This window comes from Oncorhynchus masou, chromosome 26, assembly GCF_036934945.1.
Source record: "Oncorhynchus masou masou isolate Uvic2021 chromosome 26, UVic_Omas_1.1, whole genome shotgun sequence".
In the NCBI taxonomy this organism is placed as follows: domain Eukaryota; kingdom Metazoa; phylum Chordata; class Actinopteri; order Salmoniformes; family Salmonidae; genus Oncorhynchus; species Oncorhynchus masou.
Genome location: NC_088237.1, coordinates 24,270,214 through 24,414,392, shown reverse-complemented (window position 1 = coordinate 24,414,392; position 144,179 = coordinate 24,270,214). Strand labels below are relative to the sequence as shown.

Genomic DNA, 144,179 nt, shown 5'->3' with positions numbered 1-144,179 from the left:
GACTCTTTTCCTTTGTGGGTTCTAGGATACAGCTTGCCTGGTGATGTTGGAGGGGGGCGTTTGGATGGTGTGGCCGATCCACCCCCAACCTCCAGATCTTCTCTTCCACCAGAACATAGCTGGAGAGCTTGAATAAATGAATAAACAATATCCCCATGTCAAATAGAACTGTAACTAAGTAAACTTATACTCTGTTTTATTATATCTGATTAACAATATGAGTTCATAACATGGGATTGTGTGACACAGACAAGGAGTAAATAAAGTTAATGAACACCATTCCAACTAGGAAGAAAGAAGTGGACTGTGTAAACAGATAAGGTCGTTAACCTATGGTTGAACCGATGAAACTGAGCTCTGGGGTTTTTAGATAAGACAGTGAGTGCATTCCTAGGTTTTCTGTTAATTAGAACTGTCAGCTAAGTGGTGATCGATAATGTTAAGGGGTCAAAAGTTACCTGGGATTGTGTTAGTAAGTTAGAATGAAATGTTCACCTCACTTTGTCCCTGTCGAGAGGAGGGGTTTCTGTTGAGCAATGAAATGACGTCATGTTTTGTATATAAACTGTTGCGTGTGGTGAAGTGGCAGCGCGCTCCAAGAATAAATTTGGTTACCTATTATTGAAATGGCTGGTATCCGTCTATTTTATGCAAACAAGAATCTTACAAATTCTCATAAAATAGATTAAGGGTTTTCAATTAATGGAAACACATTGGCATGATTAAATTACAGTAACAGCGCTCCATCTTCCCATAAGCCTGCTATAAAATATTGGTGTCCACAGTTCTATCAAATAAATACAACAGATTCCAGAAACGCATGATAAAAAAACGTCCCTGTAGAATCATTTTGGCCTGATGCTCATAGAGTTGATAAGCATGAAAACGTCCAGAGGTCTCATACCATCCATTGTAGGGGATAGTGGTAGTCCTCTGAAGAGGTCTCATACCCTCCATCGTAGGGGCTGGTGGTGGTCCTCTGAAGAGGTCTCATACCCTCCATCGTAGGGGCTGGTGGTAGTCCTCTGAAGAGGTCTCATACCCTCCATCGTAGGGGCTGGTGGTGATCCTCTGAAGAGGTCTCATACTCTCCATCGTAGGGGCTGGTGGTGGTCCTCTGAAGAGGTCTCATAACCTCCATCGTAGGGGCTGGTGGTGGTCCTCTGAAGACGTCTCATACCATCCATCGTAGGGGATAGTGGTAGTCCTCTGAAGAGGTCTCATACCCTCCATCGTAGGGGCTGGTGGTGGTCCTCTGAAGAGGTCTCATAACCTCCATCGTAGGGGCTGGTGGTAGTCCTCTGAAGAGGTCTCATACTCTCCATCGTAGGGGCTGGTGGTGGTCCTCTGAAGAGGTCTCATACCCTCCATCGTAGGGGCTGGTGGTGGTCCTCTGAAGAGGTCTCATCCCCTCCATCGTAGGGGCTGGTGGTGGTCCTCTGAAGAGGTCTCATACCCTCCATCGTAGGGGCTGCTGGTGATCCTCTGAAGAGGTCTCATACCCTCCATCGTAGGGGCTGGTGGTGGTCCTCTGAAGAGGTCTCATCCCCTCCATCGTAGGGGCTGGTGGTGGTCCTCTGAAGAGGTCTCATACCCTCCATCGTAGGGGCTGCTGGTGATCCTCTGAAGAGGTCTCATACCCTCCATCGTAGGGGCTGGTGGTGGTCCTCTGAAGAGGTCTCATCCCCTCCATCGTAGGGGCTGGTGGTGGTCCTCTGAAGACGTCTCATACCCTCCATCGTAGGGGCTGGTGGTGGTCCTCTGAAGAGGTCTCATACCGTCCATCGTAGGGGCTGGTGGTGGTCCTCTGAAGACGTCTCATCCCCTCCATCGTAGGGGCTGGTGGTGATCCTCTGAAGAGGTCTCATACTCTCCATCGTAGGGGCTGGTGGTGGTCCTCTGAAGAGGTCTCATCCCCTCCATCGTAGGGGCTGGTGGTGGTCCTCTGAAGAGGTCTCATACCATCCATCGTAGGGGATAGTGGTAGTCCTCTGAAGAGGTCTCATACCCTCCATCGTAGGGGCTGGTGGTGGTCCTCTGAAGAGGTCTCATACCCTCCATCGTAGGGGCTGGTGGTGGTCCTCTGAAGAGGTCTCATACCCTCCATCGTAGGGGCTGGTGGTGGTCCTCTGAAGAGGTCTCATACCCTCCATCGTAGGGGCTGGTGGTGGTCCTCTGAAGACGTCTCATCACCCTTCCTGGGGTCCACACAGAACATGAAACATAACATAATACACAACATAGACAAGAACAGTTCATGGACTGAACTACATACATTTAAAAACAGCACACATAGCCTACATATCAATACATTCAAAATATATAGGTAAAATAGGGAGGAATAAGTTGATCATTAGCTAAAATGTTTGTTGTCTGGGATGAGATTCGAACTCTCAACATTTGGGTTGCTAGACGTTTATGTTTTACGCCCACCCATCCAGCTTCCCTACTTTAATGTTTGCTGTAAGTATGACATGGCATACTACATGGAGTGTCTTGGATTTCCCTACAGAATAATCAAACTGCTCTAAGACCAGGTGTAACAACAGTGTTCATGCGTCTAACAGTCTACCTATTTTATTATGATACTATTTGACCCATTAGTTTATTTTCTATCCTTATTCAGTCTTCTTTCTGAACGCTTATTGTGTGTAATGTAGGATAAATGAGCCACACCTGGGACTGACAGCCCAACAAGGCTTCGTTCACAATATCAACGGTTCTACCCCGTTATACATGCACGTGCCTATATTTATGTATCTTTCAAAGTCTCTTTCTGCCGGTGCCAGAGGTTAGACACAGGTTGTTCCGCATGTGTGAACCTATGCCTACTGTGGTGTGTGCAGTCAATATCACATGGGAGTTCACAGCATGTACCCTTGGCCGTGATATGTCGTCACATACTTAACCCTTTGCTTCCTCATAAAGAACACACAGTTCTCTGAGACCAAAACAGACAAAAATGTTTAATACCTACTAGATTGAATATGCAACAGTTGCTGGAAATTCCTGATAAGAAAACCTCCCAGAGATTGTTTGTCACTCACTACACTACTATTGACAGGCACCTACTTCCAGAACAGGTCCTGGTTCTCCGTGACTGAAGATGTTTAAATATACACTACCTCATCTTGAATTCTTGTCCAGACTTCTCAGTAGCCTCTCTCTTTTTCTCCACCTCTCATATTATCTCTTCCCTATCTCCTGTGTTTCTTTTCTATTTCCTTCCTTTCTTCAAACCCTCCCACTCCTTTCTGTATTCCTCCTCTTCAGTTCTTTCTCATCTTCATGTTTCCTCTCCCTCTCTCTTCCTCTCTCCCACTGTACTCTCTGTCACCAGCTATTGAGAATGAATATATACATGTAAAAACAATTACAATCAAATACTAAATAATTCATTCTTGCAAATCAACGTGTAGTGAATTGTGTCTGTCATGTGTTTCACCTTAAAGATAGTGACTGTGGCCTTATCTGGTGCATATGGACTGTGTCATGGACAATATTGAGTAAGCTCAATATCAAAAAACTTCATTTGATCACTCCTGTTGCTGAGAATTTTCCAGTATCGCAGGAAATGAAGATGAGTTTCATGATTTACATACATTCACAGAAAATTCACTAAAAACCCACACGAACACAATTATATTAACAGTACTGCACTTTTAATGTTGCCAACTTTTAATAGCCTGAACACTGATCAAGAAACATTATGGACAAAACATTCATTATTTTGCTACGACAATGCAGGTCAAATTAAGATCCTATATCTGTACAAATAGATAATAATACGTAGCACAGTCAAAACACATGCTAGGAGTTAGGTTTGGATATGTTGTTATTATAGCAACAGGGAAGTAAAACTAGTGTGTTGAGGGTTTAATTCCCTCGTGACCCATATTCTGAGTATGTGTCAAACAAGTTTCTATGGATAAAAGTTTACATGCTACATGACTACACTATGTTATAATTTTGTTATAACATCTGTTATAACATTTGTTTTGGCACATGAGTATGTAGGCTTTATTGAATGATCAAACCCCTCCACTGTGATTAGCACATGAGCCATTTACATCTTAGCCCTGAGGGGGGGCGATGTTGAGCGAGTTAAAAAAATTCCCCAGTGTGGAGAGATACTCCTCTGGGTGACAGCGTAGATGAGCAGCGTGCACAGACTCCTTCCACTTCCTGGTTTCCACAACAATGCCCTGCTTCCTCCAGAAGTCGAGGACCGCCTCCATGGCGACGGGGTCGCACAGCGCATCGTTCTCGCAGAAGAAGAAGAGCGCCGGGGCGGTGACGGGGCTGTTGTAGAAGACCTGGATTGACTTGTCGTAGTAGTACACCGTCTGGGACTTGAAGAGCCAGAAGTAGAGCAGAGCAGTGTATCGCACCAGGGGCTCGATACGAGGGAACAGGGTCAGACCCAGGCCTGAGGCACACACAGACACACACACAGATTATTTTCAAGGTTAATTACATTTAAAATTATTTTCTCTGTCACACACCCAAACATAAACTAACCCATACACACACAAACTAACCCATACACACACAAACTAACCCATACACACACCCACACACCGTCTCAGTAGCAGATCCCTCTCCTCTCTCAGATTAATAATCCAAACTGACAATCCTACCTCCTTTCCTTCCCCTCTCTCACCTTTAGCCATATGCTCCAGCGACCCGACCACCATGCTGTCATAGACATGTCCTACGACCCGTTGGGCCAGGCCTGGGTACTTGTGTGGCTCCCTGACCATCTGGCTGAGCAGCTGGGTGAAGGTGTACCCACCGATGGAGAAGGCGTGGACCAGAAGGGGGCGACCTTTGAAACGCGGGTCTCCCAGGACCTCCAGGACCTCAGCCCCATACTCCAGCCCCCAGCGAGGCCACAGGAAGTGCCACACTGTGCTCTCCACAGATAGGATGTCCAGGCCGCGCTCCAGGTAGAGGTCCCGGTACTTTGCCATGGCCCCCGGTCGGGCGCCCAGCCACGGGAAAAGCAGGAGGAGGGGACGGGGGGAGGAGGTGGGCGAGGATGGAGAGAGGGTTGGTACATCCGAAAATGAAGGGGTGAGAGTTGAGTAAACGGTGGGGTGAGAGGGCATGTCTGAGATAAAGGGGATGGAGAGGGAGTAGGAGGGGGAGGGAAGAGGATGGTCTAGATGGGAGTCTAGATGGGAGGATAAGGAGGAGGTGGGAGGAGAGGGGGCAGGGGTATCGCTGGTGCAGTAGTAGGTGATGCTTCTGGTGACCCTCCAGGTTTTGACCCGCCCCTCTCCCACTATCACAGACATGTCTGACTCAGAGTGGGAGTTACTGGGGAAAGAACAGGGGAAAGAATTAGAGCAGGAGTAGAAGTTTAATGACAGAGGGAGAAAATATGGGTTAAACGAAAAACGTTATGCCTCAAGTTAAATTAATGTATACCTGCATACACAGACACATGCAAGGTTGTGGGATCTACTCAAGGTTAGATCCGGTTGATATATATATACACATATATATAAGAGTCACAGTAGGCTATTAGTGTTACAGTGAAGCATTAGACAGTACACATTGCTTTGGTCCATATTAGACCAAGAAAGCGGAGTAAACATATTTGTATCTATGTGCTGATGTAAGCACCTGTGTTACAGGCCAACTTGGATCAGAAACATTCCTTTGTAAATATGCTCTACTTTTTGATGCCCAATGACTTATGTTAGGCAAATTCTCACATGGTTAAATAGCTCAGTGTCATTTAGATATACACAGTTTCATGAAACTTCTTCAAACCAAGCCAACACCCCGCACAGCAGGCAGAGTTCACCTCATTATGTACAGGGTATAAAAATGACTTTTGGTCAACCAGCCACTGTGGCAGGTAACGTTAGATTAAAACATCTCTACCAGCCACTCATTGTTTTTACCAGCCCAAATAGTTTTTGCCCCTAAAATTACACTAACAAAACACAACAAAATTGATTAACATGCTTTGTAATGTTTCTAAAACAATACATGTATTGTCTAGTAAGAAGTAACTAACGTTGGTGTATTGTTTAATCAAATGTTTTGTGACCTGAGTCTTTTAAACAAAATATCACAGATGAGACAAAACATTCCACCTACTGCCTTTAAGGTCGGGAGGTTACCGTGATAGCGCGACAAGAGTCATGTTTGTGACTGACTTTCAGTCTGACTATTAGAAGCGTTGTCACCTCTTCCCTAGCATTTAAAACTCAAACATAGAAAAACAACCTAGCTTGTGAACAAAACAATGTAAATAGTCAAGAAACACAACAACACAGTCTCATTTCAAGTAAATTAGACCTACTTTTATGCATGTGCGCAGCGCTTCTAAAAATGAATATTTCACTCAGCTCTTCACATGCGCACAGCCAGGCAGTGTTGCAGCGCGAAGTGCTGAATAGGATTCGTAGTTCTTTGACTTTGCGCGATTAATTGACCAGCTATGAAACAAAACGGCGGAAATGCTTTTAAAACAACTATTGCAGCATTTGTTTTACTATACATGAGATCATACTTGACTATTTTTATTCACCAAATTAATGCGCGTGAAATGCTCGCACTGTGGAGCCCTGATCACCTGCAAACGTGGCTGGTGAAATAGACATTTTACCCTCCAATGCCAAAATCTACTGTCATTTGGCATGTGGTGGGTGTTAATTTTAGGCCCTGATTATGCATCTGTACCCCATGAAGAATTTGAGTATCCCCATAGCAGTTGAACTGTCCACCGTCTTCTTTCTGTAAGTGAATTAACCGCTTTAGTAGATTCCAGGATTCATCTGACCTTCCTTTATCACTGATCTCCGATCTCCATATACAAATAGGGTGGGAAATAACCACAGCTGTCAAGATCTACCCCCCCCCCTCTCTAGCGTGTCACGGTTTTGCGCAATGGAAAATTATATTTTCTGACAGAAAAAAAAGCAACGTTTGGTAAGATTTAGATATGTACATAATGGATATCCTTAGACAAACACACAAGTGGGCGGAACTTAAACAACATTGTAATTATATTAAAAGAGAAACTTTATAAAGGGGCCGTTTGGTCCCACTATTGGAGAAAACGTCCCCGCTATGTGGTAAAATGCACCCTTGAAGACTAAATACACATCACTTTAAAACGTTAACTTGGCTCAGTTTGCTGCTTGACATGCGCATATTTCAAAAGAATACCCTCTTCCTGCCAAGTAGGGTACTGTGAGGAAAAACATTTAGCCCAAACATACTCACTACAAGAAAATAAAAAAAACGGAATACAATTCCTCTCTAACCAAGTGGATTATTTATCTTTAGGCTCCCCTGCTGGAATAAAACACGTTTATAACTGCATTCGATTATATATATATACTGTAACGACCCTGGGTTTATAAGCGCGGAAATCGACTCTTCCTCTCGAGCATGCTTTTGCGGCACGGTCGATAGCGCGCTGGACCTCGGGCTAGAAGGTCGAGGGTTCGAGACCTGCTCCCTGCTGTTTCATTACAATACAGTGCCAGTCGAAAGTGTGGACACACCTACTCATTCAAGGGTTTACATTGTAGAATAAGAGTGAAGACATCAACATGTTAAATTAATTAACACATATGGAATCATGTAGCAACCAAAAAAGTGTTAATACAAATCAAAATATATTTTAGATTTTAGATTATTTAAAGTAGCCACTCTTTGCCATGATGACAGCTTTCCACACTCTTGGCATTCTCTCACCAAGCTTCAGCTGGAATGCTTTTCATAATCTGAGAACTTGTTGGCTGCTTTTCCTACACTCTGCTATTCAGCTCATCACAAACCATCTCAATTGGGTTAAGGTGTAGTGAGTGTGGACGCCAGGTCATCTGATGCAGAACTCCATCACTCTCCTTGGTCAAATAGCCCTTTAACGATCTGGAGGTGTGTTTTGGGTCATTGTTCTGTTGAAAAACAAATGATAGTCCCACTGAGCACAAACCAGATGGGATGGCGTATCGCTGAAGAATGCTGTGGTAGCCATGCTGGTTAAGTGTGCCTTGAATTCTAAATAAATCACAGACAGTGTCACCAGAAAAGCACCCCCATACCATCAAACCTCCTCCTCCATGCTTCACGGTGGGAACCACACATGCGGAGATCATCCGTTCACTTACTCTGCATCTCACAAAGACACAACGGTTGCAACCGAAAATCTCAAATTTGGACTAATCAGACCAAAGACAGATTTCCACAGGTCTAATGTCCATTGATCACTAATATTCTTGGCCCAAGCAAGTCTCTACTTCTTATTGGTGTACTTTAGTAGGGGTTTCTTTGCAGCAATTTGACAATGAAAGCTTGATTCACACAGGCTCCTCTGATGTTGTGATATGTTACCTGAACTCTGTGAAGCATTTATTTGGGCTGCAATCTGAGGTGCTGTTAACTCTAATGAACTTGTCCTCTGCAGCAGAGGTAACTCTGGATGTCCCTTTCCTGTGGCGGTCCTCATGAGAGCCAGTTTTATCATAGCGCTTGATGGTTTTTGTGACTGCACTAGAAGAAACATTCAAAGTTCTTTAAATTTTAACTGACCTTCATGTCTTAAAGTAATGATGGACTGTCGTTTTTCTTTGCTTACTTGAGCTGTTCTTGCCATAATATGGACTTAGTCTTTTACCAAAATAGGGCTATGTGCTGTATACCACCCATACTGTCACGACTTGAGTTGGTTGTAATTAGTTGGGCTTTATTAGTCAGCCGGCCCGCCCGTTTCTTTGTGCGGGATTAATTATTGTAACCCTGGTGTTTGCTACAGACATATGTGTCCGTGTATTTAGTGCTATACTGTTTTCCTTCCCTGTGTCTGGGGCATTTTGTTTGAGCACCCAAAAGTGGGTTGGCCGTGGTTCACCGTGTGTGCATTAAAGGAGCACTTTATTGATCTCTCTGCTTTCCTGCGCCTGATTTCACTCTCACGACACCCAGGACCTTACACATACCTTATCACAACTGGCCCAAATGCATTAAGAAGGAATAAATTCCACAAATTAACTTTTAACAAGGCACACCTGTTACATGAAATGCATTCCAGGTGCCTAATTCATGAAGCTGGTTGAGAGAATGCCAAGAGTGTGCAAAGCTGTCATTAAGTCAAAGGGTGGCTACTTTGAAGAATCTCAAATACAAAATATATTTGGTTTCCATATGTGCTTTTTCATAGTTTTGATGTCTTCACTAATATTCTACAATGTAGAAAATAGTAAAAAATAAAGAGAAATTCTGGGATGAGAATGTGTGTCCAAACTTTTGACTAGTACATTTAAAACATATATATAATACATTCTGCTCCTCTCCTCTCTACCTAACTTTCCCTCACAGTCCCTTCAGTTTTTCTCCAATCCTGTTAGTTTAGCTGTTCAACCTACCCTAGTTATCCCTCACCCATCATAGCCCTTCCATTCCCAACCAATCAGAACTCTTGGAAATGCACATCTGGACACTGCACCCACCCACTCAGGTCAGAGTGTAATCGTCTTCTGAAGAGAGAGGACCTTTTATTGTCAACAGTAACACAAATGCCTGAATGTTGTGTGTGGATCAAAATAACCACAACAATACGATTCCAAGTCATTCTGATTACCACACATGAAGAACTATATTCAAAGAAAGCAGCTGTGTCAATGTCAATGTCAATGTCAATGTCAATGTCAATGTCAGTGTCAGTGTCAGTGTCAGTGTGTGTGTGTGTGTGTGTGTGTGTGTGTGTGTGTGTGTGTGTGTGTGTGTGTGTGTGTGTGTAGTGACAATTAAGAAGTAAAATTCCTCAAAAATATTTTCTAACCAGAAAGCACTATAGTGGGCAGAACACAACCAATCAGCATTAAATATATAGAGGGTGAGGGCATTCACAGCTGACTGCTCCAATTAGCTCTCGATAGCCATTTTTAACAATATACTGTATATACACACACGCTGGGTGTACAAAACATTAAGGACACCTTCCTAATATTGTGTTGTACCCTGCAAGGTGTCAAAAGTGTTCCGCAGGGATGCTGGAACATGTTGACTCCAATGCTTCCCACAGTTGTGTCAAGTTTGTGGATCTCCTTTGGTTGGTGGACCGCTCTTGATACACACAAAAATATTGAGTGTGAAAAACCCGGAACTTCCTGCCATACCCCGTTCAAAGGGACTTAAATATTTTGTCTTGCCCATTCACGCTCTGAATATTACACATAAAAAATCCATGTCTCGATTGTCTCAAAGCTAAAAAGTCCTTCTTTAATCTGTCTCCTCCCTTTAATTTAAGAAGTGACATCAATAGCTTTCACCTGGATTCCCCTGGTCAGAGTAGCCAGTTTCTGCTCTGCTTGCTTTTACAACTCAGAGAAAAAGCACAACACACACAGGTCACAGCTGCCTCTCTTCACACACTCTGTGGTGTCTGCAGTCCTATATGGGGAGTTATTCAGGCCAGAAGTCAGTACTAGTGAAGCTACTTATACCTCTCTCCAAGTCACCTAATGTCTTCCTAGCCCCATAAGATATCGCCATGAATAAACATGGAATGTCAATGGAGACAAGTTTTTTTCTATGGCATCAAACTACTGATGCGTTCACGTCACGTCCATGTCAAGTGAAACATTGTGTAGACATATGGTTCACGTCGTGCACACGCGACACTGACATGTCATGTGTAAGTCAGTTTGAATGTAGCTAAGTTCATTACGAAAGAGCTCACCATGAATGGCTTAAAAACGGCTACATGACATCTACGTGTACATAATGCTTTCACGTCATGTACACGGGACACTTTAGTTTATTATAAAATATCTTACCATGAACTCCTTACAAACGTCTGCATGACGTCTCCATTGCCAGAGTCAGTTAATCAATTGAGTTTGTTGATATAGCTAAAATAGCATATCACCTCAATTAAATAATTATTAGGCTAGTTGATTTTCAGCCAGCCACCATTAATTACTGTGTAGATATGCCTATGTCCCAAATCAATATGGACACAAGGGCTTCTTTTTGGAGGGAGCCCTATTCAGAAATAAGAGGTAGCCTAGGTATCTAGTGGTGCATTCAAACAACAGGGAACTCTGCAATCTCTGACTTCTGACTTCAGTGCTTTGAAAACAGCTAGGAACTCAGAACGAAATGAGCTCTGACTGGGAAAAATAGTTTTTAACAGTCAATTCAGACACTCATCTTTCTCTGACTTTCTGACCTGAAAATCACTGATGGAATGAATTGACCTAGTTTTTCCCCCCAGTTCCCAGTTCACCACAAGTTTCCCGGGTTTAGTAAAACAATAATGACACCTGCTTTTCATTTAAAAGTGAATGTTTTCATAAGCCTTTAGACCTACCAAGAGGCCATGATGAGGCTGAACAAGGCCTTCGATAGGCTAGTAGACTATGTAGAAATAATCGTGGAGTTTATCATTGTCATAGCCAAGATCGCTATATATATTCTGAATCCTGAATCCAACATTTGGCTAAGGTGTATTTAAACTTCCGATTTCAACTGCAAATGAAGGTGTGGCTTTCATGACACTCAGTTCTATTGTGTCTGCCATAGCTTTGTTGCGGTAAGACGATTTCATATAAGTGAGTAAATCCTGAAATCTCACCTCAATGCTTCCCTTTCCCAACAGTATTTCACATTCAATTTCTGTGTTATTTACACTACTGTTCAAAAGTTAGTTGTCACTTAGAAATGTCCTTGTTTTTGAAAGAAAGGCACATTTTTGGTCCATTAAAATAACATCAAATTGATCAGAAATACAGTGTAGACATTGTTAATGTTGTAAATGACTATTGTAGCAGGAAACGGCAGATTTTTTTTATGGAATCACTAAATAGGCGCACAGAAGCCCATTGTCAGCAACCATCAATCCTGTGTTCCAATGGCACGTTGTGTTAGCAAATCCAAGTTTATCATTTTAAAAGGCTAATTGATCATTAGAAAAACCTTTTGCAATTTTGTTAGCACAGCTGAAAACGCTTGTGTTGATTAAAGAAGCAATAAAACTGGCCTTCTTTAGACTAGCTGAGTATTGAATAAAGAAGCAATAAAAACTGGCCTTCTTTAGACTAGTTGAGTATCTGGAGCATTTGTGGGTTCGATTACAGGCTCAAAATGGCCAGAAACAAAGAACTTTCTTCTGAAACTCGTCAGACTATTCTTGTTCTGAGAAATGAAGGCTATTCAATGTGAGAAATTGCCAAGTAACTGAAGATCTTGTGCAACGCTGTGTACTACTCCCTTCACAGAACAGTGCAAACTGGCTCTAACGAGAATAGAAAGAAGAGTGGGAGGCCCCAGTGCACAACTGAGCAGGAGGACAAGTACATTAGAGTGTCTAGTTTGAGAAACAGATGCCTCACAAGTCCTCAATTGGTAGCGTCATTAAGTAGTACCTGCAAAAAAACAGTCTCAACGTCAACAGTGAAGAGGCTATTCCGGGATGCTGGCCTTCTATGCAGAGTTGCAAAGAAAAAGCAATATCTTAGACTGGCCAATAAAAAAAAAGATTAAGATGGGCAAAAGAACACAGACACTGGACAGAGGAACTCCGCCTTGAAGGCCAGCATCCCGGATATGCCTCTTCACTGTTGATGTTGAGACTGGTGTTTTGTGGGTACCATTTAATACAGAATAGACAAAGCCTAGATGGTAGCAGGACCTGGAGATAGATGGTAGCAGGACCTGAGCAGGCCAGACTACTGGTTGATTTTGAAGCCCAGCTTTTTAATGTAGTGTCCCCTTCAACATGAAGTCTTCAACACGAGCAAAGTTCATCACACCAGCAAACATTAAAAAAACAAGTGGCCAGCTTGTGCAACAATATTTCAAGCATGGGTAGTCTAGTCTTAGATAATGTCCAGAGCTTCTGGTTTTGGATACACACAGTTGTGCAAGCAAAGATGTCATTAGCACTGTCCACAACATTGGAAAAAACTAGGCATTCCTCAATATCAGAAATATCTCAAGGAAGTAATTATTGATCAGAACACATCCCCTTAAAACTTATTGAGGCGATGGGTTCCCCTACAAGAACTCCACCTCCCCTTTCAGCTGAAAAGGTGGCGCAGGGAATGCCAAAATATTCTTTAGAAATATTTAACCTCCACATATTAACAAGTCCAATACCTCAAATGAAAGATAAAACACCTCGTTCATCTACCCAGCGTGTCAGATTTTTTACATGTTTTACGGCGAAAACACAACATATATTTATGTCAGACCACCACCAAACCAAAGAAAAAACGTAGCCATTTTTTCCAGCAAAAGATAAAAATCACAAAAGCAGGATTTAAAAAAAAATCAATCACTAACCTCTTGAAAATCTTCATCAGATGACAGTCATATGACATGTTACACAGTACATTTATGTTTTGTTCGATAATATGCATTTTATATCCATAAATCTCAGTTTACATTGACACCATGTTCAGAAAATCCTCCAAAATATCCTGAGGAATTATAGAAAGCTACGCCAGATAACAGAAATACTCATCATAAACTTTGACTAAAGATACATGTTCCACATATAATTAAAGATACACTGGTTCTTAATGCAACCGCTGTGTCACATTTTTTTTACGTTACGGAAAAACCCTAACATTGCAATAATCTGAGACGGCACTCAGACGTAACAATATTTCTCCGCCATGTTGGAGTCAACAGAAATACAAAATTACAACATAAATATTCCCTTACCTTTGATGATGTTTTATCAGAATGTAGTGCAAGGAGTCCTAGTTCAACAATAAATCGTTTTGTTTCATAATGTTCAATTCTAGTGTCCAAGTAGCAGCATTTGCTACCACTTTCAGCTCAAATGCCCAAAAAATGACTTCTGGTCCAGGATAACTTTGCATCAAAACTTCCAAATGACAAACTAAGTGCAGAATCAATCTTCAGGATGTTATAATCATATATATCCAATAGCATTCCAACCGGATCATTCGTTTTCATCTGGGGCTGATTGGAACAGCCGAAGCACTCAAAGGCAAACGCGCCTCAACAAAATGACATCCTTTTGCGACACCAACTACTTTCCTTCCCATTAGGTCAAAGTTCACAGCAAATGCTCCATTACACTTTCTACTGAATGAGGACATCTAGTGGAAGACGTAGGAAGTGTTTCCAGATCCATAACTTGTTGGGAAGGGAGGGGGCGATGACGTCAAAGTTGCCCAACTTTCAGGATTTCAAAACTTGTTTGGAAGATTGCCTGCCCTATGAGTTCTGTTATACTCACAGACATAAACTTCAGAGTGTTTTCTATCCAATAGTAATAATAATATGCATATATTAGCAATTTAGGACAGATTTTGATGCAGTTCACTATGGGCACGCAATTCATCCAAAGTGGAAATACTGCCCCCTATCTCTATTTGATAGCTGGAATATATATATTTTTTTCTATTAGTTAATTATCCAATAGGCCCCATCCTATCCTAGACCACAATTTACCCATCCCCCTTTGATTTCTAAAGTCCTTATATATGTCATGTCTTATTATGTCTGTTCCTGTCCTTTCTCTTCACTCTGTCTCTCTCTGCTGGTCTTATTAGGTTACCTTCTCTCTCTCTCCTTCTCCAGCTGTTCCTCATCTCCCCTAACTAGCTCGTTCACCCTTTCCCCACCTGTTCCCTTTTTTCCCTCTGATTAGGTCTCTATTTCTCTCTCTGTTCCTGCTACTTTCGGTGTCAGATTCTCGTTTGTGTTTCTCATGCCAGAAGCAAGCTATCGTCTCGTTTGCTTCCTCCTAGTCCTATCCTGTCTGAGTCTGCCTGGCAGGTGCATCCTGTACACTTCTAACTATCTTTTGTTTGCACTGTGTCCAGTTCATCATATGCTACGTGTGATCAGGTACCACCGTTCCTCTGTGACCCGCACCGACCCAGAGCGACCTGCAGCCTGTCGCCGCTACCCAGCTATTCATCAGAGGGACCCTCTCTGCGGGTAGTCTATTGTGCCATTGACAACGTCGGAAGAGGATCTATGCCATTCCTGTTTTTTCATTAAAAGAACTCTGTTTCTGTTAAACCGCTTTTGGGTCTTCACTCAAGTGCATAACAATATAGGTTAATTAAGGTTATCTCAATCAATAGTAGCCAATTCGAAACCTTCACAGACAATATTTAAAGCAGAATCCCTGAACCTGGCCTTCTTCCTCACTAGAGTTTGTTCCCCCACTCCGCATAATCTGTCCTGCCTCAATTCCACTCCATTATAATTCATTTACCTTTAAAAACCTATGACCACAAATTCATTATTCAAATTGCACCCCCCTGTGGCTGATCAGACCACCCGGGAGAGCCATGAAAGCAGGTCAAAGGTTACACCACCCCCTTACATTCGTGTTCCATACCATATTAGACATATTAAAGAACCCTTTATCTTTAAAAAAATCACTTGCCTAATTAAAAATCAGAAAAAAAACTCCTAATATTCCATATGTGAGTGTACCCCTTTAAGATATCTTGTCTCTGGGAACATGGAAATCACCTTAGTAAACCCCTTAGTAAACCCAAACATTTACTACAAAAACAAAACCTAATAATTATGATAATCCCCTCAAACTCAAATCATTCGTTTTAAATTTCCTCGATGTTTCATGTCTTACATTCGTGTTTCTCCAAATTGTCTCCCCAAAATACTTCTTAAATACCCTGCCATTAGAGACACACAACTGTGATAAACGTACACAATCCATTTAACATAAAATAAACTCAGCCTGCAATCCACTTTGCGGATCTTTCATTGTTCCCCATAATGAAAACAGATTCTAATGTTAGTATACCTTAACCTCCTGTTTAATTTCAATGGTGTTATCTGAACAATCAAACCAAAATCAATAACCGGGAAGTACTTGTGTAAATTAATTAAAAGAACAAAATAAATCTACCTTATTTCTCAGCACACTCCATCCTGCAATGTGGGTCCACTTGGAATATTCAGTCCCTGACTGCAATATTTTTGTTATCTGCTATACGTTTATTCGCTTGACTTGGTTAGAACTCCCCTCCCGTCTTATGTTGACCACACCCGTCGCCCCGTCTCCCGTACCTAGTGTATATATTATCTAGTACTCAGTGGCTCAATTAATGTTTAACGTAAGTATGTTCAGATGTTGATTTATGTAATTCTACAATATTAGTATAGTTCAAACCTCATAATATGAATCTACACACAGAATGTTACGTTAATAGAGTTTAACACTTTTTCCAATAGTCATGCACACCCCCTCAATATTCTATGATATAACTCTGTGCAAACATCTCATCTGCAAGTCCGTGACTTTTTATACATTCTCACCGGTACCAGCTCCAACTGAAATACCTAATGTACAAACACTCGCTTGGCAGGCTCAAATTAATACAACTCAGACATCTCATCTGAAGGTCCCCGACCTCATTCATACCGATATTAGTCCCCGACTGAATATCAAGCGTATTTCATGCACACGATTTGAGTCTCACAAATCTTCATTCACGCCAGCAAGCAGACCAGTAGGAGACGCAATGGCCCCACCTTCTATCCATTCTCTGTACAGCTTCTCCCCCCGTCTCTTCCACTCCTTACCCTCTCTGCCTTCATTCACTTCTAGAGTGGACTTCAGCGTTTAACACCTTTTCTATTTCCAACAACATGTTATATACACTACAATACTGTCAACAACCTACGCCTTTACTCAAACCCAAGTGGTACCCTTTCCATACTGCTAAATCGGCCCCCAATTAGGTCTAAAGTAAGAACTCAATTATGCACTGTGGGTCCCCGAGGGTATTAAGTAGTCTAGTGTCCCCCGGATTATCACCTTTACTTCAATACCAAATGTACAAAATAAAAAATACAATCACTCTATATGACTAATGTGTCAACCGGATCACGTTTCCAGAACAACTTAATGTCTCACTCAAACTTGGTATTCAGTGCGCCGACTTTACTACCCGATGTACTTCACACACACCTATGCTTTGTTAGGACCTTAGAGAGACCCTCTCCATAGGGCTAAATCGGTCTCAAGTCCAAGTAATCAATTTAATTATCCGTCATTCACACTTGGCCCTGCCTAGTACATCACATTCACATCATATGGCTTTCCATTGGCACTATGGTGGTCACTCGTTACCCACCACTCATACATGTAGTCCCAGACTATCCATTGGCACTATGGTGGTCACTCGTTACCCACCACTCATACATGTAGTCCCAGACTATCCATTGGCACTATGGTGGTCACTCGTTACCCACCACTCATACATGTAGTCCCAGACTATCCATTGGCACTATGGTGGTCACTCGTTACCCACCACTCATACATGTAGTCCCAGACTATCCATTGGCACTATGGTGGTCACTCGTTACCCACCACTCATACATGTAGTCCCAGACTATCCATTCACACTATGGTGGTCACTCGTTACCCACCACTCATACATGTAGTCCCAGACTATCCATTGGCACTATGGTGGTCACTCGTTACCCACCACTCATACATGTAGTCCCAGACTATCCATTCACACTATGGTGGTCACTCGTTACCCACCACTCATACATGTAGTCCCAGACTATCCATTGGCACTATGGGGGTAACTCGTTACCCACCACTCATACATGTAGTCCCAGACTATCCATTGGCACTATGGTGGTCACTCGTTACCCACCACTCATACATGTAGTCCCAGACTATCCATTGGCACTATGGGGGTAACTCGTTACCCACCACTCATACATGTAGTCCCAGACTATCCATTGGCACTATGGTGGTCACTCGTTACCCACCACTCATACATGTAGTCCCAGACTATCCATTGGCACTATGGTGGTAACTCCATTGGCACTATTACCCACCACTCATACATGTAGTCCCAGACTATCCATTCACACTATGGTGGTAACTCGTTACCCACCACTCACCCACCACTACATGTAGTCCCAGACTATCCATTGGCACTATGGGGGTAACTCGTTACCCACCACTCATACATGTAGTCCCAGACTATCCATTGGCACTATGGGGGTAACTCGTTACCCACCACTCATACATGTAGTCCCAGACTATCCATTGGCACTATGGTGGTCACTCGTTACCCACCACTCATACATGTAGTCCCAGACTATCCATTGCACTATGGTGGTCACTCGTTACCCACCACTCATACATGTAGTCCCAGACTATCCATTGGCACTATGGTGGTCACTCGTTACCCACCACTCATACATGTAGTCCCAGACTATCCATTCGCACCTTGGTGGTAACTCGTTACCCACCACTCATACATGTAGTCCCAAACTATCCATTCACACTATGGGGGTAACTCGTTACCCACCACTCATACATGTAGTCCCAGACTATCCATTGGCACTATGGTGGTCACTCGTTACCCACCACTCATACATGTAGTCCCAAACTATCCATTCACACTATGGGGGTAACTCGTTACCCACCACTCATACATGTAGTCCCAGACTATCCATTGGCACTATGGTAGGTAACTCGTTACCCACCACTCATACATGTAGTCCCAGACTATCCATTGGTGGTCGCACCTTGTAGTGGTCACACCCACCACTCATACATGTAGTCCCAGACTATCCAGTCACACTTACCCACCACTCATACATGTAGTCCCAGACTATCCATTCACACTATGGTGGTCACTCGTTACCCACCACTCATACATGTAGTCCCAGACTATCCATTCACACTATGGGGGTAACTCGTTACCCACCACTCATACATGTAGTCCCAGACTATCCATTGGCACTATGGGGGTAACTCGTTACCCACCACTCATACATGTAGTCCCAGACTATCCATTGGCACTATGGTGGTCACTCGTTACCCACCACTCATACATGTAGTCCCAGACTATCCATTGCACTATGGTGGTCACTCGTTACCCACCACTCATACATGTAGTCCCAGACTATCCATTGGCACTATGGTGGTCACTCGTTACCCACCACTCATACATGTAGTCCCAGACTATCCATTCGCACCTTGGTGGTAACTCGTTACCCACCACTCATACATGTAGTCCCAAACTATCCATTCACACTATGGGGGTAACTCGTTACCCACCACTCATACATGTAGTCCCAGACTATCCATTGGCACTATGGTGGTCACTCGTTACCCACCACTCATACATGTAGTCCCAGACTATCCATTCGCACCTTGGTGGTCACTCGTTACCCACCACTCATACATGTAGTCCCAGACTATCCATTGGCACTATGGGGGTAACTCGTTACCCACCACTCATACATGTAGTCCCAGACTATCCATTCACACTATGGTGGTCACTCGTTACCCACCACTCATACATGTAGTCCCAGACTATCCATTGGCACTATGGGGTAACTCGTTACCCACCACTCATACATGTAGTCCCAGACTATCCATTCACACTATGGTGGTTACCCGTTACCCACCACTCATACATGTAGTAAGTGTCCTCTGTTACCACCCACTAGCCAGGCATACTAGTACATCCCATACACAATGCATCATTAAGTATTGTTGATCAATAATAAAATTGCAGTTGCCAATGGAGATATTACTTTCTCAACTATTTTCCAATCTCAAAATCATAATAGTTTAAATTTAGTAACTTACATCAAACAGGTGTCTCACAAAATGAATTTGGATAACGCCAATATGCAGAATTTCAGTTATTACAATAGGTATCTGCTTACCTTTTTCGTAGACCGGTCTTTTTGTGAGAAACACCGTCCGTCCGATGACAGCAAAGGCCAATCGGCCGGACAATCTCCAGCGTAGTCCTTCTACCAGATCACATCGGGGTCACCAATTATTAGAGTTGCGTAAATTCAAATCTGGTATCAGGATAAATATAACAATGTGTCGCCGATTTTATACAATGTATTTTGTATTAGCTAAGTAATAAATGGCGAATGCAACTTTCGTATATACGGGCTCACTATAATACCACCCAGGGCAGAACAGAGAACTGACAGGATGTACGTAAACAGTTGTTCTTATACTGTGATAGACATAGTTCCAACCCGTCTGTTGGCCTATCACAGTAGAGGCTGAGCGTGGTTTAGACTTGCTCAGCCTATCGCAGACGCTCAGGCGGGTCCCCGCCTCTTGGCGCTTCTTGGAGTTCTCCCTCCGTCGATGTATAGATTCTCACTGTTCTGGTATCGCAGCCTAGTTGTAACAATTGCTCAGTTCCTGCTATTGTGTAGTTCAGTATTTTTCCATCTCAGTTCAACCTCGTGATGACCACCCCTCCCTATACCCAAATGACCACAACTTTGTAAGATACAGCAAGTCACACCATGTGCTCAATATTGTTACATACAAACACAAGGACCAAGCATCTGCTGGGCTGTTATCTACAGTTTTGCAACATGCAGGTCACACCATGTTACTCAGTTCTTGTCACACACACAAACAGGCAAGTAGATGTAGCAAGCAGTTGTTTAATCTCATGATGATGCTCAAGTGCACAAATGCAGATACTTCACACAGCCAACATCAGATAATATTTAATCATATATATATGGTAATGGATATAATGTAAAACACAGAATCCCACACTAGCTAGCTAACCAAAACTGTAACGATGTATTTGAGAGACAACAAGTGCTCATTGTGCACATTTATTTATTAATTTCAATTTAAAAAATTGGAGGGGATATATCGTTTAAATGATATCAACTTTCCTTTGATTCTAAGCCAACTCAGCCTGTTTTGCTCCAACAGTTTTGTTGCTAAACAACCCATCCGTCTATGAAAGGCAATTAACTAAGTACACCAGACCCAACTCCTATTGCTTTGATGTCTATGCAAGACACACCCGGGTAAGTAGACCGTTACTGACTTTTTTGCCTCTAATGGTAAACGGCCTGAGAAAACTTCATTTATCCACCATCTTTGATAGGACTACGGTAATTCGTCAAAGGCAGCACACGTCTGTGTGAGGTCAAGGAACTTTGATTACAGATGTAAATACACAAGATGCCCACTAACCACGTATCAGCCCCAGTTGTTGAACTTAGTTAGCTACACAGAATTTCACATTGATTTAAATGTCTAATTTATCTCTGACAAACAACAAATCGATGCTCCAATCCTTGCTCCAACGATGGGAACAATGCACACACACGGCTCTTGAGTATTTTATGGTGGTGTAGCGAGCACAGTGTGAGGCACATGCTGGAAAGTCATTGAAATGTAGGTTACACACACGCACACATTATTCTTAAACCTTTCTAGGACACACGTTCCGCTAGCGGAACCCCTCCACAACATTCCTCTGAAAAGGCAGTGCGCAAAATTCAATTGTAATTTTTTTGAACTATGTAACTTTCATACATTAACAAGTCCAATACAGCAAATGAAAGATAAACAACTTGTTAATCTACCCATCGTGTCCGATTTAAAAAATGCTTTACAGCGAAAATACAACATATGATTATGTTAGATCATCGCCAAGTCCCAAAAACACACAGCCATTTTCCCAGCCAAAGATAGGTGTCACAAAAAAACAGAAATAGAGATCAAATGAATCACTAACCTTTGATGATCTTCATCGGATGACACTCATAGGACATCATGAGAGCAGGCCCCATCTAGGGTTCATGCATCGAACAGTCAAACTATTTACCCCATTGGCTTCGGTTTGATCTTTATTCACCTCTCCTGTCTGCACAGTCCTTTCAGCCTATCCTTCTCTTATTTGCTACTATGCATATATGATAAACAGAGAGTAGCAGCAGCGTAAAAGGAGGGGTTGGGGTGGGGGGGCCACACAATGTAAATAGTCCGGGTAGCAATTTTATAACCTGTTCAGGAGTCTTATGGCTTGGGGGTAAAAACTGTTGAGAAGGTTTATAGTCCTCGACTTGGCACTCCGGTACTGCTTGCCATGCGGTAGTAGAGAGAACAGTCTATGACTGGGGTGGCTGGGGTCTTTGGCAATTTTTTGGGCCTTCCTCTGACACCGCCTGGTGTAGAGGTCCTCGATGGAAGGCAGCTTAGCCCCAGTGATGTACTGGGCCGTACGCACTAGCCTCTGTAGTGCCTTGCGGTCAGAGGCCGAGCAGTACAGTGGAGGCTGCTCTCCATCTCACTCTGTTCTGGGCAGTATTCTTCTTGTCATTCCACAGTACAGTGGAGGCTGCTCTCCATCTCACTCTGTTCTGGGCAGTATTCTTCTTGTCTTTCCACAGTACAGTGGAGGCTGCTCTCCATCTCACTCTGTTCTGGGCAGTATTCTTCTTGTCTTTCCACAGTACAGTGGAGGCTGCTCTCCATCTCACTCTGTTCTGGGCAGTATTCTTCTTGTCTTTCCACAGTACAGTGGAGGCTGCTCTCCATCTCACTCTGTTCTGGGCAGTATTCTTCTTGTCTTTCCACAGTACAGTGGAGGCTGCTCTCCATCTCACTCTGGGCAGTATTCTTCTTCTCATTCCACAGTACAGTGGAGGCTGCTCTCAATCACACTGTTCTGGGCAGTATTCTTCTCAATACACAGTACAGTGGAGGCTGCTGAGGGGAGAAGGGCCTATAATAATGGCTGCATGGAATGTCATCAAACCATGTGTTTGATGTATTTGAGACAATTCCACCTATTCCGCTCCAGGCATTACCACTAGCCCGTCCTCCACAATTAAGGTGCCACCAACCTCCTGTGTGGTTCCACCTCATGCTGGTTTTCCTTGTATGTTCCTTCATCTCTCACCTCCAACCCTTGTGGGTTCCAGGATACAGCTTGCCTGGTGATGTTGGAAAGGGGGCGTTCGGAGGGTGTGGCCGATCCACCACCACTTCTTCTCCGGATCTTCTCTTCCACCAGTACATGGCTAGCGCGCTCCTTGTTCCCATAAGCCTGCTACAAAACATTGGTGTCCACAGTTATAACATATACTGTAATTACAACAGATTCTAGAAACACATGTTAAGAGAACATCTGTGCAGAATCATTTTGGCCTGATGCTCATAGAGTTGATAAGCATGAAGACGTCCAGAGGTCTCATACCCTCCATCGTAGGGGCTGGTGGTGTTCCTTCTCCTTCTTCTCTCAATCCTTCTCACCCCCCCCCCCCTTAAATGATTTAGATGCACTATTGTAAAGTGGCTGTTCCACTGGATGTCAGAAGGTATGGATAAGAGCGTCTGCTAAATGACTTAAATGTAAATGTAAGAGGTCTTATCCCCTCCATCGTAGGGGCTGGTGATGGTCATCTGAAGAGGCCTTGTACCCTCCATCGTAAGGGTTGGTGGTGGTCATCTGAAGAGGTCTCATACCCTCCATCGTAGGGGCTGGTGGTGGTCATCTGAAGAGGTCTCATACCCTCCATCGTAGGGGCTGGTGGTGGTCCTCTGAAGGCGTCTCATACACTCCATCGTAGGGGCTGGTGGTGGTCCTCTGAAGAGATCTCATACCCTCCATCGTAGGGGCTGGTGGTGGTCCTCTGAAGAGGTCTCATACCCTCCATCGTAGTGGCTGGTGGTGGTCCTCTGAAAACGTCTCATCACCCTTCCTGGGGTCCACACAGAACATGAAACATAACATAATACACAACATAGACAAGAACAGTTCAAGGACAGAACTACATACATTTAAAAACAGCACACATATCCTACATATCAATACATTCAAAAAATATATAGGTAAAATAGGGAGGAATAAGTTGATCATTAGCTAAAATGTTTGTTGTCTGGGATGAGATTCGAACTCTCAACATTTGGGTTGCTAGACGTTTATGTTATACGCCCACCCATCCAGCTTCCCTACTTTCATGTTCTCTGTAAGTATGACATGGCATACTACATGGAGTGTCTTGGATTTCCCTACAGAATAATCAAACTGCTCTAAGACCAGGTGTAACAACAGTGTTCATGCGTCTAACAGTCTACCTATTTTATTATGATACTATTTGACCCATTAGTTTATTTTCTATCCTTATTCAGTCTTCTTTCTGAACGCTTATTGTGTGTAATGTAGGATAAATGAGCCACACCTGGGACTGACAGCCCAACAAGGCTTCGTTCACAATATCAACGCTTCTACCCCGTTATACATGCACGTGCCTATATTTGTGTATCTTTCAAAGTCTCTTTCTGCCGGTGCCAGAGGTTAGACACAGGTTGTTCCGCAAGTGTGAACCTATGCCTACTGGGGTGTGTGCAGTCAATATCACATGGGAGTTCACAGCATGTACCCTTGGCCGTGATATGTCGTCACATACTTAACCCTTTGCTTCCTCATAAAGAACACTCAGTTCTCTGAGACCAAAACAGACTGAATATGCAACAGTTGCTGGAAATTCCTGATAAGAAAACCTCCCAGGATTGTTTGTCACTCACTACACTACTATTGACAGGCACCTACTTCCAGAACAGGTCCTGGTTCTCCGTGACTGAAGATGTTTAAATATACACTACCTCATCTTGAATTCTTGTCCAGACTTCTCAGTAGCCTCTCTCTTTTTCTCCACCTCTCATATTATCTCTTCCCTATCTCCTGTGTTTCTTTTCTATTTCCTTCCTTTCTTCAAACCCTCCCACTCCTTTCTGTATTCCTCCTCTTCAGTTCTTTCTCATCTTCAAATGTTTCCTCTCCCTCTCTCTTCCTCTCTCCCACTGTACTCTCTGTCACCATTGAGAATGAATATATATTCATGTAAAAACAATTACAATCAAATACTAAATAATTCATTCTTGCAAATCAACGTGTAGTGAGTTGTGTCTGTCATGTGTTTCACCTTAAAGATAGTGACTGTGGCCTTATCTGGTGCATATGGACTGTGTCATGGACAATATTGAGTAAGCTCAATATCAAAAAACGTCATTTGATCACTCCTGTTGCTGAGAATTTTCCAGTACCGCAGGAAATGAAGATGAGTTTCATGATTTACATACATTCACAGAAAATTCACTGAAAACCCACACGAACACAATTATATTAACAGTACTGCACTTTTAATGTTGCCAACTTTTAATAGCCTGAACACTGATCAAGAAACATTATGGACTAAACATTCATTATTTTGCTACGACAATGCAGGTCAAATTAAGATCCTATATCTGTACAAATAGATAATACGTAGCACAGTCAAAACACATGCTAGGAGTTAGGTTCGGATATGTTGTTATTATAGCAACAGGGAAGTAAAACTAGTGTGTTGAGGGTTTGATTCCCTCGTGACCCATATGCTGAGTATGTGTCAAACAAGTTTCTATGGATAAAAGTTTACATGCTACATGACTACACTGTGTTATAATTTTGTTATAACATCTGTTATAACATTTGCTTTGGCACATGAGTATGTAGGCTTTATTGAATGATGAAGCCCCTCCACTGTGATTAGCACATGAGCCATTTACAGCTTAGCCCTGAGGGGGGCGATGTTGAGCGAGTGAAAAAAATTCCCCAGTGTGGAGAGATACTCCTCTGGGTGACAGCGTAGATGAGCAGCGTGCACAGACTCCTTCCACTTCCTGGTTTCCACAACAATACCCTGCTTCCTCCAGAAGTCGAGGATCGCCTCCATGGCGACGGGGTCGCACAGCGCATCGTTCTCGCAGAAGAAGAAGAGCGCCGGGGCGGTGACGGGGCTGTTGTAGAAGACCTGGATTGACTTGTCGTAGTAGTACACCGTCTGGGACTTGAAGAGCCAGAAGTAGAGCAGAGCAGTGTATCGCACCAGGGGCTCGATACGAGGGAACAGGGTCAGACCCAGGCCTGAGGCACACACAGACACACACACAGATTATTTTCAAGGTTAATTACATTTCAAATTATTTTCTCTGTCACACATCCACACACAAACTAACCCATACACACATCCACACACAAACTAACCCATACACACATCCACACACAAACTAACCCATACACACATCCACACACAAACTAACCCATACACACATCCACACACAAACTAACCCATACACACATCCACACACAAACTAACCCACACACACATCCACACACACATCCACACACAAACTAACCCATACACACATCCACACACACAAACTAACCCATACACACATAAACTAACCCATACACACATCCATACATAAACTAACCCATACACACATCCACACATAAACTAACCCATACACACATCCACACATAAACTAACCCATACACACATCCACACACAAACTAACCCATACACACATCCACACACAAACTAACCCATACACACACAAACTAACCCATACACACACAAACTAACCCATACACACACAAACTAACCCATACACACACAAACTAACCCATACACACACAAACTAACCCATCCACACACAAACTAACCCATACACACACAAACTAAACCATACACACATCCACACCGTCTCAGTAGCAGATCCCTCTCCTCTCTCAGATTAATAATCCAAACTGACAATCCTACCTCCTTTCCTTCCCCTCTCTCACCTTTAGCCATATGCTCCAGCGACCCGACCACCATGCTGTCATAGACATGTCCTACGACCCGTTGGGCCAGGCCTGGGTACTTGTGTGGCTCCCTGACCATCTGGCTGAGCAGCTGGGTGAAGGTGTACCCACCGATGGAGAAGGCGTGGACCAGAAGGGGGCGACCTTTGAAACGCGGGTCTCCCAGGACCTCCAGGACCTCAGCCCCATACTCCAGCCCCCAGCGAGGCCACAGGAAGTGCCACACAGTGCTCTCCACAGATAGGATGTCCAGGCCGCGCTCCAGGTAGAGGTCCCGGTACTTTGCCATGGCCCCCGGTCGGGCGCCCAGCCACGGGAAAAGCAGGAGGAGGGGACGGGGGGAGGAGGTGGGCGAGGATGTAGAGAGGGTTGGTACATCCGAAAATGAAGGGGTGAGAACTGAGGAAACGTTGTGGTGAGAGGGCATGTCTGGGAGCAAGGGGGTGGAGAGGGAGGGTGAGGGTGAGGGTGAGGGAGTGTCTGGATGGGAGGAGGTGGGGGAGAGGGAGGGTGAGGGAGTGTCTGGATGGGAGGAGGTGGGGGAGAGGGAGGGTGAGGGAAAAGGAGCGTCTAGATGGGAGGAGTTGGGGGAGATGGTGGGAAGAGAGAGGAATGGGTTATCACCCCCTGGTGTCCGGCTAGTGTAGTAGTAGGTGATGCTTCTGGTGACCCTCTGGGCTATGAACCGCCACTCTCCCACTATCACAGACATGTCTGGCCCAGAGTGGGAATTACTGTGGAAAGGAAAAGGGGAAAGAATTAGAGCAGGAGTAGAAGTTAAGTTACAGAGGGAGAAAACTGCCTGAGTGTCAGTCTGTGCATCATGCCAACTCTTTGTCACTCATTGTCATGTTTGGCTTGATGATGACAGGTGTTGGTAAGACTACAAACAGATCTGGGACCAGGCCAGGAAATATGAGCAAAACAAAAAAAAATGAAATTCACTTGAGGCATAACCAATATACCTCAACTGAAATGAATGTATACCCTACATACACAGTCATGTGCACACAGACATACATGCAAGGTTGTGGGATCCAGCTTATGGGGATCAGGTTTGACTCAGTTGGTTAGAGGGTGTAGATAGTAGCCTACAGATACAGACTCAGTTGGTTAGAGGGTGTAGATAGTAGCCTACAGATACAGACTCAGTTGGTTAGAGGGTGTAGATAGTAGCCTACAGATACAGACTCAGTTGGTTAGAGGGTGTAGATAGTAGCCTACAGATACAGACTCAGTTGGTTAGAGGGTGTAGATAGTAGCCTACAGATACAGACTCAGTTGGTTAGAGGGTGTAGATAGTAGTCTACAGATACAGACTCAGTTGGTTAGAGGGTGTAGATAGTAGCCTACAGATACAGACTCAGTTGGTTAGAGGGTGTAGATAGTAGCCTACAGATACAGACTCAGTTGGTTAGAGGGTGTAGATAGTAGCCTACAGATACAGACTCAGTTGGTTAGAGGGTGTAGATAGTAGCCTACAGATACAGACTCAGTTGGTTAGAGGGTGTAGATAGTAGCCTACAGATACAGACTCAGTTGGTTAGAGGGTGTAGATAGTAGCCTACAGATACAGACTCAGTTGGTTAGAGGGTGTAGATAGTAGCCTACAGATACAGACTCAGTTGGTTAGAGGGTGTAGATAGTAGCCTACAGATACAGACTCAGTTGGTTAGAGGGTGTAGATAGTAGCCTACAGATGCAGACTCAGTTGGTTAGAGGGTGTAGATAGTAGTCTACAGATACAGACTCAGTTGGTTAGAGGGTGTAGATAGTAGTCTACAGATACAGACTCAGTTGGTTAGAGGGTGTAGATAGTAGTCTACAGATACAGACTCAGTTGGTTAGAGGGTGTAGATAGTAGTCTACAGATACAGACTCAGTTGGTTAGAGGGTGTAGATAGTAGCCTACAGATACAGACTCAGTTGGTTAGAGGGTGTAGATAGTAGTCTACAGATACAGACTCAGTTGGTTAGAGGGTGTAGATAGTAGCCTACAGATACAGACTCAGTTGGTTAGAGGGTGTAGATAGTAGCCTACAGATACAGACTCAGTTGGTTAGAGGGTGTAGATAGTAGTCTACAGATACAGACTCAGTTGGTTAGAGGGTGTAGATAGTAGCCTACAGATACAGACTCAGTTGGTTAGAGGGTGTAGATAGTAGCCTACAGATACAGACTCAGTTGGTTAGAGGGTGTAGATAGTAGCCTACAGATACAGACTCAGTTGGTTAGTGGGTGTAGATAGTAGCCTACAGATACAGACTCAGTTGGTTAGAGGGTGTAGATAGTAGCCTACAGATACAGACTCAGTTGGTTAGAGGGTGTAGATAGTAGCCTACAGATACAGACTCAGTTGGTTAGAGGGTGTAGATAGTAGCCTACAGATACAGACTCAGTTGGTTAGAGGGTGTAGATAGTAGCCTACAGATACAGACTCAGTTGGTTAGAGGGTGTAGATAGTAGCCTACAGATACAGACTCAGTTGGTTAGAGGGTGTAGATAGTAGCCTACAGATACAGACTCAGTTGGTTAGAGGGTGTAGATAGTAGCCTACAGATACAGACTCAGTTGGTTAGAGGGTGTAGATAGTAGCCTACAGATACAGACTCAGTTGGTTAGAGGGTGTAGATAGTAGCCTACAGATACAGACTCAGTTGGTTAGAGGGTGTAGATAGTAGCCTACAGATACAGACTCAGTTGGTTAGAGGGTGTAGATAGTAGTCTACAGATACAGACTCAGTTGGTTAGAGGGTGTAGATAGTAGTCTACAGATACAGACTCAGTTGGTTGTGCAGCTGCTTTCCCCCTTTTCTTGTAATAATTGCTCAACCAGTCTGTGACTGCGGTTGTGGGGAACCTTTTTCTTAAACACATGCCCCCCAAAAGGTCTGTGCACAGCCCTGCTTTGGACCATATTAGACTTCAAAAAAGCAAACATACATATATATACACATATATATACACATATATATACACATATATATACACACATATACACATATATATACACATATATATACTTTGGACCATATACATATACATACATATATATATATACATACATATATATATACATACATACATACATATATACATACATACATATATATATACATATATATATACATATATATATATTGTGAAGGGAAGCTCCAGTTGTAAATATGCAGCTCCAGTTCAATTTCTTGTATTCAGAGTCTTTCTTATTATATAAATAAGTAATAAGAGCTAAGACACTACAGTTCACATAAACGTTTTAAGCTTAGGACAGTTCAACAACACAACCAAGGGTGCAGCCTGTCCATGTGGTGATATGTGTCAGTCTTACAGCAGTCTTAAATAAAGGTTCAATAAAAGCACAGATACAGGTCCATTTTGTTAATATGCTCTACTATGCTCTACTACTTCATGCCAAATAACTAAATGGTTAAATAGTTCAGCATCTGTCATTTCTACATACCCAGTTTCATGCAACTTCTTCAAACAAAGCCAACGTCACACAGCAGGCAGCGTTCATAGAGTTCTGCAACTGTACCCCTTGAAGAATTTGAGAATCCTCATAGCAGTTTAAATCTGCCCACCCTCCACGGTCTTCTTTCTGTGAATTAACCTCTTTAATAGATTCGAGCATTCATGAACCGTCCGTTATAAACGAACTCGATAGGGTTGGAAATAACCACAACTTTCAAGATCCTACGTTTATTCGATTCTGCGCCGCTCCAGTCCTCTTCCGTGTCCTGTTTTTGCTCGTGCCCTTCGTTTCACCTAGTGGGCGTGCAAAAACAAACTCAACTGCATATTCACATACGCTTTTCCATTTGCCGTTAAATGTCACGAGAGCCCAGGTCCGTTGTCACGGTCCACAAACAGAAATCATATTATCGGACCAGTCTTTCCGTTGCATTTTAGGACTGTTTGAACTGTCATTATTACATTGTAAATAAGTGTAAATGCATAACCAATTTATCATAGTTTCACAAATGGCATCGGGCGCGCGCCGCTCTAGCATGTTCTGACTTCATACATTGTGATTAACTATTGAACAAAGGAAAAGACAGAGTTGTTCCTTGGCTGTTCGACAGAGGCACATATTTCAAAAGAACATCCTCTTCCTGACAAGAATGTCGGTGTCTATCCTAGTATGAGGGGTCATACTGGGAAAGTAGGCCTAGGTCATTTGTCAAAAGTATCTAATGACAGGACAGTATGCACACACCGCAGTACATAAGGTTGTTGCTGTGTGTTATTCTATTGGTCATGATTAGGTTATTTTATTTACCGGTCAAGGTTAATTACATTTAAAATTATTTTCTCTGTCACACACCCAAACATAAACTAACCCATCCACACATAAACTAACCCATACACACATAAACTAACCCATACACACATCCACACACAAACTAACACATCCACACATAAACTAACCCATACACACATCCACACATAAACTAACCCATACACACATCCACACACAAACTAACCCATACACACATCCACACACAAACTAACCCATACACACATCCACACATAAACTAACCCATACACACATCCACACACAAACTAACCCATACACACATCCACACATAAACTAACCCATACACACATCCACACACAAACTAACCCATACACACATCCACACACAAACTAACCCATACACACATCCACACACAAACTAACCCATACACACATCCACACACAAACTAACCCATACACACATCCACACACAAACTAACCCATACACACATCCACACACAAACTAATCCACACACAAACTAACCCATACACACATCCACACACAAACTAACCCATACACACATCCACACACAAACTAACCCATACACACATCCACACACAAACTAACCCATACACACATCCACACAAAACTAACCCATACACACATCCACACATAAACTAACCCACATCCACACATAAACTAACCCATACACACATCCACACACAAACTAACCCATACACACATCCAAAACTAACCCATACACACATCCACACATAAACTAACCCATACACACATCCACACACAAACTAACCCATACACACATCCACACATAAACTAACCCATACACACATCCACACATAAACTAACCCATACACACATCCACACACAAACTAACCCATACACACATCCATAACCCATACACACATCCAACACAAACTAACCCATACACACATCCACACATAAACTAACCCATACACACATCCACACACAAACTAACCACACACATCCAACACAAACTAACCCATACACACATCCACACAAAACTAACCCATACACACATCCACACACAAACTAACCCACACACATCCACACACAAACTAACCATACACATCCACACACAAACTAATCCACACACAAACTAACCCATACACACATCCACACACAAACTAACCCATACACACATCCACACACAAACTAACCCATACACACATCCACACACAAACTAACCCATACACACATCCACACACAAACTAACCCATCACACATCCACACATAAACTAACCCATACACACATCCACACATAAACTAACCCATACACACATCCACACACAAACTAACCCATACACACATCCACACATAAACTAACCCATACACACATCCACACACAAACTAACCCATACACACATCCACACATAAACTAACCCATACACACATCCACACATAAACCCCACACACATCCACACACAAACTAACCCATACACACATCCACACACAAAACTAACCCATACACACATCCACACATAAACTAACCCATACACACATCCACACACAAACTAACCCATACACACATCCACACATAAACTAACCCATACACACATCCACACATAAACTAACCCATACACACATCCACACACAAACTAACCCATACACACATCCACACACAAACTAACCCATACACACATCCACACACAAACTAACCCATACACACATCCACACCGTCTCAGTAGCAGATCCCTCTCCTCTCTCAGATTAATAATCCAAACTGACAATCCTACCTCCTTTCCTTCCCCTCTCTCACCTTTAGCCATATGCCCCAGCGACCCGACCACCATGCTGTCATAGACATGTCCTACGACCCGTTGGGCCAGGCCTGGGTACTTGTGTGGCTCCCTGACCATCTGGCTGAGCAGCTGGGTGAAGGTGTACCCACCGATGGAGAAGGCGTGGACCAGAAGGGGGCGACCTTTGAAACGCGGGTCTCCCAGGACCTCCAGGACCTCAGCCCCATACTCCAGCCCCCAGCGAGGCCACAGGAAGTGCCACACTGTGCTCTCCACAGATAGGATGTCCAGGCCGCGTTCCAGGTAGAGGTCCCGGTACTTCGCCATGGCCCCCGGTCGGGCGCCCAGCGACGGGAAAAACAGGAGGATGGGACAGGGGGAGGATGGCGAAGATCGAGAGAGGATTGGTACATCCAAAAATGAAGGGGTGAGAGTTGAGGAAACATTTTGTTGAGAGGGGAAGCCTGGGAGCAAGGGGTTGTAGACTGACTACGAGGTTGAGGGAAGAGGAGAGTCTAGATGGGAGTATAAGGAGGAGGTGGTGGAGATGGTGAGAGCGGGAGGGGGTATCGCCCCCTGGTCTCCGGCTGGTGTAGTAGTAGATGATGCTCTGGGCTATAAACCGCCCCGCTTCCACTATCACAGACATGGTTGTCCCAGAGTGGGAGTCACTGGGGGAAGGAACAGAGGAAAGAATTAGAGCAGGAGTAGAAGTTTAGTTACAGAGGGAGAAAACGGCCTTCGTGCCTGTTTGTGTCATCATGCCAACTCTTTGTCACTCATTGTTAGTTTTGTCTTGAAGAGGACAGGTGTTGCCAAGACCACCACAGTCCACAGACATACCTTCTATTTTTATGCTCGTGCGCTTCAATTCATGCAGTGGGCAACAACCAACTCGGTGTCTCGGTCCACAAACAGAACTCATGTTATCGGACCTGTCTTTCCGTTGCATTTTAGGACTGTTTATTTACATTGTAAATAATTGTACATCGATAACCTATTGATCATAGTTTCACAAATGGCATCGGGCTCATGCCACTCTTATACGAAAAGGCATGTTTGTTCGCTTGGCTGTTCGTCAGAGGCAAATATTTAAAATAACAGCCTCTTCCTGCCAAGTATGACGGTTTCCTGCCAAGTATGACAGCAGATCTGTGCTTCAGGGTTTCATACTGGAAAAGTAGGCCTCTGTCATATGTCCCCCAATTTGACCTTCCGTCGTCAAAAGTATCTAATAACACAACAGTATGCACACACCACAGTACATGAGGCTGCTCCTGTGTGTAATTCTATTGGTCATGATGAAGGATTGTTAGCAGACATGGAGAAAATAACTTGTTCTGTTGTAGATGCATACCAAAGCAATTCCCCTGTGCTGCCACATGGTGGTGCCAGACACTAAGTACATTAATTTGTCAATTGTCGTCAAAGTGGAAGTTTAGGCCTAGTTTAAATATAGAAAGGATTTCTCCTTTCCGTAAATCCTATCATTACCTCAAGGAAGGGAGGGTGGGTGACTGCATTTTTAAGGGATTTAAACAAGGCATATGTCTCATCATTGGTAGAATTGTTGTTGTTCAGTTCTGGTCCTAGGGATCCACAAGGTATTTTTTAAATTTTTTTATTTCACCTTTATTTAACCAGGTAGGCTAGTTGAGAACATGTTCTCATTTGCAACTGCGACCTGGCCAAGATAAAGCATAGCAGTGTGAACAGACAACACAGAGTTACACATGGAGTAAACAATAAACAAGTCAATAACACAGTAGAAAAAAAGAGTCTATATACATTGTGTGCAAAAGGCATGAGGAGGTAGGCAAATAATTACAATTTTGCAGATTAACACTGGAGTGATAAATGATCAGATGGTCATGTACAGGTAGAGATATTGGTGTGCAGAAGAGCAGAAAAGTAAATAAATAAAAACAGTATGGGGATGAGGTAGGTAAAATTGGGTGGGCTGTTTACCGATAAGACTATGTACAGCTGCAGCGATCGGTTAGCTGCTCAGATAGCAGATGTTTGAAGTTGGTGAGGGAGATAAAAGTCTCCAACTTCAGCGATTTTTGCAATTCGTTCCAGTCACAGGCAGCAGAGTACTGGAACGAAAGGCGGCCAAATGAGGTGTTGGCTTTAGGGATGATCAGTGAGATACACCTGCTGGAGCGCATGCTACGGGTGGGTGTTGCCATCGTGACCAGTGAACTGAGATAAGGCGGAGCTTTACCTAGCATGGACTTGTAGATGACCTGGAGCCAGTGGGTCTGGCGACGAACATGTAGCGAGGGCCAGCCGACTAGAGCATACAAGTCGCAGTGGTGGGTGGTATAAGGTGCTTTAGTGACAAAACGGATGGCACTGTGATAAACTGCATCCAGTTTGCTGAGTAGAGTGTTGGAAGCTATTTTGTAGATGACATCGCCGAAGTCGAGGATCGGTAGGATAGTCAGTTTTACTAGGGTAAGTTTGGCGGCGTGAGTGAGGCTTTGTTGCGGAATAGAAAGCCAACTCTAGATTTGATTTTCGATTGGAGATGTTTGATATGAGTCTGGAAGGAGAGTTTCCAGTCTAGCCAGACACCTAGGTATTTATAGATGTCCACATATTCAAGGTCGAGGTTCAAAGGCAGTATATTCCTATTCCTTTATTGACATACATTGTTATACTTCATTTTGAGATCATTTACTGCTATAAGAATATATTGAAATTGGTTATAACATATGTAATGAGCTAATCATATTACCATTAATTAAAGGCTTATTTTGTGCTTTAACTGAGGAGGGTCCCATGTACCTCAAAACCCCCATCCCACTCTATCACTCTGCTCATTGGGGTTTCACCAGGGCCATGTGTGTTGTCAGTTGGATTGTGTGTATGTTGTCAGTGCATATTTTCAGTGGAGCTGTGTGTGTGTATGTCTGTTGTCAGTTGGATTGTGTGTCTGTTTCCAGTGGAGCTGTGTTGTGTGTAGGTGTGTTGTCAGTTTGGCTGTGTGTGTGTGTGTGTGTGTTGTTGTTCCGTGGCGTTGCTGTGTGTTTGGAAAGCCTGAGATTTCCTGTGTCGGACTCAGCAGGATCACTTTCAGGAGCAGTCAGGCAGATAAATGTCAGAGTCCCAGAAAATACCTCTTAGTCCCCCTGGGCCCTGCCCCAGAAGTGCCCTCCTCATGCCTTTACCCCACCTCACACACACACCCTCCAACAGGTCAGGTCTGAATCCTGACTCTGCCACAATCCCTGTGTGTCCCCCCCCCCAAAAAAAAATTGGGGGGGGGCTGCCTCTCGTGCCTCCTTCAATGGTTAGCCTCTTCATATCACCGCCGCTCCTCCTTCGCTGCCTTTATCTCTTTTCCACGCTGCTTCGTCCCTTGGTGGTGAGCAGTTCTGTCATGCCCGTGAATGTAGAGGACCAAGGTGCAGCGTGCTGAGCGTACATATTCCTTTATTTATATGACGCCAACAATAAACAATCCAAAAACAACCGTGAAGCTAAAGGCAATAGTGCCAACAAACAAAGACAGCTACACACAATCACAGGTGGAAAAAATGGCTGCCTAAGTATGGTTCCCAATCAGAGACAACGATAGACAGCTGTCCCTGATTGAGAACCATACCCGGCCAAAACAAAGAAATACAAAACATAGACAAATGAACATAGAATGCCCACCCAAATCACACCCTGACCAAACCAAAATAAAAGAGACAATAAACAAAAGTTCCAAAAGAATAAAGACATTTCAAATGTCATATTATGTGCAAACAGTTAAAGTACAAAAGGGAAAATAATCACACCCTGACCAAACCAAAATAGAGACAATAAAAGCTCTCTAAGGTCAGGGCGTGACAATTACACTCACAAAAGTTCCAAAAGAATAAAGACATTTCAAATGTCATATTATGTGCAAACAGTTAAAGTACAAAAGGGAAAATAAATCAACATAAATATGGGTCTCTCTCTCTTTCTACTGTTTAGAACTCTCTCTCTCTTTCTCTCTCTCTCTCTTTCTACTGTTTAGAACTCTCCCTTTCTCTCTCTCTCTTTCTACTGTTTAGAACTCTCTCTCTCCCTTTCTCTCTCTCTCTTTCTACTGTTTAGAACTCTCTCTCCCTTTCTCTCTCTCTCTTTCTACTGTTTAGAACTCTCTCTCTCCCTTTCTCTCTCTCTTTTCTTTTAAAACTCTCCCTTTCTCTCTCTCTTTCTACTGTTTAGAACTCTCTCTCCCTTTCTCTCTCTCTCTTTCTACTGTTTAGAACTCTCTCTCTCCCTTTCTCTCTTTCTTTCTTTCTACTGTTTAGAACTCTCTCTCTCCCTTTCTCTCTCTCTTTCTACTGTTTAAAACTCTCCCTTTCTCTCTCTCTTTCTACTGTTTAGAACTCTCTCTCTCCCTTTCTCTCTCTCTTTCTACTGTTTAAAACTCTCCCTTTCTCTCTCTCTTTCTACTGTTTAGAACTCTCTCTCTCCCTTTCTCTCTCTCTTTCTACTGTTTAAAACTCTCCATTTCTCTCTCTTTATACTGTTTACAACTCTCTCTCTCCCTTTCTCTCTCTCTCTTTCTACTGTTTAGAACCCTCTCTCTCCCTTTCTCTCTCTCTCTTCCTACTGTTTAGAACTCTCTCTCTCCCTTTCTCTCTCTCTCTTTCTACTGTTTAGAACCCTCTCTCTCCCTTTCTCTCTCTCTCTTTCTACTGTTTAGAACTCTCTCTCTCCCTTTCTCTCTCTCTCTTTCTACTGTTTAGAACTCTCTCTCTCCCTTTCTCTCTCTCTCTTTCTACTGTTTAGAACTCTCTCTCCCTTTCTCTCAATTCAATTCAATTCAATTCAAGGGGCTTTATTGGCATGGGAAACATGTGTTAACATTGCCAAAGCAAGTGAGGTAGATAATATACAAAAGTGAAATAAACAATAAAAATGAACAGTAAACATTACACATACCGAAGTTTCAAACCAATAAAGACGTTGCAAATGTCATATTATATATATATACAGTGTTGCAACGATGTACAAATGGTTAAAGAACACAAGGGGAAATGAATAAGCATAAATATGGGTTGTATTTACAAGGGTGATTGTTCTTCACTGGTTGCCCTTTTCTTGTGGCAACAGGTCACAAATCTGGCTGCTGTGATGGAACACTGTGGTATTTCACCCAGTAGATATGGGAGTTTATAAAAATTGGGTTTGTTTCAAATTATTTGTGGGTCTGTGTAATCTGAGGGAAATATGTCTCTCTAATATGGTCATACATTTGGCAGGAGGTTTGGAAGTGCAGCTCAGTTTCCACCTCATTTTGTGGGCAGTGAGCACATAGCCTGTCTTCTCTTGAGCCAGGTCTGCCTACGGCGGCCTTTATCAATAGCAAGGCTATGCTCACTGAGTCTGTACATAGTCAAACTTTCCTTAAGTTTGGGTCAGTCACAGTGGTCAGGTATTCTGCCACTGTGTACTCTCTGTTTAGGACCAAATAGCATTCTAGATTGTTCTGTTTTTTTTTTAATTCTTTCCAATGTGTCAAGGAATTATCTTTTTGTTTTCTCATGATTTGGTTGGGTCTAATTGTGTTGTTGTCCTGGGGCTCTGTGGGGTCTGTTTGTGTTTGTGAACAGAGCCCCAGGACCAGCTTGCTTAGGGGACTCTTCTCCATGTTCACCCCTCTGTAGAAGATGGCTTTGTTATGGAAGGTTTCGTAATCTCATCCTTTTAGGTGGTTGTAGAATTGAATGGCTCTTTTCTGGATTTTGATAATTAGAGGAATCTGCCTAATTCTGCTCTTTATGCATTATTTGGTGTTTTACGTTATACACAGAATATTTTAACAGAATTCTGCATGCAGAGTCTCAGTTTGTTGTTTGTCCCATTTAGTGAATTCTTGGTTGGTGAGCGGATCTCTCTCTCTCTCTTTCTCTCTCTCTTTCTCTCTCTCTCTCTCTCTCTCTCTCTCTCTCTCTCTCTCTCTCTCTACCTCTCTCTCTCTCTGCCTCTCTCTCTCTCTCTACCTCTCTCTCCCTCTCTCTACCTCTCTCTCTCTCTCTCTCTCTCTCTCTCTGCCTCTCTCTCTCTCTCTACCTCTCTCTCCCTCTCTCTACCTCTCTCTCTCTCTCTCTCTCTCTATCTCTCTCTCTATGCAGCATTCTATCTATTTTCCTTTCTCTTTCTGCCTGTCTCTCATCCCCTTTCCTCTCTTTTGGCTTTTCACTCTCTCTGTATCTCTCCCTTCTTCTCGGTACAGACTCCAATCTCTATTTGTCAAATAACTAGATCCCTCTTTCTCCAGTCTGCAACATCCCACAGGAAGAGACTCATTACATTTGCATTCCTGTACAGACAAAAACTGGGTGTAATTTGTGTTTCAATCAATCAATTAATCAATCAATTAAATTCTATTTAAATGCCATCCTCAAAATCCTGTGGTTGACTTGGGCAGGAGCTCACTGGAGCTGAGTACAGGCACCTAAATATTCTACTGCTTGAGCTCCTCTTCCTCTTCTAGAATATTAGCTCAAACGTATTGTGGAGCTCCCGCACCTAAACATAAACAGTACCAGCATCCAACATGAATACCGGCACCTATTCCTGTCCATCACCTGATTTGAGGTTTTCAATACAGAATGTTCGGTGTCCTTCAACGAGTGAGTAGTATATACCCGTGAGGTATCCCTCTGTATCTTGTCACTCCAATGGGAATCAGTCTGGCCACCAAAGTCATCTCTATTGGCCATCAACAGCATCCACCAGCTATCTGTAACCTGCTACTATAATGCATTAAAACCAGGGCTTAAATCAAAATTAACACCCACCAGATTTTGGCATTGCTGGGTAAAATGTCCATTTCACTCGTATTTGTGAATAAAAAAAGTTTGATCACATTTATAGTCAAATAAATGTTAATTTTACCTTATTTAACCAGGCAAGACAGTTAAGAACAAATTCGTAATTACAGTGATGGCCTACCAAAAGACAAAAGGCCTCCTGCAGGGACAGGGGCTGAGATTCAAAATAAATCTAATATAAATATAGGACAAAACACACATCACAACAAGAGAGACAACACACTACATAACGAGAGACCTAAGACAACAACATAACAAGGCAGCAACACATGACAACACATGTTGGTAGCATGGTAGCAACACAACATAACAACAACATGGTATCAACACAACGTGGTAGCAGCACAAAACATGTTGCAGACATTATTGGGCAAAGTCAACAGCACAACGGGCAAGAAGGTAGAGACAACAATACATCACGCAAAGCAGCCACAACTGTAAGTGTCTATGATTGAGTCTTTGAGTGAAGAGATTGAGATTAAACTGTCCAGTTTGTGTTTGTTGCAGCTTTTTCCAGTCGCTGGCTGCAGCAAACTGAAAAAAAGAAGGACCAGGGATGTGTGTGCTTTGGGGACCTTTAACAGAATGTGACTGGCAGAATGGCTGTTGCATGTGAAGGATGAGGGCTGCAGTAGATATCTCAGACAGGGGAGAGTGAGGCCTAAGAGGGTTTTATAAATAAGCAAATGCTGCTGTCAAAGTATTTCTGCCTTTTTGTTTCATAGCTGGTCAATTACGAATCCTATTCAGCACTTCGGGCTGCAACACTGCCTGGCTGTGCGCATGTGAAGAGCTGAGTGAAATATTCATTTTTAGAAGCGCTGCGCACATGCATAAAAGTAGGTCTAATTTACTTGAAATGAGACTGTGTTGTTGTGTTTCTTGACTATTTACATTGTTTTGTTCACAAGCTAGGTTGTTTTTCTATGTTTGAGTTTTAAATGCTAGGGAAGAGGTGACAACGCTTCTAATAGTCAGACTGAAAGTCAGTCACAAACATGACTCTTGTCGCGCTATCACGGTAACCTCCCGACCTTAAAGGCAGTAGGTGGAATGTTTTGTCTCATCTGTGATATTTTGGTTAAAAGACTCAGGTCACAAAACATTTAATTAAACATTATAAACTGGGTGGTTCGAGCTCTGAATGCTGATTGGCTGAAAGCCATGGTATGTCCAGGCACTCTGTGTTGTGTCGTACTTAGGAACAGCTCTGAGCCATGGCATATTGGCCATATACCACATCCCCTCAGGCCTTATTGTTTAAATATACCACATTAGTTACTTCTTACTAGTAATACATTTATTGTTTTAGAGACATTACAAAGCATGTTTAGCAATTGTCTTTGTGTTTTGGTGTAATTATTGCACCCCAAAAATATTTTGGCTGGTACTTGCCACAGTGGCTAGTGGACCAAAAAGTTTATTTGAAGCCCTGATAATAACACATACATATACACACAATTAAGCGTATACCAGTACACACACTCTCACATGCACTTGCACACAGTACATTAGAACATACATTCACATAATAACATCTCTCTCTCCCCATCTCTCTGTATGTTATCTATGTGTGTGTGTGTGTGTGTGTGTGTGTGTGTGTGTGTGTGTGTGTGTGTGTGTGTGTGTGTGTGTGTGTGTGTGTGTGTGTGTGTGTGTGTGTGTGTGTGTGTGTCTGTGTGTGTGTGTGTGTGTGAGAGAGACCGCCGGATGTGTGGCAAACCGGGCCATGTGTGTGCGTGCGTGCGTGCGGCGTGTGTGTGTGCTTTACGCCTGCATGTCTCAATATTTACGCTGGTATCCGTGGACAATGTAATGGGATTCTATTCAATATGCAAATATTCTGTGAATATTGATGCAGTTCCTTCACACACATGAATACAAGCACAGTCAAATGAAAGGAGAGGGTACTTTAAGCTTCTTAAATACAGGTGTGTGTCTTCCCTACAGCAATATGTATGCATACTTTGGAAATAATAGTATTTGTACATTGTGTATGTGAGTGTGTACTAGTCAACTAAAAAAGGTCACCAGAGGCATATGAAACCAAGTGACTGAGTTGTGGCACCACTACCACGGTCTAATACAACTGTCACAGTGTACATGGAACCTTTCATAAGGACGATCTAAGGGAGGGAAAAACAATATGTGTGTGTACTGTGTGTGTTTGTGTGTACTGTGTGTACTGTGTGTGTGTGTGTGTGTTCTATTAAAATGCACGACAGTGTTCCAGCATATGGCTTATGTCTCAAGCAAGGGCAAAGTGCATATGTATCAGTGAGCGTGATTATGCAGGTAGATGCGTGCATGCGTGTGTGTGTGAGAGAGAGAGCGAGTGGAGTCTGTGGCCTCCCATGGGGAGACAGAGTTAACATACATTAGGAAGATCCCTTTTGCTAACATACAGAGGGCAAGAGAGCAGATGGGGAGTGAGATAGAGATAACATACAGGTAGATGGAGCATGAGTGATGGGGTGAGATAGAGATAACATACAGAGGAAGAGAGATGTACTCCTTCATTGTTCCCGGACCAGGAGGCACATACAGAGGAAGAGAGATAACATACAGAGGAAGAGTGTGTGTACTGTGAGAATGGGGAGAGGTAGAGATAACATACAGAGGAAGAGAGAGATGGGGTGAGATAGAGATAACATACAGAGGAAGAGAGAGATGGGGAGAGAGATAGAGATAACATACAGAGGAAGAGAGAGATGGGGAGAGGTAGAGATAACATACAGAGGAAGAGAGAGATGGGGAGAGAGATAGAGATAACATACAGAGGAAGAGAGAGATGGGGAGAGGTAGAGATAATATACAGAGAGGAAGAGAGAGATGGGGAGAAAGATCGAGATAACATACAGAGAGGGAGAGGGAGATGGGGAGAGAGATAGGGATAACATACAGAGGAAGAGAGAGAGTATACAGAGAGGGAGAGAGAGAGAGATATAGCATACAGAGAGGGAGAGAGAGATGGGGAGAGACAGAGATAACAAACAGAGGAAGAGAGAGATGGGGAGAGAGATCGAGATAACATACAGAGAGGGAGAGAGAGATGGGGAGATAAAGATAACATACAGAGAGGAAGAGAGAGATGGGGAGAGAGATAGAGATAACATACATAGAGGGAGAGAGATAACATACAGAGAGGGAGAGAGAGATGGGGAGATATAGAGATAACATACAGAGAGATAGGGAGAGAGAGAGAGAGAAAGAGAGACAGAGATGTTATTATGTGAATGTATGTTCTAACGTACTGTGTGCAAGTGTATGTGAGAGTGTGTGTACTGGTATACGCTTAATTGTAACAACAGAATGATAACATAAAAACAGATTTCAGGCCTACTTCAACAGCATCAAAACACTACTGAAATAGTTCCATGACAAAAGCGTATGTTATCCTGTGTTCTAATAAAAGGAACAGGGGGAAGGGGCAGTGGAGCTATAGATGGCACAGCTAATATGGACCGTTCTACTCTATTGTTTCCTTCAAACAAAGCAACTTTATGAACCTCACAGGCTGCCATTGTTTTATACTGTCCGGATGCAAGGAGCCTAGGGACGGGTCGGAGAGAGAGTGAACACACGCACACACACACACACGCACACACACACACACACACACACACACACACACACACACACACACACACACACACACACACACACACACACACACACACACACACACACACACACACACACACACACACACACACACACACACACACACCTAGGGACGGGTCGGAGAGAGAGTGAACACACGCACACACACACGCACGCACGCACGCACGCACGCACACACACACACACACACACACACACACACACACACACACACACACACACACGCACACACACACACACACACGCACACACGCACACACGCACACACACACACCTAGGGACGGGTCGGAGAGAGAGTGAACACACACACTGCCTATTCTCTGGGGGAAATGTCTGTCTACCTCCTCGTGTCCTAAAGACACCAGTCATTGTCGGGCAGTAGAATCACCCCGACACACACAACACCTCCATCAGATACCAATCACATGAACATACCATAGGCCAAAGGGGATTCCATATCTCAGCAAAGGTTATTGTGTGTCAATGGGTTATGTTGTTGTCTTCAGAAAGTCAGTGCCTTGGTCAACTGTTCAATACATCTTCATACTGTACGTACTGTAGATGTGTGTTGGGGTTGGATTATGATCGTTGTTAGAGCCATGGTGTAGGCCTAAACACTGGCATTTAAACACACACACACACACACACACACACACACACACACACACACACACACACACACACACACACACACACACACACACACACACACACACACACACACACACACACACACACACAGGCAGATCAATGCTTGTTTGACTAGATCGCTCTAGACAGAAGCTGAAACTTCCAACGCAGACTAATACGGCCTCATGGAAAATATTACATTTTCCCCTCACCAGGGACCGCAGGCTGGGCTGGGAGCTCATTGCTGAGCCCCTGGTTACCATTAACATGCTCTGCACAGGAGGTCTACATAACAGCTGTGTGATGTTTCAAATCAAGCCCCTTTGAAGCTGCTTGTACTACTTAGGATTTGTATTACAGCACTATCAGAAAGGAGAGTTTGGGGGAGGCAGACTCGTATTATGTTGTTACGAATAGTAGATATGAATTAATGAAGAGATGGAGCTGTAGCCAGGTTGGATTTGTATTTTTTTTTTTATTATTATTTCACCTTTATTTAATACCCTAACATTGTTCCACATAATGAAAACAGTGCTCAAATTCACTGGTGTTACTTAAACAATCAAACCAGGAATCAATAATCATCAGAATCCATTATCACTATGTTTTACGATTCAGACATTCAGATCTCCCTTTCTCATAGCCAAATACAGTCCAAATAAACGCCACAAATCAATGATGCCCACCTAGCGAATCTGCTGCTAGTGTTTAGCATCTATCCTGACTACCTGACGACTTACAGCTACTTTTAAAAATTTATTTGGACATTTTTATCACCTTCTGAAAAGTGACTCAAAACCATTATGCATTTTCCTTCTAAAAGACACAAACCATTTTCTCCGTCACCCCCAGTCACAACATCATTTCCGTGGCGACAAAAGTGCCTTGCGAGTGATGTCATCAACAAGCGCTCAACCTAGACCCAAGCCGCAACGACTTTCAATGAATTGTAAATAATTGTTGGCTGTCTGCAGCAACAGTAGTACGGGTTCGATAAACCAAACCTAATTTATCACATCTTTTGAATCTTGAATTAGAATTTACAACATCAATCAGCATCTCTCATCTCTCAATTCGCTAATATTTATAAGAACATTTCGATGGGCACAAATCTATCGTAATTGTCTCTTCATTATTATTTAGAATTTATTAGATTTAAGTAACTGTCTCGTCTGTGATTTAGCATTTTAATTACGACTCTATTCCTAATTCATTATTCAAACAGATCATTTAGTGAACTGGCATCGTCTTGCATCAAAATTCGCTCCGTCCTTATTTTGAGTTGAATGTATTAGTCTTTCAATTTGAACCAAACAAACTATTTAAAACGTTCAGTTTATATCTTATACAAATACTAGTGACTATAACTTTCTCTGCAAAACATACAATTAGTTTAATTACAACCAAAAACTCAAATTTTTTCTAGTTAACACCTTGGCTGGGAACCAAACCCTGGACTGCAGTTTGCAAGACAGCTATGCTCACCACTATACCACCAACGCTATGGAACTGACTGAGAATCTCCGCAAATAGACCCATTTTACAATTGTCTGTTTTCGTAACTCCGGCATCGGGACAACAGAAAATAGCCCTAATTTAAAAGCCCAAAGTTTTCCTCTGCCAGGATTCTCATTAATCTCGCTCTCTTTGTATCTGATCCCTTTTTTTTTGCCGATTGTCACCTCTGATCTTCCCCTCAGTTAAATTACAATCTTGGTGGTGACGTTTGAAGGGAGTGTTACACTCCCGGGAGAAATGTCCAGTTTCGTTACAGTTAAAACATTTTATCTTTTTCTTTTGACTCACCTTATCCACTTTTCTCAACTTTATTCCTTTTTCTACCTCTATTATCCCCCCCCTCGGCTTCAGCAGGCTTCACATATACGGGTGGTGATATTGCAGGTAGCTCCTGCAGCCGTATTCTCACAACCACTATCTCATCGACAAGATTACCTCTGTATTCCTGGTATACTTGAGAAGGATATAATTTGTTACCCTCACCCCCACCCAATTGGCTAACTTTTTCATCTGCGGGAGCGGAGGGCAGCGCATCTGGGCTCTTTTTGGGTTTCCTCCTATTTTCACCCTCAACTCTCTTTTTTGCTTCTGAAAGCCAAACTCCGGCTGTGTATAACCCCTGTTTATTCAGCTTCTTCCATTTTTTTCCACATTCCTTATGTATCTGTTTTATAAGTGATTCCAGCTTTTCTACATTTAGACGGCCATCAAAATCATATTTCTTTCTCCATTTTAGACCGAAATCAATGTTTCTTTTGTCTCTCTGTTCCATATAACGCTCGTCTCCCGTTAGTTCTGGGCTCTCCTTTGAGGATTTACTACCCATGTTAGTTAAATCCTTACTGTTACTAGTAGCTATGGTATTTAATCACTTATCTATGCCTTTCTATTTTTTACCTTCTATGTGTGCGTATTTCTATGAATATGCTATATACCGTTACTCAGTTACTTTAGTTGCTCTCCTGTCTGACTATGTGTGTGTCTCTTTAGTGATAATCAATGTGTATGGGTTTCTATATGTATTTCTCCTTTCTGGAAACTTCGTCTATATATTTGACTTTTGATCGGACATTAAATTTCACCCGTATACAATTATAAGCTCATTATAAACTATTGTTCCTTGGGACTTTCAACGTTAATATCCCATATCTCACTTCTCTAGACTATGTTTCCCTCACCACCTCCGTGGATATTACTTTCTTTCAGTATTGAATAGGTTCAGTTTTCCCGTTCGCCTAGGTTACCCTGCCTTCTCACCAAGCCTAATTTATATTTAGGTATGTCTTTTGAATGAATGGTTATCCTATTTGTACAGAACGACCGTCATATCTAACAAAACTTACTATATCCCTTCCTTCCTATATGTTTATTTGTGGTAGAATTCATTACCAAGGTCATTTCGGACCTCTTACCTTTCTTCCTATCGATTTTGGTTAAAACACAAAGTAGAAACCAAGTGTATTTGTTCAGAATATTCAAGCACCTATCATTGATTAAATCCAAACTCCTTTAGAATATTCAATCAAAAATATCTTAAATAATTCCTTCCAAATTCGAGACTTTTTACCTTCGTCCTGTAGACTGGGAAAAGCAATGCCGGTTCGATTCCGTCACCTTCTCTGTCGCCCTTAGATCTTTATACCGGCCTGTTTTTTTAAACCCCAATCCAGAGGCCAGGTCTTTAAATAACGAGTCCAGACTCGTCCGTGCACGGCTTTCGGCTTTCCCTTCGGACCACAGAGGCAAGTTTGTGGAATCCGGCTCGAAGGACCAATTGTTACTGTAATTTAAGTATACCAATGTGTTTTTATTAATTGAATTCCCTTAATCTCTTTCATGAAAATGTGTAAGATTCTTGTTTGCATAAAATAGACGGAGACCAGTCTTATCAATAATAGGTAACAGAATTTATTCTCGGAGCGCGCTCCCACGTTACCACGAGCAACAGTTTATATACAATATCATGACGTCATTTCATTGCTCCTAAAATGAACCTCCTCCTCCAGACCGGGTCAAAGGGAACTTTAAAGGTTCATTCTCAATTCATTCTGACACCCCCCCCCCCCACCAGCACATACACAGGACACACAACACAACTGAATTAACTTTTGACCCCTCAACATTATCGATCGCAACTTAGCTGACAGTTCTAATTAACAGAAAACCTAGGAATGCACTCACTGTCTTATCTAAAACACCCCAGAGCCAAGTTTCATTGGTTCAACCACAGGTTAACTACCTTATCTGTTTACATAATCCACAACCCATTCGTTTCTTCCTAGTTGGAATGGTGTTCATTAACTTTAATTACTCCTTGTCCGTGTCACACGATCCCTTCTTATGAACTCATATTGTTAATCAGATATAATAAAACAGAGTATAAGTTTACTTAGTTACAGTTCCATTTAAAAAGATTTGCTCAGGAAAATTATGATTAAATGACTAACACATTTCTGATTGGACATCTTAGATCTCAGATTGGCATCAAAGATAAGGCGGCCAGAGTTTGAAAAATTGACCTTTCTGAATCATGTCAAAGATGAACTTCACAGACCTGAAGGCATGACATAATGTGAGGGTTTAGCGTGGGGTGTGTGTGTGTGTTGCAACTGGATAGCAGACCAAAAGTCCCTGCAAGGATAGTAAAACAAGTAAAAATTCTCCCTCGTGGGGACATTTCCCATGTCTCCATGAGGACAAAGGCTATTTTAAGCTTAGGGGTTCAGTTTACAATTAAGGTTAGGAGTTAGTGGTTAGGTTTAAGGTTAGGAGTAGGTTTAGGGTTACAGCTTAAGGTTAGGGTTATGGTAGGGTTAGGGAAAATAGGATTTTGAATGGAAATTAATTTTAGGTCCCCACGAGGATAGAATAACATAACGTGTGTGTGTGTGCATGCATGTTTGATTATGTTCAATAGAGTACAGTCCTGGCCAAAAGGTTTGAGAATGTCAGGTGTGAGTGCATCTGCACTTTGGAGGATGGTCTGGTGTTAAGAAGGCAGCAAAGAAGCCACTTCACTCCAGGAAAAGCATCAGGGACCGACTGATGCTGCAAATGTTTGGACTGCTGAGGACTGGGGTCATTTTCTCTGATGAATCCCCTTTCCGATTGTTTGGGGCATCCGGATAAAAGCTTGTCCGGAGAAGAAGAGATGAGCGCTACCATCAGTCCTGTGTCATGCCAACAGTAAAGCATCCTGAGACCATTCATGTGTGGGGTTGCTTCTCAGCCAAGGGAGTGGGCTCACTCACAATTTTGCCTAAGAACACAGCCATGAATAAAGAATGGTAACACATCCTCCGAGAGCAACTTCTCCCAACCATCAAAGAACAGTTTGGTGATGAACAATGCCTTTTCCAGCCTGATGGAGCACCTTGCCATAAGGCAAAAGTGATAACTAAGTGGCTCGGGGAACAAAAGATCGATATTTTGGGTCCATGGCCAGGAAACTCCCCAGACCTTAATCCCATTGAGAACTTGTTGTCAATCCTCAAGAGGCAGGTGGACAAACAAAAACAAACAAATTCTGAAAAAAACTCCAAGCATTGATTATGCAAGAATGGGCTGCCATCAGTCAGGATGTGGCCCAGAAGATAATTGACAGCATGCCAGGGCAGATTGCAGAGGTCTTGAAAAAGAAGGGTCAACACTGCAAATATTGACTCTTTGCATCAACTTCATGTAATTGTCAATAAAAGCCTTTGACACTTGTAATTATACCTCAGTATTCCATAGTAACATCTGACAAAAATATCTAAAGACACTGAAGCAGCAAACATGGAAATTCATATTTGTGTCATTCTCAAAACTTTTGGCCACGACTGTACACTGTCAAAGTGTGTGTGTGTGCTTGCTAATACATTTGTGTCATTTGTGTCTGTTGTGTACTTGTAAGTATACTTGTTGTGTACTTGTAAGTGTGTGTGATTGAGTGTACTTGAGATTGAGTGTAGACATTCTTGCCCGTCTAACTATCTAGTGGCCAGTGTCCACACTGTAGAGAGACTCTCCTAATGAACAATTTGCTCAGTGAGGTGTGGCCACAGGCATTGTTACAGAGCTTCACACTGGATTACTTATGCAGGGGGTTAGGGGCAGAAAGAGAGATGGGAGGGAGAGAAAGAGGGAGGGAGAAGAGAGGGAGGGAGGGAGAAGAGAGGCTGACAGAGAGGAGAGTGAGCAAGAAGAGAGAGAATTAGAGAGGGAGCCAACAAGAGTACAAGAGGGAGAGTGAGAGAGAGAATATAAGAGAGAGAGAATAGGAGGGAGGGAGAGAGAGTGAGAGAGAGAGTGAGTGTTTGGAACACAATTTCACACACATTCACACACACAGGGAGACGGTTCTCTGCTGCAGCTCCCTGCTGGATTTACTGGATTCACAATCTCTTCCCTTTCACTTGTGGTTGGGTGAGTGGCTCTTTTTTATTCTGAACACTTTCGATGGTGTGTGTGTGTGTGTGTGTGTGTGTGTGTGTGTGTGTGTGTGTGTGTGTGTGTGTGTGTGTGTGTGTGTGTGTGTGTGTGTGTGTGTGTGTGTGTGTGTGTGTGTGTGTGTGTGTGTGTGTGTGTGTGTGTAGTTTATGATCCTCATGTATAGAGAAAAAAGGTAAAGAGCTGTTAGAGAATGACACACACCGTCACAGAGACGACACACTCTTCCTCTACAGCCTTTATAGGTAGACTCTCACTCCTACAGAAAAACACACTTTGTACAAGCTCACATTTGAGGGTGTGGATTCAGCTGCTCAATATCTCCAGATGACACGAAACACTCTTCTATTACAGCCTTTATAGGTAGACACACACACACCTGTGTAGACAAGCAATCCCAGGCATACATAAACACACACACACAGAGGCAGCAGCTGAAGCTGTTTGACTAGCATCAGGAGGAGGGAAGGAATCATTCTGGGCTAAATCTGCAGCATAGCCATGGTCAGCAGTGTGTGTGTGTGTGTGTGTTTGCCTGTGTTAATGTATGCCTGGGATTGCTTGTCTACATAGGTGCGTGTGTCTACATTCTGATGAATTTATGAACGTGTGTATGTATACTGTAGAAATTCATGGCGTTCATGTCATCATGTGAGACAGTGGATACTATAGGCGTGTGTATTGGAGTCTATACAAACATCCTCCACCTCTATAGCATGACAGTGTGTGTGTGCGTGTGTGTGTGTGTGTGTGTGTGTGTGTGTGTGTGTGTGTGTGTGTGTGTGTGTGTGTGTGTGTGTGTGTGTGTGTGTGTGTGTGTGTGTGTGTGTGTGTGTGTGTGTGTGTGTGTGTGTGTGTGTGTGTGTGTGTAAAGCACATATGTACCATTAGGATCAGCGGTAGCAGCACTCTGGTAAAAGCAGCATAGCAGACCACTAAGACCCTCACATCACAGGATTAGCAAGACGTCTTTTGCTACGGTCGTCACCATGGCAAAGCTAGTCAGTGGAACGCTGGTGTCTGAGTGGGTGACGCTTGTCATAGGCAGGTTCGTCACATTCATTGACTCAAAGGCTAAAACTACAGTTGGTGTGATGTTCTAATAACTAGGTATTCACAGGCAGGTAGGCTATAGTTCACTCTGTCAGTAGTAAGGGCAGTGGGGAAATGGGATACCACAGATAGGCTGGATGAACATAGGATCTATGATTAAGCAGGTTGAATGGTTGAATACGTCATGGGGGAACGGTATTCAGATTAGGTGAATAACTGAGATGTAATATAACTATTTGGGGAGTATAAACAGGTTCTGTTTTTACTCAGATACTAATGTTAATCAAGCAAATTTCAGTCATGATCTGAGATTAACCTAATTACATTTGATAGACAACAGATGGCCAGATGTTTAGTTGTTCATTTTAGTGCGACACCTGATCAGATTGAAGTACCACTGGATGTACTAGGAAATGGTTGGGTGTTGGCTCCTCTATCTGCCATGACTCTGAATCCTCTGGACCTGGTCAGTCGTGATTCAGACCTGTTGGATCCTAGCCTGGTGGTTGGCTGCTGTTCTGACCAGTAGGTAAACCAGGACACAGGAGTGGTCACAGTCAATAACCACTGGGGACTATTGACCGTGATTGCCCGGCAATGTCAAATCCATTCTCTGACATATTGCATCTGCAGGCTGGGGTCAACTCCATCAACACAATTCAACTGACCCTGTAGAAATAGGAGAGTGGAATGAAATGACCTCAATTTGGACTATGAAGCATTCAAGCTTCAATGACATAAGTACAACACCAGGTGTTTCCCTAAAAGGACAGCCAAACATTGGCTAGCTTGGTTTCAGAAAGACAAGCAGTGATGTGGAAAATTAGATGGTTGTTGATCCTCACTCTGAGTCAACAACATCTGACCTGCCAGACTTTAGTATGGACCCCCATGTTTTAATTCAACAACATCCGGGCTGCCAGACTTTAGTATGGACCCCCTTGTTCTAATTCAACAACATCCGGGATGCCAGACTTTAGTATGGACCCCCTTGTTTTAATTCAACAACATCCGGGCTGCCAGACTTTAGTATGGACCCCCTTGTTTTAATTCAACAACATCTGGGCTGCCAGACTTTAGTATGGACCCCCTTGTTTTAATTCAACAACATCCGACCTGCCAGACTTTAGTATGGACCCCCTTGTTTTAATTCAACAACATCCGGGCTGCCAGACTTTAGTATGGACCCCCATGTTTTAATTCAACAACATCCGACCTGCCAGACTTTAGTATGGACCCCCATGTTTTACATCAACAACATCCAACCTGCCAGACTTTAGTATGGACCCCCTTGTTTTAATTCAACAACATCCGGGCTGCCAGACTTTAGTATGGACCCCCTTGTTTTAATTCAACAACATCCGGGCTGCCAGACTTTAGTATGGACCCCCATGTTTTAATTCAACAACATCCGACCTGCCAGACTTTAGTATGGACCCCCATGTTTTACATCAACAACATCCGACCTGCCAGACTTTAGTATGGACCCCCTTGTTTTAATTCAACAACATCCGACCTGCCAGACTTTAGTATGGACCCCCTTGTTTTAATTCAACAACATCCGGGCTGCCAGACTTTAGTATGGACCCCCTTGTTTTAATTCAACAACATCCGGGCTGCCAGACTTTAGTATGGACCCCCTTGTTTTAATTCAACAACATCCGGGCTGCCAGACTTTAGTATGGACCCCCATGTTTTAATTCAACAACATCCAATCTGCCAGACTTTAGTATGGAGTCCCTTGTTTTAATTCAACAACATCCGACCTGCCAGACTTTAGTATGGACCCCCTTGTTTTAATTCAACAACATCCGGGCTGCCAGACTTTAGTATGGACCCCCTTGTTTTAATTCAACAACATCCGGGCTGCCAGACTTTAGTATGGACCCCCTTGTTTTAATTCAACAACATCCGGGCTGCCAGACTTTAGTATGGCCCCCCTTGTTTTAATTCAACAACATCCGGGCTGCCAGACTTTAGTATGGACCCCCATGTTTTAATTCAACAACATCCGACCTGCCAGACTTTAGTATGGACCCCCTTGTTTTGCATCAACAACATCCGACCTGCCAGACTTTAGTATGGAACCCCTTGTTTTAATTCAACAACATCCGGACTGCCAGACTTTGGTACGGAACCCCTTGTTTTAATTCAACAACATCCGGGCTGCCAGACTTTAGTATGGACCCCCTTGTTTTACATCAACAACATCCGGGCTGCCAGACTTTAGTATGGACCCCCTTGTTTTAATTCAACAACATCCAGGCTGCCAGACTTTAGTATGGACCCCCTTGTTTTAATTCAACAACATCCGGGCTGCCAGACTTTAGTATGGACCCCCTTGTTTTAATTCAACAACATCCGGGCTGCCAGACTTTAGTATGGACCCCCTTGTTTTAATTCAACAACATCCGGGCTGCCAGACTTTAGTATGGACCCCCTTGTTTTACATCAACAACATCCGACCTGCCAGACTTTAGTATGGACCCCTTGTTTTAATCAACAACATCCGACCTGCCAGACTTTAGTATGGACCCCCTTGTTTTTCACATCCGGGCTGCAACAACATCCATCCGGGCTGCCAGACTTTAGTATGGACCCCCTTGTTTTAATTCAACAACATCCGGGCTGCCAGACTTTAGTATGGAACCCCTTGTTTTAATTCAACAACATCCGGGCTGCCAGACTTTAGTATGGACCCCCTTGTTTTAATTCAACAACATCCGGGCTGCCAGACTTTAGTATGGACCCCTTGGGATGCCAGACTTTTACATCAACAACATCCGGGCTGCCAGACTTTAGTATGGACCCCCTTGTTTTAATTCAACAACATCCGGGCTGCCAGACTTTAGTATGGACCCCCTTGTTTTAATTCAACAACATCCGGGCTGCCAGACTTTAGTATGGACCCCCTTGTTTTAATTCAACAACATCCGACCTGCCAGACTTTAGTATGGACCCCCTTGTTTTAATTCAACAACATCCGGGCTGCCAGACTTTAGTATGGACCCCCTTGTTTTAATTCAACAACATCCGGGCTGCCAGACTTTAGTATGGACTCCCTTGTTTTACATCAACAACATCCGGGCTGCCAGACTTTAGTATGGACCCCCTTGTTTTAATTCAACAACATCCGGACTGCCAGACTTTGGTACGGAACCCCTTGTTTTAATTCAACAACATCCGGGCTGCCAGACTTTAGTATGGACCCCTTGTTTTACATCAACAACATCCGGGCTGCCAGACTTTAGTATGGACCCCCTTGTTTTAATTCAACAACATCCGGGCTGCCAGACTTTAGTATGGACCCCCTTGTTTTAATTCAACAACATCCGGGTTGCCAGACTTTAGTATGGACCCCCTTGTTTTAATTCAACAACATCCGGGCTGCCAGACTTTAGTATGGACCCCCTTGTTTTAATTCAACAACATCCGGGCTGCCAGACTTTAGTATGGACCCCCTTGTTTTAATTCAACAACATCCGGGCTGCCAGACTTTAGTATGGACTCCCTTGTTTTACATCAACAACATCCGGGCTGCCAGACTTTAGTATGGACCCCCTTGTTTTAATTCAACAACATCCGGGCTGCCAGACTTTAGTATGGACCCCTTGTTTTAATTCAACAACATCCGGGCTGCCAGACTTTAGTATGGACTCCCTTGTTTTAATTCAACAACATCCGGGCTGCCAGACTTTAGTATGGACCCCTTGTTTTAATTCAACAACATCCGGACTGCCAGACTTTAGTATGGACCCCTTGTTTTAATTCAACAACATCCGGGTTGCCAGACTTTAGTATGGACCCCCTTGTTTTAATTCAACAACATCCGGGCTGCCAGACTTTAGTATGGACCCCCTTGTTTTAATTCAACAACATCCGGGCTGCTTTAGTAGACCCCTTTTTTAATTCATGGATCCCCTGCCAGACTTTAGTTTGGACCCCCTAATTCAACAACATCCGGGTTGCCAGACTTTAGTATGGACCCCCTTGTTTTACATCAACAACATCCGGGCTGCCAGACTTTAGTATGGACCCCTTGTTTTAATTCAACAACATCCGGGCTGCCAGACTTTAGTATGAACCACATGTTTTACGTCTAGATCATTATCTGAGTAACATTGTAAAACATGGTCCTGAAGAAGCCATTTCATACTTGGATACACTCATTGATTTAACTGATCAGTTCCAACATGAAATGTTTTGTTTAGAAATAGTCTAGCTTTTAGAATAATATATTTGATCATTATGAAAAACTTAAACAATAAATCAAGTGTACTAGTATGCACATATTAGACAGATACTGTACTGTGAAATACTGAGGAAAAATCTTAATATTCAGTCAAATGTAGGATTAAATGATGGATAATAATGTCTCATTATTTCTCAACAATCGGCAGGAATGAAACCAGTAGTATTACCCAGAGTGAAGCTTCCCCAGACACAAGCCTAGTCTGGGATCAAAAAGGATTCGCAACGGAGATTCTCCATGGAAAGCACTTTTTAGTCCAAGACCAGTCTTAATCTGTGTCTGGGAAACTGGCCCATAAAGTATACTTTCAGATAATAATGTTTCTACCTTCAAATGATGTGTTGCCCACCTACATGACTGAATAAATCTGTACTCGCTAAAGATGACGTGGCCAGTTTGATTCAGTCTGTTTTGTTGACATTCCTGTCCAGACCCAAGGCCAGTGAAGTGAGCTAGATAGGATGAAGAGACTGGGGTGTCAGGGCTTTGTTAATATAGCCCTCCTCACTCTCCAACTCACGCTGAATTATTTCTGAAGGCACTGTACAAACACACACACACATTAGTAAATCTGAGACGTGCACGAAAATCAGTCCATTGCCAAGGAGTGTGAAACATCAATCCCTGTGCCTTCATGGGACTCTGGTCAACCTGTTAAACATAAGTGGTATCGCCCAGAGTCAAGTCATCTCCATTTGCGAATGCTCCAGCAGAATCCATTTCAATCTCTCAGGGAGGACAAGAGTCCACACCTCTAATTCACTAGACACCCTTCAGCCTTCTTCCCTCCCTCTTTCTCTCTCTCTAGCCCTCTCTCCCTTTATCCTCTGTGCTCTCTTGCTAGCTCTACCTTTCCATAGCCTTTGCTCTCCCTCTCTCTCTCTCTCTCATAAACCTAACCAACATTCTTAATTTAAAATCACTTCATTAGTGTAAAATGTTAAAAGGCTGTTGAAGGACCGGTCTCCAATCAGATATCCATCTCTATCCTCTCAGTACCACAGCGGTCACACAGCAGACCTTTAAAGCCGTTGTCCTGGAGATGAATGTAAATGACAGAAAGGATAATGACAGAATAATGCTGATAATCCTCATGGGGAAATAGTGTGTTTGAGGATGTGATGTGATTGTTGGCATGATGATGGGTGGTGGTTAAGAGAGTGGGTGAGGGTACACGCACACGTAAGGAAGGGCACGCCGCACACTCACACACTCACACACACACACACAAAAAACACAAAAGGAGAGATTTAGCAATAAACTGAGTGAAGCATTAGAGAGAATAGAAAGGAGTTAGTGGACTGTCATGAAGTCAGAATGCAACATGTCTGTCTGTCTCTCTCTCTATATATATATCTCTTCTCCTTCCACTATATTTCACCCTCTCTCTCGCTCTCCATCTATATCCCTGTCGTGACGTGACTTCCAACCCTCTCTCTCCATCTATATCCCTGTCGTGACGTGACTTCCAACCCTCTCTCTCCATCTGTATCCCTGTCGTTGCGTGACTTCCAACCCTCTCTCTCCTTCTCTCTCCATCTATATCCCTGTCGTGACGTGACTTCCAACCCTCTCTCTCCTTCTCTCTCTCTCCATCTATATCCCTGTCGTGACGTGACTTCCAACCCTCTCTCTCCATCTATATCCCTGTCGTGACGTGACTTCCAACCCTCTCTCTCCTTCTCTCTCTCTCCATCTATATCCCTGTCGTGACGTGACTTCCAACCCTCTCTCTCCATCTGTATCCCCGTCGTGACGTGACTTCCAACCCTCTCTCTCCTTCTCTCTCTCTCCATCTGTATCCCTGTTGTGACGTGACTTCCAACCCTCTCTCTCCTTCTCTCTCTCTCCATCTGTATCCCTGTCGTGACGTGACTTCCAACCCTCTCTCTCCATCTATATCCCTGTCGTGACATGACTTCCAACCCTCTCTCTCCATCTGTATCCCCGTCGTGACGTGACTTCCAACCCTCTCTCTCCTTCTCTCTCTCTCCATCTATATCCCTGTCGTGGCGTGACTTCCAACCCTCTCTCTCCTTCCATCTCTCTCCATCTATATCCCTGTCGTGACGTGACTTCCAACCCTCTCTCTCCTTCTCTCTCTCTCCATCTATATCCCCGTCGTGACGTGACTTCCAACCCTCTCTCTCCTTCTCTCTCTCTCCGTCTGTATCCCCGTCGTGACGTGACTTCCAACCCTCTCTCTCCATCTGTATCCCCGTCGTGACGTGACTTCCAACCCTCTCTCTCCTCTCTCTCTCCATCTGTATCCCTGTCGTTGCGTGACTTCCAACCCTCTCTCTCCATCTGTATCCCCGTCGTGACGTGACTTCCAACCCTCTCTCTCCTCTCTCTCTCCATCTGTATCCCTGTTGTTGCGTGACTTCCAACCCTCTCTCTCTTTCTCTCTCTCTCCATCTGTTTCCCTGTCGTGATGTGACTTCCAACCGTCTCTCTCCATCTATATCCCTGTCGTGACGTGACTTCCAACCCTCTCTCTCCATCTGTATCCCCGTCGTGACGTGACTTCCAACCCTCTCTCTCCTTCTCTCTCTCTCCATCTATATCCCTGTCGTGGCATGACTTCCAACCCTCTCTCTCCTTCCATCTCTCTCCATCTATATCCCTGTCGTGACGTGACTTCCAACCCTCTCTCTCCTTCTCTCTCTCTCCATCTATATCCCTGTCGTGACGTGACTTCCAACCCTCTCTCTCCTTCTCTCTCTCCATCTATATCCCTGTCGTGACGTGACTTCCAACCCTCGCTCTCCATCTATATCCCCCTGTCGTGACATGACTTCCAACCCTCCCTCTCCTTCTCTCTCTCTCTCTCTCTGCTCCATTGAGCACAGTGCAGTGGGACAGGACCTGTCTTTGTCAGGTGCAGTGGAACAAAACACCAGTGAAGAAAGAGAAGGCTTGTAAATGTTCCCACAGACACGTTTATCTTATTTTATTACTCTCTCTCATTCTCTCTTTCCACTTGTTCTGCTGCATGTCAGGAAAGACAGAGGGCTCCCTAACAGACGTACATATTTCATTTTTACAACTGACCACAAGCTCACTAAAACTGAGTTGATTGCTCACAGAGGACTAAACGGAGGCAAACAAAAATTAAAATCTTGATTTCCTGTGTTTTATGTGTTATGCAGTTGACAGTTGTGAGACATACACAATTTCACATGGCAGGATGGTAGACATGTAGATAACATCATAGAATAACCTAATGATTATGTGTGAGAATAACTGAGAACTCCAACCCCCTGTTATCTTAAAATGGCCTGTCTATCTTCCTATATAAGCTTATTAGGGATGGCCATGTGGGTGAAGGTGGGAGGGGGGGGGTATATCTTACTCTGCTCTCTATGAAAGGCATAGACACTAATTAGTCAGGTAATCTTCTGACTGAAACAGGAAGCTGGCATGCCTGTGTAATTGATAGTGAGGGGAGTGGAATTTGAGAATGTTAGCCAAATTAAATGATGCATAATCCCCCTTGTGTAAATAATTGATCAATATGTGTCAAATTGAACAAAAACCCAATCAGGGCAGAGGCATTGTTTTTTCTCTCAAGCTTAATAGCTAATTGGAATGGTTTAGCGTGAAACTAAAAAGGCAACGTGTTTCTTCTGAAGAACAGAATGTCACAACAAATATCTCAATGTTCTACAAAGACGGCATTAAGTACCGTTTATTTGCCTTTCTGTAACACACCAAGAATTAACAAACTCTGGCAAAAGTTTTAACGTCTTGGGGGCTTGTGTGTGTGTGTGTGTGTGTGTGTGTGTGTGTGTGTGTGTGTGTGTGTGTGTGTGTGTGTGTGTGTGTGTGTGTGTGTTGCACACACTCATGACTATGTATGTAGGTGGACGTGGGTGGGTCTCTAAGTACAACCATTCTTCAATGGAAATGTATTTCAAGCATGTACACTCAGAGTGCTGATAGAAGGCAGTGATGTGTGGGCAGTTGTATGTTTCTGAGTGTGCCCCTCAGCTCCACTACTCATTCTTCAGAATCCAGCCAACTACCCCCAGGAAGGCTCAGAGAGGTAGTGAGGCCCACTAAGGTCAACACTACATGGGGCACAGAGACAGGGTCAAGTCACTGAATGTGCTGTAGAGAGATCAGGCCTAGGGTAGTGCTATTAAAAGGTGATTGATCTGTTTGTGTTATGAGCTACACTTGAGAGAGAGAGATGTAGCATATGACAGAGTAACAGAGTGATAGAGAGATGTAGCATAGGACAGAGTAGCAGAGAGAGAGAAATGTAGCATAGGACAGAGTAGCAGAGAGATAGAGAGATGTAGCATAGGACAGAGTAGCAGAGAGAGAGAGAGATGTAGCATAGGACAGAGTAACAGAGAGAGAAAGATGTAGCATAGGACAGAGTAACAGAGAGAGAAAGATGTAGCATAGGACAGAGTAACAGAGAGAGAAAGATGTAGCATAGGACAGAGTAGCAGAGAGAGAGAGATGTAGCATAGGACAGAGTAACAGAGAGATAGAGAGATGTAGCATAGGACAGAGTAACAGAGAGATGTAGCATAGGACAGAGTAGCAGAGAGATGTAGCATAGTTCAGAGTAACAGAGAGAGAGAGAGAGATGTAGCATAGGACAGAGTAACAGAGAGATGTAGCATAGGACAGAGTAACATAGAGAGAGAGGGATGTAGCATAGGACAGAGTAACAGAGAGATAGAGAGATGTAGCATAGGACAGAGTAACAGAGAGATGTAGCATAGGACAGAGTAGCAGAGAGATGTAGCATAGGACAGAGTAACAGAGAGAGAGAGATGTAGCATAGGACAGAGTAACAGAGACAGAGTAACAGAGAGATGTAGCATAGGACAGAGTAACAGAGAGAGAGAGAGATGTAGCATAGGACAGAGTAACAGAGAGGTAGAGAGATAGCATAGGACAGAGTAGATGTGTAGCATAGGACAGAGTAACACAGGACAGAGAGAGAGAGATGTAGCATAGGACAGAGTAACAGACAGAGAGCAGAGAGAGAGATGTAGCATAGGACAGAGTAACAGAGAGATGTAGCATAGGACAGAGTAACAGAGAGATGTAGCATAGGACAGAGTAACAGAGAGAGAGAGAGAGATGTAGCATAGGACAGAGTAACAGAGAGATGTAGCATAGGACAGAGTAGCAGAGAGATGTAGCATAGGACAGAGTAACACAGAGTAGCAGAGAGAGAGATGTAGCATAGGACAGATTAACAGAGAGATGTAGCATAGGACAGAGTAACAGAAAGAGAGAGAGATGTAGCATAGGACAGAGTAACAGAGAGAGAGAGAGATGTAGCATAGGACAGAGTAACAGAGAGAGAGAGATGTAGCATAGGACAGAGTAACAGAGAGAGAGAGATGTAGCATAGGACAGAGTAGCAGAGAGAGAGAGATGTAGCATAGGACAGAGTAGCAGAGAGATGTAGCATAGGACAGATTAGCAGAGAGATGTAGCATAGGACAGATTAACAGAGAGTTGTAGAATAGGACAGAGTAGCAGAGAGATAGAGAGATGTAGCATAGGACAGAGTAACAGAGAGATAGATGGATGTAGCATAGGACAGAGTAACAGAGAGATAGAGAGATGTAGCATAGGACAGAGTAACAGAGATAGAGAGATGTAGCATAGGACAGAGTAACAGAGAGATGTAGCATAGGACAGAGTAGCAGATGTAGCAGAGTAGGACAGAGTAGCAGAGAGATGAGATGTAGCATAGGACAGAGTAACAGAGAGATGTAGCATAGGACAGAGTAACAGAGAGATAGAGAGATGTAGCATAGGACAGAGTAACAGAGAGATAGATGGATGTAGCATAGGACAGAGTAACAGAGAGATGTAGCATAGGACAGAGTAACAGAGAGAGAGAGATGTAGCATAGGACAGAGTAGCAGAGAGAGAGATGTAGCATAGGACAGAGTAGCAGAGAGAGAGAGATGTAGCATAGGACAGAGTAGCAGAGAGAGAGAGAGAGAGATGTAGATGTAGCATAGGACAGAGTAGCAGAGAGAGAGAGTAGCATGTAGCAGAGGACATAGAACAGAGCAGAGCAGAGAGAGATGTAGCATAGGACAGAGTAGCAGAGAGATGTAGCATAGGACAGAGTAACAGAGAGATGTAGCATAGGACAGAGAGCAGAGAGTAGCAGAGAGTAGCAGAGAGAGAGAGATGTAGCATAGGACAGAGTAACAGAGAGATGTAGCATAGGACAGAGTAGCAGAGAGATGTAGCATAGGACAGAGTAGCAGAGAGAGAGAGATGTAGCATAGGACAGAGTAACAGAGAGAGAGAGATGTAGCATAGGACAGAGTAGCAGAGAGATGTAGCATAGGACAGAGTAGCAGAGAGAGAGAGATGTAGCATAGGACAGAGTAGCAGAGAGAGAGAGATGTAGCATAGGACAGATTAACAGAGAGATGTAGCATAGGACAGAGTAGCAGAGAGATATGTAGCATAGACAGAGTAACAGAGAGAGAGAGAGATGTAGCATAGGACAGAGTAACAGAGAGAGAGAGATGTAGCAGAGATGCAGAGAGAGAGATGTAGCATAGGACAGAGTAGCAGAGAGAGAGATGTAGCATAGGACAGAGTAGAGAGAGATGTAGCATAGGACAGATTAGCAGAGAGATGTAGCATAGGACAGAGAGTAGAATAGGACAGAGTAGCAGAGAGATAGAGATGTAGCATAGGACAGAGTAACAGAGAGATAGATGGATGTAGCATAGGACAGAGTAACAGAGAGATAGAGAGATGTAGCATAGGACAGAGTAACAGAGATAGAGAGATGTAGCATAGGACAGAGTAACAGAGAGATGTAGCATAGGACAGAGTAACAGAGAGATGTAGCATAGGACAGAGTAGCAGAGCGAGAGAGATGTAGCATAGGTCAGATTAGCAGAGAGATGTAGCATAGGACAGAGTAGCAGAGAGATATAGAGATGTAGCATAGGACAGAGTAACAGAGAGATGTAGCATAGGACAGAGTAACAGAGAGATAGAGAGATGTAGCATAGGACAGAGTAACAGAGAGATAGATGGATGTAGCATAGACAGAGTAACAGAGAGATGTGTAGCATAGGACAGAGTAACAGACATAGGACAGAGTAGCAGAGAGAGAGAGATGTAGCATAGGACAGAGTAGCAGAGAGAGAGAGATGTAGCATAGGACAGAGTAGCAGAGAGAGAGATGTAGCATAGGACAGAGTAGCAGAGAGAGAGAGATGTAGCATAGGACAGAGTAGCAGAGAGAGAGATGTAGCATAGGACAGAGTAGCAGAGAGAGAGATGTAGCATAGAACAGAGTAGCAGAGAGAGAGAGATGTAGCATAGGACAGAGTAGCAGAGAGAGAGAGATGTAGCATAGGACAGAGTCGCAGAGAGAGAGAGCTGTAGCATAGAACAGAGTAACAGAGAGATGTAGCATAGGACAGAGTAGCAGAGAGAGAGAGATGTAGCATAGGACAGAGTAGCAGAGATGTAGCATAGGACAGAGTAGCAGAGATAGAGAGATGTAGCATAGGACAGAGTAGCAGAGACATATAGAGATGTAGCATAGGACAGAGTAGCAGAGAGATGTAGCATAGGATAGAGTAGCAGAGAGAGAGAGATGTAGCATAGGACAGAGTAGCAGAGAGATGTAGCATAGGACAGATTAGCAGAGAGATGTAGCATAGGACAGAGTAGCAGAGAGAGAGAGGTGTAGTATAGGACAGAGTAGCAGAGAGATGTAGCATAGGACAGAGTAGCAGAGAGATGTTGCATAGGACAGAGTAGCAGAGAGAGAGAGGTGTAGTATAGGACAGAGTAGCAGAGAGATGTAGCATAGGACAGAGTAGCAGAGAGATGTTGCATAGGACAGAGTAGCAGAGATATGTTGCATAGGACAGAGTAGCAGAGATATGTTGCATAGGACAGAGTAGCAGAGAGATAGAGAGATGTAGCATAGGACAGAGTAGCAGAGAGATGTAGCATAGGACAGAGTCACAGAGAGAGAGAGCTGTAGCATAGAACAGAGTAACAGAGAGATGTAGCATATGACAGAGTAGCAGAGAGAGAGAGATGTAGCATAGGACAGAGTAGCAGAGAGATGTAGCATAGGACAGAGTAGCAGGGAGATAGAGAGATGTAGCATAGGACAGAGTAGCAGAGAGAGAGAGATGTAGCATAGGACAGAGTAGCAGAGAGATGTAGCATAGGACAGAGTAGCAGAGAGAGAGAGATGTAGCATAGGACAGAGTAGCAGAGAGATGTAGCATAGGACAGAGTAGCAGAGATAGAGAGATGTAGCATAGGACAGAGTAGCAGAGAGAGAGGTATGGGGAAATAAATGGAGAGGTGTAAAGGAGTGAAGGAGATAGAGGGGGAGGTACTGAAAATGGGGTGAGAGATGAAAAGCAGAGGAATATATTTGCAGGGAAAGAATGAAAGAGAGTAAATGGCTGATTGTCTTGAATACTGATGTTATTCTCTCACTACAGGATAACACACTCTCACTTAAGCAGAGGGTTTCTCCTCGTTTTAAAGAACAAATCAAACAAGGAATGAAAGAGAGTTGGAGGGAGGTGGGTTCAAACACAACTAAAGCACACAGGTTGTTCTCAATGGAAAATTCCATCAGGGCTCCAATCTCTTCACTGAGGCAACTGGACAGAGACCTTGAACCACCCGTTCCTCCCCTCCAAGAAAATAGTTCCCCTTCCATTTCTATACAGAGGACGGACCCCCCCCCCCCCCCCACACACACACACACACACACCACACACCACACACACACACACATTATGTAAATGTTAGAGCTAACTAAAGTGCTGAGAAAATGCATGATATCTGGAAAGTCTCTTTTGTGATTGGTCAGAAGTATATTTCATGTTTTGTTGTCCCAAGACACTTTCCAAGTATACATATGAATGACACATAACTTAAACCTAACATAAATACTGACCTCAGAATCTGACCCCACTAAGTATATGTGTCCAATAACATCGTCGTTCTTGTGGCGATTTGTGGTGGACAACATTTTCCCGGCCTGCTAACTTCAGCAGTCCATTTTAATGGCTGCCCTGCTGTATCATGGGTCGTATAACATCATCAACATGTGATATTATATTCTCTGGAATAACAGACAAAAAACAGGTCAAGCACGAAATGAAACAGAGCAGAAACGTCCCGTTTAAATAACCTCTCCAGTAAAAACAAGTCGGCAGACACATTTCGGCTCAACAACACATATCCATGTATCAAGTCAAACTAACTGTACTGTGACAAAGTGAAAGTATGTCACTCAATGTCCTGTGTGCATCTGTGTTTTAGGTCACTTCACAGGAGAGCGAGCCAACGTGCCCGAGGGGGCCCGGGGAATGGAGGACAGTATGTGACCGGTGCCTAAGTAGCCGCTCCGCTTCACTGTCGGCAACATGCATCACCTTCACCAGATGATGGCTTTGTGCTTGTGGTGCTCTCTCCTCGCCATTCTTCTCCACACGACGGTGTTTGCGGATGAAGAGGCGGATCTTACGAAGCCGACAGGACCACCTGCCAGTAAGGGATGGTCCTATTGGCTAGGCTCGTACTTGCCAAAACAGCCCAGCTTGTCCAGGTTCCCATCACTCCCGGCGGCGCCGTCGTTTCCTTCGCTCAACCCGTTTGGAGGGAAGTCACAGACTAAGAATGCAGGGCCCCAAAGGACCACACCATCAGAGGGACCAACAAAGGAACTGTCAAAGGGACTGATAGAGAGACCAACAGAGGGACCAACAGAGAGACCAACAGAGAGACCAACAGAGAGACCAACAAAGGGACCAACAAAGGAACTGTCAAAGGGACCGACAGAGGGACCGACAGAGGGACCAACAGAGGGACCAACAGAGGGACCAACAAAGGAACTGTCAAAGGGACCGATAGAGAGACCGACAGAGGGACAAACAAAGGAACTGTCACAGGGACCAACAGAGAGACCAACAGAGGGACCAACAGAGGGACCAACAGAGAGACCAACAGAGGGACCAACAGAGAGACCAACAGAGGGACCAACAGAGGGACCAACAGAGAGACCAACAGAGGGACCAACAGAGAGACCAACAGAGGGACCAACAGAGGGACCAACAGAGGGACCAACAGAGGGACCAACAGAGAGACCAACAGAGGGACCAACAGAGGGACCAACAGAGGGACCAACGGAGCCTGAGAATTCACCGGGACATTCAGGGTCTGTGGAGGAGAGTATTAATAAAAGCCCTCAGTCCTCCACCATCACCTCTTGGACTGAAAGTCACCCGAGCTCCACTGAGATAAGAACAGTAACAAACCCACAGACAGTCACTCCTAACAAGAGCACACAACCAAACACCCAAGATATCTTAGATTCTATAACCGCTGTCTTAGATTCCATATCCTCTATATCTATGTCACAGGGGGTTGATATATCCTCCGATAGTCTCACCAGCACAAACATACTGCCACAGACAATAACACACGCATACCTGTCAACAGAAACGTCCCAAACGCCAAAGCACAGTTTGAATGTCACCACTAAGTCTTTCCCCAAGGAAACGAAGATCCAAGATGAACTAGTTCCCCAGAGTGACCCTCTCACAGCCTCTGTCCCACACCTAACATCCCCACAAACCACAGTCCCCACAACCCCGGTCACAACTTCACCAAGGATCACTGTCAACCCAACACAGGTAGAGACCACACTGACCAGACAACCCTTTGACTCTGGCACCCCACCCACGTCCCCACAGACCAGGGTCACCACAAGAAGTCTGGCCTCGACCGTAAGCACCGACATTGGAACTAAAGAGGCCCCGGTCACCGAAACTCATTCCAGTCAGAGTTCACCAGACATGGATTTTTCCGAGGCCAAAGCAGGGCCTGTGGAGGAACGACTGGGAGCAAACACCACCACCAGGACAGACGATAGAACACCAAGGGTTAACTCACCAACACCCGGAGGTAAGTCTCCAACACATCAACAGACATATTGATTTAGTATTAGTGATGGGCAGGCTAAATGACAATCAATGGATGTGATCAATCATTCAAACCAAATGGGGTCTTCAGTCTGTTCAAGAAAAAGGCTGAAGAAAGTGAATGATGGATGGCATCTCTGAAATGGCAGCCATGAGTCGCCACAAACCTCTCTCTAGCTAATAGAGCCCAAGTCCCAGTTCAAATACTTACATCTCTATTGCATCTTTATTATTCTCCTTCCTGGAGATAATCACTTGGTGAACGCAACATAGTGGAAACCACACTGACCCTATCATGTCCCTATCATACATGATCACTCCAAGGAAGGAAGATCGGAAGGAAGGAAAGACGCAATTCCACCTCTTTAGAACAGACCCTAAAAATGATGCAGTGGTTGTTTTATTTTTTATAAACAGATGATATTGGAACGCTCCACTGTGCCTGAAGGGGTGGGGGAGGAGAGAGGGGTATTGTAGTGTGGGGGGTTAGTTAGTATCACTTTGACATGACATTGAGGGAGTACCCATAGCCCGGCGCCAACCCCCACCGCCACTGTAGCGACGCTGGCTCTGTCTGGAGTCTGTATTCATAATAAACCTCAGGAAGCCCCTCCCCCTCGTATAGGCACATCAATCATAGGAGGGTCAAAGGTCAGGTGATACAATGATGAGACGATTATGGCCAACCAGAAGGCAGTGTCACAGGAGAATGGTACAGGGGGCTACTATTGCATATATCTATGCACTGGAATGTATGCAATTATCATCATTATTACACATCTGTCACTTTCAGCACACCATTACTAAAAGCCAACTACTTATGATAGAGAGCATAAACCCCGTAACGCCTTTTAATGTTGCCACTTGACATGCCGTCAGTCAGTCCCTACAGGATTCCCGATCGCAAATGTTTTGGAAAAATCAACAGTTCTCTGCATATAATGCAAGGGCTTGCAAATTTGACCTAATCACTGCACTCCTTTCGCATTAAAACAGTTGAATCATCGCAATATTATTGCATAACACTGACCCATCGCCGCAGTACAAAAAGAAGCATGCAATTTCAACCAATCACCACCGTACACTTACTGCATAATATGGTTCAATCAACCGACACGTCAAACATTTTCCCTCGTCAGTTTCACAATAAATTAGACAGAATGTGAAGAATGTCAGAGTTGCTGCAGCTAAATCAAGCACCTTAGCCTGAAAATATCAGCAACAATCCTGAGGGACTGATTATCTTTGATGAATCAGATGAGCGATAGTGAGAAGAATAGTTTATTTTGCTGTGTTTACTGCAACACAGCACACTGTGTTGTGTCTGGGCATGAGCACAACTTTGGAGGAGAATCCCAATGGCAGCTTTCGTTTTGTTCGTTATGTCTAGGGAGAGCTGTGGTAGTACGCAGTGTTTTTGGATATTTTTGGTCATGTGCAATATTTGGATCTGTTAAGTATTTGTATGTGTTCTTATTTTGAATCAGTACACTGATGCATTGTTTTGTTATATCTAGGTGTCCTATGTGTGAAATATAGTGTGTTGTGTGTTGTGTTGTATTATGACTGTGTTGTGTTGTATTATGACTGTGTTGTGTTGTATTATGACTGTGTTGTGTTGTATTATGACTGTGTTGTGTTGTATTATGACTGTGTTGTTGTATTATGACTGTGTTGTGTTGTATTATGACTGTGTTGTGTTGTATTATGACTGTGTTGTGTTGTATTATGACTGTGTTGTGTTGTATTATGACTGTGTTGTGTTGTATTATGACTGTGTTGTATTATGACTGTGTTGTATTATGACTGTGTTGTATTATGACTGTGTTGTGTTGTATTATGACTGTGTTGTGTTGTATTATGACTGTGTTGTATTATGACTGTGTTGTGTTGTATTATGACTGTGTTGTGTTGTATTATGACTGTGTTGTGTTGTATTATGACTGTGTTGTGTTGTATTATGCTCCGGCCCGGTTTCTGCACGGTGTGACAGACAGTGTGCAGATAAAGTCAACCGGTTGGATGGAAAGTACAAAAAGGTTCTTCGGCTGTCCCCATAGGAGAAACCATTTTTGGTTTCAGGTAGAATCCTCTGTGGAAAGGGTTCTAAATAGAATCCAAAATGGTTCTACCTGGATCCAAAAAGGGTTCCTCAAAGGGTTATCCTATTAGGACAGCCAAATGTTCTAAGAGTGTTGGAGGGAATACTCTGTGGTCTGTATCAGTATTCCAACAGCAAACCCCAATCCTATGGGACCATCCGCTCCTTTCTCCTCCACATCCCCTGTTCATGGATGCTGAACATGCGCCTCGTCATTTAGGCTCCCCCTCTCCCTGTCTACCCTCCCTCCCTTCAGCCATCCATCCACCCTCCTTCCCTCCTCCTGCAAGGGTTGTTGTGGAGGGCTAAAATGTCTCTGTAAGGATGAAGCTGGTGATTATCAAAGCAGGGATGAATACTGGGGAGGGAGAGAACACTGCTATTTCGTTCTGTTCCAGTGCAGATACAATCTATGCATTTGTCTTGTGCAGAATCCTGCAGCGACAAAACAAGTGAACCTCCTACGTCGCCAATCACCCCCAGCGGAGATTCAAATGTGAAAAGAGTGCAGGACACCCGGTACTATAATACATTATCGCCTATCCCTTGGGTATGAAGGAGAATGTCCAGTAATGTCGAGTGTAAGTAAGGCACAGCATTTCAATGTTGGAGACGTGCAAATCATATCCAAAACCAATGAGCTTCCATTGATTCAGAATACGCTTGTTGTGTCACCTTCGTCCTTGACGGGTGTGTGCGTGTGTGTGTACGGTAACACTATGCCAATCTCATCCCCTTCAAAGACAAACTCCAGCTGCAGAGAGCAAAGCAAGGTCAATGAGATAAGAGGGAAGTGGAGGAGGGGGTAAAGAAAGGCTTGGGTAAAGGAGGAGAAGGGGGGTTGTGGCTGAGGAGGTGTGGGGGATGATAAATGAGTCTCTTTAAACCCATCGCGGCAATGCTTTAGATCCCCATCTCCACTCATTTCCCCACAAACAGATTACCCCTTTACCTTTACCTGTCCCTACATTACCATTATCATCAACACTAATGGGGGTGGCAAGACTAAATAATACACACTCCATATGATACAGTAGCACTGTAGATACCATACAACACAGCCGTACGATTTATAGCAGAACCAATCAATTATTATACTTTTTTTTACCCCTTTTTCTCCCTAATTTTCTGGTATCCCAATTAATAATGTCGTGTCTTTGGCTATGCCGGATTAAGTGATATGACATGCTATTCTATAAAATCCTTTCTCTGTAATTAATATTACCTGATTGAGCTAATCATTTAAATGTAATTAACTAGAGTGTTGGGGCACCACAAAATAATATGTATAGAGCTGTTATCTTCCGAATAAACTCTGAAAGACCTAGTAATATTTTACATCAATAGCAGTCAATATTAATCGTTACTTCTTGGTTATCTTCACGAACGCTGGCTAACAAGTTGAATCAGCAATACAAAATTGGGTTTAATTATTTATTTACTAAATACCTAACTAATCACACAGAATTACATATACAAAGAATGAATCATACCTTGATTACAAATTACGTCATAAAGGAAAACGTCCCTAGCGGGCGGAACAGATATGACAGCTGGTTACACAAAAGAAAAGGGGCTGGGTTTGAGTGAAAGAGCGGGAAGACTAAGGGACAATAGCTGTGCTATTGTAAATACAGTATGTATGCATTCTAAATTACCACCCATTTGGGAGTCAAATGCAATAAATATTTACTCTGAGCTGCGCTTCGGTAGGTTGGTGGAAGGCCGTGTTGCCAAACCGAGTCCTTTGAAGAATGTCTCTGTTGGTCAATTGGATACATTGTAGTAAAGTCATTGTGTGGTAGATGGGATACTCTGTCTGTTCTTTCCTAGCCCACGTTTGCAGCTGATGTTGCTAACTCAACGGCTAGGAGGTGTCACTTCTGTAGTGAATAAGAGTTCAAAGTTCATACCATTCGCAACCAAAGCTCACGCTGAGGTTGGCTTAGTTCTGTAGTTGACATGTTAGTCTTTTAACACAGAGGCTGTAGACCTCACGTACTTGGAACAGGAGGTTACATTTTCGTCAAGGCTTTATATAGTGGAGCGAGAAGGGTGTCTGAAAAGTTTTATAACCCATGTCTCTTCACAGGGGCCACTGATTGAGCAGAGCCCTAACCTTATGAAAACTCAAATCTCTCATTTGGAAGCTAAAATTACATTTAATCTCTTCACCAATAATTTTATATTCAAACATTAAATTGAACAACAATTCCATGTGAATACGATAAATCTGATGTGTAGACTTTCCACTGTAGAGTTTGTAGACATCATATTCATTAAGTACCACCGCATATGTTAAATTGGACGGATTACCAGAATCTAGTTAATTTCCCCCCCACCTTCTGATGTTCCCAGAATCTCTATGTTAACCAAGGGGATTTCAAATTTCACAACAGTAGGGTAGAGAGAGGGAAAAGGGGGGAAGAGGTATTTATGACTGTCATAAACCTACCCCCAAGCCAACGTCATGACAGAAGTTACAGTCTGGTTTCATCGCTGCCATCCCGTACGGACTCGGGAGAGGCGAAGGTCGAGAGCCGTGCATCCTCCGAAACACAACCCAACAGATCCGAACTGCTTTTTGACACAATGCCCACTTAACCCGGTAGCCAGCCGCATCAATGTGTCGGAGGAAACGCTGTACACCTGGGGACCGTGTCAGCATGCCCTGCACCCGGCCCACCACTGGAGTCGCTGGTGTGCGATGGAACTAGGACATCCCTGCCGGCCCAACCCTCTCCTAACCCAGACGACACTGGGCCAATTGTTCACCACTCCATGTGTCTCCCGGTCGGCTGCCACAGAGCCTGGACCCGAACCCAGAATCTCTAGTGGCACAGCTAGCACTGCGATGCAGTGCCTTAGACACCTGCGCCACTCGGGAGGCCTTGAACAAATGTATTTTCAATGGTTGTATTGATTAGTGGTTTTACACATATATATAGCTAGATATATTTTCACATCAACCATGTGATTTGAACAGTAACTGATTTCATTTAGATGCTCTTAAAAGCACCAATGGCAAATCAGACCATGGAGGTCAGCCGGGGTCAGAAATGCAGTACAGTATGGTCAATCTCTTCAATCACAAATAGACCACGAACGAAGCAACCCCGAGGTGATTCAACCCGCATGTTTTAATAAACTGCGTGTTTCTACTTTGAAGCACGGCAGCTCGGGGGAAATTACTTCAACCCAGCGTTAGACCCGACATCGTCGGCTAACATGCCACCACTGTGTTACCACGGTAACCCTGATTAGCCATTGCCATCCTGTGCATCGCTAGGCTCATGTGTTGTTTGGTCCAAAATGTAAATTGAGGGAGTAGACTGTTGATCAGGCAAACACACACACATTTCATCACCCAAGGTTACTACTAATACTCATTGAAATATACATTTAAAGAATGCAACGTATTCCCATTAGTATGAAGTCTACAAAACTAACCCAATAAGCCTGTGCACAATGATGCAATATTGTGATTGCATTGAGCAAGAGTGGGAAGGGCAGGAAATTGGAGGATGAGGTATTGTAGCTATATCCAGTTTTAATGAAATATGACTGTCTGTCTCTCTTCACCCTCCTATCCTACCAGCTTCTATTTCTCATCACTCTAAGCTCCATATGTGCGTGTGCGTGTGTGTGTGTGTGTGTGTGTGTGTGTGTGTGTGTGTGTGTGTGTGTGTGTGTGTGTGTGTGTGTGTGTGTGTGTGTGTGTGTGTGTGTGTGTGTGTGTGTGTGTGTGTGTGTGTGTGTGTGTGTGTGTGTGTATGACAGTGATGGAGATGTGTATGCTGGCAGAAGTGAGAGCAGAGAATTTTAATTACAAGTGCTTCACAGGAACCTGGTAAAAAGATGTTTGTTGTGTAGCTAGTCACTGAATGGCTCTGAATTCACATGCAGTCAAAGCTATAACCTCTTTTGGAGCTAGTGCTCTAGTATAGTGCTCTAGTATAGTGCTCTAATATAGTGCTGTAGTATAGTGCTCTAGTATAGTGCTCTACTATCCTGATGTCAGCAGCAGATAAAAGTTGTATTCACAGCATTGCTAACTTAGCTAGCTTAACTTAGCTAGAAAACAAGTTATATTAAGTGGCTAGCAAGCAATATCATAATTTGGTGGCTAATCAGACAGAGCTAACTAATCAGCTGAGCTAGCAAACAAAAAATTCAGATTTGAAAAATACTCCACCAACTGGCTCTGCATTTCAGGAATCACAGTAGCAAGTAGGATACTCCTGGTCCACTGTTCAGTTAGTGGACTCCCTCACACACACACACACACACACACACACACACACACACACACACACACACACACACACACACACACACACACACACACACACACACACACACACACACACACACACACACACACACACACACACACACACACACACACACACACACACACACACACACACACACACAGAGACACAGAGAGAGAGAGAGAGACACAGAGAGAGAGAGACACAGAGAGAGAGAGGGAGAGACATTAGGAATCTCCTCTAAGAGTGGAGAGAGGGATAAACCTTAGCACTGCTAACAGACAGATGGACATTAGAATCTAGAGGCAACCAATGTAAGAACTGATCAGTTCAGGTAAAGGTAATAACTAAGCAGGAAATTATATGGATACAATAAGCTATGATTATAAGAACGTGGGCACAGTGTGCAGGAGAAAGAGAGAAAATATTGCGTGTGCATTCCCTTCTTCGCACCCTGGGGGTTTGGGAGTAAGCACAGACCTCTGCCAAACCTAAGGATGGGCACTTACTTGTGTGTAGTGGGAGTACCAGCCCCTCGTTAACTGTCCCCCTCTCGCTTTGTGCAGAGCTTGTTACTCATGCTTATTACCACTAACGCAAGGGGAACACTCTTACACCTGCACACCAAAAACACTGCAGTGGTCGAGCACTCTGTGTGAATGTAGTGGTTACACAATGTCAACAATACACTCCATACTATCTTACCATAACAACATGTCAATCATACCAGTCTTGATGATGAGTTACAGCAGTGCAGGGTTGAACAGAGTTAACTGAGGTTGTATCAACTATAGTGAGACAGTAGTGCAGGGTTGAACAGAGTTAACTGAGGTTGTATCAACTATAGTGAGACAGTAGTGTAGTTGAATAGAGTTAACTGAGGTTGTATATAGTGAGACAGTAGTGTAGTTGAATAGAGTTAACTGAGGTTGTATATAGTGAGACAGTAGTGTAGTTGAATAGAGTTAACTGAGGTTGTATCAGCTATAGTGAGAGAGTAGTGCAGTGTGGACAGAGTTAACTGAGGTTGTATATAGTGAGACAGTAGTGTAGTTGAATAGAGTTAACTGAGGTTGTATATAGTGAGACAGTAGTGTAGTTGAATAGAGTTAACTGAGGTTGTATATAGTGATAGAGTAGTGTAGTTGAATAGAGTTAACTGAGGTTGTATATAGTGAGACAGTAGTGTAGTTGAATAGAGTTAACTGAGGTTGTATATAGTGAGACAGTAGTGTAGTTGAATAGAGTTAACTGAGGTTGTATATAGTGAGACAGTAGTGTAGTTGAATAGAGTTAACTGAGGTTGTATAGCTAGTGAGAGTTAACTGTAGTGATAGTAGTGTAGTTGACAGAGTTAACTGAGGTTGTATATAGTGAGACAGTAGTGTAGTTGAATAGAGTTAACTGAGGTTGTATATAGTGATAGTAGTGTAGTTGAATAGAGTTAACTGAGGTTGTATATAGTTGTATATGAGGTTGTATATAGTGACAGTAGTGTAGTTGAATAGAGTTAACTGAGGTTGTATATAGTGAGAGAGTAGTGTAGTTGAATAGAGTTAACTGAGGTTGTATATAGTGAGACAGTAGTGTAGTTGAATAGAGTTAACTGAGGTTGTATTGATAGTGAGACAGTAGTGTAGTTGAATAGAGTTAACTGAGGTTGTATATAGTGAGACAGTAGTGTAGTTGAATAGAGTTAACTGAGGTTGTATATAGTGAGACAGTAGTGTAGTTGAATAGAGTTAACTGAGGTTGTATATAGTGATAGAGTAGTGTAGTTGAATAGAGTTAACTGAGGTTGTATATAGTGAGACAGTAGTGTAGTTGAATAGAGTTAACTGAGGTTGTATATAGTGATAGAGTAGTGTAGTTGAATAGAGTTAACTGAGGTTGTATATAGTGAGACAGTAGTGTAGTTGAATAGAGTTAACTGAGGTTGTATATAGTGAGACAGTAGTGTAGTTGAATAGAGTTAACTGAGGTTGTATATAGTGAGACAGTAGTGTAGTTGAATAGAGTTAACTGAGGTTGTATATAGTGATAGAGTAGTGTAGTTGAATAGAGTTAACTGAGGTTGTATATAGTGAGACAGTAGTGTAGTTGAATAGAGTTAACTGAGGTTGTATATAGTGATAGAGTAGTGTAGTTGAATAGAGTTAACTGAGGTTGTATATAGTGAGACAGTAGTGTAGTTGAATAGAGTTAACTGAGGTTGTATATAGTGAGACAGTAGTGTAGTTGAATAGAGTTAACTGAGGTTGTATCAGCTATAGTGAGAGAGTAGTGCAGTGTGGACAGAGTTAACTGAGGTTGTATATAGTGAGACAGTAGTGTAGTTGAATAGAGTTAACTGAGGTTGTATATAGTGAGACAGTAGTGTAGTTGAATAGAGTTAACTGAGGTTGTATATAGTGAGACTGTTGTAGTGTAGTTGAATAGAGTTAACTGAGGTTGTATATAGTGATAGTGTAGTTGAATAGAGTTAACTGAGGTTGTAGTAGTGTAGTTGAATAGAGTTAACTGAGGTTGTATATAGTGAGACAGTAGTGTAGTTGAATAGAGTTAACTGAGTTAACTGAGGTTGTATATAACTGTGAGACAGTAGTGTAGTTGAATAGAGTTAACTGAGGTTGTATATAGTGAGACAGTAGTGTAGTTGAATAGAGTTAACTGAGGTTGTATATAGTGAGAGTAGTGTAGTTGAATAGAGTTAACTGAGGTTAACTGAGTTGAATTTAACTGTTGTATATAGTGAGACAGTAGTGTAGTTGAATAGAGTTAACTGAGGTTGTATATAGTGATAGAGTAGTGTAGTTGAATAGAGTTAACTGAGGTTGTATATAGTGAGACAGTAGTGTAGTTGAATAGAGTTAACTGAGGTTGTATATAGTGAGACAGTAGTGTAGTTGAATAGAGTTAACTGAGGTTGTATATAGTGAGACAGTAGTGTAGTTGAATAGAGTTAACTGAGGTTGTATATAGTGAGACAGTAGTGTAGTTGAATAGAGTTAACTGAGGTTGTATATATAGTGATAGAGTAGTGTAGTTGAATAGAGTTAACTGAGGTTGTATATAGTGAGACAGTAGTGTAGTTGAATAGAGTTAACTGAGGTTGTATATAGTGATACAGTAGTGTAGTTGAATAGAGTTAACTGAGGTTGTATATAGTGAGACAGTAGTGTAGTTGGTTGAATAGAGTTAACTGAGGTTGTATATAGTGAGACAGTAGTAGTTGAATAGTTGAATAGAGTTAACTGAGGTTGTATATAGTGAGACAGTAGTGTAGTTGAATAGAGTTAACTGAGGTTGTATATAGTGAGTAGATAATAGAGTTAACTGAGGTTGTATATAGTTGAATAGAGTTAACTGAGGTTGTATATAGTGAGACAGTAGTGTAGTTGAATAGAGTTAACTGAGGTTGTATATAGTGAGACAGTAGTGTAGTTGAATAGAGTTAACTGAGGTTGTATATAGTGATAGAGTAGTGTAGTTGAATAGAGTTAACTTGAGGTTGTATATAGTGAGACAGTAGTGTAGTTGAATAGAGTTAACTGAGGTTGTATATAGTGAGACAGTAGTGTAGTTGAATAGAGTTAACTGAGGTTGTATATAGTGATAGAGTAGTGTAGTTGAATAGAGTTAACTGAGGTTGTATATAGTGAGACAGTAGTGTAGTTGAATAGAGTTAACTGAGGTTGTATATAGTGAGACAGTAGTGTAGTGTAGGTTGAATAGAGTTAACTGAGGTTGTATATAGTGAGACAGTAGTGTAGTTGAATAGAGTTAACTGAGGTTGTATATAGTGATATAGTGTAGTTGAATAGAGTTAACAGTTGTATATAGTGAGACAGTAGTGTAGTTGAATAGAGTTAACTGAGGTTGTATATAGTGAGACAGTAGTGTAGTTGAATAGAGTTAACTGAGGTTGTATATAGTGATAGAGTAGTGTAGTTGAATAGAGTTAACTGAGGTTGTATATAGTGAGACAGTAGTGTAGTTGAATAGAGTTAACTGAGGTTGTATATAGTGAGACAGTAGTGTAGTTGAATAGAGTTAACTGAGGTTGTATATAGTGAGACAGTAGTGTAGTTGAATAGAGTTAACTGAGGTTGTATATAGTGATAGAGTAGTGTAGTTGAATAGAGTTAACTGAGGTTGTATATAGTGAGACAGTAGTGTAGTTGAATAGAGTTAACTGAGGTTGTATATAGTGATAGTAGTGTAGTTGAATAGAGTTAACTGAGGTTGTATATAGTGAGACAGTAGTGTAGTTGAATAGAGTTAACTGAGGTTGTATATAGTGAGTAGTGTAGTTGAATAGAGTTAACTGAGGTTGTAATAGTGAGTTAACTGAGGTTGTATATAGTGAGACAGTAGTGTAGTTGAATAGTTAACTGAGGTTGTATATAGTGATGAAGTGTAGTTGAATAGAGTTAACTGAGGTTGTATATAGTGAGACAGTAGTGTAGTTGAATAGAGTTAACTGAGGTTGTATATAGTGATAGAGTAGTGTAGTTGAATAGAGTTAACTGAGGTTGTATATAGTGAGACAGTAGTGTAGTTGAATATAGTGAGTTAACTGAGGAATTGTATATAGTGAGACAGTAGTGTAGTTGAATAGAGTTAACTGAGGTTGTATATAGTGAGAGTAGTAGTGTAGTTAACTGAATAGAGTTAAATGAGTTAACTGAGGTTATATATAGTGAGACAGTAGTGTAGTTGAATAGAGTTAACTGAGGTTGTATATAGTGAGACAGTAGTGTAGTTGAATAGAGTTAACTGAGGTTGTATATAGTGATAGAGTAGTGTAGTTGAATAGAGTTAACTGAGGTTGTATATAGTGAGACAGTAGTGTAGTTGAATAGAGTTAACTGAGGTTGTATATAGTGAGACAGTAGTGTAGGGTTGAATAGAGTTAACTGAGGTTGTATATAGTGATAGAGTAGTGTAGTTGAATAGAGTTAACTGAGGTTGTATATAGTGAGACAGTAGTGTAGTTGAATAGAGTTAACTGAGGTTGTATATAGTGATAGAGTAGTGTAGTTGAATAGAGTTAACTGAGGTTGTATATAGTGAGACAGTAGTGTAGTTGAATAGAGTTAACTGAGGTTGTATATAGTGAGACAGTAGTGTAGTTGAATAGAGTTAACTGAGGTTGTATATAGTGAGAAAGTAGTGAGACAGTAGTGTAGTTGAATAGAGTTAACTGAGGTTGTATATAGTGATAGAGTAGTATATAGTAGTTGAATAGAGTTAACTGAGGTTGTATATAGTGAGACAGTAGTGTAGTTGAATAGAGTTAACTGAGGTTGTATATAGTGATAGAGTAGTGTAGTTGAATAGAGTTAACTGAGGTTGTATATAGTGAGACAGTAGTGTAGTTGAATAGAGTTAACTTGTATATAGGAGACAGTTGTATTGAATAGTTAACTGATTGTAGAGTAGTGTAGTTGAATAGAGTTAACTGAGGTTGTATAATAGTTAACTGAGACAGTAGTGTAGTTGAATAGAGTTAACTGTGTAGGAATTTAACTGAGGTTGTATATAGTGAGACAGTAGTGTAGTTGAATAGAGTTAACTGAGGTTGTAGTGAGACAGTAGTAGAGTTGAATAGAGTTAACTGAGGTTGATAGAGTAGTGTATTGAATAGTTAACTGAGGTTGTATATAGTGAGACAGTAGTGTAGTTGAATAGAGTTAACTGAGGTTGTATATAGTGAGTAGAGTAGTGTAGTTGAATAGAGTTAACTGAGGTTGTATATAGTGAGACAGTAGTGTAGTTGAATAGAGTTAACTGAGGTTGTATATAGTGATAGAGTAGTGTAGTTGAATAGAGTTAACTGAGGTTGTATATAGTGAGACAGTAGTGTAGTTGAATAGAGTTAACTGAGGTTGTAGTGTATAGTGAGTAGTGTAGTTGAATAGAGTTAACTGAGGTTGTATATAGTGAGACAGTAGTGTAGTTGAATAGAGTTAACTGAGGTTGTATATAGTGAGACAGTAGTGTAGTTGAATAGAGTTAACTGAGGTTGTTGAGACAGTAGTGTAGTTGAATAGAGTTAACTGAGGTTGTAGTGAGACAGTAGTGTAGTTGAATAGAGTTAACTGAGGTTGTATATAGTGAGACAGTAGTGTAGTTGAATAGAGTTAACTGAGGTTGTATATAGTGATAGAGTAGTGTAGTTGAATAGAGTTAACTGAGGTTGTATATAGTGAGACAGTAGTGTAGTTGAATAGAGTTAACTGAGGTTGTATATAGTGAGACAGTAGTGTAGTTGAATAGAGTTAACTGAGGTTGTATATAGTGAGACAGTAGTGTAGTTGAATAGAGTTAACTGAGGTTGTATATAGTGAGACAGTAGTGTAGTTGAATAGAGTTAACTGAGGTTGTATATAGTGAGACAGTAGTGTAGTTGAATAGAGTTAACTGAGGTTGTATATAGTGAGACAGTAGTGTAGTTGAATAGAGTTAACTGAGGTTGTATATAGTGAGACAGTAGTGTAGTTGAATAGAGTTAACTGAGGTTGTATATAGTGAGACAGTAGTGTAGTGTTGAATAGAGTTAACTGAGGTTGTATATAGTGAGACAGTAGTGTAGTTGAATAGAGTTAACTGAGGTTGTATATAGTGAGACAGTAGTGTAGTTGAATAGAGTTAACTGAGGTTGTATATAGTGAGACAGTAGTGTAGTGTAGTTGAATAGAGTTAACTGAGGTTGTATATAGTGAGACAGTAGTGTAGTTGAATAGAGTTAATATAGTGAGACTGTGTAGGTTGTATATAGTTGAGACAGTAGTGTAGTTGAATAGAGTTAACTGAATAGAGTTAAATAGAGTTAACTGAGGTTGTATATAGTGAGACAGTAGTGTAGGGTTGAATAGAGTTAACTGAGGTTGTATATAGTGAGACAGTAGTGTAGGGTTGAATAGAGTTAACTGAGGTTGTATATAGTGAGACAGTAGTGTAGGGCCCTGCTTTGGAACCCAGTCTGTCAGGGAATGGGCCTTTAGCCCAAGAGGTTTAGAATCGAGGACTGTCGATTGATTAAGAATTAAGAGTTTGGGTTGTGGTACGCTGATACTAGATCACTGCTTAAGATGCATCGAGAGGAGAGAAGAGAGAGGAGAGAGGGAGCGAGCGCGTTGGCGAGAATGAGAGAGATGGCTTTAGAATAAGGCAGTCTGTTCAGTCTGTTCTGTATGTGCTTTGACTTGAGATAAATGGAAATTGTTTGCCGTTGTTTTTCCCTTGTTACATCTGTAAGATGGATGATGTGGCAGAGACATTGATGTCAGGCCGTAACAGGCCAGGATGCATATCCACCCACGCACGCACACACACACACACACACACACACACACACACACACACACACACACACACACACACACACACGAATGTGATTAGACTACACAGGCCCGACTACTGGACCACGGATGGCTGGCTACGGATAAACAGATGAGAGAAGGATGCATTTGACATATCTGGTTTATGAAATCTTCCTCCCATTCTGCCATCCCCATCTCTCAACTGCCTTCCAAGACACGCCAGTTCAGGATTGAACTGTGCCATTTTCTCTCTGCGACCTGGAGATTACAGAGTATTCCCGTAATCTGTGTTGCTCTAACGATCTCAGAGCGGTCGTGATTTAAGTCATGTGCAGTACTTTACTCTACAGTATGTTGTTTTTATTGTCTCGGAGTTTGAATTGCGTAACTCTATCTCCTCAGTGGTTCCTGATGAGGAGTGGCACGATGGGGATGAAGATGGGGTGGATCCTGTACCGAGGACACCACAGGAATGAGTTAGTCCTTTACATTTCAAAAACTAAAAGCATTGTATTCTGGACAAATCATTCACTAAACCCTAAACCTCAACTAAATCTTGTAATAAATCATGTGGATATTGAGAAAGTTGAGGTGACTAAACTGCTTGGAGTAACTCTGGATTGTAAACTGTCATGGTCAAAACAGATTGATACAACAGTAGCTAAAATGGGGAGAAGTCATGATAAAGCGCTGCTCTACTTTCTTAACAACACTATCAACAAGGCAGGTCCTACAGGCCCTAGTTTGGTCGACCTGGACCACTTGTTATGAACTTGAGTGAAGACCCAAAAGAACAGAAAACAGAGTTCTTTAATGAAAATACAGGAATGGCATAAATCCTTTCCAACGTTGTCAGCGGAACAAAAAAAAGAACGTTAGTATAGTGCAGGATGCTCCTGCCAGGCAGACTCCGACAGGACAGGACAAGGTGGAAGCAAACGAGACGACAGCTTGCTTCTGTACAAACAAGAATCAGACACTGAAAGTAGCAGGAACAGAGAAAGAAATAGAGACCTAATCAGAGGGGGAAGAGAGAACAGGTGTGAAAGAGTGAATGAGCTAGTTAGAGGAGATGTAGAACAGCTGAAGAATGAGAGACAGAGAAGGTAACCTAAAAAGACCAGCAGAGAGAGAGAATGAAGAGAAAGGACAGGAACAGACATAACAAGACATGACAGTACCCCCACTCACCGAGCGCCTCCTGGCGCACTCGAGAGGAAACCTGGCGGCAACGGAGGAAATCATCGATCAGCGAAGCACGTCCCGAGAGGGAACCCAACTTCTCCTCAGGACCGTACCCCTCCCAATCCACTAGGTACTGATGACCACGTGTCCAAAATCTTACGAACCCTGTAGATGGGTGCGCCCTCGACAAGGATGGGGGGGGAGGGACGAGCGGGGGCGCGAAGAACGGGCTTAACACAGGAGACATGGAAGACCGGGTGAACGCGACGAAGATATCGCACTGCGACAGGATTAATGACCTGGGAAATACGGAACGGACCAATGAACCGCGGGGCCAACTTGCGAGAAGCTGTCTTAAGGGGAAGGTTCTGAGTGGAGAGCCATACTCTCTGACCGCAACAATATCTAGGACTCTTGGTCCTACGCTTGTAGCGGCCCTCACAGTCTGCGCCCTATTACGGCAAAGTGCCGACCTGACCCCCTTCCAGGTGCGCTCGTAACGCTGGACAAAAGCCTGAGCGGAGGGGACGCAGGACTCGGCGAGCTGAGATGAGAACAGCGGAGGCTGGTACCCGAGGCTACACTGAAAAGGGGATAGACCGGTAGCAGACGAGGGAAGCGAGTTGTGGGCGTACTCTGCCCAGGGAGCTGTTCTGACCAAGACGGAAAAGAAAGACTGCGTAAAATGCAACCAACAGTCTGATTGGCCCGTTCGGCTTGACCGTTAGACTGGGGATGAAAGCGGACGAGAGACTGACGGAAGCCCCAATCAAACGGCAAAACTCCCTCCAAAATTGAGACGTGAACTGCGGGCCTCTGTCGGAAACGACGTCAGACGGAAGGCCATGAATTCGGAAAACATTCTCGATAATGATCTGAGCCGTCTCCTTAGCAGAAGGGAGCTTATCGAGAGGAATGAAATGAGCCGCCTTAGAGAATCTATCGACAACCGTAAGAATAACTGTCTTCCCGCTGATGAAGGCAGTCCGGTGATAAAATCTAAAGCGATGTGAGACCACGGTCGAGAGGGAATGGGAAGCGGTCTGAGACGGCCGGCAGGAGGAGAGTTCCCAGATTTAGTCTGCGCGCAGACCGAACAAGCGGCGACAAATCGACGCGCGTCACGTTCCCGAGTGGGCCACCAGAAACGCTGGCGAATGGAAGCGAGCGTGAACGCCGGGGTGGCCGGCTAACTTGGCAGAGTGGGCCCACTGAAGAACGGCCGGACGAGTAGGAACGGGAACGAACAGAAGGTTCCTAGGACAAGCTCGCGGCGACGGAGTGTGAGCGAGTGCTTGCTTTACCTGCCTCTCAATTCCCCAGACAGTCAACCCGACAACACGCCCCTCAGGGAGAATCCCATCGGGGTCGGTGGAGACCTCAGAAGAACTGAAGAGACGAGATAAAGCATCAGGTTTGGTGTTTTTGAGCCCGGACGATAAGAAATAACAAACTCGAAACGAGCGAAAAACAGAGCCCAACGAGCCTGACGCGCATTAAGTCGTTTGGCTGACGGATGTACTCAAGGTTCCTATGGTCAGTCCAAACGACAAAAGGAACGAACCACTGTCGCCATTCGCCTAGGGCTAAGCGGATGGCGAGAGACAGTTCGATGTCATAGTTACGTTCTGGCCGGCGATAACGATGAGAGAAAAACCAAGGATGGACCTTGCCGTCAGAGAGAGAGCGCTGAGAAAGAATGGCTCCACGCCCACCTCTGACGCGTCAACCTCAACAACAAACTGTCTAGAGATGTCAGGTGTAACAAGAATAGGTGCGGATGTAAAACGATTCTTAAGAAGATCAAAAGCTCCCTGGGCGGAAACGGACCACTTAAAGCACGTCTTAACAGAAGTAAGGGCTGTGAGAGGAGCTGCCATAGACTGACCGAAATTACGGATGAAACGACGGTAGAAATTAGCGAAGCCCAGAAAGCGCTGCAGCTCGACGCGTGACTTAGGAACGGGCCAATCAATGACAGCCTGGACCTTACGGGATCCATCTTAATGCCCTCAGCGGAAATAACAACCGAGAAAAGGGACAGAGGCGGCATGAAAAGTGCACTTCTCAGCCTTCACATAAAGACAGTTCTCCAAAAGGCGCTGGAGGACATTGAACATGAATCGAGAGAGACGGTGAAAAAATCAGGATATCGTCCATGTAAACGTAAACAAAAATGTTCAGCATGTCTCTCAGGACGTCGTTAACTAGTGCCTGAAAGACAGCTGGGGCGTTAACGAGGCCGAAAGGAAGAACCCGGTATTCAAAGTGCCCTAACGGAGTGTTAAACGCCGTCTTCCACTCGTCCCCCTCCCTGATGCGCACGAGATGGTAGGCGTTACGAAGGTCCAATTTGGTGAAAAACCTGGCTCCCTGCAGGATCTCGAAGGCTGAAGACATAAGAGGAAGCGGATAACGATTCTTAACTGTTATGTCATTCAGCCCTCGATAATCCACGCATGGGCGCAGGGACCCGTCCTTCTTCTGAACAAAAAAAAAACCCCGCTCCGGCGGGGAGGAGGAGGAGACTATGGTACCGGCGTCCCGACAAATAATCCTCGAGAGCCTTACGTTCGGGAGCCGACAGAGAGTATAATCTACCCCGGGGGAGTAGTTCCCGGAAGGAGATCAATACTACAGTCATACGACCGGTGTGGAGGGAGAGAAGTGGCCTTGGAACGACTGAACACCGTGCGCAGATCGTGATACTCCTCCGGCACCCCTGTCAAATCGCCAGGCTCCTCCTGTGAAGAAGAGACAGAGGAAACAGGAGGGATAGCAGACATTAAACAGGTTACATGACAAGAAACATTCCAGGATAGGATAGTATTACTAGACCAATTAATAGAAGGGTTATGGCGCACTAGCCAGGGATGACCCAAAACAACAGGTGTAAAAGGTGAACGAAAAATTAAAAAAGAAATGGTTTCGCTATGATTACCAGAGACAGTGAGGGTTAAAGGCAGCGTCTCACGCTGAATCTTGGGGAGAGAACTACCATCTAAAGCGAACAAGGCCCTGGGCTCCCTAACTGTCTGAGAGGAATGTCATGTTCCCGAGCCCAGGTCTCGTCCATAAAACAGCCCTCCGCCCCAGAGTCTATCAAGGCACTGCAGGAAGCAGATGAACCGGGCCAGCGGAGATGGACCGGAAAGGTAGTCGTGATCCAGAAGGAGAGGCCTGAGTGGTTCCTCTTACTGATGAGCTCTGGCTTTTACTGGACATGAGGTGACAAAATGACCAGCGGAGCCGCAGTAGAGACAGAGGCGATTGGTGATGTTCCCTCTCCTTGGCCGAGATGCGAACACCCCCAGCTGCATAGGCTCAGCATCCGAGCCGGCGGAGGAGGGTGGCAGTGATGCGGCAGGTGGCAGTGATGTGGAGAGGGGAGCAACGGAGAACGTGAGCTCCTTTCCACGAGCTCGGCGACAAGATCAAACCGTTCATGCGAATAGCGAGAGCTAAGTCCAGACTGGAAGGAACCTCCCGGGAGAGGATCTCATCCTTAACCTAAGACCCTCCAGAAAACGAGCGAGCAAAGCCGGCTGTTCCAGTCATAAATGCAATAGAATAATCCGTTATGGATCTATTCCCCTGAATAGGGAAGACAGGGCCCTTCCTCGCCAAAAACAGAACGGTCAAAAACCCGTATCATCTCCTCCTTAAAGTCCTGATACTGGTTAACTCAGCCCCTCGCCTCCCAGACTGCCGTGCCCCACTCACGCGCCCGTCCGGTAAGGAGAAAATGACGTAGGCGATGCGGGCTGCGCTCCTGGAGTAAGTGTTGGGCTGGAGAGAGAACACCACATCACACTGAGTGAGGAATGAGCGGCACTCAGTGGGCTCCCCAAGTAACACGGCGGGTTGTTGATCCTGGGCTCCGGAGACTCGGAAACCCTGGAAGTGGGCGGTGGATTGAGGTGGAGTTGGTGAACCTGTCTTGTGAGGTCGGAGACTTGACGGCCAGGGTCTCAACGGCATGTTGAGCAGCAGACAATTCCTCCTCGTGTCTGCCTAGCATCGCTCCCTGATCTCGACGGCGGAGTGAAAAGGGTCAGCCGCTGGGTCCATTCATTCTTCTGTTATGAACTTGAGTGAAGACCAAAAGCGGTTTTAACAGAAAACAGAGTTCTTTAATGAAAATACAGGAATGGCATAAATCCTCTTCCAACGTTGTCAGCGGAACAAAAGAACGTTAGTATAGTGGGATGCTCCTGCCAGGCAGACTCCGACAGGACAGGACAAGGTGGAAGCAAACGAGACGACAGCTTGCTTCTGGCATCAAAAAACACAAACAAGAATCAGACACTGAAAGTAGCAGGAACAGAGAAAGAAATAGAGACCTAATCAGAGGGGGAAGAGAGAACAGGTGTGAAAGAGTGAATGAGCTAGTTAGTGTAGAACAGCTGAAGAATGAGAGACAGAGAAGGTAACCTAAAAAGACCAGCAGAGAGAGAGAATGAAGAGAAAGGACAGGAACAGACATAACAAGACATGACACCACTGTTCAGTCGTGTGGTCAGGTGCCACAAAGAGGGACTTTGGAAAATTACAATTGGCTCAGAACAGGGCAGCACGGCTGGCCCTTGGATGTAAACAGACAGCAAACATTAATAATATGCATGTCAATCTCTCCTGGCTCAAAGTGGAGGACAGACTTTATCACTACTTATATTTGTTAGAAACACAAAACTGTCTGTTCAAACGACTAGCACACAGCTCAGACATCTATGCACAAGACATGACACCACAGGTCTCTTTACAGTCCCCAAGTCCAGAACAGACTATGGGAGGCGCACAGTATTACATGGAGCCATGACGACACGGAACTCTTTTCCACATCAGGTAAATAATGCAGCAGTAGAATCATATATTTTTGTTTAAACAGATAAAAAGACACCTTATGGAACAGCGGGGACTGTGAAGCAACACAAACATAGGCACAGACACATGCATACAGACACGATAACATACGCACACGTACACATGGATTTTGTGTTGTAGATATGTGGTAGTGGAGTAGTGTGTTGTGAAATCTGCTATGAATGTATTGTAATGTTTTTAAAATTGTATAACTGCCTTAATTTTGCTGGACCCCAGGAAGAGTAGCTGCTGCCTTAGCAGGAACTAATGGGGATCCATAATAAACCCCAGGAAGAGTAGCTGCTGCCTTAGCAGGAACTAACGGGGATCCATAATAAACCCCAGGAAGAGTAGCTGCTGCCTTAGCAGGAACTAATGGGGATCCATAGTAAACCCCAGGAAGAGTAGCTGCTGCCTTAGCAGGAACTAATGGGGATCCATAATAAACCCCAGGAAGAGTAGCTGCTGCCTTAGCAGGAACTAATGGGGATCCATAATAAACCCCAGGAAGAGTAGCTGCTGCCTTAGCAGGAACTAATTGGGGATCCATGGTTAACCCCAGAAAGAGTAGCTGCTGCCTTAGCAGGAACTAATGGGGATCCATAATAAACCCCAGGAAGAGTAGCTGCTGCCTTAGCAGGAACTAATGGGGATCCATAGTAAACCCCAGAAAGAGTAGCTGCTGCCTTAGCAGGAACTAATGGGGATCCATAATAAACCCCAGGAAGAGTAGCTGCTGCCTTAGCAGGAACTAATGGGGATCCATAATAAACCCCAGGAAGAGTAGCTGCTGCCTTAGCAGGAACTAATGGGGATCCATAGTAAACCCCAGGAAGAGTAGCTGCTGCCTTAGCAGGAACTAATGGGGATCCATAGTAAACCCCAGGAAGAGTAGCTGCTGCCTTAGCAGGAACTAATGGGGATCCATAGTAAACCCCAGGAAGAGTAGCTGCTGCCTTAGCAGGAACTAATGGGGATCCATAATAAATACAAATACCACCAGGAGTCATTACGACGACAACGTCAAAGCCACTGATTACAGGTAACTGGATCGCACTTAACATCACACAAACACAAATAAGATTCTGGACACACAAAGATACGCACACACACCCCCTTAGAAACACACACGCACACACACACTTGAACACACTATATCACAAGCCCCCAATCACTCCTCGCTTACTTACTTCCCCAATCTAACTCAACACACTGTCAGTTTGAAGAGCAAAGCAGCCTATTACTGTTACAATCTGTCTGAGAGTCACAGCAGCCAGGCAGAAACATTTCCCTCAGCCCTTCCTACAGTCTCTAATTGCCTCCAAAGGGAGGTGACTGTTGGTTTTTTATATTTTTATTTTTTTTATTTCACCTTTATTTAACCAGGTAGGCTAGTTGAGAACAAGTTCTCATTTACAACTGCGACCTGGCCAAGATAAAGCATAGCAGTGTGAACAGACAACACAGAGTTACACATGGAGTAAACAATTAACAAGTCAATAACACAGTAGAAAAAAAGGGGAGTCTATATACAATGTGTGCAAAAGGCATGAGGAGGTAGGCGAATAATTACAATATTGCAGATTAACACTGGAGTGATAAATGATCAGATGATCATGTACAGGTAGAGATATTGGTGTGCAAAAGAGCAGAAAAGTAAATAAATAAAAACTGTGGGGATGAGGTAGGTGAAAATGGGTGGGCTATTTACCAATAGATTATGTACAGCTGCAGCGATCGGTTAGCTGCTCAGATAGCTGATGTTTGAAGTTGGTGAGGGAGATAAAAGTCTCCAACTTCAGCGATTTTTGCAATTCGTTCCAGTCACAGGCAGCAGAGTACTGGAACGAAAGGCGGCCAAATGAGGTGTTGGCTTTAGGGATGATCAGTGAGATACACCTGCTGGAGCCCGTGCTACGGATGGGTGTTGCCATCGTGACCAGTGAACTGAGATAAGGCGGAGCTTTACCCAGCATGGCCTTGTAGATGACCTGGAGCCAGTGGGTCTTGCGACGAATATGTAGCGAGGGCCAGCCGACTAGAGCATACAAGTCGCAGTGGTGGGTAGTATAAGGTGCTTTAGTGACAAAACGGATGGCACTGTGATAAACTGCATCCAGTTTGCTGAGAAGAGTGTTGGAAGCAATTTTGTAGATGACATTGCCGAAGTCGAGGATCGGTAGGATAGTCAGTTTTACTAGGGTAAGCTTGGCAGCGTGAGTGAAGGAGGCTTTGTTATGGAATAGAAAGCCGACTCTTGATTTGATTTTCGATTGGAGATGTTTGATATGGGTCTGGAAGGAGAGTTTGCAGTCTAGCCACACACCTAGGTACTTATAGGTGTCCACATATTCAAGGTCGGAACCATCCAGTGTGGTGATGCTAGTCGGGCATGCGGGTGCAGGCAGCGATCGGTTGAAAAGCATGCATTTGGTTTTACTAGCGTTTAAGAGCAGTTGGAGGCCACGGAAGGAGTGTTGTATGGCATTGAAGCTCGTTTGGAGGTTAGATAGTACAGTGTCCAATGACGGGCCGAAAGTATATAGAATGGTGTCGTCTGCGTAGAGGTGGATCAGGGAATCGCCCGCAGCAAGAGCAACATCACTGATATATACAGAGAAAAGTGTCGGCCCGAGAATTGAACCCTGTGGCACCCCCATAGAGACTGCCAGAGGACCGGACAGCATGCCCTCCGATTTGACACACTGAACTCTGTCTGCAAAGTAATTGGTGAACCAGGCAAGGCAGTCATCCGAAAAACCGAGGCTACTGAGTCTGCCGATAAGAATATGGTGATTGACAGAGTCGAAAGCCTTGGCAAGGTCGATGAAGACGGCTGCACAGTACTGTCTTTTATCGATGGCGGTTATGATGTCGTTTAGTACCTTGAGTGTGGCTGAGGTGCACCCGTGACCGGCTCGGAAACCAGATTGCATAGCGGAGAAGGTACGGTGGGATTTGAGATGGTCAGTGACCTGTTTGTTGACTTGGCTTTCGAAGACCTTAGATAGGCAAGGCAGAAAGGATATAGGTCTGTAACAGTTTGGGTCCAGGGTGTCTCCCCCTTTGAAGAGGGGGATGACTGCGGCAGCTTTCCAATCCTTGGGGATCTCAGACGATATGAAAGAGAGGTTGAACAGGCTGGTAATAGGGGACAATGGCGGCAGATAGTTTCAGAAATAGAGGGTCCAGATTGTCAAGCCCAGCTGATTTATACGGGTCCAGGTTTTGCAGCTCTTTCAGAACATCTGCTATCTGGATTTGGGTAAAGGAGAACCTGGAGAGGCTTGGGCGAGGAGCTGCGGGGGGGCCGGACCTGTTGGCCGAGGTTGGAGTAGCCAGGTGGAAGGCATGGCCAGCCGTTGAGAAATGCTTGTTGAAGTTTTCAATAATCATGGATTTGTCGGTGGTGACCGTGTTCCCTAGCCTCAGTGCAGTGGGCAGCTGGGAGGAGGTGCTCTTGTTCTCCATGGACTTCACAGTGTCCCAGAACTTTTTGGAGTTGGAGCTACAGAATGCAAACTTCTACCTGAAGAAGCTGGCCTTAGCTTTCCTGACTGACTGCGTGTATTGGTTCCTGACTTCCCTGAACAGTTGCATATCGCGGGGACTGTTCGATGCTATTGCAGTCCGCCACAGGATGTTTTTGTGCTGGTCGAGGGCAGTCAGGTCTGGAGTGAACCAAGGGCTGTATCTGTTCTTAGTTCTGCATTTTTTGAACGGAGCATGCTTATCTAAAAATGGTGAGGAAGTTACTCTTAAAGAATGACCAGGCATCCTCAACTGACGGGATGAGGTCATTGTTCTTCCAGGATACCCGGGGCAGGTCGATTAGAAAGGCCTGCTCACAGAAGTGTTTTAGGGAGCGTTTGACAGTGATGAGGGGTGGTCGTTTGACTGCGGCACCATAGCGGATACAGGCAATGAGGCAGTGGTCGCTGAGATCCTGATTGAAGACAGCGGAGGTGTATTTGGAGGGCCAGTTGGTCAGGATGACGTCTATGAGAGTGCCCTTGCTTACAGAGTTAGGGTTGTACCTGGTGGGTTCCTTGATGATTTGTGTGAGATTGAGGGCATCTAGCTTAGATTGTAGGACTGCCGGGGTGTTAAGCATATCCCAGTTTAGGTCACCTAACAGAACAAACTCTGATGCTAGATGGGGGCAATCAATTCACAAATGGTGTCCAGGGCACAGCTGGGAGCTGAGGGGGTCGGTAGCAGGCGGCAACAGTGAGAGACTTATTTCTGGAGAGAGTAATTTTCAGAATTAGTAGTTCGAACTGTTTGGGTATGGACCTGGAAAGTATGACATTACTTTGCAGGCTATCTCTGCAGTAGACTGCAACTCCTTCCCCTTTGGCAGTTCTATCTTGACGGAAGATGTTATAGTTGGGTATGGAAATCTCTGAATTTTTGGTGGCCTTCCTGAGCCAGGATTCAGACACGGCAAGGACATCAGGGTTAGCAGAGTGTGCTAAAGCAGTGAGTAAAACAAACTTAGGGAGAAGGCTTCTGATGTTGACATGCATGAAACCAAGGCTTTTTCGATCACAGAAGTCAACAAATGAGGGTGCCTGGGGACATGCAGGGCCTGGGTTTACCTCCACATCACCCGCGAAACAGAGAAGGAGTAGTATGAGGGTAAGACAGAGACAAGACAGAGACAGAGAATAAGAGGAGCAGGTTTCTGGGCATGGTAGAATATATTCAGGGCATAATGCGCAGACAGGGGTATGGTGGGGTGCGGTTACGGCGGAGGTAAGCCCAGGCACTGGGTGATGATGAGAGAGGTTTTATCTCTGGACATGCTGGTTGTAATGGGTGAGGTCACCGCATATGTGGGAGGTGGGACAAAGGAGGTATCAGGGGTATGAGGAGTGGGACAAGGGGCTCCATTGTGAACTAAAACAATGAAAACTAACCTGAGCAACAGTATACAAGGCATATTGACATTTGAGAGAGACATACAGCGAGGCATACAGTAATCACAGGTGTTGAGCTGGGAAAGCTAGCTAAAAGTGGGTGAGACAACAGCTAATCAGCTAGCATAACAACAGCAGGTAAAATAGCACTGACTAGGCAACGGGGCCGACAGATAAAACAAACAAGCAGAATGGAGTACCGTGATTAATGGACAGTCCAGCGTGCATCAGCTATGTAGCCAAGTGATCAGAGTCCAGGGGGCAGGGGGGCTGGACTGGCGAGTGTTATCCAGGTTAAAAAACTAACAATGACTAAATAGCTTGTAGCTAGTTAGCTGGTTAGCTTCTGGAGGTTCTTGAGTGTGTTCTAAAAATTAAAAATAATAGCGATTCCATATCACATTGGCTGAGGCAGGTTTCCGGAAGGTATAAACAAATTTTTAAATATCGGGAAGAAATAGAAAGTACATATGGGCCACTGCGTGTTTGGGACGCGGCGATGCAGACGGTTAGCAGGCCTGTGCTAACAAGCTAACAGATTAGCAAGCCTGTGCTAACAAGCTAACAGATTAGCAGGCCGGGGTAAACAAGGTAGTGGTTAGCGGACCTGGGCTAAACAAGCTAACAGTTAGCATGCCGAATTAGCAAGCAAGGAGATAGCGAGGGCTAGAGAGTTAGCCTTTGGAGGACGTCGCGATGGGGTGAGTCTGTTTATTCCTCTTCATGCAGTGACATCGATAGATGTCCGGGTATTGTAGCCCAGGAGTATGCTATGAGCACAGGAGCTCTGGCCGAGATCCAGCTGAAAGATGTTCCGTTTGCGGTGGGAATCCGGGGTTAAAAAAAATAAATAGGTCCGTTATGCTCTGGTTAGCGTCGCGTTGTTCGAACTGGCGAGAGCTTTCCGAGCTAAGGGTTAGCTGATGACCGGTTAGCTGAAGACCGCTAGCATAGCTGGTGGTTAGCTGGCTAGCTTCAGTTGAGGGGTTCCGGTTCCGAAGTAAATATAAATACTTTAGGGAAAGTAGCTACATTGGGTGAGGCGGGTTGCAGGAGAGTATTTGGAAGCGAGCAAAATGTTTTTAAAGATATGCGAAGAAAAATATCTAAAACGAAAAAGAGACGATATTTACAGAGAGACGATACGACAGGACGACTTACTGCTACGCCATCTTGGATGAATGGCTGGAACCATGTTGTTGAACATTTACCAGCCGGAGTCTAGCTAAGGACTTCTCTCCCTCTCCTTGTTTGATTAGTAGCAACCCTTTTCAGAAGAACATCTCAGGTAGAGAGGAAGTAGAAACATCTGGTAGATGGTCAGTAAAGATTCATTAATCATGTGATAATTAAGAGGTTCATTTGAAACCCACTTCTCCGCAGCAGATGTAACCCACATTACTGCCCAGAAATAGCAGACCTATTCAGCCGAATAGTAAAAATAGACTAGTTAAATGTGCTACTGCAGATGACGTGTCACCACAGAGGCTTGTGTGTGTGTGAGAGAGAGAATTTGCTGCCTCCTTATCATGCAAATCAAATATCAAATCAGTCCATAACATGTTCCTATGTAGGACTGTAGCAGGCCAGGGTCTGTTGATGTAAAGGAGTTTTGGGATCATATCAGATCTTTCCACTCAACCCATTTTGCCACAAAATACAATTCTCTCCTCTTCAATGTGCATGACAGCTCCTCCGACAGTCGTTCTGGCTGAATTGCCTTTCTGAGGACAGTGAGATTGAAAGTGAAGGAAAACAGATGAAAGCTAAATGAAGCCTTGGATTTTCCTGACGTGGGGACAACAGGAGACCAATTAGAAAGATGGAGGGGAGGATGTCAGTGGGAGTTGAGTTCTGCAGTCAGGTGTCAAGGTTTACACTGGAATCCTGGAACAAATAGTCTTCAACTGGTTCCTTTCCTCCTATTTCCTTCATGACCACTGATGTTCTAATTTACGTATCAGTTGATGTGATGAAAATCAATAAAAGGGGGGCATATTAAGAGTATTAAAGGCCCAGTGCTGTCAAAAACGTGATTTACCTGTGTTTTATATATACAGGTAACTGCCAAAATAATGGAAACCCTTGAGTAAATGAAGGTTCTGGTGGCTCTGTGGGGTGCATTTTCCTAGCATGGTTTAGGTTCATTCGTTCCCTTAGAGGGCAAGGTAAATGTCAATTAATACACAGCCATTCTGAGTGATCACCTTCAATCTATGGTGAATCATGTCTATCCTGATGGGAGTGGAGCCCCCATCCACAGGGCACGAGTGGTCACTGAATGGTTTGATGAGCATGAAAATGATGTAAACCATAAACCATATGCCCTGGCCGTCTCAGTCACCAGATCTCAACCCAATTGAACACTTATTGGAGATTCTGGAGCGGCGCCTGAGACAGTGTTTTCCACCACCATCAACAAAACACCAAATGATGGAATTTCTCGTGGAACTCTCTCCTATAGAGTTCTGCCCCAGAACAGGCAGTTAACCCACTGTTCCACGGCCGTCATTGAAAATAAGAATTTGTTCTTAACTGACTTGCCTGGTTAAATAAAGGTAAAAGAAAAAAAAGAAAAAAAAAGTTCCAGACACTTGTAGAATCTACGCCAACTTGCCAAGGTAGATTGAAGGTGTTCAGGTGCCTCGTGGTGGCCCAACACCCTATTATGACACTTTATGTTGGTGGTTTCAATTATTTTGGTAGTTACCTGTATTTCCACACTTTGAGGTTGGAATAATAGTGCAAAATTGTGAAAATGCTGATAATGCCGTATTAACGTAAGAGCTGTTTGACAAGACCGGCTGTGATTTCAGGTGGGATGGATTTTGGACTGCCTGGCGACAGGCAATATTTAATAATAATTTGGGGGTGCTTATATTTCTCCTGTTACACACAAGTGTATAATGGGAATGTGTTTCTTGCATATCCCAACTCCCCCTGAGACACCCACAGAGAGTGTGGTCACGGCCAGTGCCCCTGAAGCAATTAGAGTTAAGTGCCTTGCTCAAGGGAACAGTGACAGACTTTTCTCCTTGTCGGCTCTGGTACGCGAACCAGAGACCTTTCGGTTACTGGCCCAACATTTACCTTGAGGCTACCTGCTGCCCATAGACCAATAACAAAGAGAGTTTTAAACCTCTCTGCCAATAACAGCTAGTTTTGAGGTTCCATATCCCTCCCATAAAGCTTAGGCCCCTCACTCAGACCACTACCATAGTCCTAGCAAAATTAGCAAGAAATGTGTCTTTGCTAAGTGTCACGTTCTGACCAGTTCTTTTGTGTTTTCTTTGTTTTAGTGTTGGTCAGGACGTGAACTGAGTGGGCATTCTATGTTGTATGTCTAGTTTGTCTATTTATATGTTTGGCCTGATATGGTTCTCAAGCAGAGGCAGGTGTTAGTCATTGTCTCTGATTGGGAACCATATTTAGGTAGCCTGTTTTGTGTTGGGTTTTGTGGGTGGTTGTCTTCTGTCATTGCACTAGATAGGACTGTTTCAGTTTTCACATGTATTGTTTTGTAGTGTTCTCGTGTATGATCTTTATTAAACATGTTGAACTCTGACCACGCTGCATTTTAGTCCTCCTCTCCTTCCCAGGAAGAAACCCGTTACACTAAGAAGCAATTTGTTTATTTTTACCATTTTAATTGAAAAAAAATAACAAAGTACTTAATTGTTGCCCAGAAATGATTTGATATTGAGATAAAAACAAGGCATAACTGCTGAGTTAGGAGACATACATCATCATGGAAACATTAAAATAGTAAAAATTGTTCTGATGTAAGTCTGATACTAATCGCTCAACTTCTGTTGAACTATGGGAACCTTACAGTATGTTTGCAACTCTGGTATGTTTCAATGGCGATTTAACAAAAAAGACAACACTTTGATCCGAGTTGGATCATCGTCAGGTCATCTTTTTCTTGAATACGTTCTTCTGTCCTGCACCTGATGAGTTGGAATTTCCTTTTTCTCTATTTTCTAACCCTCTACAAAAATCTCTACCCAAGCTATTGTAAAGTAGCTTGTTATTGATTATGGTGTCTACATATATACATACATAGGCTGTTGGCATTGAATCGGGGCAGTAACATGACATCCATATATGTGACTGACTGTAAACCTGAGGGGTTCGTCACAAGTGGAATGTGGACTATAACTAGGCAGCAACACGCGATGGAACGGACCGGACTTCACTGTTCCCGTCACACGGCAACATTCCAACAGGGGCGGGTATCCAGGACGGCGGACTGGCTGGACGCTCCGATGGGCGATTATTTGACCCGAGCTTACAGGCAGGAACCCTTGGCTCTAGTCCAGAAATCCCAGTCACGTTTTCCACTGTGCCCGCGGGGCAGCTAGGGCATCGCCCAGGAAAGTAAACAAACGGGCGGAACAAGCGACTGGCCTGCCACAACATGACCACCCTTATCTGTGGCAGTTGCCTCGCCTGGCGCTTCCCGTTTGTGTTAAACCCCGCCCACATCTTCCACATTGTGCAGCCAGGGTGTCTGGTATGACAATATTACATCATTATTGTTACGACACTGCTTCTCGTCTCTCCTGTAGTAATAGCCATCTTCAAAAGGAATCTTTTAGTGACAGATAAGCAACATATCAGGCACCTCCTCTTATCATAACATGATTACAATTTAACCACTATCTGTAGGTGTTATCATCAGGGATGGTTCCAACGAGTTACTGACTCACACAGGTGGCTGAAAAATAGTGGGCTGGACCAACACTAATATTCTATGGGGGTGCCATGTTATTGCTTTTGGGGAGGGGCAGTGCCCAGAACCCCTGGCTGCCAGTGTAATTCTAACCCTGTCAGAACAAATACAATTTATTGTTCATTTCACCCTCCAGATTAGTTGAGTAATAAACTATGTCAGAGCTGTTATTGTGCTGATTGACCTCAGTGGATTTTAGACGAATACAAGACTGTTGTAACTGCAGTCTGCTATGTATTCAGCTGAACGGACACTCATTAAATGTGCAACTGTGCGAAACTTAAAGGGAATGTATCAATAGCCATGTTGTGCTAGGGTATACTATATCCTACAGGGGACTAGAGAGAGATAGAGAAACATCATGGAACGATGCACGGAGGAACCTCTTTAATAACCACGTTTAGTTTCTGCCCATTAAAGATTCAGCGGGCCTAATTAAAAAACCCTGCATTAGGGTAAAACAAAGCCTCTTAAAACATTGGCAGTCAGTATTTCACAGCATTAGCGCCATGATTAAAGCCACGGTCGCCCGTCTCGTAACCGTCTGTCAGAGGTCAAATAAAAATGGTGACGTCGTGCCACAAGACAGCTCGCTCACTCAGGTTCATATTTCCCAGAGCTCGACGGTTTCGTCATCAACTCACACCGAATCTCGGGAGTCGGTGGCTGAGCACGGAATGAAGACTAAACGAGTGCCAAAAGAAGACAAGCAGTACTCTACAGGACAGCGCTGAGGTTTATGTTGAAGCCCCTCTTTAAAAGGATCAGCCACTCGAGTCAGGCTTTGATAGAAATGTTCAGGAGTCCGTGTTGTGGTTTGGGCTTCCTGAATAGAGTGGAGAGGTTTCTTTGGTCGGCGAATGAGAGGGACCAGCGAGGCTGATGGGAGGTGGAGAATACAGTCTTAATGACAACCTTTCTACAACACACCATGTTAACAGGAAGCACTCTTGCATTAAACTGAGAGAAAAAGGCACTGGGTTTTGTGTTTCAGCATCCTCAATATGGTTGCATGGCCACATGTATGCACACCATACCCAAAGCTGTTCACATTAGAGCTCAATTGAGCCTGGGTTTGCCAGGCAGTGTATTTAGACAGGGAGAGAGTGAGAGAGCAAGAGAGAGAGAAGGGGAAATGCGGGAGGAAGAGAGAGACACACAACGATGGGGTAGAGGTTATGAGAGGAAGAGAGAGCGGGGTGTCAGAGAGAGAGAGAGAGAGAGAGAGAAAAAGAAGAATTGTCTTCGAGGGAGGAAACAGGACCAGTATAGAAGAGACGTCACAAACAAAACAGTCCATTACGGGTCTGGGACTGAGACGGGGTGGGGAAACAGAGAGCTACCATACAACACAACACAATCAGAGGAGCTAGGGTCTCATATATCACAAGAGAAAAGGGACAACTTAAATGTATAAATACATTACTTAGTTTTGTGGTACAGAAGTTTGTACATAAATCGAGGTTGCATAACAACATGCAATCAATGTACCACCAGACATGATCTATTCTCGTTTATCATCCAAATTGCATTTTAGTACCATACAGACCACATTTTGGGACCATTTGACAAATGCCTGGACTGTATTATACAATATTCAAAAGCATCCTTATTTTAATAAAATCCAACCCACAGTCCACTTCACACCACTATCACAGACGTTTCAGAGTCACAAAGTACTCTACATCTAGCAGCCCACAAATCACACAGCTCTGTGACTGCTAGTACCTCCCTGTATACCTGGATATTCTGCTCGTTTGTTCCCATCTCTGTAGCCCAATAAGGAGCCTGGTGGGAGGACGGCTCATAATAATGTCTGGAACGGAATGATACCATCCCATTGATTCTGCTCCAGCCTTTACCACGAGCCTGTCCTCCTACATTAAGGTGCCACCAACCTCCTGTAGATTATATCTGATAGGGCTGGTTTTGAATGACTGATGAGGCTGTGTGTCTGTGTCTGGATACAAGATGTAATTCGGCCTGTTTGTGTTTTCACGTCTTCAATAGGAGGAGTGAGGAGAAGCATGGAAATAAATGGGTGCCCGCTGGTCTGTTTGATGTCCTAGCTGATCTGTTTTACTGAAGTGGCATTGATTGAGGATAATGCTTTGGCTAATGGCTATTATGGACGTCATGTAAGATGTTGGCTGTCGAAGTCTGTAAAGCTTTGAAAAGGAAGAGCCTAAAACCGTGCGAGGGAAACCGTCGCTAGTGTCCATCCGTGATGCATTTGTGTATAATGACTACTAGGTACACACATCCAAGTCATCTTCCATGCATTGATCTTACCAGTAGCCTTTATAAACATATACATTTAACAGCACAGATGAGGCTTGCAGCCAAGCCAGAGTTCTAACATACACGCATGTACAATTTAAAAAGGGACACTCCAAGTCTGTCCCGAACCAAGCCACAAACAGCCATTTCCTCCCACGGTGCACTAAATAACATGTATAATACAATCATCGTCAGCCATGTTTGTATGGAAACAACAGATGTTCACTCGCTGCTTATGTCATAGAAAGAAGGAACCAGCTCTGTGGTCTTCAAGCCCCACTGATCTGCCCTTTTCTCTTCCCCCTTTCTAGGCCCAGTCCAGTTGGAGGTTGCCTCCTTACAGCCTTAGCCCACATGCTTTCAAAGACTTGGCCCTCAGCCCACATGCTTTCACAGACTTGGCCCTCAGCTCACATGCTTTCACAGACTTGGCCCTCAGCCCACATGCTTTCACAGACTTGGCCCTCAGCTCACATGCTTTCACAGACTTGGCCAACAGCCCATTAGTGTCTAGGCTCGAATGTTGAGTAAACGCTGTGTATTCTCATGTGTGCCTGTTTCTCTTGGGTGTTGCCCTCTGCTGGTAAATTGTATTACTATGCTGTTATCAGAAAACAGCATCCTGAGGACGATGTGGCTGTGCAGCATTGCGCTGTATAGACGCTGCTACATATGGCATTGATCTATATTTGGGACGGTCAGATGGCCACAGGTGGATTTCACATGTCAAACCTCATGACAAATTGCTTTTTAGGAAGCAATCAACTTTTTATGGAATCGAAATTGAAATTCTATATTTTCCCAATGTTTTTTTCAGGTAACCTTCCTGATGCTGAAGACTGGCTGTCCGACCCAACGGGCAGTGAAGCCACCTACCTCCCAGACTGCAATCAGGAACGTTCCGGAATCTGCAACATCTCCGACACCTGGGCGCCGCTTACCACCTCTGACGTCCTCCCCACTGCCAACACCCCCTCCGCCAACCAATCAAATAACCCCTTCCTGATTCCGTCCCGGCCCATGTTCGTATCCCTGCACTCTGATTGGAACAGCGCTATGGCCGCCTGGGGGTTAGCCTGGGATGCACACGTGTACGGTCTGGGCTCCATCTTCGCCATGGTGACCCTGGCCTCGGCGCTCAACCTGCTGTGCCTGCCCCTGCGCTGCCCTTCCGGCTGTGGCTACTTCGGCCTGGTCAGCGTCTTCCTCCTGGCTGCAGGGTGTACCAGGGCTTTCTCCCTCTCTACGATGCCTACGGCCACCAGGACCGGCTGCCCTCCACTGAGGCCTCCCTGCTGCTCTACGAAGCCCCGTTCCCCTGCCTGACTGCAGCCTTCGGCCTGGTATTTCTGCTCCTCTCTATGCGCTCCAGGATGCAGCTATCCTACTCAGCCTTCCAGAGACCCTGTTTCCTGGCCTGTCTGGTGTTGCTGCACTTCGCAGCAGCTTTTGGTCCTGTAGCACTGCTTAGGCTCTACCAGAGGAGGGCGCCCTTCTGCCTCTTCATCTCGCTCATCTCCCGGGGAGCGTTTGTGGCGCTGGTTTCTTTTCTATCGGTCGCCTATTTTGTGTTCTTCTGCTACGTACGGGCGGACTCAAAGCACATTTACCACCTGAATAACACCTCGCCCACGCCAGCTGAGCGATATAACCGCTGTCCATTCGCAGAGAGCAGGGACTGGGACCGTGCGGCTGCGACAGTGTGCCTTTCGGCTCTGTTCTGCCTGGCATGCGCGGGGCTGCAGCTGTACGCCATGCTCCACTCTCTGGGGCTCGCCGGAGGAGCAGATGTGTTCCGCCCCTGGTCTTGGTGGACCTTCCAGCTTAGCTGCAGGGTTTGTGAGGCCGGAGTTTGTCTCACCTTAGCCCTGGTGGTGGCCCAGCCAATCTACTGCTCTGATCACCTTCCCCAGCCTGGAAGCTGCTGGACGGAGCTGCTGGCGATCAAGTCACCCATTATGCCGGGAACCTACCAGTGGACCCTGAGCCAGCAGGAGAAGCTGGCAATCTGCGACATTGGGCACGGGGAGACAGAGTGCCTGCCCCTCTACACACTGATGGATGAAAGGCTAGGCAGCAGCTTGAACGGCCTGGACCTCCTGTACAACAGCAACCGGGCCTTGGCTTACAGAGACCTGGACCTGAATTTGGATCTGCCTAGCTCCAGCAAGCCCGAGGACAGGTGTGGTGGAGAGGCGTCCGGGGGTTCCTCCTTCACCAGCGACTCCACGGCTGACCTGCGACCGCCATCGCCCATAAACCTGCGCCGTAGTATTGATGAGGCACTCTTCAGCGAGGACCTCTTTCCCATAAGCCTCTTCAGACCGTCCATACCATTTTGCTGCAGTGACCTGTCACTCAACATCCCCTACTCCACGTCCACCCTGCCCAATGGTGGCCAGGTGCTTCGAGAGACCCTCTCAGCTGACCCAGGCCTGTACCGGACGACCTCCTGCGTGGAGATGGCCCCTCCTCCCCCTACCCCTCTACCAAACCAACCTATGGCAGGTGACACCATCCTGGGTGCTCCACCATCTCCCTCCCTGTCCTCCAACTCCTCTTCCCCAGAACGCTGGAGGGGAAGTTCCTCCTCCTGCTCCCTGTACAGACCCTCATTAGGGGGGTCCTTTCTGGTCCTCTGTTCCAGCCCAGAGGGGCACGCCCAACCCTCATCCCTAGGCGGCAGCTCAAGCCGCATTACAGCCTCCAGCCACCAGGGCTCACACATGCAGAGATACTATCACACACTGGGTTCAGCCTCACAGGAGAGTCTTGACCTAGAGTCTGAAGCAGACCGGTCCGTACAAGAGGAGTTCATCAATGTCTGCAGACAGATTGATGCGATGAGCATCTGCAGTGAGACAATTGACCTGTAGGCAGAGCTCTCAACAGTTAAGGGCTAAAGACTGAGGACTGGACTGAAATAAGGTGTTGTGAAGGATTCAAGATGGTGTCACGATCTGTAAGGAGCAACGAGCGGTTTGATTCATAAGGCTAGCCTTCATTGTCAAGAAAGGTAAAATAGTGCCAAATGTTTGAGTAAATGAACTGAGGGTTTGTTTTGAATGTTGACAGGAGTCTTTTAAGTGCCACAGAATGCCACATGCCAAGGAGAAATTTGTGACATTTTTTTCACATTTGTTATTGGATGATGAAGTTTGATACATTAATAAAAGTTGCGTTTTCCTGTGCATTTCAAGAGGGGCACATGAAAGCAAAATACATTTGTACAAAACGTTTTGCATTCAAATAAATAATACTGTGATTGAACTAAGCACTTAATAAACGACTACTGAAAATCTTATTTTAACATACTCTTATCCAGATTGTGAGTGCATACATTCTCATACTTTTTCCATCTTCTCCATACTGGTCCCCTGTGGGAATCAAACCCTGGTGTTGCCAGCACCATGCTCTACCAACTGAGCTACACGGGACTGATAAAACAAATGTACTTTACATTTTCATAGAGTAAGATTGTTATTCAATGCCAAGTTGTTTCAATTCAGTAAAATATAATTGTGTTTGTGAGCCTCTACATGAAGAATTAGACATGTTAGAGATGTGCTTTAGGACCCATCCAATAAAGGAAAGCTTGATTTGAACTAACAGCAACATTGTAGCGGAGCAGCAGTGAACTATACTGGTAGGATAGCACCGATACAATTGTGCTTTAACTTCGGACTGACACACAGTACATTTTATATGAGCCGCTTGGTATTTTATTAATGTTTAAAAAATACTTTACTCAAAACATGATTAAATAAAGAGAAATGTCAACATTTAAGTGTGCATGTTTTGTTTTCACCAAGTTTCAGGTCATGTGTAACTTATCTTCTATAGTTAGATTTGGGGATATTTTTGACAACGCAATATTATTTTTGCACCAGTTGGCTGTACCTGCCCCAAAACACCAGTATTTTTCCTTCATAGCTTGATCTCCTCTTTTTAAATTAGGTAGACAATTTGTATTCAACACTTTTACTTCCACGACTGATCAAAACTCATGACTCTTGTTCATCTGCAGCAGACATATGGTGAGAAATATGTTTGGAACATTGAATTGCAATACATATAAAATTGTAATACATATTGTATCAGCACACAAGTATCGTGACAATATATTGTATCCTGAGGTCCATGGCAATTCCCAGCCTTAATAACAACCCACAAATCGACATATTTGGACTTTTATTGTTTTACAGCATTAGGGACCGGTTTCTGTTGTAATCCCATTGTAAACAAGGCCTGTTTCATAGTCAGTGGAGATTCTCATAACTAAAGGTGGGAGACTGCAAACAACCATTTCAAACAGGATACAGGTATATAAATTCTCCGTACATCTTCATGTACATATTTACTTAATATTCATGTTCATATTCAACTGTAATATTCATATTCAACTGTAAGAGTACTGTTAGTCAAGTGAGGTCCCGGTAGGGCAAAGTACATTAGCACAAAACAGAAAGAAAGTCACCCCTACAGCTTAGAGACATCCTAAAAAAAACATCTGGCAAAAAGGACTGTTTACGAAAAATGTTAGAAAAATCTATTCCTACACAAGCTGAATGATATAGATACGGTATCTCAGTGAGAAAGGGGGTGAGGAGGATGTATAGCGCCATGCACATACACAGTTCTTACGGGAATTTAAGACTTTCCTTCGTGTGCGGTCATCATCAACCCCCATTTCAAGGCATATCTCTGGTAATCAGAGCAGGTCAAAGCTGCTAGCAATCGATGCCACAATCTGGGACAGGGGTGGAGCGAGGGACTACATTGCTAGCGATTCGTAGCTTTAAATTTGGGCTTTTAGTATTAATAACACCAAAGTGTCACAGAGAGCATGTTGATACATTTGGCAGTATGTACGGAATTAGAAAAAAGCGGAATATAAATAGAGCCGTGTTGAGGCTTTAAAAAAATAAAAAGCATGCATATCAAAACCCTTCATGCTCCTTCGAGCCACTGGGACTTTCTTCAGCAGAGATCGTCAACCAGATTCAACCACGGGACGATTTCTTGAGTGGATGGGCAGGGGCCGGAACATAATTACAAATCATTTGTAGACTGCAAATTGACCGCAGGAGGCCCAAACAGATATAACTTAAACAATCATTTCAAACCTTGCTTACATTTAGTATAGGATGACATCTCTGTATTTATTATCTGTAGGAATACTTGGGGACAGATATCCAAAATTAAAATCACTTGGTTCTGATTAACTGGTGTTTTTACACTCTTTTGTTCCAAGCATAATAATTATTTATTTACCGGGGGGGGCCAAATTAAACCACGTGGGTCAAATTTGGCACGTGGGCTACCAGTTGGGGAACCCTGCTCTGCAGCTTTTAAATCAAACAATTCTCTAAACTTGTTTCATTCCAGTCTAAAAGATTATCGCATTACGCATCTGAGACCGACACTGTGGTTTTAAAAACGTCCCTTGCCGATCTATGGCCGATGTCTATCTTTTGGCCCCAACCGTGCTCTCAACACACTAGAAGCATTGTGATAGGCCACTAGTTCATTGGTTCACGTCGACTAAGTGGGGTATGACATGGCCACTACAGCGAGGGAACGTCACCTAGTCTAGAATCCCAGCCAATGAGTCTGTCGGTTGAATCACAGTCAAAAGTTTAACAAAACAATATACTTTTCTCAAAGCAGTTAACATCTTTCTGCATAAACAGAGCTAACTACATAGATAAAGAAGGATTGCCACAATTACACTTGCACACAGAGTAGCAAGACAAGTGTTTTTCCACATATAGTTTGATTGAGGTGTCGGTACGAGCAGATCCCAGGGAATACAGAGGGGTGACAGTATGGCTCTCTCAGTTTCACCAGGAAGAGGAAGATAGCATAACAGCACCTTCTTCACTGAGTTTGTCCTCACACACACACAATCAAATACTTCCTTCAACACGCTCTCACACACCCCAAGGGGACCGGTATTCTGGGAGGGGGTTATAGTGAAAACCCTGATGTTCCGCTTCGTAAGTGCAAAATCCCATATTTCCCAGGTGATGGTGTTTGTTTTGCAGGTGTTCCCCCCAGACCTCTCCCGTGGGGTGTGTGGGTTGTCGGCAGGGAGAGTGATGAGGTGGGTGTCAGATGTGGCGGTTATGTTTGGTCACAACGGGGGTGGGGGCGTCCTTAGTCCGCTTCTTTCTGGCCCCTCCATCAGTAAAGTCGTTTCTCGTAACTGCAGAGAGAGAGAGAGGGCATCGCGAAAACACAATGATACCATCAATCAGTTAATGATAATCAATAATATAACGACCACACAAAACAATTCCTATTACCTGCCCTAAAACACACAAAACAATTCCTATTACCTGCCCTAAAAACCCAAAAAATTCATATTACCTGCCCTAAAACACAAAACAATTCCTATTACCTGCTCTAAAACAACCGGATAGAACTGATCAATTACCCTTTCCTACTACATCAGCTATCCATCTGTCTAAGCAATAAGATACTGATTCAACTATAAAACAACCGGATAGAACTGGTCAATTACCCTTTCCTACTACATCAGCTATCCATCTATCTAAGCAATAAGATACTGATTCAACTATAAAACAAAGGTTGACAAATCCCATTCAATCCCCCATCATCTTTCCAGTATACTTATTACAGGGTTATCTGCCCTATGGATAACTGGGGAAGGAGAGGTTGGAAGGAGGCTAGTGGACAGAGAGAGGAGACAAAGCTTCCCATAATTCATCCACATTCAAAGATGAAATACATAATGGCGAGCACCCCCCCTCCCACTAACAAGATAATAGTCTGAAGGGGAACGTCACATCGCCATATTAGCCGTCCTTATAGGCGAGCTGCCAGATTCAAACATCAAGATGGGAAGCACTTATCTAGAGGTAAGATTTACATTTCCCACCTGGATCATTTCATCAACAAGATCAAACTTAGCCATTCAATTTAGAAACAAGGGGAGAGTTGTTCTACATGCAAATGGCGATGTGGGGCCCACCACTAGGCCACACCCTTCACTTCACAGGTCTATGCACGTGTACTTACATGGAACAACAGAACATCTATGGTGAAAGAGAGAGAGAAAGAGGACTGATGTCTGAGAAAGAGGCAAAACTATCAGTCGTAGAAAAGTCATGTCTATCTACTGCTACACACACACACACATTTAAATTCCACTGTGTGTGTGGGAGACAGAGTCCAACGTACGAGTGAAGCCCATGGACTCCTCCTTCCACCTGAGCAGACGTGGTCCTCTTCTCAAACTTCAGCTCTCCAGAGTACATCATGGATCTGTGGAAAACAACAATATCAGAGATCACTCAGTCACACACACACACACACACACACACACACACACACACACACACTACTATCACAGATCACACACTTGTCCCCTCTACCTCACACACAACTCACCGTAGAACAGAGAGACTCTTGGCACCGATGTCCTGACAGCCATGTTGGATGCCAGCGATCAGGTAGGGGATAAACTTGTGGATGGAGCCCTTGTCCTGAACAGAGCCGGACACACCCTGAGCCACCTTCACCTTGTCCCCTTCACTGTGGAATCAGCCAGTCAGAACACAGAGACGGTTTAGACACTGCACTGTGGAATCGGCCAGTCAGAACACAGAGACGGGTTGGACACTGCTGTGGAATCAGCCAGTCAGAACACAGAGACGGGTTAGACACTGCTGTGGAATCGGCTAGTCAGAACACAGAGACGGTTTAGACACTGCTGTGGAATCGGCCAGTCAGAACACAGAGACGGGTTGGACACTGCTGTGGAATCGGCCAGTCAGAACACAGAGACGGGTTAGACACGGCTGTGGAATCGGCCAGTCAGAACACAGAAACGGGTTAGACACTGCTGTGGAATCATCCAGTCAGAACACAGAGACTGGTTAGACACTGCTGTGGAATCAGCCAGTCAGAACACAGAGACGGGTTAGACACTGCTGATGGACAGCGAAATTCTCAAATGAGTGCACAGAGAGCAGCTTTAACACAGGAAAGTTGGCACCATTTGTTTTGAGAAAATGACTTACATTTGTCATATATTGTATCACAATGTGAACCGTCTGAATGAAGGACAAACCAATAAATACATGTATATAATCAGACATAAAATATTAATTTCACTCATCAGCGATTAAAACCTCTTTGGGCTGCAATCCAGTTAACGGGACAATACGACAACAGCCAGTGAAAGTGCAGGGCGCCAAATTCAAAACAGAAATCTCATAATTAAAATTCCTCAAACATACACACATCTTATACCGTTTTAAAGGTAGTCTTGTTGTTAATCCCACCAGTGTCCGATTTCAAATAGGATTTACGGTAAAAGCACCACAAACAATTATGTTATGTCACCACCAAGCCACAGAAAAATGCAGCCATTTTCCCAGCCAAAGAGAGTTGTCACAAAAAGCACAAATAGAGATAAAATGAATCACTAACCATTGATGATCTTCATCAGATGACACTCATAGGACTTCATGTTACACAATACATGTATGTTTCGATTGATAAAGTTCATATATCAAAAATTCTGAGTTTACATTGGCGCGTTACATTCACTAGTTCCAAAAACATCCAGTGATTTTGCATAGCCACATCGATTTAACAGAAATACTCATCATAAATGTAGATGATAATGCAAGTTATACACATGGAATTATAGATATACCTGTCCTTAATGCAACCGCTGTGTCAGATTTTAATTTTTTTTAACAGAAAAAGCAAACCATGCAATAATCTGAGACGGCACTCAGAACAATCAAGTCAAATTAGCTGCCATGTTATAGTCAACATAAACCATAAATTACATGCTAAATATTCCCTTACCTTTGATGATCTTCATCAGAATGCACTCCAAGGAATCCCAGGTCCACTATAAATGCTTGATTTGTTTGATAATGTCCGTTATTTATGTCCAATTGGCTACTTTTGTTAGCGCGTTTGGTAAACATATCAAAAACGCTTGTTCTGGTCAGCGTTACGTCGGACAAAAACTTCAGAAAGTGATATTACAGGTCGAAAAACATTTCAAACTAAGTACAGAATCAATCCTTAGGATGTTTTTATCATTAATATTCAATAAAGTTCCAACCGGCGTATTCCTTTGTGTCTTCAGGAGCCATGGAACGCAGGTCCCTATCATGTGAAATGCACGTGACCAGAAAATGGCTGACTGCCAGACACCTGATTCATTCTGCTGTCATTCAGTCTCTCAACACAGTTAGAAGTCTCATTCAAATTTCTATAGACGGTTGACATCTAGTGGAAGCCCTAGGAAGTGAATCTTCATTAATATCTCAAGGGGATTTCAATGGGAACTGTGTTGAGTACATACCAACCTCAGATCTCACTTCCGGTTTTGATTTCTCCTCAGGTTTTTGCCTGCCATATGAGTTGTTATACTCACAGACATCATTCAAACAGTGTTAGAAACTTCAGAGTGTTTTCTATCCAATACTACTAATAATATTCATATATTAGCAACTGAGACTGAGGAGCAGGCCATTTACTTTGGGCACCTTATTCATCCAAGCTACTCAATACTGCCCCCAGCCATAAAAAAGTTTTTAATTAACAGCAACTGTGCAATAACTTTGCTTACCTGGTCTTCATTCCAACCCTCCTATGAATTTTAATGTCTGATCGAGAGTTAGTCTATGTCCCAAATGGCACAGGGTGTGATTTGGGCTGCAGCTCTAGTGTGTGATGTCCTCCCTACCTGAAGTAGCGTTTCTGGCTGCTGGTGCTCTTCTCCATGGCGTCCAGAGAGCCCATGCCGCGGTACTTCTTCAGCCGCACGCCGTCCGAGAAGAAGTACTCCCCCGGAGCCTCCGTGGTCGCCGCTAGCAACGAGCCCATCATCACTGGGGAGGGGTGGAAGAGGTCATAACTCAAAATCATTGGTTGGTACACATTTCTCGAACTAATTGTCATTACAGCTAGTGTTCTTTTGTTATATCGATTAGCTTCACATTAGCTTTAAATTAGCTCTGATTACCATCAATCAGCTTTGAATGAATTAGAGTAATAAACATGATCTCATGTCTATTCCTCTAATAGACATGAGCTCAACAGTGGATTAGAGGAATAGACGTGAGATCAACAGTGGATTAGAGGAATAGACGTGAGATCAACAGTGGATTAAAGATCAGTGGTAAAAGAAAACTAGCACAAAGACATCAAGATACTGTAAGACTATAGACCCTGGCTATTCAATTCTGCTCCTGAAGGGCTGAAAAACTTCTGGTTTCTGGTTCTACCTGGTAGTTAATTGCACTCACCTGGTGTCCCAGGTCTGAATGATTAGAAAGAGAGGATGAAAACAAGAAGTGTTTGGGCCCTCCAGGACCGACATTGGACAGCCCTGCTATACACCTATTCTAGCCTATGAAATTAACCACATTGACCTAGTGCATGCTATAAAAGGGGTTCATGAAGGATTAAGCTAATGAATGAATGAATGGGTGAATAAATGACAACAGAAGAGTGAATGGTAATGAATGCATGACTATGAAAGAGTGAACGCATGAATTAACAAGTGAATGAAAGGTACCTGTGGAGGCCCCGAGTGAGAGAGCCTTGACCACGTGGCCCACGGTCTGAATGCCGCCATCTGCGATGACTGGCACCCCGAAACGTCTAGCATACTCTGCCACCTTATACACCGAGGTGCCCTGAGGCCGCCCGCACGCCATCACTACGGCAGACGGAGACAGGAAATGCGTCACCTTACCATGATAACATATCTTATGACCGGTGTAGTCAGGCGGTGTTCGGTTGGGCCCGATGGATGGATGATTTTTTTTAAGGAAGTAATATTTACAGAATCGAGGTGTTCAGTTAAAAAAACAAATATTGAATATGTCTAAGTTCTTCCAATAAGGATGTTTGTTTTGTGCTTGAAAAACGTTTGCCTTCATTTGCTGAACGTAATGTTGTGGAGAAAGTTGTCGCCATGGTAACCGAGAGCAAATAAGTTCCTTCTCCAGTTTTGCTGTGTAGCTTCAGTCGCCATGGTAACCGAGAGCAAATAAATAAATAAATCACCACAACGACAGAGACTAACAACCAGCGTAGCATCTTGGTTGGTTACAAAAAGATGCGCATATAATTGCTCTGATCCTTCTCCAGTTTTGCTGTGTAGCTTCAGCGGTTGACCTATACATTAGAACTGATCCAAAGCCAGCTGCTATGGGTAGAGAATCCTATGCCATAAGAATTATCACATTTCTATTTAATATCACTAAACTCATAACATTTAGACGTAAAAAACACCTTGACAATTCCAAATCGCACATTACACTCAAGGTGTAGCATTCTGGGTTGGGTCAATTCCATTTCAACTCAGTCAATTCCGCAAGTGGGTTTAAATATAAAACCAGCAACAGTCCTCTCCTGCATTCAGTTGTAAATTGATCCTGTTGATAGTATTATGGGGTGGGGTCACTACCTTCCTTGGGTGATACAGATGGAGCCACAGCCCATGCCCATGCCCACTGGGCAGAGCGTCCACTCCTGCATCAATCAGGTTCTTGGCCTGGGCTGCCGTCACCACTACAAGAGACAACACAACATCATCAGAAGGCAGGAAAAGGAAGGTTAAGTGTATAAGTGTCTAATGTATTTTCCCCCAAGACCGATCTTGATAGCCTCTCAAAGATCTGAAACTGGATGGCTGGAAGTGTCAAATAGTGATAAATCCTGTCCCAGCGCTCCACTCTCTCACCGTTCCTCCCACCACCTGCAGCTCGCTGTACTTCTGTTTGATGTAGTTGATCATGTTGACCTGATACACAGAGTTGCCTTGTGAGGAATCCTGCAGAAACAGAGAAAATAAGTCATGTCTGCACTGCAGTGCCACGGTCTAATGCCATAAACAGGTCAACCGCTAACCACCATGTCCACCAAAACTGTATGAACAGGTCAACCCCTAACCACCATGTCCACCAAAACTGTATGAACAGGTCAACCCCTAACCACCATGTCCACCAAAACTGTATGAACAGGTCAACCCCTAACCACCATGTCCACCAAAAATTCTGTATGAACAGGTCAACCCCTAACCACCATGTCCACCAAAACTGTATGAACAGGTCAACCCCTAACCACCATGTCCACCAAAACTGTATGAACAGGTCAACCCCTAACCACCATGTCCACCAAAACTGTATGAACAGGTCAACCCCTAACCACCATGTCCACCAAAACTGTGTAAAAACAGGTCAACCACTAACCACCATGTCCACCAAAACTGTATGAACAGGTCAACCACTGACCACCATGTCCACCAAACTGTATAAACAGGTCAACCCCTAACCACCATGTCCACCAAAACTGTATGAACAGGTCAACCCCTAACCACCATGTCCACCAAAACTGTATGAACAGCTCAACCCCTAACCACCATGTCCACCAAAACTGTATGAACAGGTCAACCATTAACCACCATGTCCACCAAAACTGTATGAACAGGTCAACCCCTAACCACCATGTCCACCAAAACTGTATGAACAGGTCAACCACTAACCACCATGTCCACCAAAACTGTATGAACAGGTCAACCACTAACCACCATGTCCACCAAACTGTATGAACAGGTCAACCACTGACCACCATGTCCACCAAACTGTATAAACAGGTCAACCACTAACCACAATGTCCACCAAAATTGTATGAACAGGTCAACCATTAACCACCATGTCTACCAAAACTGTATAAACAGGTCAACCCCTAACCACCAAAACTGTATGAACAGGTCAACCACTAACCCAACCTAAACCCCATCTGGATCCTAACCATAACCTGCGACCTGTATGCTCTAGTTGGCTGTCCCCCAACTACATATTCGTCGCCAGACCCACTGGCTCCAGGTCATCTATAAGTCTATGCTAGGTAAAGCTCCGCCTTATCTCAGCTCTCTGGTCACGATAACAACACCCACCTGTAGCACGCGCTCCAACAGGTGTATCTCACTGATCATCCCTAAAGCCAACACCTCATTTGGCCGCCTTTCGTTCCAGATCTCTGCTGCCAGTGACTGGAACGAATTGCAAAAATCGCTGAAGTTGGAGACTTATCTCCCTCACCAACTTCAAAAATATGCTAATTGAGCAGCTAACCGATCGCTGCAGCTGTACATAGTCTTATCGGTAAATAGCCCACCCAATTATACCTACCTCATCCCCATACTGTTTATATTTATTTACTTTCTGCTCTTTTGCACACCAGTATCTCTACCTGTACATGACCATCTGATCATTTATCACTCCAGTGTTAATCTGAAAAATTGTAATTATTCGCCGACCTCCTCATGCCTTTTGCACACAATGTATATAGACTTTTTTTTTCTCTACTGTGTTATTGACTTGTTAATTGTTTACTCCATGTGTAACTCAGTGTTGTTGTCTGTTCACACTGCTATGCTTTATCTTGGCCAGGTTGCAGTTGTAAATGGAACTTGTTCTCAACTAGCCTACCTGGTTAAATAAAGGTGAAATAAAAAAATAAAAAATAACCTCAAACCCACCAGTACGACCACGTCGACCCCAGCCTGCATCAGTAGGTCCAGTCTGTACTTGTCGTCGTCCCTGGTGCCGATGGCGGCTCCGCACAGCAGCTGTTTGCGAGAGTCTTTGGAGGCCAGGGGGTAGTCCCTGTTCTTCTTCAAGTCTGTCCTGGCGATGATGGACACCAGCTCATCACTGTCGTTCACGATGGGCAGCTTGCCTGGTGGTGGTGTGTGTGTGTGTGTGTGTGTGGGGGGGGGGACTTTGTTAACCTCTCTGGGATCGTTCGGGACACTAGCTTCCCACCTTGCCAACAGCCAGTGAAAGTGCAGGGTGCCAAATTCAAAACAACAGAAATCTCATAATTATAACATTCCTCAACCATACAAGTATTTTACACCATTTTAAAGATACACTTCTTGTTAATCCAACCACAGTGTCCAATTCACAGAAAGCATTCAGCCATTTTCCAACCAAAGAGAGGCGTCACAAAAAGCATAAATAGAGATAAAATTAATCACTAACCTTTGATGATCTTCATCAGATGACACTCCAAGGACTCAATGTTATACAATACATGTATGTTGTGTTCGATCAAGTTCATATTTATATCCAAAAACCTCAGTTTACATTGGAGCCATGTTCAGAAATGACTCCAAAATATCCGGAAATATTGCAGAGCCACATCAAATAACAGAAGTACTCATCATAAACTTTGATGAAAGGTACATATTTTACGTAGAATTAAAGATAAACTTGTTCTTAATGCAACCGCTGTTTCAGGTTTCAAAAAAGCTTTACGGCAAAACCACAATATTCAATCATCTGAGAACAGCTTTCAGCCACAAAAGCAAGCCATACAGTTACCTGCCAAATTGTGGAGTAAATAATATTATAAATAATATTATAAAACTTCACTTATCTTTACTGATCTTCGTCGGAATGCACTCCCAGGACTCCCACAAGAAATGTTTGTTTTGTTCGATTACCTCCATATTTATGTCCAAATACTCCCGTTTTGTTCACGCGTTTAGTTCACTGTACCAAAGGCACAATGCGCGAGCGCAAAATCCAGACGAAAAGTCAAGAGTTCCATTACAGTTTGAAGAAACATGTCAAACAATGTTTACAATCAATCCTTAGGGTCTTTTTATAATAAATCTTCAATAATATTCCAACCGGACAATAGCCTATTCATTACAGAGGAACAAGAAGGAACGGCGCGCCCGCGTGACCGCGCAGTAAACAACTGATTGGCCTCAGCCTAGTTCAATTGTTGAAACAGTTCTTATTCGACACCCTTCCACAATAGAAGCCTCAAACAACTTTCTAAAGACTGTTGACATCGGCTGGAAGCCTTGGGAAGTGCAATCTGGCCCCATAGACGCAGCATATTGGATAGGCAATCAGTTAAATGAAACTTCAAACCTCAGATTTCCCACTTCCTGGTTGGATTTGTCTTAGGTTTTTGCCTGCCATATGAGTTCGGTTATACTCACAGACATCATTCAAACAGTTTTAGAAACTTCAGAGTGTTTTCTATCCAATACTAATAATTTGCATATATTAGCTTCTGGGACAGAGTAGCAGCAGTTTACTCTGGGTACATTATTCATCCAAGCTACTCAATACTGCCCCCCTGTCACCAAGAAGTTAAAGGTGACCAAGTAATTCTGCCATCTAACCTCAAACAGTTCATAAATGACCTTGTACAGCAAACCAAAGACAATCTAATCAATAATAAGTTGAGGATGATACAATAGAACAATGTACCAGAAAATAGGCCACAATAGACTCCTAGAAGGACTGTACCGACTGGCTCACCTTTTTTGCTTCGCTGTAGAATGTCGTTAGCCTCTTTCAGCGTGACACCGGCTGGGGCCACCACTAGCTCCTCCCTCTTAGTCATGGCCTCCTCCAGTGGTCGGCTGTGGTCCTTCTCGGAGAGGAAGTCGATGTCTCTGGAGGTGATGATGCCCACCAGCTTGCTGCCCATCTTGCCAGTCTCGGTGACGGGGATGCCAGAGAAGCCGTGGCGAGTCTTGGCCTCGAACACGTCCCCCACCGTGTGACGCGGGCTCATTACAAGAGGGTCTGTGATGAAACCCTGCTCAAACCTCTGGACAAACAACAAATATCTGTTAATAAACCATTGTGTGTATAGATGCACTGCAACCCATTTAATACCAATCAATATAAAATGATGCAAGTCATTAACTACAAAGGGTAAATGCTTTCATAGGCGTTTATGGGGTCTCACCTTAACCTTGCGGACCTCGTTGGCTTGGAATTCAGGGGTGCAGTTGTGATGGATGAGGCCGATGCCTCCCATGAGCTAAAGGCATTCAAAAACACCCGACAAATAAAAAACACTTTTGGGAGACGGAATACTGTTTATGGTACGTTTCCCCCCAGCAACACAAAACACTTTTGGGAGACGGAATACTGTTTATGGTACGTTTCCCCACAGCAACACAAAACACTTTTGGGAGACGGAATACTGTTTATGGTACGTTTCCCCACAGCAACACAAAACACTTTTGGGAGACGGAATACTGTTTATGGTACGTTTCCCCACAGCAACACAAAACACTTTTGGGAGACGGAATACTGTTTATGGTACGTTTCCCCACAGCAACACAAAACACTTAGAATGTGACAGATGTGGAAAGCGCACAGTAATTTCTAGCATAGAGGACACAAATATATATATTTTTTACTGGCTCGAATGTCAGGCTGCAAGGTCTCACCGCCATGGCGATGGCCATCGATGACTCTGTGACTGTGTCCATGGGGGAGGAGATGAGAGGCGTCTTCAGGGTGATCTTCCTGGTCAGGGCAGAGGTCAGGTCCTGGTGGAGAAAGTAAGGAGGACATCTTGGCTCAATAACCCACAACATGTTCAGGAAATCAGTCACTCAGCAAACTAGATTATATTAAATCAAAGTTTATTTGTCACGTGCTCTGAATACAACAGGTGTAGACCTTACAGTGAAATGCTTACTTACAAGCTCTAAACAATAGTGCAAAAAAAGTATTAAGTGAACAATAGGTAGGTAAAGAAATAAAACAGTAAAAAGACAGGCTATATACAGTAGTGAGGCTATAAAAGTAGCGAGGCTACATACAGACACCGATTAGTCAGGCTGATTGAGGTAGTATGTACACGTAGACATGGTTAAAGTGACTATGCATATATGTTGAACAGAGAGTAGCAGTAGAGTAAAAGAGGGGTTGGCGGGTGGTGACCATCATTGCTTGTAATGGTAAAGGTTGCTTTCTCAGTTGTCCACTAGGGGGCAGACATGCTCCAACAAGCAAATTTGTCCTATGTGGATTGGCCTAAGGAAAATGACAGCTTTTGGTCACGTTTCTCAAGCATGTTTTCAATGGCTGACTGGACGATGAGTCTCAAAGTCTCAGATGAGAGTTGCAACAGCAAGTAAACAACATGCAACTGGAAAGCAGACATCGCCATCTGGCCTAAATGTAAATTATCAGGTGCTACATTTGATCGGGGCTCCCGAGTGACGCAGCGGTGTAAGGCACTGCATCTCAGTGCAAGAGGCATTACTGCAGTCCCTGGTTCAAATCCAGGCTGCATCACATCTGGGCGTGATTGGGAGTCCCATAGGACAGCGCAGTTATCCCAGCATCATCCGGGCTATGTCGTCACTGTAAATAAGAATTTGTTCTTAACTAACTTGCCTTGTTAAATAAATATATATTAAAAAAATTTATAAACCTGTCATCAGAGAGACCAGACCGATGTTGCTTTGACTAAACTGATGCATGTGACTGAGGGGACCCAAGTCTTTCTGGAAATGTTTTTTTTGCACAATCAGGCCGTGACCTTGTTCTAAACTATCTGCCAAAACACTGGGAAAGTTCCCTTTTCTAAAATAAAACAATCGGCCACTTCCACAGTCTTCTCAGCTGGGAGGGAAAACATGGCATGAGAAAACTAGTGTGCATTTTATGGCATCAAGAGCTGTACTCCCTCATCTTTGGCAAATGTAAACTACCATACCAACTATTGTGTTTCTGAAATGGGGGAGGGGGGGGGGGGGGTGAAGATAAAGGCTGGACACTGGCAGCCATTTTGTCAACTCAACTGCACCACCCTGCCAAATTCTACTAACCTTTAAAATTGAGAGACCACCTCTGCACATGGTGTGACCAGCAATAATTTCCCCATTGAAACACCAGACAGAGGCCCACCTCACACGTATAAAACATCCCTGTGTGGAAGAGGGTGGGGTGGTCTATTTTAAACTAGTCTAAACAAATATTACTGCATGAACTTTGACTGTATTCACAGTTGAGACAGACAAACACAGGCTCATCCAAGTTACCAGACTGACTCCACCATCAAGAAAATAGACCAGGTTACAACCCTACGGAGACTACCCACAACGCCACGGCAACAACGCAGACAGGCACCTTCCACAGCAACAAGAGCTGTGTTCTAGTCTGGACAAAAAAGGAGATTAGAGATATCAATTAGATATAAACTCCTGATGGACGAGAGAGAAGGGCAGGGGGATTTCACATAAAGCCTGAGATTAACGCTCACATCATCCCCTGAGAGAAGAATGAGCAACCAACCAGGCACAACCGTAAACAGAGAGAGACAGAAAGACAGAGACCAGATGTGGGAAGCCATCTTGGTAAAAATAGGGTGGCTAGGAGGTTAGGGATGACGAAGGAAGCTGAGAGCATTTTTGGAAAAGCTGCAATTAGAGAATGAGGTTTTGGCTTTGAATGCAGAGGGTTGTTTGTGCATCTGTGTGGACACAGCATACTGTAAAAAGGCTTTGGTTTCAGAAGGGGCTCTGGCAAGGAGTGTCTGCTGAAATAATAAGGAATGTGTAGGAAGCAATACTGCTCCCACTTGGTGCACCCATAGTCATTATCCCTGTAGTTTTCAGAGATCTGGAAGGACCAGTCTGGGGCGGCATGTAGCCTAGTGGTTAGAGCGTAGGGGCGGCATGTAGCCTAGTGGTTAGAGCGTAGGGGCGGCATGTAGCCTAGTGGTTAGAGCGTAGGGGGCTGTAGCCTGTGGTTAGAGCGTAGGGGTTAGAGCGGCATGTAGCCTAGTGGTTAGAGCGTAGGGGCGGCAGTGGTAGCCTAGTGGTTAGAGCGGCATGTAGCCTAGGGTTAGAGCGGGGGCATGTAGCCTAGTGGTTAGAGCGTAGGGGGCGGCATGTAGCCTAGTGGTTAGAGCGTAGGGGCGGCATGTAGCCTAGCCTAGTGGTTAGAGCGTAAGGGCGGCATGGCCTAGTGGTTAGAGCGTAGGGGCGGCATGTAGCCTAGTGGTTAGAGCGTAGGGGCAGCCTAGTGGTTAGAGCGTAGGGGCGGCATGTAGCCTAGTGGTTAGAGCGTAGGGGCGGCATGTAGCCTAGTGGTTAGAGCGTAGCGTAGCCTAGTGGTTAGGCGTAGGGGCGGCATGTAGCCTAGTGGTTAGAGCGTAGGGCGGCATGTAGCCTAGTGGTTAGAGCGTAGGTGCCTAGTGGTTAGAGCAGGTAGCCTAGTGGTTAGAGCGTGTAGGTGGTTAGGCAGGTAGCCTAGTGGTTAGAGCGTAGGGGGAATGGCAGGTAGCCTAGTGGTTAGAGCGTAGGGGCGGCATGTAGCCTAGTGGTTAGAGCGTAGCCTAATGGCGGCATGTAGCCTAGTGGTTAGAGCGTAGGGGCGGCAGGTAGCCTAGTGGTTAGAGCGTAGGGGCGGCAGGTAGCCTAGTGGTTAGAGCGTAGGGGGCATGTAGCGGTTAGAGCGTAGGGGCGGTTAGAGCGTAGGGGCGGCATGTAGCTAGTGGTTAGAGCAGGTGGTTAGCCTAGTGGTTAGAGCGTAGCCTAGTGGTTAGGGGCGGCGTAGTGGTTAGAGCGTAGGGGCGGCAGGTAGCCTAGTGGTTAGAGCGTAGGGGCGGCAGGCCTAGTGGTTAGCGTAGGGCTAGCCTGTGGTTAGAGCGTAGGGGCGGCAGGTAGCCTAGTGGTTAGAGCGTAGGGGCGGCAGGTAGCCTAGTGGTTAGAGCGTAGGGGCGGGTAGGGGCAGGTGGTTAGAGCGTAGCCAGGTAGCCTAGTGGTTAGAGCGTAGGGGCGGCAGGTAGCCTAGTGGTTAGAGCGTAGGGGCGGCAGGTAGCCTAGTGGTTAGAGTGTAGGGCCAGTAACCAGCAGGTAGCCTAGTGGTTAGAGTGTAGGGGCGGCAAGTAGCCTAGTGGTTAGAGCGTTGGGCCAGTAACCAGCAGGCAGCCTAGTGGTTAGAGCGTTGGGCCAGTAACCAGCAGGTAGCCTAGTGGTTAGAGTGTAGGGCCAGTAACCAGAAGGTAGCCTAGTGGTTAGAGCGATGGGCCAGTAACCAGCAGGTAGCCTAGTGGTTAGAGCGATGGGCCAGTAACCAGCAGGTAGCCTAGTGGTTAGAGTGTAGGGGCGGCAAGTAGCCTAGTGGTTAGAGCGTTGGGCCAGTAACCAGCAGGCAGCCTAGTGGTTAGAGCGTTGGGCCAGTAACCAGCAGGTAGCCTAGTGGTTAGAGTGTAGGGCCAGTAACCAGAAGGTAGCCTAGTGGTTAGAGCGATGGGCCAGTAACCAGCAGGTAGCCTAGTGGTTAGAGCATTGGGCCAGTAACCGAAAGGTTGCTGGATCGAATCCCTGAGCTGACAAGGTAAAAATGTGTATTTTTTTATTTAGTAGTTCTGCCCCATGAATAAGGCAGTTAAACCCACTGTTCCCAGGTAGGCCATCATTGTAAATAAGAATTTGTTCTTAACTGACTTGCCTAGTTATATAAAGGTTATATGAAAAAAAAATGTAAAACTGGAGGACACCAGTTCAACAGGTTAAGAGCAGCCTTCATCGTATGGCTTGTACCTACCCATTACTCTACCCCATTACTCTACCCCATTACTCTGAACACTTAAGAGGAATGGGCTAGGGAAGAGGGTCTCAGAACAAAGAGGAATTGAGCCCATGAACAGAACAGTAGGCTGAAGCTAGGTTGAAGGGTAGTCTGTCGCTCAAAACCTATATTGAATTGTCTTAGCTTTCTGGAAGGTCTTGACAATCAGAGAAGAGAGGACTACTCACCACATCGTCTGAGGTAAAATCAATGAAGCCCGGCAGAATCAGGAAGTCGCTGAAAGACAGACAGAGCAAAAGGTCAGGGGTCAAGGTTCACAGGTTGTCATGACTAAAGAAAGATGGCTTAAGACAAGAGGACTACAAGATTCATAGTGCAGTGCAATGCAACTGCCAGCCAACTGGTGACAGTGGGTCAGATGTGGCCTATTATAAACCCCTCACCCTTTTTCCCACCCAATTTCAACGTTTACAAGTACCTCCACCATGTTGGAGTTGGGTCCATAGCAGGAAGTGTTGAAAGCCAAAAGGGGAATAGTTGCAAATTAGCCCCCAGAACTGCCACTTTGACCGAGCCTGGTAACAATATAGGGAAAACTAGTTCTCGCAATGGTTGAGAAGTCTGACCCGAAAGTTGCCTGTGATATAAATTTGAATAAACTAAACTACAAGTGAGTTTGCGTTAAGAACTAATGGAAAATGTCTTGATCCCAAAAATTGTACGTTCATAAGTTCGCCCTCTAGTGATCGCTGATCAAGCTGCCCCTTCCCTTTGCCTTGTACTCTAGTCTAAAGAGAAACACTGTCTCACCCTGTTAGTCCAGTGCTTGACAAAAGCATCTTGTGTTCAATTTCATTTCTTACACTGTATGAACGCAATGGCAGGCAGAGAGAGAGCGGTGGAGAGCATGAGACAGAGGGAAAAAGAAGGATGATGTGTTTTTCACAGATGGGTGGATCTGGTGGTTTGGCAGATGGGTGTGAAAACAGACAGACTGGATAGAGGGAGAGACGAATAAGTGAGTCTTTGTCAGAGAGAGAGAGAGAGAGAGAGAAAGATGGGGAAAAAGTGAAAACCAGAATAAGATGGAGGAGAGCAGGAGAGAATGGCTCTAAAGCAGACAGAACGGGAGGAGCGAGCGAGAGAAACAAAAACAGAGAGAGAGAATGGCCCCCTGTCCTTTATCATCCGTCAGACCATTCCTCTCTCTCCTCCGCCTGTGTGGGTGAAGAGATGGGGCCTAAAATATGTCTACCAAACGGGACAGGGAGGGGTCCGGCTGCAACCGCCAGACACCTCACAAACATCAACACAGTCTGGCACAGGGAGGCAGAGGAGAAAATATCTGCCAGCATTTAAGGAAACCACAAAACTCCACTGGTTCTGGATCAGCTCTCACTAGCCAGACCAAACCCCAACCAGCATGAGCCAAACGGTTATGACCATTTTTTTTTTTTACCTTTATTTAACTAGACAAGTCAGTTAAAACCTCTTACATCTATGGGGGCGCTATTTAAAACGTGCCCGTTTTAAGCGCAATATTTTGTCACAAAAAGATGCTTGACTATGCATATAATTGACAGCTTTGGAAAGAAAACACTCTGACGTTTCCAAAACTGCAAAGATATTGTCTGCGAGTGCCCCAGAACTGATGCTACAGGCGAAACCAAGATGAAACTTCAAACAGGAAATGAGCAGGATTTTTGAGGCTCTGTTTTTCATTGTCTCCTTATATGGCTGTGAATGCGCAAGGAATGAGCCTGCCCGATATATCGTTTCCCCAAGGTGTCTGCAGCATTGTGACGTATTTGTAGGCATATCATTGGAAGATTGACCATAAGAGACTACATTTGCCAGGTGTCCGCCCGGTGTCCTCCGTCGAAATTGGTGCGTCATCTTCAGCTGCAAGTCTTTTTCCAAGGGATTCAGAGGAGAAAGTAGACATCCACGAACGATATATCAATGAAGAGATATGTGAAAAACACCTTGAGGATTGATTCTAAACAGCGTTTGCCGTGTTTCAGTCGATATTATGGAGTTCATTTGGAAAAAAGTTTGCCGTTTTGATGACTGAATTTTCGTTTTTTTTTGCTACCCAAACGTGATTTACAAAACGGAACGATTTCTCCTACACAAAGAATCTTTCAGGAAAAACTGAACATTTGCTATGTAACAGAGTCTCCTCATTGAAAACATCCGAAGTTCTTCAAAGGTAAATTATTTTATTTGAATCCTTTTCTGGTTTTTGTGCAAATGTTGCCCGCTAAATGCTACGCTAGCTATCAATACTCTTACACAAATGCTTGTTTTGCTATGGTTCAAAAGATAGCATATTTTGAAAATCTGAGATGACAGTGTTGTTAACAAAAATATTTTTTGTCATTTGCTATCTAACTGAGAGTCTTGAAAACATCTGAGCAAATATATTTATTTCATTTCATTTGCGATTTTCATGAATAGTTAACAAATGCTTGTTTAGCTATGGTTGAAAAGCTAAAAATGAGCTTGAATAGGATCCCAGAATAGTTAACGTTGCGGAGATTGGGATTGCTCGACGCAAGAAGTTAAGAACAAACTCTTATTTTCAATGACAGCCTAGGAACAGTGGGTTAACTGCCTGTTAACTGCCAGGGGCAGAACGACAGATTTGTACCTTGTCTGCTCGGGGTTTTGAACTTGCAACCTTCTGGTTACTAGTCCAATGCTCTAACCACTAGGCTACCCATTCAACCACTAAGTAGAGAAAGTGGGTAGGTCTGATTTAGAGTGCACTTACCTGTCTAGTCTTGCATACTATTAATGTTTAAATATCTATTGCCTTACAGTTCTGTTATGAAAACCGCTTCGGGCCCTAGTAATGCTGGGTGCGACTTGATTCATCTTAATTTCATGCAGACAATTTGACACAAGCCTGGATAGCACTACTTAGTAACGTGGTTCTACACTTCTGCAAAGGCACTGCACTACACATGAAGAATTATGTCACGATTGTAATCTTTTCATTTCTTGTCCCTTTGCCACATAAGTGGATTGAGAATACATTGTCTTCTACACCAATGTCCCGGGGGAGAATTGCGTTGGAGAGATGAGGGGGCTTGAATGGGGCTAATTAGAAGCCGAGGATGATTAGGTGGCTGTGATCATAAGACAGAAAATGACTGCATTGACAAATTCTTTATGACAGGGGTAATATATGATAATAACATGCAGCAGAATCGTCTGCTGTACTAGAAAATGTTGAGTTGCTGAAAGAATATTGATCCAGCTTGGTGAAATGGCATTGAGACCCTGACAGAACATCTCAGCTCACCCTGATCCAGCTTGGTGAAATGGTCTTGAGACCCTGACAGAACATCTCAGCTCACCCTGATCCAGCTTGGTGAAATGGTCTTGAGACCCTGACAGAACATCTCAGCTCACCCTGATCCAGCTTGGTGAAATGGTCTTGAGACCCTGACAGAGCATCTCAGCTCACCCTGATCCAGCTTGGTGAAATGGTCTTGAGACCCTGACCGAGCATCTCAGCTCACCCTGATCCAGCTTGGTGAAATGACCTTGAGACCCTGACAGAGCATCTCAGCTCACCCTGATCCAGCTTGGTGAAATGGCCTTGAGACCCTGACAGAGCATCTCAGCTCACCCTGATCCAGCTTGGTGAAATGGCCTTGAGACCCTGACAGAGCATCTCAGCTCACCCTGGCGAACACTTTCATAAGGGAGCGTGTATTCAGCTCCAGCGTGTTTGTGTGGACAGTAAGCCTGCCAGATTACAGCAGCAACAGGTAAGCAAACACCTCAAAGCCAGTAGTCCTTAGAGCCAGTGAGAACACATCTGGCTTTCTCAATTTATCATGCCTTCGATTCCTTGCATCCCCTCTCCCCTCAAAATACATTGGAGAAGAAAGTCAGAGGGGAGTGACTTTAGACCCTCTCCTTTAATACGGTACAAAAGGAGCCGAGGAGATAGGGAAAGACGAATTGAGATTGAACCACTGTCGCTACCGTCCTGGGTTGCCATGCTTGTGAGGCAGTTGTCTGTGGTTGCCATGGTGGAGACACAGCTGTATGATACAGGTAATACGGGCCCAGACTTCCTCTGAGGTCTTCCCCCGAGACGCTCACATGACAGTACCTCGGGCTAGTCATGTGCTCTGCCTTGCCTTTAAGCAGGACGTGCTTCATTAAGGAGTGGAGGGACGCGCCGGTATCACACACACTGCCTAATCAATTAACCCCTGTGAACTGGGACTAACTCTCCATTCAAATGTGTAGTGTAAATAGTGAATACCATTGTGTGGATGTTGAGTCTGAACCATAGCATTTAGTCATTTAGCAGACGTTCTTATTCAGCGCAACTTACAGCAGCAATTAGGGTTCAACTGTAAGAAACAAAATGGTTGAGTTGTACCTGCTTGTTGTCTAAATATTGTTTCTCACAAACGCCACATAATCGGTTTAGAATGAATATATAGATTTTTTTTTTTACTTTTACCCCCCCCCCCCTCAATTTCATGATATTTCATTAGCAGTTACAGTCTTGTACAATTGCTGCAACTCCCCTACGGACTCTGTTTAGGCGAAGGTCAAGAGCCATGTGTCCTCCGAAACACGACCCTGCCAGGCCGCACTGCTTCTTGACACACTGCTCGCTTCACCCGGGAGCCAGCTGCACCAATGAGTCGAAGGACAGACCGTCCAACTGGCTACCGTGTCAGCTTGCAAGCGCCCGGCTCGTCAGAGCACTGCTGCACCACTTGGGAGGCCCTACGGTATCCATTTAATCTGTAACATAGGTTCCATACTAAATGGCACCCTATTCCCTATAGTCAAAAGTAATGCACTTTGTAGGGGACAGGGTACCATTTGGGACAGAGCCATATAGTCAAAAGACATAGGCTACAACATCAACACAAGGATGTGAATGTTACTCTATTTTAACAAGTAGGTGTTGGAAGCATTTTATAGCAGATAGGCATTTTTGTCAAGTCCTCTAGCCAGAGGTATGTTCAGGAAGCAAAACGATGCAGAGTTTTGGGCAACAGTCTTGGGCAAAGGGGTGAAATTAGTGAAGTAGCTTGCTGTGGCAACATACCAATGCAATGACCGTCTGCCATATTGGGGCAGCCCAATGCTTCGCTTGTTGAAATGAAGTTTGTTTTAAACAGAGTGAAAGTGAATTGAGGACTCTTCAGTGAAAGTAAAAACAAATGTAAGTGAATATGAAATGAGCAGATAAAGGGCCTTAGGATATGAGTGCAGTCAGATGTCATTACTAGATTGATTAGATAGTGATTGAATGTCTCAAATAATCAAATAGCAGTTCATGCACTATGATTCTTCAGAGGAAGTTCAAGATACAGTCATATCATTACCGGAAGCAAATATCATCCTATGGTACAGATCAGGTTAATAAGCAATCAACCCCCACCACCCCTGTCCTACTTATTCATCTGTACAGATCAGGTTAATAAGCAATCAACCCCCACCACCCCTGTCCTACTCATTCATCTGTACAGATCAGGTTAATAAGCAATCAACCCCCACCACCCCTGTCCTACTTATTCATCTGTACAGATCAGGTTAATAAGCAATCAACCCCCACCACCCCTGTCCTACTCATTCATCTGTACAGATCAGGTTAATAAGCAATCAACCCCCACCACCCCTGTCCTACTCATTCATCTGTACAGATAGGTTATTCAACCCCCACCACCCTGTCCTACTCATTCATCTGTACAGATCAGGTTAATAAGCAATCAACCCCCACCACCCCTGTCCTACTCATTCATCTGTACAGATCAGGTTAATAAGCAATCAACCCCCACCACCCCTGTCCTACTCATTCATCTGTACAGATCAGGTTAATAAGCAATCAACCCCCACCACCCCTGTCCTACTCATTCATCTGTACAGATCAGTGTTTTTCTCAGCCAACTAAAAATTAAAAATACAATTGGTGGCTAATGTGGTGTTTACTTCTGCCAAATTCATCAACAAGGTACCTTATTGATTCAAATCTATTTTTAATGGGACAATCATTTGCTTCCCCTATATGAACTCATTGTTTGGAGACAATAGGTTTTTACAGTATAGTGTATATAGTGTCAAAATGGTTGAAAAGTCAACCGTTTTACTCACTTGTAAGTCAACCCGTCGCCTTTAGAGCATAGCTCTTCTGCCGTTTGACCATCAGCGACAACAGACTGTTGTTGAGCAGATCTGCGATTCAAAACGTGTTGGCCATCATTACAAAGCGCCGCCCGCATATCGTCCATCATCGCTTGCGCTTAGGTTTGGACAGTTCGAGAGCGTACTTGTACAATACGGTTCTATTTGGCATTTGTATTGTGGTTGAACTGAACTTACTTGTAGGTGAGGCCGTCTCCAACGGAGAAAAGCTGTTGTGCGGAGAGTCCGTCTTCTGGGACATAGCCCGTACCACCACTGATCAGGTAATCAGCCATGCTGTCAAATGAAAAGGATGACAAGCAGGCATTAGATTGTAGCATTCGATGCATTTTCAAATATAATTAGCCATCAATAGATGAAGGGTTAAAAGGTGACGACGCTTTGCGCCCGTGAATGACTATTAGTGCTGAGTGATTAACCCAAAACGCTGGTGGTTTGTTGTTATTGTATTATAAAATTTTTTAAACAAGGCATTTCGTTCAGGTTTCTTCTGTGATATCAATGCGCATATTGAGTAGTTTCTCTAGAGACAAATGAGATCAAGCCCGAACTGTTCGATTTAGCAGGCAGTTGTAGTTTCCAAAAGGCCAATATTCTCCATAGTTTAGCATGGAAAACGTGGTATTTACCTATAATGACCATAATCCATTGCATGCCTACTTGCCCATCTGTGTTTCTTTTAGCTTGCTACATTAAAGAGACAAGAAAGTTTGTTTGAAAGGAGAGCAGTTGCTTCACGAGGTACACTACACAACCAAAAGTTTGTGGACACCTGCTCGTCGAACATCTCATTCCAAAATTATGGGCATTTATACGGACACATTGCTGCTACAATAGCCTCCACTCATGAAAAACAGCCCCAGACCATTATTCATCCTCCACCAAACTTAAATTGGCACTATACATTCAGGCAGGTAGCGTTCTACTGGCATCCGCCAAACCCAGATTTGTCCATCGGAGTGCCAGATGGTGAAGCATGATTCATCATTCCAGAGTCCAATGGCAGCAAGCTTAACACCACTCCAGCCAACGCTTGGCATTGTGCATGGTGATCGTGGGCTTGTGTGTGGCTACTCGGCCATGGAAACCCATTTCATGATGCTCCAGACGAACCATTCTTGTGCTGACGTTGCTTCCATAGACAGTTTTGAACTTGGTAGTGAGTGTTGCAACCGAGGACAGAATGTTTACACACTATGCGCTTCATCACTCCTGCTTTGTATTCTTGTGTGGCCTACCACTTCGTGGCTGATCCGTTTTTGCCCCCAGACGTTTCCACTTCACAATAACAGCACTTACAGATGACCGGGGCTACTCTAGCAAGGCAGAAATTGAACTGCCTTATTGGAAAGGTGGCATCCTATGAAGGTGCCACGTTGAAAGTCACTGAGCTTCAATAAGGCCATTCTACTGCCAATGTTTGTCTATTGAGATTGCTTTGGCTGTGTGCTTGATTGTATACACCTCTCAACAACGGGTGTGGCTAAAATAGCCGAATCCACCAATTTGAAGGTGTGTCCACATACACAAAAGTATCTCTACCTGAAATTGACAGTTGGTATTCAGCAGTCAAAAAATTATGCCTTGTTTACATTGAAGAAATACTAAAATTGTGATTTTGTCAGACAGCAGCTCTATAGAGGTGAGATAACTTGAAATGAAATAGTCATCAAATAAAACAAATGTAATATACCAAACTGAAATATTGTATTGAAGTAAAATAATGTGAATAAATGGTTAAGTGATAAGCAACCACTACCATCATGGACATTTTATTCACAGTTTCATTATGTGTTGTTATTATCGAACCTGAAATCATGACTTCTTTAAATAGTCAAAACTGAAACCTAGCCGAACTTACAAACCCAGAACGCTGCGCCCTAACGACTATGCGTTTTCAAAATGTGGATGACCCACTAACATCTATAAGAAACCTTTCTATTAGAGGGGGCATGCTGGCAAAATATAGCCTTACGAAATTAACCCTTTCATGCACGGTTGTGTAAATATACATGACTAAAATAGCAGCAGCACTAATGTTAAATAAAACACGTTGCTTTACATTTTTTCATGTTTGAGATATATATATATATATATTACAATTTACTGGATAAACACCAGGAAAATAGAGCAATTTTTTATCTTTATTGCTTGTGGTGGCTGTCCATGCAAACAAAACAGACATCAAGCGTGTTAAACAATGATGTGTTCAGCAAAAACGTTTCCTTCAAGCACATATTTATCCAGACTACCTACAGTGTTCTGGATAGCTGCTGAAAGGCAACCGTGAGCAATGCCTGTCAATACCGTAGCTAGCTACAGTAGTTAGCTAGCACTTACAACCGTTATCTGGCTACTGTACAGCTGAGTACCTAACAATGGTTGCAATGCCTTGAGCCCAAAATACATGCGGGGAGAATAAAACATGGCTATATTAACGATTAATGACTCATCTAGCAAACTGTCCGCAGCCTAAGTATTTATAGATTTCCATCCATCATATCATGTCTTTAACATATCGTTTGCAATGTATTTTATCACCAAAGCTGCACTATAAATTAGCCATCTAATTTCTTGCCACGCAGGTCAAAATGATCAGTGCGTTATTCAGCAGGAGCATGTGTCAGCTAGCGGTAGCCGGCTAGCAAGCTAACTAACATGTTTCAACTCATTATTGAATATGCTCTGTATTCTATGTAATTAGCCACCTCACCACGTTCTTAGTCTTACTTACAGTTACCTAATGTTAGCTACGTTAAGAAAATGTGAAACAAAAAATCAATTCCAGCCCGTTTTCTACCTCTTGAAGCTGACCACGTTGAAGGTGTTCGGAAATGCGAACTTTCCAGCTGTAGCTAGCAAGCAAGTCCAAAATGAGCGGAAGCAATGTGTGTTTTCTCTATTATGGAGGGAACCAACCCACAATTAATTCCCCTACTACAAACTCAAGTGATGATGCGAGGCTGGTCCAAATTTGATTGCCTGTCGCTGCTAGTGTATCCGCGTTAATAATAAGAATATTTTCGCAGAAGCTTCGAAAATGGATGCGTCACATCCCCTCTCCTCCCACGTGGGGCGCTCATTGAATACGAAAACATGAGGGTAAACGTCTCAACTCAATCACAGGTTAGTAAGATTATGTCCTTGTAATTTATGTAATATACCTAATAATATACCTAATATGCAGAGTGCAGACCATACATCTTTTGGAGGAGAAAATCATGCATTTAGGCTACAGGGAAATTGGCACTATATTCTGGCAGTGCCAATGTCCATATATTATCATTTTATAACCCAAATATAACCACATAAACAGCCCTCCTACCATCCGTTTTTGGATCAATCAAGAATCATAAATCATTCAAATGTGTAGAAATCAACTTGTATAATGCTTATCTACTTATCAATCTAAAGTGACTTTTGTATTTTGACAAAAACCCACAAATCAACTATTCTCAGATGGTTCAGTGAGGTGCAACGTTTGGAGGTATTAACTGAACAGCACCACTGTCAGATTTACAAGTCACATGCAACCAGTTACTAGTAACCAATTATACGGATGACAGTGGCATTTTCTAGTCTAGATTGACCTCAACTGACCAGTAGAGCCAGCCTGCCTACATACCTCCTTAAATAGCCTAGATCACATTTTACACATTTACAGTAGATGAGGCTACACATTGACGGAATTTACCCTAATTTTCTCCTTCTTATCTTGTATATCATGGCCTATGACTTTCACTTTAAAATACAGGACAGACTGTTTAAAACAGAAAGAGAGAATGGCCCCCTCCTTTATCATCTGTCAAGACCATTCAGATAATAAAAGCACAAAAGTCAATAGACCATTGGCTTTCAAGCTGACGGATTTGGGAGAATCAGACTAAATTATTTAGGCTTGGCCTATTATGCTGTATGTTGATCTGTGAATCCACAAGCATTGCATACCAAACAGTTCCACACTCTCCCATGTCTGTGATGGTTCAGGGTGGGAAGAGGATCACACACACACGTACACAGACATACACAGACAGATGAAGTAGACCTCCCTCACAACCACACACCTTTGTAAAAGGAGGACGGACAGCTCACTGCTGTCAATACCATCAGTGGCTGACGGTAGTCACTGACAAACAATTGCAACCTATCATCACGCAAGCAATGTCGCAATAAATTTAAATTTTGTTCTTCCTTGTCACCATCGTTTTCTGGAGAGTGGGGAATTCTAACCCATGCACTCTTGATCCTGTGCATTTAATGGAGTGGGACTGCTGTCGCTGTGTGCACTCAACCAACACACAGATATTCAGAGCAAATAAAACCAAATGCATTTGTAATGGTGACTAGTGATCCACCCTGCATTAAAACACAATTCGCCCCAACGCCCCAAGTACATTTATCATGGGGATGTATATTGTCCCTTGGTCTACTCCCTGTGTGGCACTATACCAGGAGCCCCTTCTCCAATACTACGCAGAACACATAGGGCCTTCCCAGCCTTGACAAGTACCAAGGTGATCTGGTGGGTACTGTGTCTGTGTTTGAGTTCATTGCTTTAAATGTGGGTCACCCACAATATGGGTCAGAGATTCCTCTATGCACAGCCGGTGGCTCTTTCAAGCATTGATTCAAACCCGATCCCATTAAGTTCTCCACCTGCTGCCCTAGCTGCAAGGCATAAGGGGGACCTGCCACTCCAAAAATAGCCTTGAGGCAGTTTCTGTTGTTTTGGCATCAGCGTACGCCACTGAATCATAGCTTTTCAATGTGTTTAGGGGCCACCCTCAGAATGACTCGCCATAAACCATATAAGACACAGGCGTCCTAGAGCTTCATTATGGGCTAACAAGGAGATTTAACTTCAAGGTTATTGACAAGCCAGGCTAAACACAGGGCTATGTGGCAGTGTAAACTGATACTACTAATGGGCTGTATTTACATATTGTAACCATGGTGAAAGCAGAGTAATGAAAAGTAGTCAAAACAAGTGGGAGGAACTAATGCTACAGCTTGAATGCTTATTAGTCAAATATACACAGAATGTACAACAAATTAGAAACACCTGCTCTTTCCATGACATAGACTGACCAGGTGAAAGCTATGATCCCTTATTGATGTCACTTATTACATCCACTTCAGGCAGTGTAGTTGAATGGGAGGAGACAGGTTAAAGAAGGATTTCTATCAATTGAGACATTGATTGTTTATGTGTGCCATTGTGAATGGGCAAGACAAAATATTTAAGTACCTTTGAACAGGGTATGCTAGTAGGTGCGAGGCCACTGGTTTGAATGTCTCAAGAAGTGCAATGCTGCTGGGTTTTTTATGCTCAACAGTTTCCCGTGTATATCAAGAATGGTCCACCACACAAAGGACATCCAACCAACTTGACTGTGGGAAGCATTGGAGTCAACATGGGCCAGCTTCCCTTTGGAACGTTTTCGACACCTTGTCCATGCCCCGACCAATTGAGACTGTTCTGAGGGCAAAACGGGGTGAAACTCACAGGAAGGTGCTGAGGGCAGGACAGCTCATAATAATGGCTGGAAGGGAGTAAATGGAATGGCATTAAACACATTAAAACCATGTGTTTGATATATTTGATACCATTGGCTCAAGCCAATACCATGAGCCCGTCCTCCCCAATTAGGTGCCTCCAACCCCCTGTGGTGCAACTCCAACTCAGGTTGGATTTCAACATGAGTCAGCTCCAGAGTTGCTACGCTAGTAAACTATTCTACATTTCAGCAAGTATCTAAAAATCTTCCTTGCCTGGCCCTTCACTAATATGTTGTTCTTTTCAAATGGATGCCAGTTTATTTCACTAAGTAGTACTCTAGTACAGCTTTAACCATAATCTTGCTTTGCCCGACTCACCTCTCAGGGCCAAAGCCAGCCTGGATGCGGGTGGCGCTGTATCGCTGGGCGGCCGTCTCATGCCCATGCCCATGCCCATGGGGGCTGAGGCGGAAAAGGTGCTCCGCGTCTTGTGGTGAGGGGTTGGAGCTGGGACGGGGTAGCTCTGTGTCCCCTACGATCCTCCGGTAGTCCATCTGGTGGCTGTCCCGCTCTCCATCCACCCCAAAGTGTTCGTAGCCGTACCCCTCCATGTTGAGTCCAATTGCCAAGCTCTCTTGCTCCAGTCTCTCACTCTGGTCGGTGACCTCACCGTCGCCCTCTGACCCTTCTGTCGGTGACGTCCCTCAAGTGGACTCAAGTCACGTAGGGACTGGACCAGCTCAAAACAATTCCCACAGAACAGAACAAATTAGAACGATCTCAGCCAACCAACCAGACGAGTCAAAGGAGCTGAGGACCTGAGTTTGAAAAACAGAGCTACTTGTGAGAGACACAACACGTTCTCTGGTTCAACACATTCTTATCTTGGTCTCATAGCTCCAGTGTTGTCTTTACCGTCAACTTTGTTTTCGAATCCCAGGTCAGATACAAAAATACTCAGAGAGATATGAGAGAGAGAGAGAGAGAGAGAGAGAGAGAGAGAGAGAGAGAGAGAAAGAAGGTAGTTATGTCCCTCCCTCCCCCGTCTCTGTGCAGGGTGCACCTGCAAACCAACCCACAGTGTCTGCTAGGCGTGTCAGGAGAGGGTGTCACCGTGGTAATGCTCCTGCCGGGACGGCGTCGTCGTGGAAATGATGCCGGAGAGGCTTGTCGTCGTGGAGTCGTTGCCGTCCCAACGTTCCCCTTGCCCCTGTGAGAGAACTAATACTCACTGACCTGAAGGGAGATTGTGGTGGGAATGGGAGGAGTGAGATGGCAGAGAGAAATGGCCCAGACTAATAGATGGAGGGAGAGGTGGATAGAAAGAAAGACAGAAAGATAATGCCTGCAGGGATAGAGGAGAAGCAGAATGGGATACTCAGTGTGTTTTTGTCCAGTCGAGTGCTGCTCTATGAATCTCTCTGCGTACAGCTTAACCCTGTTTTCTGTCAGTGGCACACGTCGCTTTCACAAAGAGGATTGGGGAATTAGAATACAGTGTGCAGGAGATACATGCAGGAGGCAGAGAGGGCACTTAAACATACTCCAAACAGACTAGCACTGTTGCAAATGTGTGTGTGTGTGTGTCTGTGTGTGGCCATGGGACAAACCCACAGTAATATAAAATAATTTCACAAACTGCTTGAGATAGTACCAAAGTATGGCCTTGAGGAGGATGCCTGGCTTGCCTTGGGCACAGGCAGGTTCAGGGAGGTACAAACATTGCTCACACTGCACCACGGGAGAGGGTGTAGCTAACACAACGGGGTCAGCTTCTTACATAGGCCCTGAAATACTCCTCAAATGTTTAGTACAATCTACAGTATATGCACAGTACAAACCATTCTGCTCCCAAAAACTGTGTGGATGTACCTTTAAATAGGACAGTCTGTGGCCTGTAGTCTTAACATCTTCCAGACAGGGTTTTACAAGCTTACAAAATAGAATGTTAAAGGCTCATTTGACTGGAGCATGGAGCTAGCTATAGCAACAACCAAGGTAGTGGGTTCAATTCCAACATGGGCCCCACATACCGTGCATTCAGAAAGTATTCAGACCCCTTGACTTTTTCCAAATTTTGTTATGTTACAGCCTTATTCTGAAATGGATTCACATGTTTTCCCCCTACACACAATACCCCATAATTGCAAAGCAAAAACAGCATTTTAGAAATGTTTGCTAATAAAAATGGAATTATCACATTTACATAAGTATTCAGACCCTTTACTCAGTACTTTGTTGAAGCAAACTCCCTCCAGTCTTCTTGGGTATGACGCTACAAGCTTGGCACACCTGTATTTAGGGAGTTTCTCCCATTCTTCTCTGCAGATCCTCTCAAGATCTGTCAGGTTGGATGGGGAGCGTCGCTGCACAGCTTTTTTCAGGTCTCCAGAGATGTTACATCGGGTTCAAGTCCGGGCTCTGGTTGGGCCACTCAAGGACATTCAGAGACTTGTCCCGAAGCTACTCCTGTGTTGTCTTGGCTATGTGCTTAGGGTCATTGTCCTGTTGGAAGGTAAACCTTCGCCCCAGTCTGAGGTCCTAAGCGGTCTGGAGCAGGTTTTCATCAAGGATCTCTCTGTACTTTGCGTTCATTTTCCCCTCGATCCTGACTTGTCACCCTGTCCCTCCCGCTAAAAAACATCTGCACAGCATGATGCTGTCACCATCATGCTTCACCGTAGGGATGGTGCCAGGTTTCCTCCAGACGTAAAGCTTGGCATTCAGGCCAAAGAGTTCAATCTTTGTTTCATCAGACCAGAGAATCTTATTTCTCATGGTCTGAGAGTCTTTAAGTGCCTTTTGGCAAACTCCATATTCCTTTTACTGAGGAGTGGCTTCCGTCTGGCCACTCTAACATAAAGGCCTGATTGGTGGAGTGCTGCAGAGATGGTTGTCTTTCTGGAAAGTTCTCCTATCTCCACAGAGGAGCTCTGGAGCTCTGTCAGAGTGACCATCGGGTTCTTGGTCACTTCCCTGACAAAGGCCCTTCTCCGCCAATTGGTCAGTTTGGCCAGGTTGCCAGCTCTAGGAAGAGTCTTGGTGGTTCCAAACTTCTTCCATTTAAGAATGACGGAGGATCACTGTGTTGTTGGGGACCTTCAATGCTGCAGACATTTTTTGGTATCCTTCCCCAGATCTGTGCCTTGACACAATCCTGTCTCGGAGCTCTGCGGACAATTCCTTCAATTTCATGGCTTGGTATTTGCTCTGACATTCACAGTCAACTGTGAGACCTTATATAAATAGGTTTGTGCCTTTCCAAATCATGTCCAATCAATTTAATTTACCACAGGTGGACCCCAATCAAGTTGTAGAAACATCTCAAGGATTATCAATGGAAAAAGGATGCACCTGAGCTCAATATCGAGTCTTATAGCAAAGGGTATGAATACCTATGTAAATAAGATATTTCTGTTTTTTTATTCTTTATAAATTTACAAACCTTTCTAAAAACCTGTTTTCGCTTTGTCATTATGGGTATTGTGTGTAGATTGATGAGGGAAAAAATGATTTAATCCATTTAGAATAAGGCTGTAATGTAACAAAATGTGAAAAAATTCTAAGGGTCTTAATACTTTCTGAATGCACTGTATATGTCGACAGAAAGTTGCAATGGGGAAAACATCTCTTAAATGGGCTCTTCTCTTCATTAAAAAAAAACAATGTCAAAGGAAGAGGCTGAGAAAGAGAAAGGGAAAGAAATAGGTACCACTGAGAAAGAGGTATCTCCCCATCACCCCTTTCTCCCACTCCAGACCTGGTGTCTGAAAGGCATCAGGAACAGGTGACTCAGTGTTTGTGACAGTTGCTCAGACTCGAGGACGGAAAATCCTCTTATGCTGCCCGTGGAGAGCATAGCAACGCCCCATCCTTGTCCGTCCAGTCAACCACTCCATGGAACCCTCTTTTCACAGCTAGGTTAACACTGGAGCCGAAGCCTAACGCGAGTTCAGCATGCTTGTTACTGTAAACTTTAGTGGAAATCACACACTGCTATCTATGTGATATGTGTCTCAATTCAAGTTCAGATGTGCTCCTCTGTGTTGTTTACCTCGAAAGCATATATACAAATGCACGCACACACACACACACGCACGCACGCACGCACACACACACACACACACACACACACACACACACACACACACACACTGGCATAGGGAGTTGGGTCACTTTAGTCCATTATCTGTACTCTGTCCTTGTGACCCTTCCGCTCATGTATTCATGTGTGTGAACCCCCCCACAAATTCACTGGATTACCATAATGTTAATGGGTTTCATGTGCAGTATGTGGCAAGGTGTTCTTGGCCATACCACTTTCCTGCAGTCAGTGATCAAAAGCACCCTCTTTGGTCTCATGTGTGGAATGTTATTAATTATTATTAATTTATTTATTTTACAACAAAAATCCAGTATTTTCTTTGTCAAACAGTTTTATTATATTTCAGTCTTCTAACGTAGACACTGGCAGTCGAGAACAGGTGCAGGTGGTAAGTTTAATATAACAAACATGGAAAAATACAACACAGGAGTAGCATCTTGACATGAAACACAAGCAATACTGCCTGGGGAAAGAACCGAAGGGAGTGCCAGATAGCAGGGAGGTAATAAATGAGGTAATGGAGTCCAGGTGTGCCTCATGATGAAGCACAGGTGCGTGTAATGATGGTTGCCAGGACCGGTGGGTAGTACACCGGGACTCCACACCAACCTTTGGGGACCACCCTTGAGGAGAGAGAAGCGGCGATGGAGCTAAAGAAGACCGGTGGGTAGTACACAGGGACTCCACACCAACCTTTGGGGACCACCCTTGAGAGAGAAAGAGGAGTACACAGGGACTCAACACCAACCTTTGGCGATGGAGCTAAAGAAGACCGGTGGGTAGTACACAGGGACTCAACACCAACCTTTGGGGACCACCCTTGAGGAGAGAGGATGGAGCGAAGACCGGTGGGTATGGAGCTAAAGAAGACCGGTGGGTAGTACACAGGGACTCAACACCAACCTTTGGGGACCACCCTTGAGGAGAGAGGAGCGGCGATGGAGCTAAAGAAGACCGGTGGGTAGTACACAGGGACTCAACACCAACCTTTGGGGACCACCCTTGAGGAGAGAGGAGGAGCGAAGACGATGGAGCTAAAGAAGACCGGTGGGTAGTACACCAGGACTCAACACCAACCTTTGGGGACCACCCTTGAGGAGAGAGAAGCGGCGATGGAGCTAAAGAAGACCGGTGGGTAGTACACAGGGACTCAACACCAACCTTTGGGGACCACCCTTGAGGAGAGAGGAGCGGCGATGGAGCTAAAGAAGACCGGTGGGTAGTACACCAGGACTCAGCACCAACCTTTGGGGACCACCCTTGAGGAGAGAGGAGCGGCGATGGAGCTAAAGAAGACCGGTGGGTAGTACACCAGGACTCAACACCAACCTTTGGGGACCACCCTTGAGAGAGGAGCGGCGATGGAGCTAAAGAAGACCGGTGGGTAGTACACCAGGACTCCACACCAACCTTTGGGGAGGAGAGAGAAGTGGCGATGGAGCTAAAGAAGACACCCTTGAGGAGAGAGAAGCGGCGATGGAGCTAAAGAAGACCGGTGGGTAGTACACAGGGACTCAACACCAACCTTTGGGGACCACCCTTGAGGAGAGAGAAGCGGCGAAGGAGCTAAAGAAGACCGGTGGGTAGTACACCAGGACTCCACACCAACCTTTGGAGACCACCCTTGAGGAGAGAGGAGCGGCGATGGAGCTAAAGAAGACCGGTGGGTAGTACACCAGGACTCAACACCAACCTTTGGGGACCACCCTTGAGGAGAGAGAAGCGGCAATGGAGCTAAAGAAGACCGGTGGGTGGTACACAGGGACTCAACACCAACCTTTGGGGACCACCCTTGAGGAGAGAGAAGCGGCAATGGAGCTAAAGAAGACCGGTGGGTAGTACACAGGGACTCCACACCAACCTTTGGGGACCACCCTTGAGGAGAGAGGAGCGGCGATGGAGCTAAAGAAGACCGGTGGGTAGTACACAGGGACTCCACACCAACCTTTGGGAACCACCCTTGAGGAGAGAGGAGCGGCGATGGAGCTAAAGAAGACCGGTGGGTAGTACACAGGGACTCAACACCAACCTTTGGGGACCACCCTTGAGGAGAGAGAAGCGGCGATGGAGCTAAAGAAGACCGGTGGGTAGTACACCAGGACTCCACACCAACCTTTGGGGACCACCCTTGAGAGAGGAGCGGCGATGGAGCTAAAGAAGACCGGTGGGTAGTACACAGGGACTCAACACCAACCTTTGGGGACCACCCTTGAGGAGAGGGGAGCGGCGATGGAGCTAAAGAAGACCGGTGGGTAGTACACCAGGACTCAACACCAACCTTTGGGGACCACCCTTGAGAGAGGAGCGGCGATGGAGCTAAAGATGACCGGTGGGTAGTACACAGGGACTCCACACCAACCTTTGTGGACCACCCTTGAGGAGAGAGAAGCGGCGATGGAGCTAAAGAAGACCGGTGGGTAGTACACCAGGACTCAACACCAACCTTTGGTGACCACCCTTGAGGAGAGAGGAGCGGCGATGGAGCTAAAGAAGACCAGTGGGTAGTACACCAGGACTCAACACCAACCTTTGGGGACCACCCTTGAGAGAGAAGCGGCAATGGAGCTAAAGATGACCGGTGGGTAGTACACAGGGACTCCACACCAACCTTTGGGGACCACCCTTGAGAGAGGAGCGGCGATGGAGCTAAAGAAGACCGGTGGGTAGTACACCGGGACTCCACACCAACCTTTGGGGACCACCCTTGAGGAGAGAGAAGCGGCGATGGAGCTAAAGAGGACCGGTGGGTAGTACACAGGGACTCAACACCAACCTTTGTGGACCACCCTTGAGGAGAGAGGAGCGGCGATGGAGCTAAAGAAGACCGGTGGGTAGTACACCAGGACTCAACACCAACCTTCGGGGACCACCCTTGAGGAGAGAGGAGGAGCGAAGACGATGGAGCTAAAGAAGACCGGTGGGTAGTACACCAGGACTCAACACCAACCTGGAGCTAACACCAACCTTGGGGACCACCCTTGAGGAGAGAGCGAGGAGCTAAAGAAGACGATGGAGCTAAAGAAGACCGGTGGGTAGTACACCAGGACTCAACACCAACCTTTGGGGACCACCCTTGAGAGAGGAGCGGCGATGGAGCTAAAGAAGACCGGTGGGTAGTACACCAGGACTCCACACCAACCTTTGGGGACCACCCTTGAGGAGAGAGAAGCGGCGATGGAGCTAAAGAAGACCGGTGGGTAGTACACCAGGACTCAACACCAACCTTTGGGGACCACCCTTGAGGAGAGAGGAGCGGCGATGGAGCTAAAGAAGACCGGTGGGTAGTACACCAGGACTCAACACCAACCTTTGGGGACCACCCTTGAGAGAGGAGCGGCGATGGAGCTAAAGAAGACCGGTGGGTAGTACACAGGGACTCCACACCAACCTTTGGGGACCACCCTTGAGAGAGGAGCGGCGATGGAGCTAAAGAAGACCGGTGGGTAGTACACCGGGACTCCACACCAACCTCTGGGGACCACCCTTGAGGAGAGAGAAGCGGCGATGGAGCTAAAGAAGACCGGTGGGTAGTACACAGGGACTCAACACCAACCTTTGGGGACCACCCTTGAGGAGAGAGAAGCGGCGATGGAGCTAAAGAAGACCGGTGGGTAGTACACCAGGACTCCACACCAACCTTTGGGGACCACCCTTGAGGAGAGAGGAGCGGCGATGGAGCTAAAGAAGACCGGTGGGTAGTACACCAGGACTCAACACCAACCTTTGGGGACCACCCTTGAGGAGAGAGCTAAAGAAGACCAGTGGGTAGTACGGCGATGGAGCTAAAGAAGACCGGTGGGTAGTACACAGGGACTCAACACCAACCTTTGGGGACCACCCTTGAGGAGAGAGAAGTGGCGATGGAGCTAAAGAAGACCGGTGGGTAGTACACAGGGACTCCACACCAACCTTTGGGGACCACCCTTGAGGAGAGAGGAAAAGAAGACGATGGAGCTAAAGAAGACCGGTGGGTAGTACACAGGGACTCCACACCAACCTGGAGCTAAAGAAGACCGGTTGGGGACCACCCTTGAGGAGAGAGGAGCGGCGATGGAGCTAAAGAAGACCGGTGGGTAGTACACAGGGACTCAACACCAACCTTTGGGGACCACCCTTGAGAGAGGAGCGGCGATGGAGCTAAAGAAGACCGGTGGGTAGTACACAGGGACTCCACACCAACCTTTGGGGACCACCCTTGAGGAGAGAGAAGCGGCGATGGAGCTAAAGAAGACCGGTGGGTAGTACACAGGGACTCCACACCAACCTTTGGGGACCACCCTTAAGGAGAGAGGAGCGGCGATGGAGCTAAAGCTCCTGAGGAAACCGCAGTAGAAGTTGGCAAACCACAAAAAAACGTTGTAACCCGTTTATGGTGGTTGGGACTGGCCATAACCTGACTGCATCTACCTTCTTGACGTCCATCTTCACTCCTTGCGGGCTGATTTGGTAGTCTCGGAAGGAGATGTACTTCTCAGCCTTGACAAACAGGTGGTTAGCCAGGAGGCGTTCCAGGACTACTCCGACTTGAGCGATGTGATCCTCCAAGGTAGCCAGGATGCCGTTGATATACACGACCACCTGCCGTCTTAGCATATCCCGGGACACCTCGTTGACGAATGCCTGGAACACTGACGGAGTATTGGCTAAGCCAAATGGCATCACCAAGTACTCGTAGTGACCAGACATTGTGCTAAAAGCTGTCTTCCATTCATCCCCCTCCCGGATGCGGATGAGATTGTATGCACTCCGCAGATCCAATTTGGTAAAGAACCGGGCCACACGGAGCTGTTCGATGGCATTAATGGGAGAAGGTAACGGTACTTGGTGGTGATGTCATTGAGTCCTCTTGTAATCAATACACAGGGGTAACCCTCCAACCTTCTTGGCCATGAAGAAGAAGCCTGCAGAAGTGGACGTGTGGATGAAACCTTGTTGGAGCACCTCATGGAAGTACTCCTCCATGGCCTTGGTTTCAGCCACCGACAGAGGGCAGATGCGTCTGGGTGGGGGCACAGAGCCCAGGGGCGATGAGGAGGGAGACAGGTGGAGCAGATTTAGGGAAATACCTTCCCCAGGTCCTGGTATACCTTCGGGATGTTGGGCTGAAGGGCAACCACAGGACTCTCAACTGACGTGGAACCAAAGGGGATGGGAAAGCCGACCATTCGGCATTCGGGTGCCCAGTCCATGATTTTCATCCTTAACCATGAGATGGTGGGGTTATGGCTTTGAAGCCAAGGGAGGCCGAGGAGGATCTTGTGAGCGGGTGATGAAGGGAATGTTCTCCTGATGGATGGACCCCACCGTGAGGGTGAGTGGTTCGGTGATGTGTGTGATGGTCCCGGGACCAGGAGAGCAGGTATGAGGTGATGTTTAAGAGAGGAGGCAAGAGTCTGGTCAGTAAAGTTCCCCGTGGCACCGGAATCCACTAATGCTGTAGAAACAGACGCTGGGAGTCGAGAAACAGGTGCAGGTGTTAAGTTTAATATAACAAATAACTATACAACATAGGAATAGTGTATTGACATGAAACACAGAAACAATACTGCCTGTGGAAAGAACCTAATGGAGTGCCAGATAAAGGGTAGGTAATAAGTGAGGTAATGGAGTCCAGGTGTGCCTCATGATGAAGCACAGGTGTGTGCAATGATGGTTGCCAGGACTGGTGGGTAGTAAACCGGCGCCGTCGAACGCCAGAGGGGATTAGCGGGAATAGGCGTGACGGTGATGTATATAAAGTGTAATATTGGGATGCAAACTCAAAATGTCAACTCTATATCTGACATGGTAAAGGTGTCTTCTTTTTTCTTAAGCCCATAACCATGTCTGTGAGGTGTATACTTTTGTTTCAAAGTGTATGTCACTGTGTGACCCTGATTTAGCCCACTGCAGTAAAAGGTTATTAACCTTCTGTCTTATGTAACCATACCAAACGTCACATATCATACTAATTTGAGTGCCCTTGATTTACATTTACTGTTACGTCCACTCTACACTGAGTATACCAAACATTAGGAACATCTTCCTAATATTGAGTTGCACCTCGCTTTTGTCCTCAGAACAGACTCAATTCATCAAGGCATGGACTCTACAAGGTGTCGAAAGCGTTCCACAGGGATGCTGGTCCATGTTGACTCCAATGCTTCCCACAGTTGTGTCAAGTTGGCTGGATGGACCATTTGGGTGGTGGACCATTCTTGATACACACAGGAAACTGTTGAGTGTGAAAAACCCAGCAGCATTGCAGTTCTTGACACAAACCGATGCACCTGGCAACTACTACTAAACCCCAATCAAAGGAACTTAAATATGTTGTCTTGCCCATTCACCCTCTGAATGGCACACATACACAATCAATGTCTCAATTTTCTCAAGGCTTAAAAATCCTTATTTGACCTGTCTTCTCCCGTTCATCTACACTGATTGAAGTAGTATAGTGACATCAATAAGGGATCATAGCATTCACCTGGATTCACCTGGTCAGTCTATGTCATGGAAAGAGCGAGTGTTCTTAATGTTTTGTATACTCAATGAATGAGACCAGTCTTTGTGTGGACAGTCATTGAGCAGAACTAAGACAAACGTCGGGAACGAGACTCCTCAACCCAGCGATGACCGAGCCCGACAACAGAGCCCTGTGTGTGTGTCGACTGAGGACATCCTCCATCAGATGACCTGAATACAGAGTCCCCCTGCCTAACTCATGTCACATTCAGCCACTTTGATAGAACAGTGCTCTCTCTTCACAGAACACTCCCTAGGCCAACACTAGGCTACTTTGTCAAATTCACTTTCTGCTCTTTTATTCTAGACATAATCCTATCTGTTGGCCTTCACACCTCTCTTGCAATGCAAGATGCAAAACGACGTTGGGTAGCAAAAGTACAGAGGTGCAGCCCTCCAATTTTAAACTCAATGCAAGTACTGGTACGCTGGATCGCCATGAGATGCAAACATTTTCTCCAAACATTCACTGCTCTATCCTCATGTTTGCCAGCTTTGACCATTAATAGTCTAATGTAGGGCATTGAATATGGCCACAGAATATGGCCCACAATCTTGTGGCCATCAGCTCTCAACCAGAGGAGGCTGGTGGGAGGAGATATAGGAGGATGGGTTCATTGTAATGGCTGGAATGGAATAAATGGAACAGTACCAAAAACATCAAATATATGGAAACCACGAAACCATGTTTGACTCCATTCCATTTATTCCATTCCAGCCCGTTCCTCTCACCAACCTCCCCTGCAATATAGCCTTGTTGAATACAGTATTTAAAATGTGCTGTTGCCGATTTTATTTTTCGTTGAGTTACTCCTTTAATGTATATTGTGGTACAGTGGGTTATTTTGTACCGGGCAGCCATTGGGTTATCTTTATTCCCCTGCTGGCATTAGGTTATCTTTATTCCCCTGCTGGCATTAGGTTATCTTTATTCCCCTGCTGGCATTAGGTTATCTTTATTCCCCTGCTGGCATTAGGTTATCTTTATTCCCCTGCTCATTAGGTTATCTTTATTCCCCTGGGCATTAGGTTATCTTTATTCCCCTGCTGGCATTAGGTTATCTTTATTCCCCTGCTGGCATTAGGTTATCTTTATTCCCCTGCTGGCATTAGGTTATCTTTATTCCCCTGCTGGCATTAGGTTATCTTTATTCCCCTGCTGGCATTAGGTTATCTTTATTCCCCTGCTGGCATTAGGTTATCTTTATTCCCCTGCTGGCATTAGGTTATCTTTATTCCCTTTATTCCACTGCTGGCATTGGGTTATCTGGGCATTAGGTTATTTATTCCCCTTTTATTATCTTTATTCCCCTGCTGGCATTAGCTGGAACAGAAATATAGTAATCTGAGTCAAATGACTTTGACACCCCTGTGCCAGTATTTATCAAGAGTCTCAGAGCTGGAGTGTGGATCGAGGAGCAGGTCCTCTACCCCTGTCCATGATAATCTGATCCATTGTAATCTGAAAGGCAAAAGTGATACTTGATCATCATTCCTACTCTGAGGCATTGTTAAATATACCTTTTTCATTCAGAAGGGTTGGGTTAAATGCAGAAGACACACTTCGGTTGAATGCGTTCAGTTGTACAGCTGACTTGGTATTCCCCTTTCTCCAATAGACTGAGACGCTTACAAAACGGGCCCAGGTTGCTGCCCTGGTGTTCTACTGTTAATCATCGCCATCTAGTGGTTACGGACCTTTAATGCAATATCCCTGTGATTTCACCCAAACATTCCTACTAGCTAGACATTTGTCTGGGCATTCCCTAGTCAAATCAAATCAAATTTGATTAGTTACATGCGCCCCGAACACAACAGGTGTAAACTTTACAGTGAAATGCTTACTTACCAGCCCCTAACCAACAATGCAGTTTAAAGGAAAAAATATGAATAAGAATAAGAAATAAAATTAACAAGTAATTAAAGAGCAGCAGTACAATAACAATAGCGAGACTATATACAGGGCCATCAGCTCTGTACAGAGCTCTGTACCTGTACAGAGTCAATGTGCGGGGGCACCAGTTAGTTGAGGTAATATGTACATGTAGGTAGATTTATTAAGTGACTATGCATAGATGATAACAACAGAGTAGCAGATGTGTAAAAGAGGGGGGGACAATGCAAATAGTCTGGGAGGCCATTTGATTAGATGTTCAGGAGTCTTATGGCTTGGGGGTTGAAGCTGTTTAGAAGCCTCTTGGACCTAGACTTGGCGTCACCTCTTGCTGTGCTGTAGCAGAGAGAACAGTCTATGACTAGGGTGGCTAGAGTATTTGATAATTTTTAGGGCCTTCCTCTGATACCGCCTGGTATAGAGGTCCTGGATGGCAGGAAGCTTCGCCTCAGTGATTTACTGGGCCGTACGCACTACACTCATTAGTGCCTTGCGGTCGGAGGCAGAGCAGTGGCCATAGCAGGTAGTGATGCAACCAGTCAGGATGCTCTCCATGGTGCAGCTGTAGAACCTTTAGAGGATCTGTGGACCCATGCCAAACCTTTTCTGTCTCCTGAGGGGAAATAGGTTTTGTCATGTCATCTTCAAGACTGTCTTGGTGTGCTTGGACCATGTTAGTTTGTTGGTGATGTGGACGCCAAGGAACTTGAAGCTCTCAACCTGCTCTACTACAGCCCCGTCGTTGAGGATAGGGGCTTGCTCGGTCCTCTTTTTCCTGTAGTCCACAATCATCTCCTTTGTCTTGATCACGTTGAGGTAGAGGTTGTTGTCCTGGCACCACATGGACTCTAACCTCCTCCCTATAGGCTGTTTCATCATTGTGGGATGATCAAGCCTACCACTGTTGTGTCATCAGCAAACTTAATGCTGGTGTTGAAGTCGTGCCTGGTCGTGCAGTCCTGAGTGAACAGGGAGAACAGGAGGGGACTGAGCACGCACCCCTGAGGGGCCTCTGTGTTGAGGATCACCTTGGTGAATGTGTTGTTGCCTACCCTTACCACCTGGGGGCGGCCTGTCAGGAAGTCCAGGATCCAGTTGCAGAGGGAGGTTTTAAGTCCCAGGGTCCTTAGCTTAGTGATGAGCTTTGAGGGCACTGTGGTGTTGAACGCTGACCTGTCAATGAATAGCATTCTCACATAGGTGTTCCTTATGTCCAGGTGGGAAAGGGCAGTGTGGAGTGCAATAGAGATCGCATCATCTGTGGATCTGTTGGGGCGGTATGCAAATTGGAGTGGGTCTAGGGTTTCTGGGATAATGGTGTTGATGTGAGCCATGACCAAAGCACTTCATGGCTACCGACTTGAGTGCTACGGAACGATAATAATTTAGGCAGGTCCTTGTTCACTTCGAGAATATTAAATATGGTGTGACTCATCTTTGGAGAGCTATCCTTTAGAAAATACTGTTAGGCCTACTAATACAGTTACTAGTTTTAGATTGTAGGGTTCTATATTATGTCTAGTGGGGATTGCCCAGTGGTGGAAAAAGTACCCAATTGTCATACTTGAATAAAAGTCAAGATACCTTAATAGGAAATGACTCAAGTAAAACTGAAAGTAACCCGGTAAAATACTACTTAAAAGTCTAAAGTCTAATTCCTTATATTAAGCAAACCAGACAGCACAAATTATATTCGTTTTTTTTACGGTTAGACAGGGGCACGTCATTTCAAGGTCGAGTTTTTATTTACATTTGGTCGAGTTGTCAACTAACGTGAATTCAACAAAAACAAAAAATGTCACCATGTCATTGGACAGGTTGAAAAAAAGGGAAGACATATTTTATTTTGATTACTTTTTACAAATCCAATCAGTTTTACACATTGATTCAACATCAGCAATTTAAATGTTTTGTTAAATTACATGGAAACAACATTGATTCAACCAGTTTTTGCCCAGTGTGCATGACCAGAAACAAAACAATGTGACCAAAGTCATATAATTGATATGCTATTATTCAGAATATTATTTGTTTTTTTAACCTTTATTTAACCAGTAAGTTAACTCTGGTTAACTTTTACCCAGGGTGCCTTTAGCAGCTCAGTGAATTTCCATCCATTTGTTCCCTGTGGTCAATGTCAAGT

General features: G+C 44.3%; 3 protein-coding genes and 1 pseudogene across 4 annotated transcripts; 1 reads left to right on the top strand and 3 right to left on the bottom strand.

Annotated features, from left to right (window-relative positions):
- Nucleotides 1–3,640: 3,640 nt before the first annotated feature.
- Nucleotides 3,641–19,982, bottom strand: LOC135515089 (uncharacterized). Of its 2 annotated transcripts, none has more exons than XM_064938923.1 (3): nt 19,696–19,982; nt 4,664–5,322; nt 3,641–4,429 (listed from the first exon to the last, which is right to left on the bottom strand). In XM_064938923.1, exons 2-3 carry the CDS (start codon nt 5,298–5,300, stop codon nt 4,074–4,076), a joined length of 993 nt encoding a protein of 330 aa, XP_064794995.1. In that variant the 5' UTR covers nt 5,301–5,322; nt 19,696–19,982; the 3' UTR covers nt 3,641–4,073. The 2 variants fall into 2 exon arrangements, with proteins under 2 accessions (XP_064794995.1, XP_064794994.1); XM_064938922.1 differs by lacking the exon at nt 19,696–19,982 and adding an exon at nt 6,700–6,859.
- A 4,951-nt stretch (nt 19,983–24,933) lies between these two features.
- LOC135515088 (transmembrane protein 53-like) lies at nt 24,934–30,206 on the bottom strand. The gene is made up of 3 exons (XM_064938921.1): nt 29,905–30,206; nt 26,421–27,175; nt 24,934–25,718 (listed from the first exon to the last, which is right to left on the bottom strand). Exons 2-3 carry the CDS (start codon nt 27,151–27,153, stop codon nt 25,357–25,359), a joined length of 1,095 nt encoding a protein of 364 aa, XP_064794993.1. The 5' UTR covers nt 27,154–27,175; nt 29,905–30,206; the 3' UTR covers nt 24,934–25,356.
- Nucleotides 30,207–49,311: 19,105 nt separating this feature from the next.
- Nucleotides 49,312–101,249, top strand: LOC135515086 (proline-rich transmembrane protein 4-like). The gene is given in 4 exon segments (XM_064938920.1): nt 49,312–49,468; nt 64,119–65,762; nt 98,285–98,701; nt 98,704–101,249. Coding segments are annotated over 3 exon segments (3,597 nt in total). The 5' UTR covers nt 49,312–49,468; nt 64,119–64,222; the 3' UTR covers nt 100,344–101,249.
- Nucleotides 101,250–101,641: 392 nt separating this feature from the next.
- LOC135515087 (inosine-5'-monophosphate dehydrogenase 1b-like) lies at nt 101,642–130,356 on the bottom strand (annotated as a pseudogene).
- Nucleotides 130,357–144,179: the final 13,823 nt, after the last annotated feature.

Excerpts from the sequence above, each read along its gene's own strand:
- LOC135515088 (XM_064938921.1), bottom strand. The coding sequence starts at position 27,153 with ATGTCTGTGATAGTGGGAGAGTGGCGGTTCATAGCCCAGAGGGTCACC. Across the intron at positions 25,719-26,420 it reads GCTGGAGCATATGGCTAAAG|GCCTGGGTCTGACCCTGTTC; the intron begins GTGAGAGAGGGG and ends TGTGTGCCTCAG.
- LOC135515089 (XM_064938922.1), bottom strand. The coding sequence starts at position 6,725 with ATGGGGATACTCAAATTCTTCATGGG. Across the intron at positions 5,323-6,699 it reads ATACTCAAATTCTTCATGGG|TAACTCCCACTCTGAGTCAG; the intron begins GTACAGATGCAT and ends TTCTTTCCCCAG. Across the intron at positions 4,430-4,663 it reads GCTGGAGCATATGGCTAAAG|GCCTGGGTCTGACCCTGTTC; the intron begins GTGAGAGAGGGG and ends TGTGTGCCTCAG.